The sequence below is a fragment of the Schistocerca serialis genome, chromosome 9 (assembly GCF_023864345.2).
Source record: "Schistocerca serialis cubense isolate TAMUIC-IGC-003099 chromosome 9, iqSchSeri2.2, whole genome shotgun sequence".
NCBI classification, from domain to species: domain Eukaryota; kingdom Metazoa; phylum Arthropoda; class Insecta; order Orthoptera; family Acrididae; genus Schistocerca; species Schistocerca serialis.
In genome coordinates this window covers 51,818,765-51,962,943 of record NC_064646.1, presented here as the reverse complement: position 1 = coordinate 51,962,943, position 144,179 = coordinate 51,818,765, and the positions used below count along the sequence as shown (strand labels likewise).

The 144,179-nt window shown below is 44.5% G+C and overlaps 1 protein-coding gene across 1 annotated transcript; it reads left to right on the top strand.

Annotated features, from left to right (window-relative positions):
- Nucleotides 1–40,425: 40,425 nt before the first annotated feature.
- Nucleotides 40,426–106,795, top strand: LOC126418847 (glucose dehydrogenase [FAD, quinone]-like). The gene is made up of 7 exons (XM_050085834.1): nucleotides 40,426–40,620; nucleotides 44,914–45,063; nucleotides 52,044–52,367; nucleotides 55,223–55,567; nucleotides 78,328–78,638; nucleotides 99,116–99,299; nucleotides 105,720–106,795. The coding sequence occupies exons 1-7, from the start codon at nucleotides 40,426–40,428 to the stop codon at nucleotides 106,248–106,250; spliced, it is 2,040 nt and encodes a 679-aa protein (XP_049941791.1). The 3' UTR covers nucleotides 106,251–106,795.
- The last annotated feature ends 37,384 nt before the right edge of the window (nucleotides 106,796–144,179 follow it).

The window sequence follows — 144,179 nt, the reverse complement described above, 5'->3', positions numbered from 1 at the left end:
AGCACCTGACAGTCTGAAACGGGCCGGCCCCATTGTGGGACTCCAGTCTGCAGGCTGCTCAAATCGCGCAATATCCGGATCTGCGCGGCATTCACACGGGGCAGCGGCCCGATGGTTGGGTGCACGGCAACGTGGGGGGCAGGCATACTCGGCCACTGCCGACCACAATGCGGGAGACTCGTCCTGCTGTGCACGAAGCACACCCTAACCCCTTCATATCTGCGCCTGCAATCCAGAAGCATGTAATGGACTCCCTGCAACATTCTGTGCCATCCTTCGCCGTTGGTCAGAGACCAGCAGCAGCAGAAGTAGGGAATTACCCTCCCACGAGTAGGCTGCCGTTAACGTAGCACAGACAGCTGCGCCTGGAGTGGTGCTGTGACAGGCACGCGTAGACTGGTGATGAACGGTGTCCCATTATGACCGGCGATCAACCGTGGTTCTGCCCTACCCGAAATGACCTTCATCGGCGAGTATGTCGGCGATCTGGAGGGAGGTCCCACGCTTCCAATGTTTTAGAGAGACGCACAGTAGTGTGCCAGCACGTATGACTTCATGTGGCAGTGATCGATGGACCTCTTAAGGCCCAACAATACGCCACGAACGTCCTACTTCATGTGTTGCGTCCTCGTATGATGCCTGTCACGTGACAATATCGCGCTGCCATTTTTCAATAGACCCCATATTCATCCACACACAGCACGTGTCTGAACTCTCTCAGTGATGTTGCGGACGTGCAACTGTGGCCAGAAAGATGCCAAGATGTGTCCCCGATACGAGGCCTGTGGGACCAGCTGGAATGTCAACTCTACCCCAGTGCCGGCGTGCACGACAGATAGGACCAGTTGCAGGAGAGAACACAACATTTGTATGACACCTTTCGCAACTCAATCGGTGCATACACCCACGCCAGAAGAGGTGCTACGTACGGATAAGTAGGCTAATGCTACCAACTTCTCTGTAAATTTGACTCGTTTTTGTAGTAACTGCAATAACATGAGATACCTTCACATCATGTCAAGTTTTATTTAGTTTCCTCCTCCACTACTGGGTGTACCACTTTTTTTTCTTTGTCTGTTGCCCTTGTACTTCACGTCATACCTGGCGTCATTGCTCTCTGAATAATCCTTAGGTGTTCTGTAGTTTTCACACCAAAAGTCAAAGTCTCACTCCCAGAAGCGAAAATGGTAATTTACACTCATTATAAACTTTCCTTTCCAACATCTGCATGTTGGATCTGAAATCCTATTCAATCTACGAATGAAACTTTATATTTTTAATTTTCGGTTTACTTCTTTATTATCCTTCCAATCATCGTCTTCAGCTGTAATATGGAACTGTAATCATAAATTAGAAACTATAACGAGGCTACATAGAAGACATTCCAGCAAAGAGCACAAAAGTAGAGCATAGCTTCAAATGGATGTCCTTGGATATTTAACGGTCCTGACATTATGAAGATTGTTAGAATGTGGGATAAACAGACAGTATTAGATTTAGATTTTAGAAGGTACAGCGAATGAAACAAGGTATGTCGCTATTTTAATTGAGCTAAAAGCTAACAAACTGAATGAATTAGCTATAAACAATACTTTAGTGGTAAAACAATAGTAGAAGAAGCAGAAGCAACAGCATGTGCATAGAAAGTGTAACGAACAATCACTTCATGAAAAGGCTCTATCACTGTTAAAGCAGTGGGGGTAAAGATACAGAGATACAACGGAAAGCTCTGGGCCGACAATACTTTTCTCTATAGTTACGTCAGTCCGTAATATCAAAAATGGCGAAATAGGCTCAGGGATATGATTAGATGATGTTCAAAATTCGCCCGTCAAAGTAGATTTTCACGTCTTCAGTAACATTCTTCAAATTCTTCATTTTTTAGTGGACCTAAAGATTTTTGAGTAATTGTGTTCATGGGTCCATACCGGCGAGAGCATTTATCTGCTTCTTTTACGAGAACACCTTAACACGCAGGGGAATTAAATTTTAACGTGTAGTCGAATACCGATAGTTCGAAGTTCAAGGGAGCTAACAAAAATTTCAAGTAACTGAGAGTTTGTTTTAATTGAAGTTTGACTTAGCAAGTTAGGAACAGGAAAAAGTAGAAAGAAGAGTACAATGGCATTGTAATTTCAACAACAAACGTCTTTCTTTACAAAAGAATGCAGAATGTTTTCGTGCTAAACGAGGTGTCATCAGTGTTCTTATTTTCACCACAAATCATCTTAAAACCGAAGTTAGACACCTTTTTACATTTAGTGAGAAACCCAGTATTTGTGGCGTACTAACAGAAAACAGCAGGCTTTCCATTACGCAACTTGTGACAGTTACGTTTTGTCGTCTACTTTGACCAAATTATTTAAATCAGCGCTGTTCAAGACACAGCAAGTCATCTCACCGGGTCCGTTCATTATGATACTTATCGAGCAAAATTATCTTCCTGCTTCAAGTTTTTCTGTAGCGTCGATGACGGAGTCTCTAAAGTTTTCGCTACATCCACTATCTTTTTTTTTTCACTCCACTTTCCACGGCCTCAGTAACTTGCTTCTTTTCTGAGACAGTCAAACACTTCTCCTTTGAAGTCATTCTTTCAACTGAAATTTGTAGTGTAAAAGTAATGCTTTGTTGAGAAATCAAAGGTGTTTTACGAAGAGCTGAATGACGAAATAATTATCTGATCAACTGGAACGAATCGAATTACTGAGTGTTACACAGGTGCTCGTTTCGAATCTCTGTGTGTCTGCGGGGCAGTCTGTCGTGACAATCGCTTCGATTTATCCGATCGTGCCACAACGCGTAGTATTTCTTCGATTTAGCGAGACTCTGTGCAGGAGGTTGTCGAGAAATCCCGGTTATGGAGACTGGAAGGAGCAAGTGCCGACTGTAGTAATTCGTAGAAGTAGTTTCTCCGAGTCTTAAATGGCCTCACTCGGGAATACATTGAGCTTTCAAAACTCATGGGACGCCTCCTGCTATCGTGTCGGACGTGCTGTTGCCCAGGGTAGTGCGGCAATTCGACCTGGCGTCGACGCAGCAAGTCGTTGGAAGTCACCAGCAGAAACATCGAGCCGCGCTGCCCCTACAGCCGTCCGTAGTTGCGAAAGCAGGATTTACTGCACCGGCTGACGTCTCCACTATGTCCCATGAACATTAGATGTGATCCATCTCGGGCGATCTGGCTCGCAAAATCACTCACTTGAATTGTCCAGAATGTTCTTCGAGGCAGTCGCGAGCAACTGTGGTCCGGTGACACGGTGCATTGTTACCCATAAAAATTTCGTCCTACCGTCAGCTCTTATTAACTAGAATCGGAACTCATCTGACCAGGACGCGGTTTTCCAATCTTCTAGAGTCCAGCCGATACGGTCACGAACCGAGGAGAGGCGCTGGAGGCGATGTCGTGCTGTTAGCAAAGGCACTCGCTTCTGTCTTCTGATAGCGTACACCATTAATGCCAAATTTCGCCAGTGTCCTAACGCATACATACGTCCTACATTCGATTCCGCAGTTACTTTACGGAGTGCGCTTGCCTTTTAGCACTGACAACCCTACGCCGACGCTGCTGCTCTCGGTCGTTAAGTGAAAGCGGTCGGCCACTTCGTTGTCCGTGGTGAGAGGTAATGCCTCAGTTTTGGTATTTAAGCAAACGCTTGACATTGTGAAGCTCGGAATTTTGAATTCCCTAACGATATCCGAAACGGAATGTGCCGTGCGTCTAGCTCCGACTACCATTCCACGTTCAAAGTCTATTAATTTCCGTTGCGCGGCCACAATCACGTCGGATAGCTTTTCACAAGAATCACGTGACTACAAGTGACAACTGCGCAAATTTCACTGCCCTTTTATATCCCGTGTACGCGATAGTACCGCCATCCGTATATTTGCATGTCGCTGTCCCGTAGCTTGTCACCTTGGTGGTATGGCTTTCCTGCAAGCCGTGTGTGTGTGTGTGTGTGTGTGTGTGTGTGTGTGTGTGTGTGTGTGCGTGTGTGTGTGTGTGACAGAGAGAGAGAGAGAGAGAGAGAGAAAGAGAGAGAGAAAGAGAGAAAGAGAGAAAGAGAGAAAGAGAGAGAGAGAATGATTCTACAATGAGGACAAGGGGATTCGCTCTGCTTTATTCACTGGTTGAAACTGTCGTAGCATGTTGTTCACAGAACATTCTACCACGCAGGGTTTACCGCGTCTGTATTCTAGCGTTCGAGTTTAGAGCCAAACAAGCTTCGTGCATTGCGTAACAGGACAAGCAGGCCGCTTATCAGAGCAGCACCACACTAACAGCGGCGACGGCTCCAAACTTGCAGCTCCGCATTACCGTCGCGCCGGCAAGCTAACGAAGGCCATCGGTCTGGGTGCCAGACACATTCCGCTGTCCGCAGTGCTGCGTTTTCTCGTCCCTCCTGCGTTGTCGTCCCATTCGTCAGACGGGCATACCGCCCGTTAATTGACAGGAATGTCCGACACGGATTACCCTGGACAAATCTGAACCAGAAGCAAAGTCAGACATCCCCGTGACGAGACTGCTGCTGTCGTTGCTACGTTTATCTTATTGTTTTGTGAATGATCGGCCTTCTGACTCCATTGGTGAAGCCCGCCCTAAACTCCTCTCTTGCACACACTTCTCCATCCCAGAGTAGCACTCGCACCGTATGTTCTGAGTTATTCGCTGCATGTTCCCAATCTCTGTCTTCCCCTACAGTTTTTACCATACACTTTCCGTTTAGCTTGTCGTTGTTGTTGTTGTAGTCTTTAGTCCGAAGACTGGTTAGATGCGTGTCTCCATGCTACTCCATCCTGTGCAAGCCTTTTCATCTCCGAATATCTACTGCAACCTGTATCCTTCTGTATCTGCTCACTGTATTCGTCTCTTGGTCCCCCTCCACAATTTCTAACCCCCACGCTTTCCTCCTGTACTAAATTGGTGATCCCTTGATGTCTCAGAACGTGTCGTATCAGCCGATCTCTTCTTCTAGTCAGCTTCTAAGACAAATTTCTTTCCTCATCCCTTCTATCCAGTACCTCGTCGTTAGTTACGTGTTCAGCGTATGGCTCCGGATGGCTCTGGCGCATCGTACTGCATCTGCAACAGCAGTTTGATCAGCAGTTGGCACCACTGTGAAACAATTAACTGTTGCAAAGGAGTTCCTTCAGGGACAATTCCGAGTCGGGCACACTGCAGCGTGTATTCCACTGATCCCAAAACCGCCACCATTTGCGACTTTAGTGGGCTCAAGCGAGAGCTCACTGGAGGGCAGGGTGTACGTCTGTCATGTTTCCTGATGAAAGCTGGTTCTCTCTCGGTGCCAGTGACGGCCTCGTGTTGGTTAGGAGGAGTCGAGCAGAGGGCCTGCAACCAGCTTGTTTGCGTGCTACACACACTGGACCTACACCCGGAGCTACGGTCTGGAGTGCAGTTTCGGTCTGGAGTGCAGTTTCGTACGACAGCAGGAGTGCTCCCGTGGTTATTACACGCTCTCACAGCACGTCAGTCTGATAATTCAACCTGTTGTGTTGCCATTCATGAACAGCATTCAAATGGTTCAAATGGCTCTGAGAACTATGGGATTTAACTTCTGAGGTCATCAGTCGCCTAGAACTTAAAGAACTACTTAAACCTGACTAACCTAAGGATATCACACACATCCATGCCCGAGGCAGGATTCGAACCTGCGACCGTAGCGGTCGCGCGGTTCCAGACTGTAGTGCCTAGAACCGCTCGGCCGAACAGCATTCCAGGTTATTTTTTCCAACACGATATTGCTCGTCTACATACCGCTGTTTTAACCCAACGAGCTCTACAGAGTGTCGACATGTTGTTTTGGCCTACTTGATCACCAGATCTGGCCCCAGTCCAGCACATACTGGGCGTCATCAGACGTGAACTCCAGCATCATCCACACACAGCATTAACCTTGAAACTTCCTGGCAGATTAAAACTGTGTGCCCGACCGAGACTCGAACTCGGGACCTTTGCCTTTCGCGGGCAAGTGCTCTACCAACTGAGCTACCCAAGCACGACTCACACCCCGTCCTCACAGCTTTAATTCCGCCAGTACCTCGTCTCGTACCTTCCAAACTTCAAAGAAGCTCTCCTGTGAACCTCGCAGAACTAGCACTCCTGAAAGAAAGGATATTGCGTGAGTCGTGCTTGGGTAGCTCAGTTGGTAGAGCACTTGCCCGCGAAAGGCAAAGGTCCCGAGTTCGAGTCTCGGTCCAGCACACAGTTTTAATCTGCCAGGAAGTTTCATATCAGCGCACACTCCGCTGTAGAGTGAAAATTTCATTCTAGAAGCTTTAAGCTTCCCTCTATTGATCGACCGAGTGGAACAGCCATGCGACTCCATCCTACACACTGACATACGGCACTTGTACAACACAATGCACGCACGTTTGCCTGCTTGCTGTTATTGTTATGGCGTAATGTACCAGCATTTCACACTTGCAACGGCTTATATCGCGCTTACATTAACCTGTGATCTTGCAATGTTAATCACTTAAATATATTACCTATACACGTGTATTCCCGAAATTTCATTACTCTATAGTAATTATTTTTTGGTGTTGGGATGTTTTTCAGTTAGTATATGTTCTTCACAAAAAGCAAAAATTTGTAGTAAATATTATGAGCACTTCATATCTTTTTGCGCGTTAAAGATAATGGTTATATGTTTTCACGTATATGAATAATCGCAAGGTAGATGAAACAGTGATAAATATATTTTCTCACACCTGTTAATCCCCGAAATAATGAGTTTACTATTTCCGTACGGTACGACGTTACTTTTTTGCTCAAAAATAGCCGTTGCTGATGAATCAAACTGAGTGAAGAATTATTTTGAACATCTAATAATTAAGGAGTTAGAAAAATATTTTAAATCGATATTCATCCGTTCTTAGTGTAGTGGGTTGATTGGTTAACGCTCGTAAAGTTTTATACGATTAGTAAAATATGTACTGTAAGAGACTATACTCAAAATCAAATATCATCTCTATTCCACAAAATAACTTTCTAGTTGCAAGACGTGTTAACACTTCTCCAAACAATGTTGAGTATCATTACAAGTAATAGATGCTTCTGAATAGGAAGTGCAGAATCCAGAAAAATCGTCTGTCTTAAAGAAGCGTTGTGGCTCCGTTACTGTTAATAGAAATGACCAGCCACTTCCTGACAAAGCATGAGGTTTTATCTGTGCCGACCTTGTTGCCTTGGGCTCTCAAGGTGAAAAGTTTTAATAGGCAGAACTCATTCTTGACGGTGCTCTGAAGGAACTAGGCACAAACCGTAATAAGGCTAAACATCTACACCCGAACCCCTTCACAACTCTTTTTTGTGCTTTCCACCTCAAGAACAGGGAGACTTCAAGAAAACGTAATTGCGTAAAAATGGAGCCGTTTCTGTACATTACTGACACGTGGGGTGGGCAAAACGATCCATATTTATACGTTGGATTGTTTGTTGATGAAACCAGAATACCGACATGCTCATTGAAAGTAATACCGCCGTTCTGTTAACCCACAGACGTATACTTTTGCCGACAGGTCAAGCAGTAGCTGCATCCGCCAACTAGGCAAGTGTCCTGTTCTCACTCGCAGCAAAACAAAATCTCAAGTAGAAGCGACGTGGTTAAAATACACGCCCTGGTCCATAATCAATTTTAGACTCCTGCTTGTGAGAAAATGCTTCAATATGTTTGGTTTTTCCGCGAAATTACCTTCAGTTTGCGAAGTATCTGGCAACGTTAACGGGGTTGCTTTCGCTATTGATATTAAACTCTGAAAGATGTGACTGTGTGTGCCCTCGCACGTTGCTTTGTAGTGCTGCGAATATTTATCGTTTCATTGTTTTTATGTTAGGTGTCACCGTCGGGAACGCATTGATGCTTCGGAACTCTAAAAGTAATTATCAAACCAAAAACTGAAATACTAAAATTATGCGTTTGTCTTATTTAATTACTGTTAATTTTCGTATTTAACATTATATTACATTTCTAATGATAAAATCTGTTTTTACTTAGATTTGAAACGACTTCTTTTGCCAGTATTAATGTCACACGTTTCTGCGACAATAAAAATAAGGAAACCATGAGGTTGTCTTTGAACATGGGGCATAAAAATTCAGTGATGGACTGTTCGGCTGGACCCGGAGGAGGTTCGAGTCCTCCCTCGGGCATGGGTGTGTGTGTTTGTCCTTAGGATAATTTAGGTTAAGTAGTGTGTAAGCTTAAGGACTGATGACCTTAGCAGTTAAGTCCCATAAGATTTCACACACACACACACACACACACACACACACACACACACACACACACACAAATACGTAAGTACACTCTTCGCGACTACACTACCAGCTCGTTTAGTTTGAGGCCGCGTGCGCGTACTGATAAAGCAGGGCCAAAATTTTGATTCTCATTTTCTCGGAAATTAGCGAGTGACGGCAGCTACGCGAAAACAGGTGTCCCTTTATTTTCATCCTTCTTTGCCTCTGCGAAGTTTGACTGTGTCAGAGAGCGACATTAGGGCGGGTTTGCCCTTCTAACAAGTAATACCAAATGGGGCAACCACATGAATTCAGTATAGAGAAAGAGGAATGGAAGATACAGATCTGTTAAAGGTTACTGGAAATGAGTAGGGAATATGTAAAAGATATCGCATACAAGGCGCTAGTACGACCGGTTCTGGAGTACTGCACCAGTGTTTGGTGTTGTTCTCGGGTAAGCGGCGGGGTGGGCATCGAGCGCATTCACTAACGTGCTAGAGAAGCCGTATTCGAGGAAGAATCCTATATTTCTGCTGCCTCTATGGAACATCTCGACTAGTGATCAGGTAACGATTAAGAAGTTCGCTGGGGAATATAAACTGACGTATTTTCCTAGTTCAATATGTGAATGTAAAAGGAAAGAAGTCGCTGACACTGGTCCGAAATACCTTTAACCGTGCACTGTACAGCGACTTACGAGTACAATGACATGACAAAAATGTGGGTAGAGATCCTCACATATACGTATGGCGGTAGTATCGCGTACACAAGCTATAAAAGGGCGGTGCGCTGGCAGAGGTGTCATTGTTACTCAGGTGGTTCAAGTGAAAAGGTTTCCGTCGTGATTATGGCCGCACGATGAGACTTAACAGATTCTGAACGCGAAATGGTAGTTGGAGCTTACACGCATGGGGCATTCCATTTCGCAAATCGTTAGGGAATTCAATATTCCGAGATCCACAGTGTCAAGAGCGTGCCGAGAATACAGAATTTCAGGTATCACCTCTCACCACAGACAACGCAGCGGCCGACGGCCTTCACTTAACGGCCTAGAGCAGCGGCGACTGCGTAGAGTTGTCAGTGCTAACAGACAACAACAATGCGTGAAATAACCGCAGAAATCAACGTGGGACGTACGAAGAAAGTATTTGTTATGGCAGTGAGGCGAAATTTGGCGTTAGTGCGCTGTGATAGGAGACGACCGATGCGAGTGCCGGAAAGCCTTGGCCTCTGGCCGTACGGGTCCCGACGTCCCCTTGGAGACAGCCGATGGCGGGGTTCGAGCGTTACTCACAGCCCGCGGAGCCGTGGGCCCAAGTTGTCAACGAGGCACTGTGCAACCTGGTCACGGTTGTACCACAATGGTGTGCGCTGTATTTACATGGAACGGACTGGGTCCTCTGATCCAACTGACCTTATCATTGGCTGGAAATGGCTATGATCGGCTAGCTGGTAACTATTTGCAGCGATTAATGAACTTTCCAAACAACGATTGCTTTTTTATGGATGACAATGCGCCAAGTGACTGGGACACAATTCTTCGCGACTGGTTTGGAGTACATTGTGGACAATTAGAACCCAGACCGCCCGACATGTATCCCACCTAATATTTATGAGACACAATCGAGAGGTCAGTTCGTCCACAAGCTCGTGTACTGGCAACACTTGCGCAGTTATGGACGGCTGTAGAAGAAGCATCGCTCAATATTCCTGCAGGGGACTTCCAACGACTTGTTGAATCCATGCCAGGTCGAGCTGCTGCCGGGGAAAACCAAGTCCGGCTTGGTATTAGGAGTCATCCCAAGACTTTCGTCACCTCAGTGTACTTATTATAAATGGTGGGAGAAAAATCGAAATTTTTCATAACTTTATTAAATTCTATAGTCTTTCCTAATTACATTTGTTGTGGACTGACAAGACAGCCAGTCCACAGTGACGGGTAACCGAAAGGCACGCGCTTAAACTCACGCAGGCTGGCGTGAGGTCTGAAACAGGATACGTAATGAATGCTATAAAGAAAAGTACGTAGCTGCTGGAATACTTAACTTTAATCCCCAATTGGTGAACATTGGTCTTGTTACTGTACATGCTTCATTAGATACATAGCAAAGGATAAATGGCGCCTTGCTAGGTCATAGCAATTGACTTAGCTGAAGGCTATGCTGTCTATCGTCTCGGCAAATGAGAGCGTAATTCTCAGTGAACCATCGCTAGCAAAGTCGGCTGTACAACTGGGGCGAGTGCTAGGAAGTCTCTATAGACCTGCCGTGTGGCGGCGCTCGGTCTGGATTCACTGATAGTGGCGACACGCGGGTCCGACGTATACTAGCGGACCGCGGCCGATTTAAAAGCTACCACCTAGCAAGTGTGGTGTCTGGCGGTGACACCACACATTGATATATACTTTATAGGGTTTTAACTCAAAAATGATCTATATAACAAATAAACGGTCATCTATGCCGCCACGCTCCCTTTATTTCTGTTACACAAAACAGTATTATTTCGGAAACAATTGTGAACTTTGTTTCCAGCGATTATACGTATGATACATTGTATATGTTGGTAACAGTGCAGGTTTCTAGTGTCTAAATGATTGTCTTTTCTAGCATTTATTTTTGTTTCGCTGAAGCAGTTTGTTAACGTGTTACTGAATTTTTGTTGCCCAAGTACTACCTATGTTTGTGGAAGTACATATCCTTTATTGTGCAATAAATACGAACTATACCATGCATCAAGAAATTCAATGAAAGGAAATTCCGTGGTAACCAGTTCACAGACAAAGGAAGCCACACTTCTGAAACTAACCTATGCATGAGTTCTTCAGGGAAGAAACTCCCACATGGCACGCCACCTGGTGATTCAAATTTTTGTGTTAACAATGGCACTGCTTGTAGTGGATTTGTTGTTGTTAGTGTGGGCATCCTGTCTTCTTTGATAAAGGAAGTGGCGAAATGTAAACAATGTGATGGTGTAGGCTGTCTGGAAATAACTAAACAACAAAGTAGCAGGAAGTGTTTAGCGTCAAAATTAGTTGTTCTGTGTAGATCCTGCAATAAATCTAGCTCCAAAATTACTTCGAACATTGTGCATAATTCGTATGATGTAAATTTGAAGTTAGTGTATGCAATGCGTGCAATAGGAAAAGGAGAAAAAGACTGCTCAAATGTTTTGTGGTCTGATGGACCTTCCTCCCAGAGGTTCAGCAAGTACACAAAAATACTTTTAGGCGCCTTGACAGTTGTGTCTAAAGCAACTATGAAACGTGCAGTAGAAGAACCTGTTAGTATTAGTGGAACCAGGGACATTGCGGTTGCACTTGATGGGACATGGCAGTGAATGGTGTTTTAAGTGCTACTTCTCTGGAGAAGGGAAAAGTTGTTGATGTTGAGTGCTTATCTAAGTACTGCCGCGACTGACATGGTAACACTGAAGGACATACTGAACATTAGTGTTTTAAGAATTATGATGGTTACAGTAGAGATATGGAGTATGATGGAGCTCTTCAAATATCTCAGAGGACGGTGCCCGTTTAAAATGTAAGATGTACGAAGTACCTAGGCTATGGGGACTTTAAAGCTTTCAATAAAATTAATGAGTTCAATGTTTATGGTGATACATTGGTAACAAAACTGAAGTGTTGTGGACATATGCAAAACAAGATGGGTGCTAGTTTGAGGAAGCTATGAAGAGAAATGAAAGCAAAGTTGCTTCCTGATGGAAAAATCTCTCTCTGCCCGAGGCAGATTGACAGAAACTGAAAGAGACCTCCTTCAGAGTTATTATGGACTGTCCATTAGACGAACTGCAACTCTGAATGATGTTACAGCAATGAGAAAAGCTGTATGGGCCACCTACTCTCATAAGTTGTCCACAGATAATCACCCTGCCCTAAAGAAGCAGATTCTTTGTGTGGTTACCAAAAAGCAAAAGAAAAAATGGTTCAAATGGCTCTGAGCACTATGGGACTTAACATACATGGTCATCAGTCCCCTAGAACTTAGAACTACTTAAATCTAACTAACCTAAGGACATCACACAACACCCAGTCATCACGAGCAAAAGAAAGTGGTCAAATGTACCATCATAAACATTCTCTTCCTGAGCCTGCTATGAATGAAATAAAACCAATTTTTAGAGACCTGACTGACCCTGTTTTGCTTAATAAATGTCTTCAGGGGGGCACTGAGAATACAAATGAAAGTTTCAACCATTGCTTATGAGAAAGATTACCCAAGAATGGTTTTGTACGACTAAATACATTAAAAGTTGGTGTACTAGATGCAGTTACATGTTTCAATGATGGAGTGATAGGAAGGTTGGAAGTCCTGAGAAATTTAGGCATAAAATGTGGCTCTAATATGGAAGATCAATTGCTTGCATGTGACAGATGAGTGCACGAAGCTGAAAGATTCGCTGTTCAAGTTGCCAAAGAAGCAAGAAGTGCTAAAAGGAAAGCCAAGAGAAAGCTTGAAGATGATGAAATGCTGCAGGATGAAGACTATGCTTCAGGAATGTTTTGATGCACAGTTTAATTGGACTCATATCTTCATTCACAATTTCCCTGAAGTTGAATTTTTCATAATTCAGGTACAAATATTTCCTGAAGTTTATAAAGCTTTGCTCTAATTTTTTTCTGTAGCTTGCAACAGTTCATACTTTCGTAGCAGACCTAAACTTTATTGCAGAATCAACTAAATTATAGAAAAAATAACATTTTTATTAGGAATAAATTATAAAAATTAAAATGTAAGATGTGATATTTATCATCCTTGTAACATACATGATAGGTGGAATTAAATAGGTCTAGTACCTCAGCCATGATGTCATGCATATCTGATAAAAATTTGGTCTCCTTCAAATGTATAACATTGGATTAAATGGTACCTCAATTTGAGGAAGAAGCATTTTGGAAAAAAATTGCATCAATTTGTGTATTTTTTTAATAACCGTAAGCAGGTTCAAAAATATTCAAAATACTTCTAATTTGTTTAGGAAGTGTGCTGCATTACCTGATATCAACAAAAAATCTGTAAAACATACATCATAAACAGTGCCTGAAAGAAATAGGTGTTGATTTTTACAGAATATTGACCCGGAAAAGTACCCTGTATCGCATGCAGCTATATATAAATACAAAAGCTTGATGAATAGACCTGGATTCGTCTGCCAGTTCGACACGTAATTCATACATCAAAACACAGCCCGTATTCTACCAACAGCAAAAAGACGCACATCTAATTTATATCTACGTAGCTGTTCAGGGTCAGGTCTTTCCCAATGAAATTTCAGTTTCTGACGACAGCTGTATAATACTCCATTCTTATAGACGTTTACTGTGCGATAGAGAAAAAAATGTTGAGTTACATACAAATTATATATACATCAAACCAAACAATTTGTTTCTAGCAACGCCTATTCATTAGACGATGGTAGATGATACACGTAACTGACTGTACACTTGTGCATGGGACAGTGGATAGCAGCTGACCATACGGTTGGTGCAGTAGAGGAGTGAGTTTCTGTCGCAGCTGTTAAAGGTGTATTTTAAATCCAAGGTCATTAAAATGGAAGAGGGGCGCGCCAAGAAAAAATTCCTTTGATAACCGGCGGCAGGGTAGTGGCATCGCTATAATTAGATGTTCGGTGCTATTTCCGCATGGCGCCGTCCCCTTGCATGGGCAGGAAATACGATCAGTTTATTCTGAAGTGCTACCGCTCTCTCTGGAGATCTACGTGCGGAGCCAGTTAATAGCGGTGTTGACTGTTTGCAAATTGCTTGCTTCGCAAAAGCTATCGCGCACCTCCCTCCTCCGCCCCCCCCCCCCCCCCGACACACACACACACACACACACACACACACACACACACACACACACACACACACACACAGTAAAACGGGATCTTCACTATTTCCAATATCGCATGCTATCATAAATGTGTCAGAACCAACAGGGATTAGGTACCACATTTATATCCCGGACAGTAACAAAATATCTTAACACTTTCCTACGATAGTGCTCTTCCGATGAGAGGAATTTATGTTTTTTAAATTGTTATTGGAATATAGCGTACATACTAGCTAGATAGTTATACAGTAATCTATTACATAAGTGGTACATATATTTACAATTTGTGTCGAGGCATACAGATTATACAACAGGAGATAACAGATGGCAATAACATCATGGTAACTGGCAACAGCAGTTCTTTTAGATCACACACACACACACACACACACACACACACACACACACACACACACACACACACAGAGAGAGAGAGAGAGAGAGAGAGAGAGAGAGAGAGAGAGAAGGGGCAAACATTAGTAGAAATACACGGATTTCTCCTGAAGTCGGTACAAAATTTTCCATTTAGACCGTGGGTTTCGAAGGTAAACATCAAACATTACATACACATGGCATGTCATCTGACATTCCACGAAATTGCAAGTTCGACAAGTGAGGTTAAACGTGAACATTATGCTCATTGTGTCCTTCGATTTTGTCGGCACAATGCACCATCAGTTCTTGCCAGAATGTTGAACCATCAATAACGTGTAGTATTAGGGGGACCGAAGAGTACTGTATCTTTTTTCCATTAAATTCAAAAAGATAACTTGTTAACAAGTTTTCATTTTCAAGCGAAGCTGTAATAACCGTTGTTATCAACAACCTTTTGCCCTATGGAGTGCAAGTTTTCAATGCCTAATCGATAAAAACCAATAGGTTTTTGAGCGAAACATCCGGCGACGGCATTGTGGACATAAACAATTTCAAATTTTTTGCTACTTAGAAAGTGTTGTAGCGCTCGGGGTAATTGGAAATCAGGTGGCGCAATATCGAGCGAGAATGGTGGGAGAGCCAACACCTCCCACCGCGCTTGATTAATTTTTTCCAGGGTCCGTCTTGCGCAGTGCGGTCTTCATTTCCGTGTTGCAGACTAACGCCTTTTCTGTTGAAAATCGCTGGACACTTTTCAACTGAAGAGTGATTTACTCGGCTCAGCTGTTCACAATGAAGACCGCCGTTCACTGCTCGTCCGGGTTTCAGCACTTCAAAATGAACGTTCCCACGAGTACTCCACCAAACGCACAAAAGCGCCTCCTATTGTGTGTAGACCTGGCTTAGCTGTACTTCGTGGCTATTCATTCTGACTGAGCCACTACCTTTCGCTTTTTGCATTCTTTTTAGATGACCCATTTTTCATCTCCGGTGATGAAGCGACCGGTACTGTGCTACTGAAGCAATACGTTGCATGTGGTGGATCTGTTAACTTTGTTTGTCTCTATCAACCTGCCGCAAATGTTACTGGATGGTCAAACAAGGTTGGTTAAGAGTGTCTTACAGTTCGTCGATTGTCTGACACGGATTTGCTTCCACTGCCGCCCTTGGCATGTCACTGAAGTTGGTCTTCCTGATCGACGCGAATCTAACAGATCAAAGTTACCAGATCTGAACTTATTACGGTCGTCTAATGCAGTTGGATAAACATAGCACATGTTTTTGGTAGCAACTGTTGAGTTACCACTGTTGCGAAGTACAATAGGATGCCGGATATGTACCTCTTCTGGTATTTGGCAGGGCATTTCACGATAAAAAGCTAAAAAAAAACAAATGTTGTCTTCAAAAACAGCCACGGTCTCCAATATGTCATCATATGACAAAATTGCTAAAAAAACGATTTAGTTATTTATAAGTTCTTTTAGAAGTTTGTATGCGATTGAATGCATCCCACTGAACAGAAAACGTCTGTTGGAGAAATTGGAAATAAAAGAGAGAAAAATACTGAGAAAGATCTTAGGACCTAAAAAGGATGGACAGGATTATAAATTGCGATCCAATAAAGAGTTATACGAGAAAATTGAAAAACTGACAACATCCTTTAAAAAGAGAAGACTGAGTTTCTATGGGCATGTCAAAAGAATGGCACCAGAAAGAACGGCAAAGAAAATCCTGGAATACATGGAAAGCAGAAAGACACAAATTAACTGGCTGAAAGAAGTAAAAGAAGACATTGCAGAAATGAACATTATACCAGAGACAGTTTACAACAGAATGGAATATAGGAATGCCATCAACAAAATACAGGGATTCAAAGACCGAACGCAATCAAAGAAGACGGGAACAACCTGGTCGCAAGAACGTAAAGAAGCCCACTCAGAAAAAATGAAGAAGTACTGGGAAGAACGCAAGAAAAAGCACAAGAAATGACTGATGCTTAGCGTAGTCCAAAGTTGACTGTAACGAATAATAATAATAATAATAATAATAATAATATTTATAAGTGAACAAGTCACTGTAAACTTAAAATGTTTAGGCGCGACTATGAAGTACAGAATGAGCCGATATATGACCAACGAATATCGCCATGGCAGAGACTACATTACTTTGATGCTCCTGTAATACTTATAAGTTCAACTTTCGGAAAACAATGCGGGATAAAAGTGGAAATTTGTGCTGAAAAAATTCATGCCTTTTTCATCACTATTGCACGTCTGCTGACACTTCATTGCTTGTTCGTAACTTTATGGCCAAAATCAATAATGTAACAGTGTCCTAGCTTCATATTAGCTACAAGACAATGTCGCATCTCACTTTTTCTTATCCCAAAAATAAAGGAGCTCTAAAAGCACCAACGTTTCACAAGCACAGATGAGGTAAAACTCATCACAGAGAGCTAAAAGCTATCCGAAAGATCGAGTTCCAGAAGTATATCGGGGAACTGGAAAAAGCGCTGGGATACGGTATACCATCTAACGAGTACTGTTTTGTAGACGATAACACTGATGTAAACGGATAAATGAAGTTATTATTAAAAAATTCCCGTTATTTTCGAACAAACCTGGTATATGCTTATTTAGCATTATTTAGTCGTTGTGTTGTGCTTTCATATTTAAAATTCTTAATTCGGTATGTATCATACATTCCCTATGCATGAAAACGATTTCCGATGCACATTGTTTTTATCTTTCACCAAAGTTTCAAGTGTTTGGTTCAAGGCTCTTTTGTGGGACTGACACACTGGTTTCGCAACGTGTGTGTCCGCACAAAGGGTGCGTACTTGGGCGCCCGCCATTAGCTCGGTGACAATTTCAGACAATGAGGTTACCCGAAAATGAGGCAAACTGGAGATTAAAAGAGAAAGATTCAACCTTTCCCGATCATCCTTTAACAGATAACGACTCAGGTGATATGCGATGTGAAGTTTCACGTTATCTTAAGAAAACCAGTAAGATGGCCCGACTGGAAATACTGGAAATCAACAAACGTATGACACAGAATGCCGGCTTAGTATTGAACGATAAAACTCAATTTCCTTATTCCCCTGTGCTAAATTAAGTTTTAGTTACAAATACTAGATTGAAATTGTAAATTCAACTTTACTTTTCTATCAGTAGTTAAAAGTCTCCACGTAGTAAACTGTTCCCTTTTTAGTTAATGGAACTATTTTCCCATGATACTCCGTATCTCATCATTTTTGTATATTCTGCGTAAATAATATGTGCGCGTAAGTCGCACGTCATTTTATCTTCGTTTGCGACATTCAATTGTCACCTCTATAGAAGTCGAGAGCCGGTTCGTGACTTAATAAATATAATTTTGCAAAAACATTAGCAAGACTTGCCTATTATGATGTTATGTCGAACACCGACCGATGATTCAGTTAAGGAATATTTGAGTTTAACAGCTCTGAGACAACAGTAGTGTTTGTTTACATTTTGGTCTTTTATTTTACCAGTGTTTCCGGATCGATATGAACTCTTTCAGCCATTTCAACACCAGTGGCTAACTTTTGCGTAAATTCTAAAAGCACTTCGATTTCCTTTGCCTAGTTACATTTTTTCATTTATTTACGACTGGAATCAAGGCATTCTATAAAGATTCCTGTAACACTGAATCAGGCTTTTACGTTTTACAAATGACTGACTTGATTGTGCAGTGTCGTATATATCTAAATTGGTGTCGTACACGGGTAATTTTGCCATATAGTAGTGTGTGCCAAGTAGAATATTAACACACATTAATTTATTTTCACAAAGCCCCTCAACCCTGTCAGTATCACGCGGCTGCCAGTGCAGTTTACTCGCAGCATGTAAGATGCGGGTTGTTGAACCAGAGCAGGCAGGGTGAGCAAGGAAGAGCCACACAGCCACCGGCTAGAGGTCGCCGAGTACCGCTTCACCTGCTTCAAGGCTAACGTTGAAAGAACTTTCCAGGCATTAGCGAGTCCTTAGAATGCTCACATCATGCTTAAAGGGCGAAGTACCACGTCATCCGAAAAATACGAAAGGGTCTTCCCCTAATTTAGAGAGATTTCCTTAGTTCAGTATTGATTACGGTTATTGGGATCATTATTCGTCGGTTGTATGCTCTACGAAAGTCGGGCTGAGTTAGAGGTGAGAGCAGATGATAGCGTTAGAAAACTCCCGTCCAAGGATGAGAATGTTTAGAAGTGGGTAAACGATGAGATGTGCTGACTAGCTGCTGATTTCCTACGCGATGGTCTCTACGGCTTTGGACTGTGAATAGTGAATCCTAATTATTTCGTACGGCAGGTGGGACAAACTGCGATTCAACGCCTTTTTCTTCGGACGGTACAATCTGTACGTCTGAACAGCTCTGTGCGAAGTTCTATTCGATAAATTTTATATATTGTAAGCATGTACATCTTCAATACTCGGTAAACTGATCCCAAGAGAGCAAACGTTCTTCCTTGTATCTTCAGACTTCCTGCTAATAGTCGGGTCGTCATTATAAATAATCACTCCCTCTCATATTCGTCTGATATCCGACAGGGTACGAACTATCTGCTTTTCGAGTCCCTTATGTTAATAATGGGGCATTTCAACGTTCGTCCACTGGACAGTGGACCACGGCAGGCAAAACCTTATGCGCTTTCAGTTGAGCACAAGAATAACGCCCCCAGGATATGACAGCAATTTGATTTCTTAAATTTTTGATAGACAGTAAAACTTCGACATAACTGTAAAGAGACCGGAGTCCATTACATTTCCTGTGTGAGACACACTATTACCCTCATAACTGTCAGAGCTGTATTTACGAGGACTATTCGGAAAGTATGGTCAGATCGGTCACGAAATGGAAACTACTGCGAAAACTAAAAATGTTTTATTTGCAACAGCTAGCTACACCTTCGTTCAAATGGCTCTGAGCACTATGGGACTTAACTTCTGAGGTCATCAGTCTCCTAGAACTTAGAACTACTGAAACCTAACTAACCTGAGGACATCACATACATCCATGCCCGAGGTAGGATTCGAATCTGCGACTGTAGCAGCAGTGCGGTTCCGGACTGAAGCGAGTAGAACGGCTCGGCCACAGCGGCCGGCTAGCTACACCTTCCAGCTGTCTCTCTTTATAGTTTGCGCACCGCTTAGACATTTGTCGTAGCGCTGAACCAACATTCCAATATCCTCGTCATAGATGGCAGCCGCCTGTGCTTTCCGCCATTTATCTATGCTGGTGTACTGCTCTTAGTCCGTGCCATAATGTCGTCTTCATAACCAGCGGTTCATGCGAATAGAGATGAAACTCAGGGGGAACCAATTACGGCCTGTATGGTGGGTGACCAAACAGTTCCCATCAAAAATGCTGTAGAAGCATCTTCATTGCCCGTGCAGAACGCAGCCGAGAATTATCATAAACAAAGAAACGCATGACAGTTATGTTACGTGCTACGTGTGCGCTCGTAACGGTAAATAGAGACGTGGCGCGAAGGACGGACACACTAGAGACGCAGCCCAACACATTTGTGCGAGGCTTCAATGTATTTTCACTGTGGTTTCTATTTTGCGCCTAATCCGACCTTACTTTCTGAATAGCCCTCGTGGAAATTCAGGTAGACGGAGGAGGAGCGATTTTTCTATCGTCACAAGCGCTAATGGCAGCGGCCAAGTGAGACGCAGCGAGTACCGCGTTTCAACGCGGCGCTGTCATTACGTGGTGCGTGGCTGCAGCGGCGGAAGGAATCCGTGAGCGCCGCGGAGAGCGCGACGGAAAACAGCGGAGGGTGCGGCCGTAATTCCACGCCAGAGGCAACCTGTTGGCGGCGACAGAGGGGCGGGCGGTGGAGCCGGCGGTCGATGCGGCTGGAGGCGGGCACGTGCCGCCCCCGCCCCCGCCCCCGCTCCACGTGTCACGCACAGCTCCCTGCAGCCCGGGAGCGGCGCGCGCTTACAGTCGGTACGCACGCTGGTTTACATCTCGACCACTAGCTGCTCGACATCCTCTGCTAGCTAAGCTCTTGAAGGAGTTGAAGTCTTCAGCGACATTAACGGAAATGAAAATGTTACCCCATATGTTTCCAACTTTGTGGGAATGTTCGCCACATAACGTAAATTAAATCATTAAACTCGCACTCCATTCGGAACTGTCGTCCATAATCATCATCATCATATGAGCTATGACCCCCACAGGCACGTACACACACATCTATTCATCGTGGCGTAGAATCAACAGCTGCCAAATGTCATCGCCTTGAGGAATTGCTTGCCAGGCCTCATCGTGTACGGAAATAGAGGGGATCGGGTCGGAACGACCCGCTTAACGTTTGCACCAATATTGGAGGTCTCGGTGATGAAAAACGTTTTTACAAAATTTATAAACCGTTAATTCAGACTTTTTTTAAACAAAATTCATTTGCAAATTTTGTTAATGTCAATAAAGTAAATAACCACGGGGCGGAACGGACTCCTTTTTACTTTCTTCGATGACACGTCTTACAAGTAAGCTAGCCTTCATAGTCCTCGCCCTCTATGTCTGCACACGATATAAGAGCTCACTGTTTGCACCACTACCTTAAACTTAAACCGTGATGGCGATCCAGAAATCTAAGGACCCAATTTCTCCAGCCATTTTTGTTTCATTGTGGAATGGTTGTGGGCAACTGTTTCGTTCTGCAAGGTGATACGTTCATCTGCGCAATTCCTTCGTAGTCATAACGACACATCTCTTTTGCAGACAATTAAGGTATTTCACAAGTTCTATCTCTTGCTAGTCACTGAAAGCACACCGATATTCTGTCAGTTGTTGAACGGCAATTGTCCTTTTCCTCTGTTACGTATCGGCTTGAAGTTGTCAAAGGCTCCACAAATTGTTTCGATGCTTTTTCGTGGATCATGGTTTTATTAATTACCGATTCAACAGCTTTTCCCGCGTTTTTTGTGGACCAATTTCGTCTCTCCGTTTTCTGTACACAATGACGTACCATCTGCAAACGAGAAAGGCAAACCGCGCGGTAGAATTCGTCAAATGAAAAATAAAAGGCGATCGGGGAGGAACGAAATGTACCAGTAGACCATTCCGCCACAACGCCTATCTATTGAGAAAATATTCAGTAACCACCATAAACATCTTTGCCAACTGCATTGTACGCAAAGATAGCTAAGAACATGGCGATTTAGGTGGATTAAGCCTTGAGTGTGAACAAAAAAAAAAATTAGAGACTTCCTTTAGTTGAAAGTAGCCCTGGAAAGTTGTAAAAGCGAATTCTCTCACTTTTATAGGCAGACTACGCAGCTCGCGCGCGACAACAGATAAACCTTACTAAACTGTAACAGACATTGCTTCGTTACTCGTCAGTCTGAGTGCACCCCAGCGCCTCTACACGAAATTAGACGACAGAGACCGTTCCGCGCCGCTCTCCCCTAAGCGTCAACCCATCGCATTTATCGGACATGACGTATAGCTGACGAATCAGGAGATGGGCAAGCCAGCAGGGATCCGCACACTTTGCTCAAGGTGTTGGTGTTGTAAACTCTGCTGTGTTGTCTGCCTGCTGAAATATGCCATTTGGTACCGTTGTATCGGTTGTAACACATTGGCCCCTGGCGAGATTTAACGATGTGCGATGTGTGTCACGACTTTCCGTCGGCTAGCGTATTGCATCGTTTTTGCACAGTGGTCGTGAATTACGGCGCGCCGGTTCAATTCGAGGCAGCGTTTCCATTTCTGTTTGGTAGTAGCGTGGCCTTGCACGGTAGCGTTGCTTTTCCTGGCCGACGACTGGTGAAAGCTGCGAGACAGACTCCACTACCCCTGAGGAAGACTTCGGTCGTGTCCACCAATGCCAGTGATCCTGAGTGCAACATTACGGATCACGGTAATTTGTATTTTGAGGAGAAGCGTCTCCATTGCTCAGAACGGTTATTAATTGTCGTTATTATTCAGTATTATTTAACTGTGATCTCGGTTACATTTAACGAGTGTAACTTCGTGGCTTACGAAGCAGTCACTCACGTGGAATGTTGTGTTATATTTCGTGCTTGTATTTTCAACAATGTTGTTGTACGAACTCTAACGCTGAATAAATTAATGGCCTTCCTTGAAAAGGAATTTACGTTTTTTATCGGAAAGCAAAACCTAAATTTTTCCCGTATCAGTTTCAGCGCTTATTCATAAATGGGACCACAACCGCGCGTGAGCTTCTGCGCGGGGCATATAAAGGTGTGCAAACAGAGTTCTGGGATGTGTGCCTGACGCTGAAGAGAGCTGACAGCACCCCTCACGTGTACTGCCTGGCTGTCACCATCAGCCACACTGTCACGGATTTTAGAGTAAAAGTGTTACACCCGTTACCCGTTCTGTTGCAATAAGGGATAGCGCCCCATACCATGTTTCCAGGAGCTCTAGAATGGCTGCTTGCTGTAGCCTTTCGTGAGGCGCCTACGGACACGTTGGCGGCGATTTGAGAACCACAAAGAGAAGCCACACTGATCGTTGAACACCGCAGAATGCAACTGAGTGTCCCCAGGTGATTCTAGCTCTACATCACTGAAATGTCTCGTCCACGGTATGGTGTCAGCGGGAAACGGCGTACGGCAACTCGACAAGTCGATCCGGCTTTCAGCAATCTGCTGCGAATGGTCCGTGATGACCCTGAGCCTGTACCCTCCGCACACATTTTAACTGTTGTCAACTCTCTGTCTGAGGCAGTCGAATGATCCTACGATTTTCTCGTACAGCCTTTCTGGAAGGATCTCCGCCTATATTGTTCTTGCCATAATGTTGCCCCGAAGCAGTTCTGTCACCGCTCGTCCTACAGCCATTGCACGAGAACCAATTGTCTGTATGCGATCTGTCGGTGTGGTTCTGCTACGCCCTCTGGAAAGTTTCAGTAATGTTAGAAGCACTCGATAGCCGTCACAGACTCACACCTTCCTTCACACGTAGGAATACTTATTTTTCCTGTGCTCAAAATAAGTTCGAATAAGCATGAAATTTAATGAATACAACACACTGGCACGCAGCTACTGGATGAGCAGTTAGCAAGCATTCGGTCAAGGCGTTCACTCTCATCCCCCGTGGCCATAACTGTCTCTTTACACGGTACTGTCGCTTTTTCCGTTTTTAATACACACTACTGGCCATTAAAATTGCTACACCAAGAAGAAATGGAGATGATCAGCGAGTATTCGTTGGACAAATATATTATACTAGAACTGACATGAGTACATTTTCAAGCAATTTGGGTGCATAAATCCTGAGAAATCAAGTATCCAGAACAACCACCTCTGGCCGTAATAACCGCCTCTATACGCCTGGGCATTTAGTCAAACAGAGCTTGGATGGCGTGTACAGGTACAGCTGCCCATGCAGCTCCAACACGATATCACAGTTCATCAAGAGTAGTGACTGGCGTATTGTGATGAGCCAGTTGCTCGGCCACCATTGACCAGACGTTTTCAATTGGTGAGAGATCTGGAGAATGTGCTGGCCAGGGCAGCAGTCGAACATTTTCTGTATCCAGAAAGGCTCGTACAGGACCTGCAACATGCGGTCGTGCATTATCCTGCTGAAATGTAGGGTTTTGCAGGGATCGAATGAAGGGTAGAGCCACGGGTCGTAACACATCTGAAATGTAACGTCCACTGTTGAAAGTGCCGTCAATGCGAACAAGAGGTGACCGAGACGTGTAACCGATGGCACCCCAAACAAAAACGCCGGGTGATACGCCAGTATGCCAATGACGGATACACGCTTCCAATGTGCGTTTACTACGAGTCCGCAGCTCGTGGTCGTGCGGTAGCGTTCTCGCTTCCCGCGCCCGGGTTCGATTCCCGGCGGGGTCAGGGATTTTCTCTGCCTCGTGATGACTGGGTGTTGTGTGCTGTCCTTATGTTAGTTAGATTTAAGTAGTTCTAAGTTCTAGGGGACTGATGACCATAGATGTTAAGTCCCATAGTGTTCAGAGCCATTTGAACCATTTTTGCGTTTACCGCGATGTCGCCACACACGGATGCGACTCTCATGATGCTGTAAACAGAACCTGGATTCATCCTAAAAAATGACGTTTTGCCAATGGTGCACCCAGGTTTGTCGCTGAGTACACCATCGTAGGCGTCCTGCCTGTGATGCAGCGTCAAGGGTAACCGCAGCCATGGTCTCCGAGCTGATAGTACATGCTGCTGCAAACGTCGTCGAACTGTTCGTGCAGATGGTTGTTGTGTTGAAAACGTCCCCATCTGTTGACTCAGGGATCGAGACGTGGCTGCACGATCCGTTACAGCCATGCGGATAAGATGCCTGCCATCTCGACTGCTAGTGATACGAGGCCGTTGGGATCCAGCACGGCGTTCCGTATTACCCTCCTGAACCCACCGATTCCATATTCTGCTAACAGTCATTGGATCTCGACCAACGCGAGCACCAATTTCGTGATGCGATAAACCGCAATCGCGAGAGGCTACAATCCGACTTTTATCAAAGTCGGAAAAGTGATGGTACGCATTTCCCCTCCTTACACGAGGCATCACAAGGACGCTTCACCAGGCAACGCCGGTCAACTGCTGTTTGTGTATGAGAAATCGGTTGGAAACTTTCCTCCTGTCAGCACGTTGTAGGTGTCGCCACCGGCGCCAACCTTGCGTGAATGCTGTGAAAAGCTAATCATTTGCATATGACAACATCTTCTTGCTGTCGGTTAAATTTCGCGTCTGTAGCACGTCATCTTCGTGGTGTAGCAATTTTAATGGCCAATAGTGTAGTTGGCGTTCAGTTTTGGCCGGTAGAGCTGAGGCACGGAAGCGACTCGAGCGGGAACGGCACACAGTGTGCCGGCGGAGCGCGCAGGCAGAGCGCGGAACGTCAGCTAGCGCCCTGGTAGCGGCAAGTGGCCGGCAGAGAGGAGTGGAGAGGAGGAGAGGAGAGGCGCCGTATTTACGGAGGCAGCCGCACACCGCCACCGACACTTGCAGCCGTCTGCAAATAGCCGGCCTGGCCTCCCACTATACAGGCGGGCCGCGGTCGGTCTGCCACTCTTTGACACGTGCCGCTGTCCACTCGGCCCTCGCCAAACCAAGAATCATTACCAACGTAAAAAAAAAATAATAATAATAATAATAATAAATAAAAAATCCACTGCGCCACCCTTCCGATTTAGAAGTCGGAGTTGTACGGACTACACTCTACATCTGCATCTACATCGATACTCTGCAAATCACATTAAAGTGCCTGGCTGAGGGTTCATCGAACCGCCATCAGAGTTCTCTATTATTCCAATCTCGTATAGCTCGCGGAAAGAATGAACACCCATATCTTTCCGAACGCGCTCTGATTTCGCTTATTTTCTCGTGGTGATCGTTCCTCCCTATGTAGGTCGGTCTCAAAAAAATATTTTCGTATTCGGAGGAGAAAATTGGTGATTATAATTTCGTGAGAAGATTCCGTCGCAACGAAAAACGCCTTGCTTGTAATGATTTCCAGGCAAATCACGTATCACTTCTGTGACAATCTCTCTCATATTTTGCGATAATACAAAACGTGCTGCCTTCCTTTGAACTTTTTCGATGTACTCCGTCAGTCCTACCTGGTAAGCATCCCACACCGCTCAGGAGTATTCTAAAAGAGGACGGACAAGCGTAGTGTAGGCATTCTCCTTAGTATGTCTGTTACATTTTCTAAGTTCAAAAATGGTTCAAATGGCTCTGAGCACTATGCGACTAAACTACTGAGGTCATCAGTCGCCTAGAACTTAGAACTAATTAAATCTAACTAACCTAAGGACATCACACACATCCATGTCGGAGGCAGGATTCGAACCTGCGACCGTAGCGGTCGCTCGGCTCCAGACTGTAGCGCCTAGAACCGCACGGCCACTCCGGCCGGCACATTGTCCTGCCAGTAAAACGGTCTTTGGTTAGCCTTCCCCACAACATTATCTATGTGTTCCTTCTAATTTAAGTTGTTCGTAATTGTAATAGCTAGGTATATAGTTGAATTTACGGCTTGTAGATTAGACTGATTTATCGTGTAACCGAAGTTGAACGAGTTCCTTTTAGCACTCATGTGGATGACCTCACACTTTTCGTTACTTAGGGTCAACTGTGACTTTTCGCACCATTCAGATATTTTTTCTACATCGTTTTGCAGTTTCTGATGACTTTATTAGTCGATAAACAACAGAGTCATCTGCAAACAACCGAAGACGGCTGCTCGCACTTTGGTGTGGCTTACCCCTACACGAACACCGGCTTTCCACGTACTGTGTCATCTGCCGTACGCGGTACTTCCGCACAGCATTAAAATTGATCTTTGAATACCGTACACCGCGTCCTGATTAAGAAGTACAACCATTTTCTTATCCCAAAAGATTACTCGTTGCAAGTGAGTCTAATGCAGTGTCACTGGAGAATTTTTTCTGTGCTGTGTTTCACTTGTCTTGACTGGCATTTTCTGTTTACACATTGGAGCCAAACTTGGGTGTCTCACGAGAACTATCTGTTCTGCAGTTCGGCACCTGAACAATGAAAATGAGGTTAGGAGAAACCACCCTCCTTACAAAAAAAAGTCTAAATACAGCAACAAAATTCAGTAACTTACAATGATAATAGCATCGGTTCATGAACTAAACAAAAAATTCATAGTAGAAGTCCTTGTCTAATTTCCTATGGTAAATACCACTGTGAACAAACAATACGACGTGTCATCCAAACATTTGGAAGTATCGGCATTTATTTTCTCGATAAAACGCATATAAACATTTTCAACGATATTACAAAGTCAAAGCTCCGCGTTCTGGCCCAGATGGGTGAATCGGAATCGACCCGCCGCCGTTCATCTCCCGCCAATTTCGTCATGTGGACGCTGGTCCGGGGTAACCACAAGCGCCGGCACGAAGGCGAAGAACTCGAGGGCAGAGAAGGCTGTCAGACGTCGTCAGCCAGTAGCCCGCCGACTATAACAGTGGCGCGTGGCCCCTATCAACTGCTTGCGTCAACCTTCTATACACCAAAGGGCCTCGATTGTTTGCATGTCCCCCCTAGCTTGCGACACGTTCTTGCAATTCCAAAGTTAAGAAATGTAAGTCTTCTTTATAGTAATAAAAACTATTAACGCGATTTCCTTGAATTGTCGTATAGCTATCCGAGAACGCAGCATCCTTTAGGCACCCTATAAGCGACGAGTGGCCAGAACCCCACAGGTGCACTATGGAGGGGCACGGGGTCGGCCATCTTGGCATTGGAGCCGCTACTCCTCAATGTAGTAGCTTCTAAATCTGGAGTCCCGACGCTGAGTGCAGCCCGTCCCTCTTGCGGTATCGGACTCGACGCAGCCGGCACGAATGCCGCCGCACCCCGACCACTCACTCAGGACTCGATGCCCTGTGCCACACGCGGCCACTGGCTCTCACCACCACGCTACTGGCACGAAGACTCCCAGGCGCCGGCGCCGCCACCCTGCTCCTCTTACCGTCCGCGAGGAATCAGATTCGGACCACGGCAAACGATAGCCCTGATACGGCCATTAATGAAGTGTCGCGAGAACGTCCTTAGGAAGCTCCAAAAACCATCCTTCACAGCAGGTACTAAGACTATTCTTCAGCCCCACTCTCTGTTTATGGCGCAGAGATCACGCACACAACAGGTTTTAAAGAGGGGTGCTCACAGTCATTCTTCCCATGTTTTATCAGAGATAGAACACCTGACAGAAGGTAAAATAAACAGTATTCTCCACCAATCGTGCCGCAGTTAGCCGCAGAGTCAGACGTAGACACTAATTTTTTCTTTTTGCATTAGCGTGGACATGACAACTCATTCCTACATCAGCATGTGAATTTTATATTTCATTATTAGCTTCTTCGTTCCATCGTTTCGTATCCTAATTATTTTCATAAGTATTTGGTGATTTTCTAGACATAAAAGTTACTTATGTTAGACACTATCCTACAATGTACACTAACATGTTCTGTTGCAAGTTATTTTTTAGAAATAAGAAGAAAGATAACAAGCGAGGTGATTAAGTTACTTTGAAGCACACGCTTGCAAAAACGATCTTAACGAGCACGAGAAGTGTGTTCCTTTTATACAAAGCATCTGACTAAGTTAACAAGAGTGGTGGTTCAACTACGTTCAAGGATATGACAACGAGAAGAGCTAATAACGGTTTTTAGTCACAACTGGCTACCCATAAGTTCGAAGAGACGGGGTTAGATTCAAAATTGATAACTGACAAGAACACACAACTGTAATAAAAAAAATTATTACAGTTAATAACACAACAAAACTATTTTGAATTCAATCAACAACACTCCATACGAGAAGATGTTTTACTCAAGGGTTCACCAATTTCAGGAACACTAGAATAGATTTCCATTAATTTAGTACTTGAAGACGTAATAGCAAAGAATAGCTGCATCATTATCTACCGCTACGGGTAAATGAATGACATAATAGGCATGGTAGATGAAACAAAAACAAAATACAACTGCACATAGACATAAACAATATAAACAAGAACATCAAGTTTAAAACAGAAGAAGAACAAGAAAACACACTCAACTTTCTAGACACAACCATAAGAAAAGGCAGTCACAATCGCACGTTTGACAGATACAGGTAACTCACAAGAAGTGACACTATATTAAACGAACCTCAAACCACCCGCAAAAAATCAGAAACACGCTGCAATCACACATATGTTACACAGACCGAAAAGGATCCCCCGAAACACATCTGATCACCAAAAGGATCTGGGCATTATAACAAACAGCATTAAAAATGGACACAAAACACTTGTAGACGAACTAAACTGAAAAATGAAGACATAAATAATGAATAAAACTATCCAAACCACATCAACACATACAACTTATCCAACCATATAGAATGGCATACAATGACTTACAGTGACAAATTCGCACATAAAATAGGTAACATTTTTTTTTAAAAAAAAGGAGTCCTTAACACTGCTTACAAAAAAAGAACAAATACACATCCCAAAACGGAAATCAAACCTAGACAGATACCAACAATCTTGTATCATCAGCTCAGTTGCAAAGACTGTGAAAAAAGATACATGGGTGACTGGGCCGGCCGACGTGGCCGTGCGGTTAAAGGCGCTGCAGTCTGGAACCGCAAGACCGCTACGGTCGCAGGTTCGAATCCTGCCTCGGGCATGGATGTTTGTGATGTCCTTAGGTTAGTTAGGTTTAACTAGTTCTAAGTTCTAGGGGACTAATGACCTCAGCAGTTGAGTCCCATAGTGCTCAGAGCCCATTTTGGGTGACTGGCAGGACATTTGACACAAGATATAAAGAACACATCGGACCATGTAAATACAGTAAAAGCCATTCAACACCTACAGATCGTCTTAAACAGGAGTACCACAAACCAAGCACTATTGACAAAGATATGAACCTTATAAGAATCAGTAAGGACTCACAAGTATTCCCCCGTACTCCCTTTCCAAGAAAACTTCCATATAAAAAGTATTAACAGAAAATAAATAGTTGTTCAATGACCAAATAAATATTGGAAACCAGACACTGTCTAAAATAATTGAAGAAATCACATTTAAAAAATTGGTAAAAAAGAAGGGCCTTTTCCATCCTTCACCCTCTTTCACTGCCCCCCCCCCCCCCCCCCACACACACATTTCATTTCACTTCACTTCTTGCCGCTCACCTTTTTTCTACATCTACATCTGCATCCATACTCCGCAAGCCACCTGACGGTGTGTGGCGGAGGGTACCCTGAGTACCTCTATCGGTTCTCCCTTCTATTCCAGTCTCGTATTGTTCGTGGAAAGAAGGATTGTCGGTATGCTTCTGTGTGGGCTCTAATCTCTCTGATTTTATCCTCACGGCCTCTTCGCGAGATATACGTAGGAGGGAGCAATATACTGCTTGACTCTTTGGTGAAGGTATGTTCTCGAAACTTCAACAAAAGCCCGTACCGAGCTACTGAGCGTCTCTCCTGCAGAGTCTTCCACTGGAGTTTATCTATCATCTCCGTAACGCTTTCACAATTACTAAATGATCCTGTAACGAAGCGCGCTGCTCTCCGTTGGATCTTTTCTATCTCTTCTATCAATCCTATCTGGTACGGATCCCACACTGCTGAGCAGTATTCAAGCAGTGGGAGAACAAGCGTACTGTAACCTACTTTCTTTGTTTTCGGATTGCATTTCCTCAGGATTCTTCCAATGAATCTCAGTCTGGCATCTGCTTTACCGACGATCAACTTTATATGATCATTCCATTTTAAATCACTCCTAATGCGTACTCCCAGATACTTTATGGAATCAACTGCTTCCAGTTGCTGACCTATTTTGAAGCTAAATGATAAGGGATCTATATTTCAATGTATTCGCAGCACTTTACACTTGTCTACATTGAGATTGAATTGCCATTCCCTGCACCATGCGTCAATTCGCTGCACATCCTCCTGCATTTCATTTCAGTACAATATTCCATTGTTACAACCTCTCGGTACACCACAGCATCTGCAAAAAGCCTCAGTGAACTTCCGATGTCATCCACAAGGTCATTTATGTATATTGTGAATACATGACACTCCCCTGCGGCACACCTGAAATCACTCTTACTTCGGCAGACTTCTCTCCATTGAGATTGACATGCTGCGTTCTGTTACCTAGGAACTCTTCAATCCAATCACACAATTGGTCTGGCAGTCCATATGCTCTTACTTTGTTCATTAAACGACTGTGGGGAACTGTATCGAACGCCTTGCGGAAGCCAAGAAACACGGCATCTACCTGTCAACCCGTGTCTATGGCCCTCTGAGTCTCGTGGACGAATAGCGCGAGCTGGGTTTCACACGATCGTCTTTTTCGAAACCCATGCTGATTCCTACAGAGTAGATTTCTAGTCTCCAGAAAAGTCATTATACTCGAACATAATAGGTGTTCCAAAATTCTACAACTGATCGACGTTAGAGATATAGGTCTATAGTTCTGCACATCTGTTCGACGTCCCTTCTTGAAAACGGGGATGACCTGTGCTCTTTTCCAATCCTTTGGAACGCTACGCTCTTCTAGAGACCTACGGTACACCGCCGCAAGAAGGGGGGCAAGTTCCTTCGCGTACTCTGTGTAAAATCGAACTGGTATCCCATCAGGTCCAGCGGCCTTTCCTCTTTTGAGCGATTTTAATTGTTTCTCTATCCCTCTGTCGTCTATTTCGATATCTACCATTTTGTCATCTGTGTGACAATCTAGAGAAGGAACTACAGTGCAGTCTTCCTCTGTGAAACAGCTTTGAAAAAAGACATTTTGTATTTCGGCCTTTAGCCTGTCATCCTCTGTTTCAGTACCATTTTGGTCACAGAGTGTCTGGACATTTTGTTTTGATCCACCTACCGCTTTGACATGACCAAAATTTCTTAGGATTTTCTGCCAAGTCAGTACACAGAACTTTACTTTCCAATTAAATGAACGCCTCTCGCATAGCCCTCCTCACACTACATTTCGCTTCGCTTAATTTTTGTTTGTCTGCAAGGCTTTGGCTATGTTTATGTTTGCTGTGAAGTTCCCTTTGCTTCCGCAGCAGTTTTCTAACTCGGTTGTTGTACCACGGTGGCTCTTTTCCATCTCTTACGATCTTGCTTGGCACATACTCATCTAACACCTATTGTACGATGATTTTGAACTTTGTCCACTGATCCTCAACACTTTCTGTACTTGAGACAAAACTTTCGTGTTGAGCCGTCAGGTACTCTGTAATCTGCTTTTTGTCACTTTTGCTAAACAGAAAAATCTTCCTACCTTTTTTAATATTTCTATTTACGGCTGAAATCATCGATGCAGTAACCGCTTTATGATCGCTGATTCCCTGTTCTGCGTTAACTGTTTCAAATAGTTCGGGTCTCTGTCACCAGAAGGTCTAATATGTTATCGCCACGAGTCGGTTCTCTGTTTAACTGCTCATTTTAGTTTTCAGATAAAGCACTTAAAAAAATTTCACTGGATTCTTTGTCCCTGCCACCCGTTATGAACGTTTGAGTCTCCCAGTCTATATCCGGCAAATTAAAATCTCCACCCAGAACTGTAACATGGTGGGGAAATCTACTCGAAATATTTTCCAAATTATACTTCAGGTGCTCAGCCACAACAGTTGCTGAGCCAGGGGGCCTATAGAGGCATCTAATTACTATGTCTGAGCTTGCTTTAACCGTGACCTTCACCCAAATCATTTCACATTTCGGATCTCCATCAATTTCCTTCGATACTATTGCATTTCTTATCGCTATAAACACACCTCCCCCTTCACTGTCCAGCCTGTCTGTGCGGTACACATTCCAATCTGAGTTCAGGATTTCATTACTGTTTAAGTCTGGTTTCAGCCAACTTTCTGTCCCTAGTACTATATGGGCGTTGTGACCGTTTATTAATGAGAGCAGTTCGGAGACCTTTCTATAGACGCTCCTGCAGTTTACTATTAGCACATTAATATTGTTATTCCCTGTTTCATTTTGCCTACTCCTACCTTGCCGCGTCTCAGGAGGCGTCTTGTCGGGCCTAGGGAGGGAATTCTCTAACCTAAAAAACCCCCATGTGCACTCCACACGTACTCTGCTACCCTTGTAGCCGCTTCCGGCGTGTAGTGCACGTCTGACCTATTCAGGGGGACCCTACATTATTTCTCCACCCGATAGCGGAGGTCGAGAAATTTGCACCCCATATCTCCGCAGAATCGTCTGAGCCTCTGGTTTAAGCCTTCCACTCGGCTCCAAACCAGAGGACCGCGATCGGTTCTGGGAACGATACTACAAATAGTTAGCTCTGATTCCACCCCGCGAGCGAGGCTTTCCGCCTTCACCAATTCCGCAAACCGCCTGTACGAACTGAGGATGACCTCTGAACCCAGACGGCAGGAGCCATTGGTGCCGACATGAGCAACAATTTGCAGTCGGGTGCACCCAGTGCTCTCCATCAAATCACTCTCCATCACACGGTTATACACTTACTGTCTACTCATCTCTGCTTCCCTCACTCGCCCTCCCTCTCTACAGAGAGAGAGAGAAAAATATCGATGTAAGAAAAACTTATGGCGATGTTGGCAACAATACGAACACGATACACACTTAGAAGTATACATATAAACGGTTAACAGTGTTGTACGAGATTGTGCTGTGTTAGAACTCAAACTGCATAGTTCTGAAGAGCAGCATAAAACTGGACCACAATTATCAGTGGATAAAGAAAAAAGGAACCAAAAATGTGGTATCAGATGGCATTTCATGACGTACGCGAAAAATAAACCAAAAATTACAGTAAGTAAAAACCAAAAATTTGTTAACGAACTTTTTTTTCTGCGATATGAAGACAAACTATATGGTAAATATATTTAATGACAGGCCACTGATGTTGCTTTACTTCAATAAAGCGAAACACGTCTGGTGGGAAAAACATTTTCTTGTAGTTGTAACGACAAACAAAATTACCCTGAGAAATTTTCTATCAGTTTCACGTCTCTAACTCTGGCAATGTTTTGCGTATCTACACGGGCCCGGTACGTTAATTTACAGATTTGACAATGTTCTGATCACGAAAATTTCTAAAACCAAGGAAAACTGAAAAGTCCTTTAAAATACTCCAACAGTTCTCTGGCAAACTACTGGCGCCTCTGCTCAGCAGAACTACTTCGTCTCCTCATCCCCATATGTAGTCACCCGTTCACGATTAAATTCTGATTTCATTTATTATTGATCGATTAAATTTCAATTCTGCGCTCAGGCGCCTTCCCCGTCACTACAATCCTGTGTTACGATCAGGGACGAGAGAGCGCAAATCGTACTCTATTTCTTTGGCCTACATTCGTTTTTCAAGGTTCTGTGTTTTCTTCTGAAGCAGAGATGGGAAATCAATCCACTACGACGTGACTCCAAAGAAGACCTTCAGACCTGCCTGCACACTATTATACTAGCGGTCATCACTCTGTTATGCTGCCACGATACGGCCGTAACTAAGAGCCCTCTGGCCTCACCTTGGCGCGCTAATCGGTAGGGCTAGTGTATTACTTCTCTTTGCTATCTCCTTTCTTTTCTGCCGAATCTATCGTCTTTTCAAGGTTTGCTTTTCATGTGTTATGTTAGACTAGTACTTTAATGACGTGTTACTATTTTGTGACCCAAGGAAATCTGTTCCGTTAGTCCCTGACGCTCAGAACCCCGGCTACAATGTGAGCTGATCAAGCAGAGTGGACAGTGACGACGCGAGGCAACCGCGCGCTGTTGGGTCTGGGGGCCGGCTACGAGCCAGACAGCCGTGGCGTGGAATTCGCGCCCCGCCTCTGTCTTGCTTTTTTTCTTTTTTTTTTTTAACTGCAGGGGAGGGCAGGCGCCCCCAACAGGTGGCGGCAACAGGTGTCCCGGCGCAGAAGCCGACACAACTTGTTGAAACCGGAGGTTTCACCCCGCTTACTCGTATGGCGTTCGCCAGATCGACATTGTCCGAACCGAGAAACGTAGATTGACAATCAAGTACAGGCTTTGCCGGACTAATATTTCACTGTAATAAATTTCAGTCTACCGTGTGAGGGTCACCGAAATTTACTACTGCTCGATATGAGGGACGCAGACAAACACAGAAATTAAAGGGGGAAGAATGGGTTATCGGATATCATTGTTAGCATCGGAAAGAAACGATAACTATTACAAAAAAATTAGTAGCAGGTTGTGAATTAACCAGCTATTCTCCGTCTTCTAGCTGCAGTAAGTACCTCGAATCCTACGAGATGTATTATTGAAGTGAGTACGCAGAGAACGGTATGCTAAAGTGTTGAATATTTTCGACGTGCTTTACTAACTGAGAATATTTCAGAGGGGATATTCAGATGTGGCATTTGCCTCAGGACCAGGACAACCTCATTGACCAATCCCTACTCGTAGTTTGGACAATAGCGCTTTAGCCAAAAATTTTACTGTGCAATTGGCTTGCCTTGTATATCCGCATGTTCAACAGCAACATCAGCAATTTGTTGGGCACGTAACGGAATGTAACTCAGTGCCCGCTGACCAGCTTGAAACACTAGAGATATATGCTTTTTATTTTAGTGATAGATGTATCAACATCGCACTAAGTTGTAAACGTACGCTTCCCGCGCCCGGGTTCGATTCCCGGCGGGGTCAGGGATTTTCTCTGCCTCGTGATGACTGGGTGTTGTGTGCTGTCCTTAGGTTAGTTAGGTTTAAGTAGTTCTAACTTCTAGAGGACTGATGACCACAGATGTTAAGTCCCATAGTGCTCAGAGCTATTTGAACCATTTGTAAACGTACAACAGGACCACTGGAGACTAGATGTACAAACAATAGCAATTACGTCGTCTATCTGAAGACGAGCTTTCACGCCTCGAAATCCATCGTGCATTTCAATAAAAAGCTTGATTTTGTGAATGTAGGCCTTTTCGGTCTGTATTTTACGAGTGTAACTCTTGGCTACAATATGGACCAAAAACGCTAAACACTAAATTTTTCCTGACCTCTCTGTAAGAAGACGACGATCATTCTTTCGAAGACTTACATTTACCGTCTCCAAAACTGATTAATGTTATTACATTTATCAGCTGCAAAAAACTGCTCGTAAGCCGCACTCTCACACAACGTAAGAACGCGCGTGGACGAGAAGCTGGTGACGTCACAGCGTGGAATTTCACCCCACGTACCACAGCACTGCGGAAAGTGAAATAAAGAAGGAGTCCTGTCAGATTTTTGTGTCGTGGAGGGGAATGTGGCCAATAAGATGCGACATCGCTTTACGTCTCAAGCATAAGGAGCGCCATATTGCATGGCGCTAAACACACATTTGGTAGGTTTTCTTTGTCATAGAGTATGTGGTACGAAAATAGCCGTTTCAAAGCATCAGCAAACTGAGCATCTCTCGAAAGCACATCGTTTTAGCTAAGATTTGTTATAATAAAATGACAGGAATCTACATTTCGGTTTGTAAAGGCTTCCTATAGTTGATTTTTTTTAAGTGTTTTAACTTACGCGCTACGAAAGTGTACCGTTTCAGTGCTACGGTTCAATGATTTCTGAAAATCGCGTCTTTTTTGGTACAGTTTGCATATTATATATATTTCGTATTTACAGTCTTTTCATGGTGTACGCCCTATACGGAGGCACAGTTGCAATGCTGAAGCTGTAGCGCAGCTGACAGCATCGTGAGGTTTGGACTCTTGTGCAGTAAGGTATCAGGACCCCGACCACCTCCTTCCTCATTTTTTCACCTTTTGTTTCCTAAAAGATTCTGGGTCTTTCTTATTCAAATATTACCTCAAAAGTAGATGTTATTTACTGTAAATGATGTATTTGGTGCAATTTTGTTACGAACGCCAACGACTGAAATGTTTCCCCATTGGTCACAAATCTGAACATGAGCGCCTGTCTATGAAAATAAACTTAAATTACAGAATGGAAGTTTTTACTATTATGAAACTGTATATACACTTATCTCTGGGTTCACGGAGAGGCTCACATTTGTACACTATGTTATCAAAACTATCCGGATAGCCCCTAAAACATACGTTTTTGATATTACGTGCATTGTGCTGCCACCTACTGCCAGGTACTCCATATCAGCGACCTTATTAGTCATTAGACATCGTAAGAGAGCAGAATGGGGCGTTCCGCGGAACTCACGGACTTTGAACGTGGTGACTTTGAACGTCAGGTGACTGGGTGTCACTTGTGTCATACGCCCGTACGCGAGATTTCCACACTCTTATACATCCTTAGGTCCACTGTTTCCGAAGTGATAGTGAAGTGGAAACGTGAAGGGACACGAACAGCACAGGCCGACCTCGTCTGTTGACTGACAGAGACCGCCGACAGTTTAAGAAGGTCGTAATGAGTAATAGGCAGACATCTACCATACCATCACACAGGAATTCCAAACTGCATTAGGATCCACTGCAAGTCGGATGACAGGCGGGAGGTGAGAAAACTTGGATTTCACGGTGGAGCGGCTGCTCGTAAGTCACACATCACGCAGGTAAATGCCAAACGACGCCTCGCTTGGTGTAAAGAGCGTAAACATTGGACCGTTGAACAGTGGAAAAACGTTGTGTTGAAAGACGAATCACGGTACAGAATGTGGCGATCCGATGGCAGGGTGTGGGTATGGCGGATGCCCGGTGAACGTCATCTGAGAGAGTGTGTAGTGCCAGCAGTAAAATTCGGAGGCGGTGGTGCTATGGTGTGATCGTGTTTTTCATGGAGGGGGCTTGCACCCATTGTTGTTTTGCGTGGCACTATCACAGAACAGGCCTACACTGATGTTTTAAGCACCTTCTTGCTTTCTACTGTTGAAGAGCAATTCGGGGATGGAGATTGCATCTTTCAACACGATCGAGCACCTGTTCATAATGCACGGCCTGTGGCGGAATGGTTACACGACAGTGGCGTCCCTGTAATAGACTGGCCTGCACAGAGTCGTGGCCTGAAAGCTATGGAACACCTTTCGGATGTTTTGGAACGCCGACTTCGTGCCAGACCTCACCGGCCGACATGAATACCTCTCCTCAGTGCAGTATTCCGTGAAGAATGGGCTGCCATTCCCCAAGAAATCTTCCAGCACGTGATTGAACGTATACTGCGAGAGTGGAAGCTGCCATTAAGGCTGATGGTGGACGAACACTATACTGAATTTCAACATTACCGTTGGAGGGTGCCAGGAACTTATGTCATTTTCAGCCAGGCGTCCGGATACTTTAGATCACATAGTGTATCTTGTCGGTAAATATCTTTTTCTATTTTGGTGATAAGCTACGAAAAAATGAGATTAGGAAACGAATCTCGATGCTGAAATCTAAGTGATGAAGGACGAGTTCGTTATTTGAGTGTGTTGGTAATCAATGGAATATTGACAACATGGATATAATGCATGTCAAACTCGCGTTACTCACAATATCTTAACTATATTCATTTTAATATCGAAAATGAGATGAAAATTCAAATGAGTTAACGAATAACTTCTTCTAGTATGTATCTCATTTCGCTATGCAGTTTTCGTCTACCAGCAGTTCACTGTTCAAGCCATCACCGAGTCCAGAATCCTCTTCGGCATCACCTGCGTTCTTCGACTGCCGATAACAGAGTTGAGGCAGATATTTTACGCGTGTTTATTTTCGTAAAGAACTTTTGTGGTCTGCGAGCCAAGTGAAGCCGACGGCGGCCGCTGGGGAGTGCTGGGAGCACAGGTGACGTTGAGCAGCTCGGCCCTCGTGCCGACGGCTCTCTCTGTCGAGGGGTCGGACGCCCCAATCCACGTGAACGGCAGCTGCCTCGTCACGTGTCTGGACGCCTTTAGGTCACCTTGGCCACTGCGGAGTCAGGAAAGGCATCCGGCCAAGGGGTTTAAAATAGACGAGATAAACACTATAGAAAAGAGGAAGTTGAACGAACAGTTTATTAATTATGAAGTAACGAAACTTGATTGCATCGTTCGCACCACCCGCAGGAATGTGACCCGAGTAAACTGCATCACTTTTGTTTCCACGAAATTTTCACATCTGGGCGACGGTTAATGTTTCATTTATCTTTGGAAAAAAACGGCTTTTAAACCATTTCTTCTCGTAACTACTACTGTGAATACCACCGTGTTTTTTCCTGGGCTTACGTTACTGTGCTGAGACGAAGGGATTGCGGCGCGGCACATTTTTTCCTACCGCCCTGCCAATGTCCAGCAATGTTCATTTGTCTAGCTAAAAGCTGTAGTATAAAATACTAGACCACTACTGTCTATTGCAGGTCGCAACATACATAGAATTGTTCGGTAAACGGGATGTGGCTAGCTACTGAAATAAAAGTTTTAACTTGGCAATGTAAATTTTCAGGTGTATTTTTACGATAAAGATCACAGTTAATACTGCCAAGTCCGTACTAAGTGTCTACACAATGTAAAGCTCCCACGCACACCACAATCACACACGTATCTAGTTTATGGTATTTACACCCGTTACCGAAGTTAATAGAGTTCACTAGATCGTTTGGTTATGAAAATGCTGGCTCAAATGTTGTGCACTCTGCTCTACACGTAATACCTGTTCCAGTCTTAGATCGCACAACACGCCACGCGGTTTTAACTAACAGTCAAAAGCAATAATTTTGATATTCCGTCCGAAATTCCACACGACTTCCACTATACCGTTCACTTAAATACACTTTGTACTACTTCTAGAACTCGTAATTAGCATTTTTCCGCGATTTTATAGTACTTTCGTCGGAGCTGCTTTCAATGACATGTTACTAGTTCGAACCCTTAGCCTGGACCGACCTAGATCACACCAAAGGCCTTGTTCTCAGCATAGATTGGCGCGAGCCTGCATTTTTCCAGCAAATCAGGTTGTAGTATTACCCTGCGCTAACCCGCGATTTACTTCAATGACCAATCATAGTAAAACATTTCTTTCTATCGCAATTGCTAAATATATAAATTTAGAAAAGTATCAAATATAAAATTACTTCTTCCGAAATTACCGATTAATTTGTGTTCTACTCACGATTTATTACTACCATAAACTGACTGCACATTTAATTATAGTAAATCCCGTGTATAGTTTGACTGGTACTTCGTGAATAAACAAAACTATTTTCATTTACTTCTGTTCTTCTTCACTCATACAACACTCACACTGCTAATTACTACACATATAAAACAATTATAATTATGCAAATACATCAAATATTAGTCAAACATAACTTTACAACATTGTTTTGACTACTACTGCAAGCACTGTCCCGTCAACTGCTGACCTCTGCCGCCTACTAGTGCAAATACGTGCAGCTCTGTAACTCAGGTCCACGTCAGCTGGTGACATCTGTCGATGACTCATGCCTATAACGATATCGTCCTAACAAGTGACAGGAGCGATGCGAAGGCGCTACGCCTGAGGATGTGTGACAGAAAATGATGGGGGTACCCGGGTGCAGCTCGGTCTACACACAGCGTCAGCTGAGTGCGCACGCTGGTTGCCAGGCGTTCCCCTGTGGGCTGTGTGGAGGCAGTAAGCAGGTGACCCGCGCGCTGCAGCTGTGGCCAGAGCTGGGCGCAGTCACACCACTACTTGCTGTCATCTACTGCCAAGCACTGCACTCGGAAGCGAGAGTAAGGTACGGTATTTGGCGGCCTCCAAATTGTAGTTCGCGTGACTTAAGAGTACACTGGGACTAACAGCTGAGTATCGATCACGAAACCTGACATTTAAGTGTCGCCGGCCGCGGTAGCCGAGCAGTTCTAGCCGCCCAGTCCGGAACCGCGCGACTGCTACGATCGCAGGTTCGACTCCTGCCTCGGGCATGGATGTTTTTGATGTCCTTAGGTTAGTTAGGTTTAAGTAGTTCTCCAAGTCTATGGGGCTGATGACCACAGCTGTTAAGTCCCATAGTGCTCAGAGCCATTTGAACCATTTAAGTGTCAAACACGAGCGTCGATGTGTTTTAGACTGTGAGGCCCTTTCCGCTACAGCCGTCAAACGATGGCGGGTCCTCGTTCTGACTGAGCATCTCGGATTCGTCTTCTAGCGAATCAAATTATTGGACAGGAGATATCGCAGCTGGTGCATAGCGCCCTATTTTCCCCTCGCTACAAAGACTTGCACTACCAAAAGAGTTCCTGTCCGATATCAATATCTCGGGTTAAATTCAGTTTCTCCCGTACCTGATAGCTCCGGGTCCAGTTCTGTTGCCAACTTGTCACGTGTCTTCGACTAGCACCTTTACGGTACAAATGTCTGCGTCTCTGCCTGGAGCCAACAACAAGCCCTGGGACGGGTTTCTCGAACCTGCACCGACAACGACCTACCGGAAGGTGCACGTAGATTCACTGCCAAGCAAGGCGTGTATTTGATGCATTGTGTTACAGCTGTACCGATGTTGCAATCCTCGAAGTCCTAGCACATTTAACATCTTAATGGGTCCTGAAAGACTGGAGCAGCAGTGTACCCTAGAGTAACACGCATTCCTATATAGTGCATGTTAACGTTTAGACATGAGTCGCATTTTTTCGAGAACCCATCGAACAATTACATTAACGTTTCGTACTACTGATTCTACATGTCTCATTCAGTGCTCCTTCGCAGTTTTATTTCGAAATATTCTACACTGATCAGCCAGAACATTATGACCACCGACCTACTGTCGTTATAAATCCGTGGAAGCGACAGCAGCCTCGCCTGGCGACGACTGATTGTCAGTCTGACACGCGCACGACGCGTGTAGCATCTGTGAGCGTGCTGCCCGCGTGTGGAATGGGGAAGGCGCGCCATCTGTCTGAGTTTGACCGAGGACAGATTGCGGTGGCTCCGAAAGAGCACTTCGGGAACTGCACGACTTGTCGGGTGTTGGACGAGTGCTGTGGCGAGAGTGTTCAACACGCGACGCAACCACGGTGAAAGCACGTCGAGACGTCGTGGGCTAGGGCGGCCACCCCTCATTACAGGTGTCAGGCGTCGTCGGCTGGTCAGACAGCTTAAAATAGAACAGGCGGCGAATTGGGGGAACTAACATTAGAGTGTAATGCTGGAAAGGGTAGAAACGTGTCTAAACACACAGTGCACGGAACACTCCTTACGGCGGGCCTCTCCAGCCGACCAACCGTGCATGTGGCAATATTAACACGACATCGGCAACTACGACTGAAATGGGCGCTTGAGCATCGGCACTGCATGTTCCAGCTGTGGTAGAGCGTTGTATGGTCTGACGAATCCCGATACCTTCAACATCATCTTCCAGTGGAACCGCTCCTTGACAACTGCACTGCGGGAAGGAGACAACCTGGCGGCGGCTCCTTTATGCTCTGGAGAACATTCACGTGGGCGTGCACGGGTCCAGCGCAGCTGGTGCAAGGCACCGTGACGGCCAAGGAGTATCGTACATTGGTTGCAGACCACCTACACCCCTCCATGACGATCATGTTTCCCGACGGCAGTGGCATTTTTCAACAAGATAAGGCGCCGTGTCACACGGCCAATGGCGTGATCGAGTGGTTCGAGGAACACAGTGGCGAGTTACAATTGACGTGCTGGCCCCCCAGCTCATCACATTTGAATCCAATCGCACACATCTGGGATATGATTAAACGTGGCGTCAGGGCTATACCTCCCCTCCCCTCCCCGAAATTTACGGGAATCAAATGACTGGTGCGTGCAGGTGAGGTGCCATCTACCCCCAGCAACCCACCGAGGGCCCGCAGCTCGTGGTCGTGCGGTAGCGTTCTCGCTTCCCGCGCCCGGGTTCCCGGGTTCGGTTCCCGGCGGGGTCAGGGATTTTCTCTGCGTCGTGATGACTGGGTGTTGTGCGATGTCCTTAGGTTAGTTAGATTTAAGTAGTTCTAAGTGCTAGGGGACTGATGACCGTAGATGTTAAGTCGCATAGTGCTCAGAGCCATTTGATTTTGACCCACCGAGGCCTCATTGCTAGAAAGCGGTAACGCGCTGCCGCTGTTACTCGTCCCACAGGCGGACACAGCGGCCATGTCCGCCTCAACAGCTCAGTGGTCAGTGGGGCGGAATGCAGAGCAAAAGGGCCCGGGATCGATTCCCGGCTAGGTCGGAGATTTTGTGTTTTCGTCATCATGATATCATCTCCATCGACGCGCAAGTCGCCGAAGTGGCGTCAACTACGGAGGCTTGCACCTACCCGACGGGAGGTCATCGCCACACGACATTTCATTTCATACCGGCTATTAGGCAGCTGGTCATGATGTTCTGGCTGATCACTGTGCATGGGATGCGGCAGAATTTTGCGTTCCTTCGCTGTTACGCATACTGACTCGCATTTTTCTATTTTCAAAAAAGCTGCTGCTTTAGAGCACTCTCAGTAGCAATGCTGTTAGAGTTCTTCGGGATATATTTACTATCTACCGACAACAACACTTCCCTGTATACAACAGCCAGTGGCAAATCTGACGCAAATACTCCTCTTATCTGAGTAATTATGTAAGATAAATGCTAAAAAAATACCATCACCTTCATGACTTGCCTCGTTTCTATTTTCTCCAAAGGAAACTCGTTCCTCATTACCCATTTGACAAGAGAAGATCAGTACGACCATCTGTGAAACGGAAGTGAAACTAAACGTGCCTTCTCACTGCTGTTCATTAGTGTACGTTGTGTCATTAATGGTGAACAGGACAATGCGGCCTGTGTACGGTGCTCTGTCTGTCAACTTGTCTCTGAAGGTCGCTCACGCCAGGAGCAAGGGCTCACGAGAAGGGTTGTCAGCGCGGGGAGCTGGACGCCGAGGTGGCGCACGCTGCAGCCGTGTAACGCAGTCGTCAACGTGAGAGAAAACACTGCATACCAATTATAGCTCGCATATACGCCGAGGAGAATGAACAGAACTACGCGTTGCGTTTATTGAGGCAACTACACTGTCTCATAAAAGAGTGATGCAACCAGAAGACATGGTTCGATGTCTGTGTAACTTCGTAAACGCAAATGATTACAGTAGCGATTCTCTGTGACACGTAGAACAGCCACCAGAGTGCATTAGTGCCGGCCGGTGTGGCCGAGCGGTTCTAGGCGCTACAGTCTGGAACCACGTGATCGCTACAGTTGCAGGTTCGAATCCTGCCTCGGGCATGGATGTGTGAGATGTCCTTTGCTTAGTTAGGTTTAAGTAGTTAAGTTGTAGGGGACTGATGACCTCAGATGATAAGTCCCATAGTGCTCAGAGCCATTTTTTTTGTTCTTACGTCAGCGACAGACAATGCAGAACATTCCAAATACTATCCTACACATGTTCTCCAAGGGAGGGGAAAAAGAGCAGCAAGAGGATAGACATGCAGCACGGAAGGGAAAAAAGCGCTGCTAAGGTTGGGGCCCCGTGGTAGCCAAGCACGAACCCGACAGACTAGCGAGCCCCCTGGGGGGACATTACGAGACATTCCACCTACGGTCCCTCAGCGTACAGTCACGTTTGCTGTCGGAGTGGTGGCCTAGTGGCGGGCGCAGGCGAATATAAGTCCGGCGCTCTGTAGCGTCGTCGGATGAGGTCTCCAGACGCAAATGTCTACCCTCTGTTTCTCAGGACGCCCTTTACAACCCTTCTAAGCTCGTCGCAATGTTTCTGAGTCACTGTGTATAGATAATTTTTTTTTTCCCCTCGCTACATTTGCGAGTGGAACATGAGAGGGAATGAGTATCAGTAGTGCAGGCTACTTTCCGCCACGCACTGTGTGGTAGCTTGTCCAGTAGGAAGGTGTACTTCTGAATGTAACGAGTGAAGTGAGAGCAGTCGCGACGGGAGTGAGCAGAGGCGGGCGGTGTGGTTGCAGGCGATGGCGGCGGGGGCGGCGGCGGCGGCGCTGCGGCTGGCGGTGTGCGCGCTGTGGGCGGCGGCGGGGTCGGACGGGCTGGCGCTGACGCTGCTGGAGGCGGTGTCGCGGCTGTACCGGCAGGGCCCGTCGGCCGCCACCGGCTACGTGGAGTGGCACGCGCCCGACCGCCCGGACGCGCTGCTGCTGCCCGAGTACGACTTCGTGGTGGTGGGCGCCGGCACCGCGGGCTCTGTGGTCGCCGCCAGGCTCTCAGAGGTCCCCGGCTGGACGGTGAGCGCCGGCGCTACCCTGCAGCCGCGGCACGAGCTTTACTCGTCAGCCTAGAGGTGTTTTCCCAACCAAGTCTGTTTGAGGCGGCGCGGTTCCTTCCGCCCCTTTACGACGAACCTGCACGTACCTGTGAACATTGTCTCGGCAGATCATCAGTAGGGAAGCCGAGGGAAACCTATTGTACTTCCACGTGAACCAGGCTGCAATTAAACTCACTAATCTACGTATCGGAAGAAAGTTTTCACACGAAATGAAAGGTCGGAAATTTTGTCCTCAATTAACATATTCTGAAACTTAGGTGAACTAGTATCACTGCCAAGCCCGTGCTAGTCTTAACACAGTCACTCACAATCCCTTTCACTCACTTTAGCAAGTTTATGCTGTTGCATTTCCCGAAAACGTAACGGCTACAAAAATTCGGATTGTTTTTGATTGAGAATGCTCGACAAATATTAAGTCTGTCAATACCTAATACAGTCACAGTTTTTAGCGACCGACCTTTTCTCGTCACAAAATTCACTTAAAATTCCAAATTTCTACACAGCCGTCACTTTACAACACTTTTGATGTATGAATCACTGGGACATCCGGCAACTTATCATTTCCATCACAACTACTACTACTACACATGTCCGATCTGTTTCATGGCTAGGCTCCGACTTCTCTCTAGAATACTCCAAGTCTTCTCTAGCAGCAGAGAAGGGAGCGCGAAGAATATTGCTCTACCATTGGTCAGTTTAGTCAACAGCCAATAACAAAACAACATTCTCCCGCGTCAGTCCGCGCTTTTCATCAGTAACCAATCGCAAAATAGTAAATCTAACGACTGCAATTTTCACCGACGTAATTATCTAATATACTGAAGTTTTGTTTATGTATAAAATTATTTACTAATGTTATTTATACCTGAATTAACTTTCCCTTTACCATAAACTTACTTTAGGAATCTATTCTACAAAAAAATCCCCTTCGTTCATATCCATACTTCTTCGAAATGTTCCCACACTCAATCCCACTACATAACTCGTTAAACTATTATCTTCATATTAACCTTAAATCACACTCACGCATCATTCATACTGCTAAAACACATTTACAACATTTCACATACACAAAAAGACATAACACTTTATGAAAATACTACAACAGTTTATGAAAAACATTCTATTACTTTACTGCACTCTAGTGAGAACAATCGAAACTAAATCACCGTCTTCTATACAATAGTGTCCTCTATCGGCTGACACATAAACTACGTGCGCGTCCAGTCTCGCGTCACCATCTGTCACTATCCAGCTCTGAGACACACATTCCACTTAACCGCCTTCAAGGCAGGATCGGTATACGGCGGTACGCCTCATATTCTCAACAAGCGATCTGTCAAGTGCGATTGTATAATACGTGTACGGTAATGTAGGGCTAGCAGTTATGGCTCTAACAACCAGTTTTCAGTTATATCGGTTCTTTTAATCTCAAGTTTAACCCGACTGTTAAAACTGAAATGACGGATTTTCGGTTTTGTACTCCTATTTTTTCCTGTAATAAATATAGAAATCAAATAAAGACTGAAAAATTTTGACACACTGAGTTTCAAGACACACAGAATCAAAATATTAAATTAAATGAGCAAATTAAGGAAACTTTTTTTTCCTCAGATCGCTGCTTTCCTCGAAAAGTGATGAATACCTGAATACTAAAAACAACGACCAGTATTCTCCTACTGATGCTAATTTTTTGAAACCGTGCTGAAAAATCATACTGCAATTGCGGATCGTACTACTATTTGGACATTACGAATAGTCAGTGCTGAGGAGTGAACACTGAAATTCAAGAACTGTTTCTCGTGTTAATTTGTCCGCTTTCAAGGGCTGCATTTACTGTTACTAATAATTTTCTTCCTCTTTTGCTATTTCACTGAAATAGTAGGCAAATCTTTAATCTCCTATTTTATTGCTACAGCACTTCGTATGAACATTTCCAGACTAGGGTTGGTGCCTTTCTGCAATACAACGGATGTTCGGCGACGACAGCGAGAAACTGCGCACACAAAAGCCGGAGGAAAGTCTTGCGCGGGGCCTACGATAAATATGGGCCCCGCAACCAGTGTATGACGTCACACTACCTGCAGTGTCGCGCACTGTGGCGTGCGAGTCTCCGCCTGTCTTTCTCGCGGGCCTCGGTCTCGCACATTGCACGTTCCCGAGTACCTTAAGCCATAGAACACGTCAACAGGGCATTTACTGTCTCAGCAATACTGTATCAGTTCTTATTCTGTGTCTGTGTTGCTCGTTTCTGTCGTCATTGTTATTGAGATAGCACTGTTAGCTTTTCGCATTTTCGATAGTAACGAAACATTTCAAACCAATGCAAATTTTACAAATAAAAATTATTCTTTTTTTTAAAAAAAGGTTTATTTACAAACGAAAAATTTACCATTAGCACTATTACCAAATGGTAGCTTTCTTACTCGGTATAAGTAGGCTGTTTAGGTTTTTATATTGGTATGTGAACAGCGCATAGCGTTGCGCAGCTGGAGGTGAGCCGCCAGCAGTGGTGGTTGTGGGGGGAGAGATGGCGGAGTTTTGAGACCGGATGATCTGGACGTGCGTCCATCAGAGACAGTAAATTTGTAAGACTGGATGTTATGAACTGATATATAGGGAGTTACAAAAAGGTACGGCCAAACTTTCAGGAAACATTCCTCACAGACAAATAAAGGAAAGATGTTAAGTGGACGTGTGTCCGGAAACGCTCGATTTTCATGTTAGAGCTCATTTTAGTTTCGTCAGTACGTACTGTACTTCCTCGATTCACCGCCAGTTGGCCCAATTGAAGGAAGGTAATGTTGACTTCGGTGCTTGTGTTGAAATGCGACTCATTGCTCTACAGTACTAGCATCAAGCACATCAGTACGTAGCATCAACAGGTTACTATTCATCACGAACGTGGTTTTGCAGTCAGTGGAATGTTTACAAATGCGGAGTTGGCAGATGCCCATTTGATGTATGGATTAGCACGGGGCAATAGCCGTGGCGCGGTACGTTTGTATCGAGACAGATTTCCTGAAGGAAGGTGTCCCGACAGGAAGACGTTCGAAGCTATTGATCGGCGTCTTAGTGAGCACGGAACATTCCAGCCTACGACTCGCGACTGGGGAAGACCTAAAACGACGAGGATGAGGCAATTCTTCGTGCAGTTGACGATAACCCCAATGTCAGCGTCAGAGAAGTTGCTGCTGTACAAGGTAACGTTGACCACGTCACTGTATGGAGAGTGCTACGGGAGAACCAGTTGTTTCCGTACCATGTACAGCGTGTGCAGGCACTATCAGCAGCTGCTTGACCTCCACGGGCACACTTCTGCGAATGGTTCATCCAACCTTGTGTCAATCCTCATTTCAGTGCAAATGTTCTCTTTACAGATGAGGCTTCATTCCAACGTGATCAAATTGTAAATTTTCACAATCAACGTGTGTGGGCTGACGAGAATCCGCACGCAATTGTGCAATCACGTCATCAACACAGATTTTCTGTTGGTGATGTCTTGATTGGGCCCCATGTTCTTCCACCTACGCTCAATGGAGCACGTTATCGTGATTTCATACGGGATGCTCTACCTGTGCTGTTAGAACATGTGCCTTTACAAGTACGACACAACATGTAGTTCATGCATGATAGAGCTCCTGCACATTTCAGTCGAATGTTCGTACGCTTCTCAACGACAGATTCGGTGAGCGATGCATTGGTAGAGGCGGACCAATTCCATGACCTCCACGCTCTCCTGACCTCAACCCTCTTGACTTTCATTTATGGGGGCATTTGAAAGCTCTTGTGTACGCAGCCTCGATACCAAATGTAGATACTCTTTGTGCTCGTATTGTGGACGGCTGTGATACAATACGCCATTCTCCAGGGCTACATCAGCGCATCATGCGACGGAGGGTGGATGCATGTATCCTCGCTAACGGAGGACATTTTGAGCATTTCCTGTAACAAAGTGTGTGAAGTCACGCTGGTACGTTCTGTTGCTGTGTGTTTCGATTCCATGATTAATGTGATTTGAAGAGAAGTAATAAAATGAGCTCTAAGACGGAAAGTAAGCGTTTCCGGACACATGTCCACATGACATATTTTCTATCTTTGTGTGTGAGGAATGTTTCCTGAAAGTTTGGCCGTACCTTTTTGTAACACCCTACATATACACTCCTGGAAATTGAAATAAGAACACCGTGAATTCATTGTCCCAGGAAGGGGAAACTTTACTGACACATTCCTGGGGTCAGATACATCACATGATCACACTGACAGAACCACAGGCACATAGACACAGGCAACAGAGCATGCACAATGTCGGCACTAGTACAGTGTATATCCACCTTTCGCAGCAATGCAGGCTGCTATTCTCCCATGGAGACAATCGTAGAGATGCTGGATGTAGTCCTGTGGAACGGCTTGCCATGCCATTTCCACCTGGCGCCTCAGTTGGACCAGCGTTCGTGCTGGACGTGCAGACCGCGTGAGACGACGCTTCATCCAGTCCCAAACATGCTCAATGGGGGACAGATCCAGAGATCTTGCTGGCCAGGGTAGTTGACTTACATCTTCTAGAGCACGTTGGGTGGCACGGGATACATGCGGACGTGCATTGTCCTGTTGGAACAGCAAGTTCCCTTGCCGGTCTAGGAATGGTAGAACGATGGGTTCGATGACGGTTTGGATGTACCGTGCACTATTCAGTGTCCCCACGACGATCACCAGTGGTGTACGGCCAGTGTAGGAGATCGCTCCCCACACCATGATGCCGGGTGTTGGCCCTGTGTGCCTCGGTCGTATGCAGTCCTGATTGTGGCGCTCACCTGCACGGCGCCAAACATGCATACGACCATCATTGGCACCAAGGCAGAAGCGACTCTCATCGCTGAAGACGACACGTCTCCATTCGTCCCTCCATTCACGCCTGTCGCGACACCACTGGAGACGGGCTGCACGATGTTGGGGCGTGAGCGGAAGACGGCCTAACGGTGTGCGGGACCGTAGCCCAGCTTCATGGAGACGGTTGCGAATGGTCCTCGCCGATACCCCAGGAGCAACAGTGTCCCTAATTTGCTGGGAAGTGGCGGTGCGGTCCCCTACGGCACTGCGTAGGATCCTACGGTCTTGGCGTGCATCCGTGCGTCGCTGCGGTCCGGTCCCAGGTCGACGGGCACGTGCACCTTCCGCCGACCACTGGCGACAACATCGATGTACTGTGGAGACCTCACGCCCCACGTGTTGAGCAATTCGGCGGTACGTCCACCCGGCCTCCCGCATGCCCACTATACGCCCTCGCTCAAAGTCCGTCAACTGCACATACGGTTCACGTCCACGCTGTCGCGGCATGCTACCAGTGTTAAAGACTGCGATGGAGCTCCGTATGCCACGGCAAACTGGCTGACACTGACGGGGGCGGTGCACAAATGCTGCGCAGCTAGCGCCATTCGACGGCCAACACCGCGGTTCCTGGTGTGTCCGCTGTGCCGTGCGTGTGATCATTGCTTGTACAGCCCTCTCGCAGTGTCCGGAGCAAGTATGGTGGGTCTGACACACCGGTGTCAATGTGTTCTTTTTTCCATTTCCAGGAGTGTATATATATATATATATTACTCTTGAGTATTATTAAGGTAAATACATTGTTTGTTCTTTATCAAAATCTTGCATTTGTTAACTATGCCTATCGGTAGTTAGTGCCTTGAGTAGTTGGAATCCCTCATTTAGCTGTCAGTATTGGCGCTCTTTGTATTGCAGTAGTTCGTGTAACGAAGATTTTTGTAAGTGATTTGTGAAAGGTATAGGTTAATGTTAGTCAGGGCCATTCTCTTGCAGGGATTTTTCAAAGTCAGATTGCGTTGCGGTAAAAATATTGTGTGTCAGTTTAGTGTTGGTCAGAATAAGTAAAGAGAGTAATGTCTGAGTAAGTTCAGTTTTGCTCTACGGGGAAGTTTCATCGGTTACTAATAAAAACAAAAAATCACCTGTTACAATCGACACAAAACAACTACCGTTAAACACGGGTTCTTCAGAACTAAAATACCGTCATCGGTATCAAACGGTCTGTTTTTTCCGTCCCTACTTTAAGTGCTCAAAATTCTCCTGTTGCATTGCGCTTATGCTTGCAGACTCCTCAAGTATGCAAAGCACTACTTGTGCAGGGTGAGTCACAAACTATTGCCACCAAGAATAACCCTATTATGATACTAGCTGATAAGATTGTGGGAGAAATGTTGCATGGGACAACGGAGGCCATAATATGAAGCTGGTTTTTTGTTGTTAGGTGGGGTCGCCTCAGAGATATGAAGGTCAAATTTGTTTTTTTAAGTGGGACGTTATAGATTGGTACTTATGTCCTGATAGCGGCAGCCCTGAAACAATTGTCAAGTCCTGCAAGAAGAGCTAAGATTTCTAGAATGAGATTTTCACTCTGCAGCGGAGTGTGCGCTGATATGAAACTTCCTGGCAGATTAAAACTGTGGAGGAGAGCTTCTGTAAAGTTTGGAAGGTAGGAGACGAGATACTGGCAGAAGTAAATCTGTGAGGACCGGGCGTGAGTCGTGCTTCGGTAGCTCAGATGGTAGAGCAGTTGCCCGCGAAAGGCAAAGGTCCCGATTTCGAGTCTCGGTCCGGCACACAGTTTTAATCTGACAGGAAGTTTCATATCAGCGCACACTCCGCTGCAGAGTGAAAATGTCATTCTAGACCGAAGGTGTTTTAGCTTTCCTGATAAAATCAAATCAAAAGAGATAGCATCGCATTGTGAATGATTTCAAGACAACTGTAAATATGCTATTAAGAGTTTCAGCGCGTCCTCGTGAAATATGACGACAAAAACTCGCGATAAGCCGACCGAAACGCCCTCACTGTCAGCTGCAGTGATACTGTGCTCGACTAGTAGTGTTGCCGCCGGTCTCTACTGGACCCCAGCGTGTGCCTGTGTGCCCGTGGCAGGTGCTGCTGCTGGAGGCCGGCATGGACGAGTCGGTGCTGACGGACATCCCCATCTTCGTGGGGTACTTCCAGCTGACCAACTACAACTGGGGCTACCGCGTGCAGCCGCAGCACGGCGCCTGCCTCGCCATGAGAGACCGCCGCTGCGAGTGGCCGCGCGGCAAGGCGCTGGGGGGCACCTCCGTCATCAACTACATGATCTACACCAGGGGTCACCCCGGGGACTACGACTCGTGGCGCGACATGGGCAACCCCGGCTGGGGCTACCGCGACGTGCTGCCCTACTTCAAGAAGTCCGAGAACGCCCGCCGGCTGCGCACCAAGGTGGGACCACCTACACTGCCCTTCCAAACACTTCTCACACTTTTTACCAGAGGAAAAATGATCCTAACGGAGCACCAAAACGTGCGACTGTGTTCGTGTTTGTTTAAAAGAAATGTGCTGTACGACCTACCGAATTCTATCTCCCGCAGCAACTTTAAAAATATCCCAAAAATTTTGGCTTGCCAACATATTCGCGCTTTTTTTTTTTTTTTTTTTTTTTTTTTTTTACACGCAACTCACCTCAAACTCCCCCACGTTCGTCTAACTGTAACTCACTCACACCCACTACTCCATCGCTGTAAGTCGCCCATACCCGTCCACCTAGCTGTCCTTTCTCACTCACTCACTCGGCCCAACTCATTGTCATTATCCCCACGTGTGTCTTTGTCGTAGTCCCGTGTGTGTCACACCCACGGTCCCCTTCCCTCTGCCCTACTACTACAGCCTTCTCTCGCTGCCACTGCCTCCCTCTTGCTTTCTCTTACTGCTCATCTCTCACACCTTCCTTCCCATTGCTGTTGTCTCTTCTCACTCTCACTATCTCTCTCTTCGTCGTTGTCACTCTCGTTTGTCCCATCTTTCGTTATCACTGGCTCCCACCCACTTCCATTTTCTGCTTCTCGTAATTTCTCTCCCAATGGCACCATTCCTTCTCTCTTTTCCTAGCACTGTTCTGTCACTGTGTTTCTGTCATACTGCCATTGTCTTCTTCACTCTTTCTGTAACACAGCTACTGTCTAATATCTTCCAGTATTTATTACTTTTCCATCCCTTTGCCACTGCCACTGTGTTGTCGCCTCTCAGCATAAGAAGGCGCGAATAAGTTTGCTGCCAAAATTTGTGGGAACAATTTAAAAAATTGCTGAGGAAGCTAGAATAAGATAGCCGGTACCCTACTTTACAGACAGAGTCTTTTACATAATCAGGAACATATCTGCCTCTTTTTGTGGTCGTATAGGAGAGTTTTTCCGCTCGTTCCCTTCTTTTCGCTGCTGCAGGTCGGCATGCGAGTATATGAAAAGAAATGTATTTGTAGATAGTTTATTTGTATCACACTGAAATAACGCAAAACTAATTTAACACAACACACCAGATTTTACGTGCAAAAAAAATTTACATGAGCTTCAGCACCCCGACATGGGGTTCTCGTATGATAATGGAAACACTTTACTGCATCTTTCTCCGTGCTGTTACGCTTTGTTAACTATGTCTTCGTCTCACACAGTATTTTACGTACCTATTTTATGTTTACAAGTAGCGTAAATATACACCTCTGTCTCTCGGAAACCGATTGAGTTATGAAGAAAATTTTCAACGTTGTTAGAGATAGAGATATTAGGTACGTATCGGAAAAATTTCAGCCACTTGCTGTGCATAGCCATCTTCGAATCGTGCGCTCCGGTTTGGTCCGCTGGTGACGGCGGAAAATGTAGTAAGAATGACCTTTTTGTGAGGTTTTCCCAGCAACGGCACGTGAACTAATGGTGCCCCATTAGACGCAGCAAGCCCACCGTATACCACATCAAATGTTAAAAAGAATCCAGCGATTTGCTCCATTTGCCTAAGCAAGACGAAGTGTAGGATAAAGACAGTAAGACGATCTTTCTGTTTGGTATACAAATGGTCTCTAGTCCAACTGCTATCTACATCTACATCCATATCCATACTCCGCAAGCCACCTGACGGTGTGTGGCGGAGGGTACCCTGAGTACCTCTATCGGTTCTCCCTTCTATTCCAGTCTCGCATTGTTCGTGGAAACAAGGATTGTCGGTATACTTGTGTGTGGCCTCTAATCTCTCTGATTTTTATCCTCATGGTCTCTTCGCGAGATATACGTAGGAGGGAGCAATACACTGCCTGACTCCTCGGTGAAGGTATGTTTTCGAAACTTCAACAAAAGCCCGTACCGAGCTACTGAGCTTCTCTCCTGCAGAGTCTTCCACTGGAGTTTATCTATCATCTCCGTAACGCTTTCACAATTACTAAATGATCCTGTAACGAAGCGCGCTGCTCTCCGTTGGATCTTTTCTATCTCTTCTATCAATCCTATCTGGTACGGATCCCACACTGCTGAGCAGTATTCAAGCAGTGGGCGAACAAGCGTACTGTAACCTACTTCCTTTGTTTTCGGATTGCATTTCCTTAGGATTCTTCCAATGAATCTCAGTCTGGCATCTGCTTTACCGACGATCAACTTTATATGATCATTCCCTTTTAAATCACTCCTAATGCGTATTCCCAGGTAATTTTTGGAATTAACTGCTTCCAGTTGCTGGCGTGCTATATTGTAGCTAAATGATAAAGGATCTTTCTTTCTATGTATTCGCAGCACATTGCACTTGTCTACATTGAGATTCAATTGCCATTCCACGCACCATGAGTTAATTCGCTGCAGATCCTCCTGCATTTCAGTACAATTTTCCATTGTTACAACCTCTCGATACACCACAACATCATCCGCAAAAAGCCTCAGTGAACTTCCGATGTCATCCACAAGGTCGTTTATGTATATTGTGAATAGCAACGGTCCTACTCCCCTGCGGCACACCTGAAATCACTCTTACCTCGAAAGAATTCTCTCCATTGACCGTAGCTTTTCAACTCCAACAGAACGCGAGGTATGAGCACCGGAAAATCTTGTTTTTATGCGCGGCGTTTTGTAACATATGTCGCTTGCACACCGATTCCTGGCGTATAAGTGGCGTCAGTGGAGTAATTACGTTCGGGCTTGAACTAATAGCCGTTAACAAAAGATGCGCATTCGACCAGGCAAGCGTGAGCAGACAGTGTTACAGTCGCCGTGTCACGGACCGCGACGCGGCAGCGCACTGAACACTTGTCGATGCGCGCGCAGGACGCGGGCTTCCACGGCGAGGACGGCCCGCTGGACGTGGAGACGGCGACGTTCCGCACGCCGCTGGTGGAGGCCTTCCTGGACGCGGCGGCCGAGGCGGGCTACCCGTCGCGCCGCGACTACAACGGCGCGCGCCACGACGTCTTCGGCTACGTGCAGTCCAACACGCGGCGCGGCTCGCGCTGCTCCGCCAACAAGGCGTTCGTGCGGCCGGCCGCGCAGCGCCCCAACCTGCACGTCGCGCTGCACGCGCACGTCGCCGGCGTCGACGTGGAGGCCGGCCGCGCCGCCGCCGTGCGCTTCCTGCGCGGGGGCCGCATGCTGCGCGTGCGCGCCAGGAAGGAGGTAACGCTCAACTCTGCTCTGCAGCTCCTCGTCCCTCACAGACGCTCCAGTCACTTCCTGCCTCCAGTTCGACCGCCGAGCGCACATCTTCGGCGTGAGGCTTTGCTCTTTCGTGTCCTGCTCGCCCATACTTTCTTGGGACGGCCTCCGAATACACTTCCTACTGAATCGTAACAGAGGCAGTTTTTTTAAAGTAGTTGTCGCTTCTCCGATGTGTCTATACCATCTATTGTGTTTGTGTGTAAATTTGTTGGTGATTAGTGTTCCTTCCATCCTACAGATTTCACAACCACGGATAGGAACAGTAAAACTCTGATAACGAGATTCCGACGAACTTACTAGGCTAAGAAGAAAAGACCAAAGTATATTCGCAGAGGCCGGCCGCTGTGGTCGAGCGGTTCTAGGCGTTTCAGTCGGGAACCACGCGGCTGCTACGGTCGCAGGTTCGAATCCTGCCTGCCTCGGGCATGGATGTGTGTGATGTCCTTAGGTTAGTTAGGTTTAAGTAGTTCTAAGGGTAGTGGACTCATGACCTCAGATGTTAAGTCCCCTAGTCCTTAGAGCCATTTGAACCATTTCTATATTCGCAGATATCGCAAAACAACTATAACCGAATCAAGTTTAACAGAAGTTTAACTTATCAACGGTGATTTGTATGTCCATCTACGTACAGGATGGTTGAAGGACTTTGGCTGTTAAGTATAAAATGTCAAATCAAAACCACCTTCAGCCGTCTATATTCCCAGTTTCGTTTTACTTATGCGACCAATTTCGGCGTTTCACTACGCTACCTACACGCCCCCTGACTCAAATCTACGAAGAATCCAACCTCATGTGCAATCGAAATAGGGCCAGCATTCAGTAACTGTTACACGGAGATTTCTTTCTTAACAACGCGATCCCCTCGTTCATCAATTGGTGAGTGCAGATCCTTCATGAACAAAGGGGTACCGTTGTTAACGAACAAGTCTACGGATACCAGTTTCTAAATGCTGACCCCTATTCCGAATGCACACGAGGTTGCATTCCTCCTGTACATCGGTCAGGGAGCCGGAAGATGGCGTAGCGAAACTCCGAAAGTGGTCGTATAAATAAAACAAAATTAGAAATATATACGGCTGAAGGCGTTCCTGATTTGACATTTTATTACCGGTGGTGGTCCCTTCCTGCACCATTTGTTTAAAATTGGGATACGGGGCCCTGAAATATCAGATCTGCACAAGACCATTCCCGATCACATGGTTTTAGTTCGGCGAGTTACTGCAAGGCCATGCCAATACTACACTTGAAGGGCCAAAGAAACTAGTACAGGCATCCTTATTCAAATACAGAGATATGCGAACAGGCGGAGTACGCCGCTGCGGTCGGCAACGCCTGTATACTGCTGCTACAATGTCAGGTTATCAAGATTTAAGTGAGTTTGAACGTGGTGCTATAGTCGGCGCACGAGCGATGGGACACAGCATCTCCGAGGTAGCGATGAAGTGGGGATTTTCCCGTACGTCCATTTCACGACTGTACCGTGTACCGGTAAAACATCAACCCGCCGACATCGCTCCGGCCGGAAAATGGTTCTGCATGAACGGGACCAACGACGACTGAAGAGAATCGTTCAACGTGACAGAAGTGCAACCCTTCCGCCTATTGTAGCAGATTTCAACGCTGCGTCATTAACAAGTGTCAGCGTGCGAACCATTCAACTAAACGAATCATCATCGATATGGGCTTTCGGAGACGAGGGCCCACTCATGCACCCTTGATGACTGCACGACACAAAGCTTTACGCCTCGCCTGGACCCGTCAGCACCGACATTGGACTGTTGATGACTGGAAACGTGTTGCCTGGTCGGACGAGTCTCGTTTCAAATTGTATCGAGCGTATGGACATGTGCGGGTATGGAGACAACCTCAGGAATCCATGGACCGCGCATGTCAGCAGGGGACTGTTCAAGCTGCCGGAGGCTCTGTAGTAGTGTGGGGCGCGTGCAGTTGGAGTGATATGGGAGCCCTGATACTTCTAGATACGACTGTGACAGGTGACATGCACTTAAGCTGACTGTCTGATCAGTTGGTTCCATTCATGTACGTTGTGCATTCCGACGGACTTGAACAATTCCAGCAGGACAATGCGACACCCCACACGTCCATAATTGCTACAGAGTGGCTCCAGGAACATACTTCTGAGTTTAAACACTTCCGCTGGCCACCAAACTCCCCAGACATGAACATTATTTAGCATACCTGGGATGCCCTGCAACGTGCTGTTCGTAAAAAATCTCCACCCGCTCGTACTCTTAAGGATTTGTGGACAGCCGTGAAGGATTGATGGTGTCAGTTCCCTCCAGCACTACTTCAGACATAGTCGAGTGGAAGCTACGTCGTGCTGCGGCACTTCTGCGTGCTCGCTGAGACCCTACACGATATTAGGCAGGCTTGTCAGTTTCTTTGACTCTTCAGTGCATAATAACAGAATACTTAACCGGCAAGGAGCTACTCTTTTGTATTACTTCTCTACATAATCAACGATCAGATTTTAGGTGTTTATTATGCCGGAAATGGTTGACTAATTTCCTCTGCTTCAAATTCTACCACCTGACGCGGCAGCCAATCTGTGAGAGCATCTTCAAGTTCTTTGTCAGCATGAGCTGAACTGCTTAGTCGACGAGTAGCTCACAACAGTGCAAGCAGAGCAATGGCAACAATAAACAAATCAAATGTTGTATTGTATCTACAACAGCAGTTGCCGAAGTTGACATTTGCATTTCCGCAAGATGAAGCAGTAGAATGTGTTGTGTCGTACACGGTCGTTGTACGGACAATGTTAATGAGGAGTACAATGATGGTACGTGCTTAAGAAGTGAAAGTTATACTGAAACAGATGTCGAGCCATGTAGTTCATCACACTTGTCGGACAGCGAGCCACAAATGCGTTTCAGGGACGCTCGATACAATTTGCAGGATGTGCGTGATGGCGACCTACTACGTTATGCACATCAAACTGCCCGCGGCATAGATTACAGTGATTTCAAGCGAAGCAGTGGATGGTTGCATAACTTCAAGCTGTGCTACAGAACTGGAAGACGGAAAGTAACGAAATTCCAAACAAACCTGAAACTTGAAGATGCACAGCGAACGGCAGACTCGGCCCGAAAATTTATAGATGAGATAAACTTATCCCATCGTTGAGTAAGGAATTTGTTTTCAACTCCGACCAATCGGTTTTTGAAGAGGAAATGGATACAACAGGAACCCTGGAAATTAGAGGCACCAATAGAAGTGTATTAAGGTCAGATAACATCAATCCCTAACACAGTCGTATACAATTATGCCGACTGTTAATCTGGATGGTAAATTGGCTGGAAGGTTATTTATTGTGCTGCGAGAAGTTAGAGGTGCTCTGCCCCGCTACGATTCTTTCTCGTGCACGTGATCTTGCAAGGGCAATAGGGAATATTTACGTCACAGGAAGCAAAAGTGGGGAAAATGGGCGTAAGAGAACTACAGCCATGGTATAAGCACCGCTTTTGACTAATAGCTGGGCGAGGTAACTTGCTTTTCCTTGATTTCTGGTCGTTGTATTAGAATCATACTCTTTTAGAGCAAACGATCCCTGCTGGTAAGTTTGTGACATTGCTGTTCATACTACCTGGAACCACTTGACACATTTAGCCTCTAGATGTTCGTTTTTTCCCGTGCCTATAAAACATATTATCGGACTATCCGCAGGTACGACTTGGAAGATACCCGTTTATACTGTCTGGCATTAGGTTGCACGCCATCACATTCCATCAGCTCTCCTCATTACGTTACACCGATAGGATTCTGTATGCGTTCTCTGACAGTGGACACATAGCTGAAACCCCTGGCACGGTTTGTAACTCCCAAGGAGTTCACTTTCGATTTTGATGGTGCGAATCTTTGTGATCAGTTCGGCGCGTCATTTTTCATTCGTTGTTCATGGTGCAAGTTAATGGTTGTTTTGAACATTTCTTAAATGTCAACGATGTCCATTTTGTGAAGTGTAGTACATTCGTCCTATAGAAGGTTAATGTCTGCACCTGCCGGACACTCATTTTCTGTCGCCCTCCTGAGGCGCCTGCTGAGTCATTAACAGCTGCTGTTTTTCCTGTCATAGTCGTTAAGACAACACTTTCAAATGAGCCTTACTAAAGACTGAACTTGCGACCTCGCACTCAAGAGGTCCCTTGTTAGTGTAAAAGTAGAGGGAGTTTCTAATGTGAGGCAGCTTGCTGCGACTCTTGGGGTCTCGGAGGGAGAGGAGCGGGGACGCATTACCTAATGCTGATTGGCGCTAAGCATCTCCAAACATACATCCGTCACTTTGTAAGAGGTCGGAAATATGTATTGTAATACACTGGACGCAAAATAAAAATGTATCAAGCAAATGTTATGTAGCTACAAGGGGGACATTTATCACGATTGCCATTCTTGAACACCATTATGTCTCTTTTAAATAGCACCCTATATTCTCTATTCGGTAAGCCACTTCCTCTGCACAAGAGCTGTTCAGTACCTGTCACTACGTATCATTCACGCAATCATGGCATTATTAAACACGTGGAACAAAAGTGATTATGGAATCTTCACGGGTTATCAGCCGAGCGGCATCGTCTTCTAGTCGCAAAGTTTCAATGGATTGCGTATACATCATCTTCAGGCCTTCCATCTGCATGTGCACTTTAGCGTACCTCAAAATATGCTAAAATACACTCTTAACACTTCGTAAGACAGAGCGCAATTTATTACAGAACCATCAAACGCGCCCTCTGCGTTAACGCACGTCACTGTGGTACAAAGAGCGGTCTCACTGTTGTTTATAAGTATTCGTTACGTACTCTTAATTCCTGTACTACATTTTAAGTAGAGGTCCTGCATTCAAATTAATCAATTAAAATTTTGACGATGCGTAATATACGGCTTTCGTTGTGAAACCCAAGCGAAATTAATTAAGCTTTTTTTTACCAAATAGTTCTAACAGTTGTCTTTGTAACGTCGGGGCGAAGGCATTCACTATCATTATTCCCCGAACGCTAGTTTAAGATGAAATTCGTATTCTTTTGCCACCTGACAAAAACAGGCCAGCATCTTGTTCAGCTGAAACGTTCTTTGCTAATTTGATTTGATTTGATTTGATGGAAGTGGGATTACTATTCAGATATTTCGTCTCGTTGGGTGCACGCCAGGACATCATGCACGTCCTAATTAACGTGACTTCCTCTGCAACGCATTACTCACAATTCCTTAAGCGACAATAAGGTAGCTCACACAAGCAAAGTTTATATCGTAATAGAAAACAACAACCAACGGAAATCCAAAGTTCGATCGAAATTGTAAAGGGCGGCACACGACAAAACATTAACGCCGTGCACAAGAAAAATAAATTTTTGTAAATAGATAATTTAGTCGTTAATGTTCCAGCGAAGAGTATTTTATTTTTTTTTTATTTTTGCACTACAGCTTGCTTTTCTTTGTCACGCCCTGTCCAACGCAGAACAAAGGTGACCTTCCCGTCTAGTAGACAGAAAGAAATCCAGTGGCACTAGGTCCACGTCGTGTGTGGTTATGCGATCAGTCCACGACATTTGGCCAGTTTCCTGACACGTTTTGTATTTAGCATGCGGCCTTGTGTTGTAATGTTTATTCACGTCTTTAGCCTGCAGAAGTGTTGAACGACAGACAATATCGTTCTTTGGCACCGGTCGCCCCACGTTTAAGAGATCATACGAAACAGAAAAAAAATTCTTCAATTTCATAAGAATTCTGTGTAAAATGTAAATATTGCGGATTCTTTCGCCATGGAAATCCTGTGTGGCTCCATTTTCATGGCTTCTCTTTTGTTCTAAGTATCTAAATTTGACGGTACAGTTTCATCACACGTAACATTCCAGCAGAGCACACAGGACAATACCGTCAAACTTTGCATAAAGCAGCAAATGTGTTCTTCCAGATGTGCATCGTCCGCCTCGTCGAAAGCCGTGAAACAAAGTCTTCTTTTCAACAACCGCCCCCCCCCCCTCCCCTCAGTAGTTCCATTCGCATTAACCAGGCCCCTTTACCTTCTTTTTTTTGTTGCATGACCTCTCTCACGCGGAGATTCAACGTCGTTTCGAATTCACCAGCAATCGACGCGTTGCCATCGATTACGTCGGTTGGCACAGTACCTGGACGTGGCTACTTTGAGGTAATCTGTCTCAGTGGATTCACAGACCTGCAACAGCTTACAGTCAGTCGCTGCAGCTGGATTATCCCCGCATTCGAAGGGCTTTGCCATCACTTGACAATAGCTGAGTGTGTTGTACGGTCATCATCCAATGTGGCTTACCTGAAACCAAAGGAAACAATATGTTAGATACGGCTTCAGTGGTGAACGGTCGGTCTTAACCACAACACGTGACGCACTAGTGCTTACTGCTAAGGAGCAACCGTGGACTGTTGATTACTTTGCAGCGTACGGGGGTTTATTGTGTAATTATCGATATGTTGAAAAAATATCTATTGGTAGTCTTAGTCGACCATGAGTTGCTATCTGAGTTAAGTTGGCGCTGTTTAAACGTGCGGTTATGCCCCCAGAATCATTTGCATCGAAATTACCACTACACTCTAATTATTAAACAAAAATATGGTGATTGCTAGCTACGAAATCAATAATGCGGTGATTAGCATATGATACCAAATTAGGATTTATTCAGAAAACAGGATGAGCAATATTTCTAGCCTAAGATGACAATACAATACACTCGCTAACCTAACTAGCCTATCATTGGCACAATGCATCCTCTTTTCCTAACTACTTAAGTCAACACTGAACCCGCAAGTGACTCTATTGCAGTTCTGCGTGAACGGACGGACACAGACTCAGAGAGCGCCAGTCAAAGAGCTAGCGGAATACGATCCCATTTAGAACTACAGTGCCCCACTTCGGCTGATGATTGCTAATATCACCGTAATTCTCCGTGATGATGACGACGGTCGGCCCAGCCAACATCGTGATGCCGTCTTGCCCGTGAGCGAGCTTGGCTTTAGTCTCCAACGTGGACGTGGTTTGCGCCCGTAAACTCCTGTAGGTAAGTCTTCAATTGCGGAGTCCGTGACGAGTCAATACTCAAGCTACTTGCACATATGCCAAGAGTAGTTGGTCGACCCGAGTGCGCGGCAGCAAAGGTACACTTCAGATTGCATATGACCACCACAAGTTAGTACAAATCTGTTTCTCTCCTCAGAGGAACAGATAATGCTACGTGTGTCGAGTCGTATGTTCTAAACTATTCAGACTTGGAGAGTAACCACTGCACTCAATGCCGGTAACTTGTCCAACCTACTTCTCTCCACGCTCTCCAGGCAGGGCAGCCAGACACCGCGACTGCTCTCCTCCACAGCCGACCCCGGAGTCCTCCTTCAGAGTTTTTGCAAACCTGGCCGTTCTTCGCCGCACGGATCCTTGCGCGTTGGTAGCCAATCACGACACAGACTTCCACGTATCCGTGCCCGTTTGTACCCAACCGCGACACAATTCTCCCGCGGTTACTGTTGCCGCCAAACTTTTAACACGTATCTCTACGCGCTCTGCGCCAATCCCGTCACAGTCTTCCGCAAATTTTCCACTGTGGCGCGATATCGTCTTTCTCTCTTTCGCATATAGCTCCTTATCGCTTCTTGTTGTGATGGCCCAGCCTCTCCGAACGTCTTTGGTGGTCTGCAGTGCCAGCCGACAAAGGGGTCCGGCCGCGGCCATCCCGTTAGTTCGACATGACACAAACACCTACCTTAGGGGTTCCGACCGTGTTCCAGCCTCTGGGCCCATCTCGTTAGTCTGACATGACACACACAACTACCTTTTTTGTGTCCATTCTCTCCTACCGGTGGCCCTATTATCGATTATTTTTTGGTGTATTAGTACTGATTTAGCATCATGTAAGGTGCAAAATCTGCTACCTCACAACTTTACGACCATTCTGTTTTATTTTCGCAAAACGCGTTATCTGTAGGTTAAATCAAATAAAAAAAAAACTTTGTCGACAACTGTAACTTGTTTGTTTTAGAGATGGAACTTTACGTCATCATCGCTTACTGGTTTCTGGTCAGATGTTTGAGTGCAACGAAATCATGATTCCCTATAAATTACACAGTGGGTTCTTGACCGCATTTTCATAGCCAAAGGATGAGTGGAAAATGGACAAAATAGTATCAAATTGAGCAGCATGGTGTCTGCTTTACATTAATCAAGATAATTAAGAAAAACTTGATTAGCGATTTCAGGAAAATTTGAAATATCCTGACGGAAAAAAACCGCATAACCAAGAAGGACTTGTGCGTCGTAAACGGAAGTTGGTAAGCGTGTTTCTACATCTGAAAGACTGTGTCCACTCTACTCTGCGCCGGACGCTTAAGAGAGTGGCACTAGCACAGCACCACTGCGAGGATGAAAGTCAGGTTTGCTTTAAGTATACCCTGTAACGGCCGAGAGCGTTTGTTACCCATGAGACTGGACGTGCTCAGTTGATGCTGGTCAAGAATGCCTTTAAGGCTACAAAGACGCCGTTATCAACACCTCACTAGTTTGAACGACGTCGTGCAACAGGACTACGAGAAGCGGCTGTTCGTTCTCTGGTGTTGCACGAAGACTTGGCAAGAATGTGGCAGCCGTACACGACTGCTGGCAGCGGTGGTCGCGAGAGTGTACAGTAGGGAGAATAGAAGACCGGGCTCCGGACGCCCATGTGGCACCACAGAGACGGAAGGCTGTCTGCTTCGGCCTATGGATCTGACGCGTCGTACTGCACCTGCAACAGCAGCTGGCACCACAGTGGCTCAAAGAATTGTTACAAATCAGTTATTTCAAGGACAGCTCAGTGCCAGACGCCCTCTAGCGTGGATTCACTGAACCCACACCACCGCCATTTGCCACTTCACTGGTGTCGCGTGCAGATACACTGGAGAGCAGGGAGGAGATCTGCTGTGTTTTCTGATGAAAGCTGGTTCTGCCTCGGTCCAGCGATGGCCATGTGTTGGTTAGTAGAAATCCAGCTGAGCACCTGCAACCAACCTGTCTGTGTGCCAGACACCCTGGACTTCACCTGCAGCTATGGGCTGGTCAGCAGTTTCGTATGATAGCAGAACCACTCCCGAAACTACCCCATGCACCGTGACTGCAAATTTGATCGTCAGTCTCATGGTTCGACCTGTTTGTGCTGCCATTCATTAACAAAATTTCAGGGTTTTTTTTTCCCAACAGGATAACGGTCGTCCGCATATCGCTGTTGTAACCCAACATGCTCTTCAGAGTGTCGGCGTGTTGCCTTAGCGTGCTCGACCACAAGATCTGCCTCGAATCGAGCACAAACGGGACAACATCTGTCAACAACTCTAGCATCATCCACAAACAGCATTAACCGTCCCTGTATTGACCGACCGAGTGCAACAGGCGTGGAACTCAATCCCACAAACTGACATCCGGCGCCCGTACAACACAATGCGTGCGTGCTTGCTTGCATTGAATATTCTAGCGGCTACACCAGTTATTAATATACCAGCATTTCACATCGGCAGTGACTTACCTCACGCTTAAAAATGAGAAGAACTGCCTGTGAACTGAGATGTTAATCGCTTAAATATATTACCTGGACAAACGTATTCCCGAAATTTCATTACTCTATATTAACTATTTTTTGGTGCTGCAATTTTTTTCTGTCGGTGTATTTCACGAACAACTGCTGCTACATATGCAAATGAAGTGTCGAGAAGTTCATCTGTTCAAGGCCTAGCTGCTTCCAGCGTAAAAAAAAAGTTCCATTGGTGTAATGTTTTAACTGTCGCAAAGGCTTCCTTCGGACCACGTAATGAAGTCAGTATATTTCGAGGGAAGACGCTAGGAAGCAAATAACGTGGCAAGAAGTACATCTTTCAGGTGTAGGTGTTTTGCGTACAAAAAGGTGCATTGGTGCGACATTTCACTTTTAAAATCGCTTTCCTCGAATCAAGTACCAAATTTAGTGGATTTCAAAAACAGCTTTATGACCAAAACTTCAAACTAGATTAAAAATTGAAAAAAAAGTTGAATGGTTTGTGAAAATGTCAAATGTGTGTGAAATCTTATGGGACTTAACTGCTAAGGTCACCAGTCCCTAAGCTTACACACTACTTAACCTAAATTATCCTAAGGACAAACACACACACACACACACACACACACACACACACACACACACACACACACACACACACACACGCGCGCGCGCGCGCGCGCGCGCGCGCCCGAGGGAGGACTCGAACCTCCACCGGGACCAGCCGCACAGTCCATGTCTGCAGCGCCTCGGACCGCTCGGCTAATCCCGCACGGCAAATGTTTTGTGAAATAATTTGTCTACAAGTATGAAATGAAAGATATCAGAGAAACATTTGATGCGCCATTGGAAGGTGCTCGAAACCATCTGCAGTAATTGAGATCGTCGACTAAGAATGCGCATTTTCTTTCCTGACACTTTAATGATGTTGTACTGAAAAAATGTTTAAGACCGGAGATTTGTCGAAACTTCGGGGATAGATGATGGAAGTGTGTGTAGGGCATAGGACAGCCATCTGTACGGTCTACGTACTCCACCAGAGAAATATCCTCTAGAACTCTTTAGAATTTTAAGTTAAGCACTGATATTTAAGTTATCAATCAGCGTCTCGTTTGCTGTACAAGATATCGAATATCGTTCAAAGGAGCGTTGAATCTTTCTCTAACATGTTTTATGTCTTACTTTTCGGCAAATCATTTTGCAAAACTGCATTTTTTTTCAAAAAAATGGCTGTGAGCACTATGGGACTTAACATCTGAGGTCATCAGTCCCCTAGAACTTAGAACTACTTAAACCTAACTAACCTAAGGACATCAAACACATCCATGCTCGAGGCAGGATTCGAACCTGCGACCGTAGCGGTCGCGCGGTTCCAGACTGAAGCACCTTTAACCGCATGACCACCGCGGCCGGCTGCATTTTTTCAACTTTTCCTGTCTATTACGTTATTTCTTTTGACACTGCAGCAACTGCTGTCATTGGACCCAGTTATTAAGAAGAAAACTGAAGTGAAAACGTGAAGTATGAAATATACATTATCAGTCCACAATCATCCATCAAACTCACAACTTCCGAAATGAAGTTCGGTGTGAATATACAGCAAATGCTGCAACTAAGCGTAGTGTCAGCCGCCACATTGGCTTCTATCTTTGTACAGGTAGAAGTTACAGCCAAAAGTCGGTGCTGGTGAGGACAACATATCTTTCCGTTTTTCTGGTCATGCACATACAAATATGACTTGGCGTTCGTTTTAAAGAGTGAACAATGTACATACCATACTCGCGTGGCACTTTTAAGTGTGTAGGATTTCACACTCTCCCTTCAATTCATCCACAACAGCATAAGTTCAACACAACACGGTACACTCTCTCATCACAGTTCGAGCAGAATTGGGTTCGGCATAACATTTCATGTGTATTGACGAGGAAATTCATTTTCAGAATTTTAAGTTTTGCATTTCAAGTTTTAAGTTTGTTGTTTGGTTATGTTTACTTAGTAAAAAAATGTCATACATAGTAAAGCCATTATTTGTAAAAGTTCATTATGATCACTGTCTACTACCAGGAATTTATTTCCTTTATTAACAAGAGATTAAGAACAAATTGTTTCCCTTTTTCGGACATTTTCGGTCTGCTGAAGCACTTTAGCTCCAGGTCTTTGAAGACAGGAGTTAATACACGCACTCTGATGCTGACAGCGGATCAAAGCCTGCGATTACCCCGTGAGGTCATTGATTTTCTTGTTGTGTCAACGAGGCGAAGTGGACGCCGGAAATTAAAGCGCACTGCACCATTCGGGAGCGTGACGGAAGTTCATTTAAATTCGCAGAGGACGTAAAAAGTGAATGGAGTAAATAGGAGGAGGGAGGTAACTGTTAAGCGTTCTAATCGAAGTTCCGCCCTTATACGAGTAGGTACTGTCTGAAAGGAACACTGATATAGACTGTTGAAACAATAATGCAACCGCGACAGTCTGGCAAGGAAGTCTTCTATACGGGAAGAATCATAATTATGACTTACGCTCTCCTGTATGTATGAGTAACTATTTTCGGTAAAGGAAACAGCCCACTCTCAAGACAGTGCTACTATTAACAATAATCCATTTCTAGTACAGAATCGCACCCTCTTTTCTGCTGAATTATTACTGATGTTCGCCATGTGCTAGTGTGTTCGGCGGTGCGCATCACATCTGACATTCTCTAGTGCGGTTTCTGTAAGTCGGCAGTATCCAGTTCGGCCAACTTTTCTATCGCTGTTCGACCGTTCGTCCGTCCGTCCGTCCTTGTCTCCTTGGCGGGGTGTGGTGGTATGCAAAGGTCATCAAATACATACTACACTCGCAAGAATATTGTAGCGTCAAACCGATCTCCAACCAGGGAAAATATCTACAAGTACAGTCTCGATCTAGTAAACATGCAGTCCATATCTCCTACCATACCATACCATACCAAATCATCCCCTTTACATCTGCGAACCGAAGTCACTCTCTCAGAACTGATGTGCAAGAGAGGCTCGTTTACCCCTGCACAAACGCGTTACTATTTCCGCTTTCTTGCTCGCGTTTCTACAGATATCTTGTAACCTGTGCGTGACACAGTACTCGTCAAAGCCTGTACTATGGTAAGTGAGCGGGGTTCACCTTATGAGAAAGGATTTTTGTATAGATATCGACCGCGTGTACCTGAATGGTGGCAAATCAGACTTACACCCAGTCTGTAATAACAATGGTCCGTCAAGCAAGTTCGAAATGCAATTACACTTCAGGATGGAGCAAAAGCAACACTGAAGATGCTGTCCATTTGATAATAATACGGTCGCCAGCCTAATTAGGCATTAACTGAGTTACTTCCCTGTACAAGTTGGTAGATATTCATGCAAAACAACAAGTAGTAACACTGCATAATAAAGTAGAATTTTAGAACCAGAAAATCTATTGAACTGATAGTTTCACGTTCTGTACTGATATGGAAAAACCATGAATGCATAACACTACACTATAATGTATACTACAAAACTTTATACTGTCTATTTATCTGATTAAAATCGGGCATAGGTTACCCTAGAAATTGCACTTTCGTGCCACACACAAAATGTAAATTTTGATAAAGATAAAACACTGATAAATTTTGACTTTTATATTGACTTTAACTTTTGCTGGTCAAACCAATTTAAAGCACTTCAGAGTTCAAATGAATGAGGGGGGGATCCAGAAACTGCTATGATCGCTGTATTAAAAAAAATGATTACTGAATTTATTATGCGTTCAAGATTTCCAGTATATAAGTTACTACTCCTTTTCCTCTTATTTAGTGCTCATTTAAATACCTTTATATCTGTCTCGAAATAATTAAACTTCATTACTGTATCAATATGAAAGTTATCTTTGAACTTCGTTAGACCTTCGTTATTCATTTACTGGTTCATTAACAAAACATTTCTTTAAACACCATTCTAACATAGCTAGGTCTGCAAATAATTATTATTAACACAAAATTTTATTTTTGATTTCGGAACACTTGGATTGCACAATATTTGGAAAGGACCCTGTCTAGGTTAATTGTGAGGATAATTAAATGATGGGAAAGTTCTGATAAAATTTACGTTATTATTGCACAGTTCACTCTCTGATCCATACGAACACAGTACTAAAAGTTTCAACCTGTTAGTATAGATGCGGCGGTTGGCGGGCGGCGAGATGGCGAGGCACAGAGCACACATACAACAACCACACCTGTGGCTCTTGATGTATCGGCACTTTAATTCTTCTTAGCGTCGCAATACTTTTCCATTTAGAGCCTATGGAATTTTGCCATGTTGCGTGGCCGTTGGAACGGCATACCCGAGGCTCAGTGAAGCTACGTCTTCCAGGAGAGCCTCCTCGCTCCAGAAGGTGTTGCTCAGACCAGTGCCAAACTGCAACTACTTCTACTGCTGAGCCCGCTGTGCCGTGCAGTGCCCGCGCGCATTTTCCCGCGCTCGCCTGCCATCCACCTTTTATCGCTCCCTTACAGACAGGCCGGGTATTCACCCCAGGTTTTGCATTCTACATATCCTAGCACATTGCCTACGTATGGACCAGACGCACAGTTACGATTTTAAACATCTTACAACAGTCTCAACATTTGTTACATTTCAATTCTATCACAATATTGCTTGACATTTGACAAACATTAATATTCACATTGAAACTCATTTACAGTTTTCTTAACATAATGGCATGAAACAAGAAAATTGAAATCAGAACATCAATTACACAAGTTTATCGAAAAATCACATGGAAAAAAAATTACTTATATGTACAATAGTACAGCGTCGTCGTTGTTACAATCTCCAGACTCGTCTATTACAAGAATAACCATATGTTCTCCATAATATTATACAATTTTCGCCGTACTTCTCGATCTCAAGCGCACAGCAGTAGCCCCCCGATCGCTAACACGACACAATGCACAAGATATAGACTGTAAATTATTTCACCACAAATCCCAAACTTTAGCGAGTTGCAGCGTGCTGTAAACCATTGACTAACTAGAAACAAATACAGTAAAATGATATTTGCACTCTCGAATACCGAAGTCAGTGATGTAACAGATTCCAGATGATCAATATTGTTTACAAACCAACTAGGGTCTTTCCCACGACTAGAGAACAGGCAAACGTGTGTCCAGCACACCCCAATCGATATCCCCTCAACTAAATAAAATCACCAAATGTGCAGAAGCAATCGACCGAACAATTTACATTGGAGGGAATAACGCCCCACCACAAGCGCACCATCTTCTCAAAGTTACACTTGATAACGAAAGCCGCCCAGCACATACTAAATTCGCTATTCGGTCGTCTAGAAGATGGTAAAGTTAACACTCCAAGAGGCCCCTGCATTAGGAAGACTGCTACCACTAACGTGGGAACGCGAATCAATACCACCACGGACTTTTCATACCCGGATTCATTCCGGAAAACCAGTCGCATATATCTTTATCATTATACTTAAAATTAAATCTTACGATCGACGTCGCAACTGAACGGTATTGCCGGCCGTTGTGGCCGAGCGGTTCTAGGCGCCTCAGTCCGGAACCGCGCGACTGCTACGGTCGCAGGTTCGAATCCTGCCTCGGGCATGGATGTGTGTGATGTCTTTAGGTTGGTTAGGTTTAAGTAGTTCTAAGTTCTAGGGGACTGATGACTTCAGATGTTAAGTCCCATAGTGCTCAGAGCCATTTGAACCATTTTTGAACGGTATTCGAGAATGAGCGAAGTCTCGGAAATACACCCTCTTGTTGGCTGTGGCTCTGGAAATAGCTGTACCTTCCTTACAACTAGACATACTCTTTCTTTCGCTATTACAGTACTCCAAGTCAAATCCATACCCTCCCTACAACAGCACATAGACATTTCCTTTACACAAACACATATACTTTATAAACCTGATGCTCAAATGCGAACATATCACACACCCAGCACTAATACTAAGTATAAAATTACCTCGTCAATAACTGTATGCATACCATACCAAATAATACTGATCGAAAATCAACCATATGTGTGCGTGTCTCTTAAGTTCTTCTTTCGAGTCCTTCCACTGAGCCCTAGACGTAATCTAGCGGATGTTAAAGAAAAAATCCCCATCCCAACAACTACTCCATGTTACTCTCACAATCAGTCATGGTTCTACAGGTGCGCCCAAGTATCCATGTTAAAACCTATAAGCGCTTTACGAATCGAGGTACGACATTAACTCTGAATTAGGCGGTGTTTTCTGGAAAAACCGTCACAGTGATTGTAGAAATGTCTGTATTAAGAGCCAACGATGCAACCTCGCGATAAACTCAATGAACTTTGAAAGTCATTGAGCTAAGGAACGTGATATGCAATCGCTATTTGCAGCTCCATCACACCGCACGCAACTACATATTTTATTAGTTATAGCAACGCATTCTGTCTCGAGACCATACCAGGTGTTCCGCGATATATCCGCTGAGTTATCGGCGATGACAGACAGTAGTAGTACATGGTGTGCTGATTGAGGTCCTAAGAAGAAAAATATACACTAACTTCTCAGATCTCTAGCCGTACGCTAGATTTTAGAAATTACATCCATTCAAACACATACTTGCATAGGCTCACACCCACAAGTGAATCATATCTCACGCACTCTCGTATCTGTAAACGAGTCAAAAAAATGGTTCAAATGGCTCTGAGCACTATGGGACTTAACATCTGTGGTCATCAGTCCCCTAGAACTTAGAACTACTTAAACCTAACTAACCTAATAACATCAAACACATCCATACCCGAGGCAGGATTCAAACCTGCGACCGTAGCAGTCGCGCGGTTCCGGACTGCGCGCCTAGAACCGCTAGACCACCGCGGCTGGCTCTAAACGAGTCACCTTCCTCGAATCTGTCTGCTGCAGTAAAATTACAAGCTCCTTTTTATCAAAGCCTACACGGCCTCCAGTCGCACCCATTTCTACAGCTTTCCACAAGTGCTAGTTCCAATTTAAGTCGGAGAAACACATATCCAACACCTTCTGCAACCCCTGTAGAAATAGATGGAGCTGAGTTACTGCAACAGGACCATGTTTTGAGCATTCAGTGGAAATGCACGCAATGTGATACAATTGCTACGGATCCCCAACGTGCTATCTTCATTATTCTATACCCATGCCAACTATGAAAGCTCACCCTATTTACAAGTCACCTAGGCGTCGACGTGGGCGCAATGACGTACAGCTACGGTGGGCCTCCAGCACGAAGACAGACATTTCACAATACTCCCCCAGAATAGCGTAGCGCGCAGCCACCCCGGCATCCCTAACAGTTCACCAAGTCCGACACGTCAAACCACAGCTACCTATGTGGAGACGATCATATTAAATATTCAAACACGGCAAAGACCACTTTAAACTTTCATCACCTATACTCTAAGCCAATTATCGTATGAGACGCTCCCTCTGCTCCTGTTTCAAACACTGTTTTCCAACACGCTTTTGTACATTGCCAAATGTTCCGTTTTCCGCCACGACTTCGAGGTCTGTGTCATATTCTAAACTGACATTAAGACGCTCTGATCCACGACCTCTCACAGAAAGCTAGACATCGCATGATGTGTATAACATTCTTACGACGGATAACATAACACTGAATGATTTTTAAATAAAACTCACTTACAACGTAAGGAAACTAGAAGAGTTTTGTCGCGTTGTGGAAGGTTTCCAAATTACCGTCCGAAAGTGATTCATGACCTCTATATTTAAATTCATGTCACCCTGAGGGAGTAGATTTCGAGTTATTCATAATTTTGTACTCATGTACGCTATCGCTGTTTAGCTGCTAGCAACCCTCAGAAGTTGTCACCCATCCACAAAACTTCTTCCCCAACTCGAACAAGCTATGTCACTCAATCATTATGCCATAACCAATGCGCGGATGTGGTGGAAAAGACACCGTCGATGTACTGTAGTATTAAGCAACAGACAAGGTAGTGCGAAGAATTTTACACCAAGTTCAGCACCGGCCAATGACGTGACAGCATGTTTCCCCTATTTCAGTATCACAGCTCAGCCATGCCCTCTCCACGGTGCGAGTATCATTGCGAACATCGATAGATGAGCGAGCAGTACGTCTATTAACTCTTAATTCTCGAACACACAAATGATCAAACTATACGAGACAGCTCTCTACATATTTCTATCACCTCGAGCATAGTGTTTATTTTACGATCTATCTCTCAGCGTATGGGAGTCACAGAGTATTCCCCCCATCTTAGGGTAAAAGACCAACCTCACACAGTCATTGACCAACCCACCCTGCAGCACCGTTAGAGAATTTATCTGCAAGCAATCAGAATAAGAGCGCTACACTCCATATCTCGTGAATGAATATAGCTTTCCAAGTCCCAACCCATCCAAGTGCACGAGATTTCTCGAGATGTGACCATGCTGAAGAGCTTAGCACTCCTTATCGATGTATACTAATAGAATTCGAAGTGTCATAATGTAAATAGCGTACAGTTAAGAAGATCAAGAGAGGACTTATTTTTATATGCGATGGAGTTCGAGACAAATTGAGTTGGACACATTTTTACCTAAAGCAACGAAGCTATCAACTCTAAATTATTGTTCTAGAGTCTAGGATCTGTAACTGGAAGGTATTCCTAAGAGAGAGAACATAAACACACACACTTTAAAACGGGCTATAATGTTAGATCTAATACCTTTCCGGCCAATCAGACATACATCCTTCTTCACAGTTTCTCTACGCTGAACTATCTTATAGAATCGTGAAACATTTTCTTTGCATTATAGGAGCGCAATATAGCTTTGCCGAAACTTATAGTGTCCACTGTTCACATCCGCCCACGGTTCAGAAATTATACTATGCCTGCATAAGGCCTACATAAAATTATAGTTAGTAGCGGGGGTACATTCTACAAGGAAACACATAAATGCATAGCAGCAGCGTCCGACATGTGAAAATTACAAGTCATTCCGTCACTAACTCTTTACACAGCGCATCAGTCGGCCAAATGTGTACACAGGGATTGCAGCGCATCACAAGCTCTTACCGCTAAGTTAGTTATGACCCCGAAGTCTCGATTTTACACCCAAGATGCGACAGGGGCGATGGCATAAATCAAAGCTCCTTTAGAGGAGGGTGTCGAGTTTCTTCACACATGAGATGGAAGTCCTCTGATGACCGACAGGTTTGCCGTTAACGATCGCAAGTGCCTTAAAAATAGTTCAAATGGCTCTGAGCACTATGGGACTTAACTTCTAAGGTCATAAGTCCCCTAGAACTTAGAACTACTTACACCTAACTAACCTAAGGACCTCACACACATCCATGCCCGAGGCAGGATTCGAGCCTGCGACCGTAGCGGTCGCGCGCTTCCACACTGTAGCGCCTAGAACCTCTCGGCCACTCCGGGAGGCAGACAGTGCCTTAAAACACATACGGAACACGTAGCTGTATACGAGTAGAACGCAGGCTATGTCACGTGACTGATGCATCCAGAATGACTGCTGCCTCAATAGACACACAGTATAATCCAGCCTCAATGGGAAGAAATTGACTGCCCCTTACTCGCTTCGTTTAAATGTCTACGTTTTCCCGTACTCCTCCTGTTACAGCATACCTGGTCCCATATACAAATTGCTTGGCGCGAACCAAAAGGTAAAGTCTTTGACCAAATTCCGCTCTATATTCGGTCAATATACAGGTTGTTACACAAAGGTACGGTCAAACTTTCAGGAAACATTCCACATACACAAATAAAGAAAAGATGTTATGTCGACATGTGTCCGGAAACGCTTAATTTCCATGTTAGAGCTCATTTTAGTTTCGTCAGTATGTACTGTACTTCCTCGATTCACCGCCAGTTGGCCCAATTGAAGGAAGGTAATGTTGACTTCGGTGCTTGTGTTGACATGCGACTCATTGCTCTACAGAACTAGCATCAAGCACATCAGTACGTAGCATCACCAGGTTAGTGTTCATCACGAACGTGGTTTTGCAGTCAGTGCAATGTTTACAAATGCGGAGTTGGCTGATGCCCATTTCATGTATGGATTAGTACGGGGCAATAGCCGTGGCGCGGTACGTTTGTATCGAGACAGATTTCCAGAACGAAGGTGTCCCGACAGGAAGACGTTCGAAGCAATTGATCGGCGTCTTAGGGAGCACGGAACATTCCAGCCTATGACTCGCGACTGGGGAAGACCTAGAACGACGAGGACACCTGCAACGGACGAGGCAATTCTGCGTGCAGTTGACGATAACCCTAATGTCAGCGTCAGAGAAGTTGCTGCTCTACAACGTAACGTTGACCACGTCACTGTATGGAGAGTGCTACGGGAGAACCAGTTTTCTGTGAACGTTTGGCCATGCATTGTTGGTCATGTGCAGGTACTATCAGCAGCTGATTGGCCACCACGGGTACACTTCACGGAATGGTTGATCCAACCTTGTGTCAATCCTCATTTCAGTGCAAATGTTCTCTTTACGGATGAGGCTTCATTCAAACGTGATCAAATTGTGAATTTTCACAATCAACATGTGTGGGCTGACGAGAATCCGCACGCAATTGTGCAATCACGTCATCAACACAGATTTTCTGTGAACGTTTGGGCAGGCATTGTTGGTGATGTCTCGATGGGGCCCCATGTTCTTCCACCTACGCTCAATGGAGCACGTTATCATGATTTCATACGGGATGCTCTACCTGTGCTGTTAGAACATGTGCCTTTACAAGTACGACACAACATGTGGTTCATGCACGATGGAGCTCCCGCACATTTCAGTCGAAGTGTTCGTACGCTTCTCGATAACAGATTCGGTGACCGATGGATTGGTAGAGGCGGACCAATTCCATGGCCTCCACGCTCTCCTGACCTCAACCCTCTTGACTTTCATTTATGGGGGCATTTGAAAGCTCTTGTCTACGCAACCACGGTACCAAATGTAGAGACTCTTCGTGCTCGTATTGTGGACGGCTGTGATACAATACGCCATTCTCTAGGGCTGCATCAGCGCATCAGGGATTCCATACGACGGAGGGTGGATGCATGTATCCTCGCTAACGGAGGACATTTTGAACATTTCCTGTAACAAAGTGTTTGAAGTCACGCTGGTACGTTCTCTTGCTGTGTGTTTCCATTCCATGATTAATGTGATTTGAAGAGAAGTAATAAAATGAGCTCTAACATGGAAAGTAAGCGTTTCCGGACACATGTCCACATAACATATTTTCTTTCTTAGTGTGTGCGGAATGTTTCCTGAAAGTTTGGCCGTAACTTCTTGGAACACCCTGTATATCTATTCCCTCGTCACTTTTCGGAATCCTTTCGATCTGAGGTCAGATCTATATATGCGATCATGACATAACATCTCATTGTGTGTTCTAAAATACAGGGTGTTTCAAAAATGACCGGTATATTTGAAACGGCAATAAAAACTAAACGAGCAGCGATAGAAATACACCGTTTGTTGCAATATGCTTGGGACAACAATACATTTTCAGGCGGGCAAACTTTCAAAATTACAGTAGTTACAATTTTCAACAACAGATGGCGCTGCAAGTGATGTGAAAGATATAGAAGACAACGCACTCTGTGGGTGCGCCATTCTGTACGTCGTCTTTCTGCTGTAAGCGTGTGCTGTTCACAACGTGCAAGTGTGCTGTAGACAACATGGTTTATTCCTTAGAACAGAGGATTTTTCTGGTGTTGGAATTCCACCGCCTAGAACACAGTGTTGTTGCAACAAGACGAAGTTTTCAACGGAGGTTTAATGTAACCAAAGGATCGAAAAGCGATACAATAAAGGATCTGTTTGAAAAATTTCAACGGACTGGGAACGTGACGGATGAACGTGCTGGAATGGTAGAGCGACCGCGTACGGCAACCACAGAGGGCAACGCGCAGCTAGTGCAGCAGGTGATCCAACAGCGGCCTCGGGTTTCCGTTCGCCGTGTTGCAGCTGCGGTCCAAATGACGCCAACGTCCACGTATCGTCTCATGCGCCAGAGTTTACACCTCTATCCATACAAAATTCAAACGCGGCAACCCCTCAGCGCCGCTACCATTGCTGAACGAGAGACATTCGCTAACGATATAGTGCACAGGATCGATGCCGGCGATATGCATATGGGCAGCATTTGGTTTACTGACGAAGCTTATTTTTACCTGGACGGCTTCGTCAATAAACAGAACTGGTGCATATGGGGAACCGAAAAGCCCCATGTTGCAGTGCCATCGTCCCTGCATCCTCAAAAAGTACTGGTCTGGGCCGCCATTTCTTCCAAAGGAATCATTGGCCCATTTTTCAGATCCGAAACGTTTACTGCATCACGCTATCTGGACATTCTTCGTGAATTTGTGGCGGTACAAACTGCCTTAGACGACACTGCGAACACCTCGTGGTTTATGCAAGATGGTGCCCGGCCACATCGCACGGCCGACGTCTTTAATTTCCTGAATGAATATTTCGATGATCGTGTGATTGCTTTGGGCTACCCGAAACATACAGGAGGCGGCGTGGATTGGCCTCCCTATTCGCCAGACATGAACCCCTGTGACTTCTTTCTGTGGGGACACTTGAAAGACCAGCTGTACCGCCAGAATCCAGAAACAATTGAACAGCTGAAGCAGTACATCTCATCTGCATGCGAAGCCATTCCGCCAGACACGTTGTCAAAGGTTTCGGGTAATTTTATTCAGAGACTACGCCATATTATTGCTACACATGGTGGATATGTGGAAAATATCGTACTATAGAGTTTCCCAGACCGCAGCGCCATCTGTTGTTGAAAATTGTAACTACTGTAATTTCGAAAGTTTGTCTGCCTGAAAATGTACTGTTGTCCCAAGCATATTGCAACAAACGGTGTATTTCTATCGCTGCTCGTTTAGTTTTTATTGCTGTTTCAAATATACCGGTCATTTTTGAAACACCCTGTAGATTGTGAATGCAGCACCGATGGCACCGCCTAGCCCAGATGCATTGATCGGGAAGTGTAGTATATATAGCACTGCACTCGACTGTACCCAGTGACCTCCACACTCGGAGAGGATTTGCTCTGCTTTGTGTATGCCTGTGTATGTGCACACCTCGTGGCTCCTTTGTTAGCGCGGCGGCTGAGCATCCGTAGTGCACTTCTGGGACGCCCACACCCGCAGGTGATCCTGTCGGCGGGCGCGCTCAACACGCCGCAGCTGCTGATGCTGTCCGGCATCGGTCCCGCGGAGCACCTGCGCTCGCTCGGCATCCCCGTGGTGGTGGACGCGCCCGGCGTGGGCGAGAACCTGCAGGAGCACGTCACCTACCTGGGGCTCACCTTCCTCGTCAACGACAGCGTCGCCTTCGTGGAGAGCCGCATGCAGCAGCCGGCCGTCATCCTGCAGTACCTCCTCAACGGCACCGGCCCGCTCACCGTGCCCGGCGGCGTCGAGGCCGTGGGCTACGTCCACACGCCGCTCGACGACGACCCGTGAGTACACCGCCGTCCCCAGTCTGCACGCGTCTCTTATCTTACCACGCCGCGTGGCCACGTCTCAGCCAGCCTATTTCTCTGGAGATTCAACTACTCCTAAGTAGATATCGGCACACTTTCCACGAGCACCGAACTTCTTAAACCCAGCTTGTTTGCACGTTCGTGAGTTCACGAACGTAGTAAACAGCAGAATTCAGGCTCATGCTGGGTTGTGTGTCTCGACTTCCAAAAACCTTTCAATACAATTCGACGCCATCGCCTAGTAATCTAATTATCTGTCTGTTCAATTTTCCAGCATGAGAGTAAAGGAAGACTTTCCACGAAACAAAACAGCATGCCATTCTCAGCTGAGTGTGTATTGTATGTTAACCGGGGGCCTAGAAACAACGGAGAGGCTCCATCCTCGCCGCAGCCGCAGTGGTCCACAACCCCACAACCACTACCACAGTCCACTTCACCCCACCAGCGTTATTGTGCTGTTCGGCCCACGGTGGACACCCCCCCCCTCCCTCAGGGAACATCTCTCACCAGACGAGTGTAACCCCTGTGTTTGCGTGGTAGAGTAATTGTGGTGTACGCGTACGAGGAGATCTTGTTTGCGCAGCATTCGCCGACATAGTGTAGCTGAGGCGGAGTAAGGGGAACCAGCCCGCATTCGCCGAGGCAGATTGAAGACCGACTAAAACTCATCCACAGACTGGCCGGCACACCGGACCTCGACAGAAGTCCGCCGGGCGGATTCGTGCCGGGGACTCTGGCTCTGAGCACTTTGCGACTTAACATCAGTGGTCATCATTCCCCTATAACTTAGAACTACTTATACCTAACTAACCTAAGGACAGCACACACATCCATGCCCGAGACAGGATTCGAACCTGCGACCGTATCGGTCGCGCGGTTCCGGACTGTAGCACCTAGAACCGCTCGGCCACTCCAGCCGGCAGTGCGCCCTGTTATATGAACAGACGGAGCAAACAGAAACTCAGAGGAAGACAAGGGCATACATGTTTCCTCCATGAAGTATTCCGCGCCGAACTAACCGTTCTCTAGCGTATGCTGAAATAAATCACTTTAAGCTAGCCGTTTATGGCCGCAACCAGCGCATAACATTATCAATTCTTATTTGCTTAGCACCACAGGTCTTGAACTTTTGTCCATCATCTGCTGCCTTATTGTTCGTAACTCTAAGATAAATCACGTCTATACGCTGCAAAAAAGCACCCTAACTTGATTTATTGTAGCAGTCTGTCTGCTTTTGCCGATGTAGCTGGGTATATTATCCGGTGCTGCAATTTCAGGGTAACGTTACTGAAGTCACAAATGTCTCGTTTAGAGTGCAACTCACCATTGAAGGCGAGGAAGTAGCGCAGAGCGCTGTAAGGACCCACTGTTTTAGTTGTAATACAATATCAAACAAAAAAAATTAACTCATCCTTTTAAGGGGATCCGAACGTCAACAGGTAGAATTTTCACTCCATACACCCATTACTGATCTCTAAAACACAGAACATTGTAGTATTATGTCAACTCTGCATGACATGAAGTAAAACAGTATGTAGAAATTATATTCTTCTATGATAGTTTTATATTCTTCTATGATACCTTAATTATTACAACAATTTGCCAACAAGATCAATTTTGAATGCGCATTAATTTTTCGCTACTATTACCTGAGGCATAATGTGTCTAATATCAAACTGACAGGCTTCTCTCAACATCCATAGAAATGTTTTATGCCTCCCATCTTATACTCTGGAGTGTAACTGTGGAAATAATTTGTGTCATTTAATCACTATATTAAGTGACGCACGATGTCCCACATCAAGGTGCCGAAAGCAAAGTGCATTAATAATTCATCTTTTACACAAAAAATAATAAAACTATGACCGATAACTAATTTTTACTACACCTTCACCTAATGTTATGCAATGTTGACATAAAACGGCAACGACCTACATCTTACACATCAAAAGTAATGTATTCTCAAAGCTGTTGTTGCAGTCTTCAGTCCGGACGATGATCCAGTGCCGCTACTCTATCCTGAGCGCAAGCCTGTTTATCATTTTCAAAGAATGGGGTGAAAACGCTATCTATTGACGATCACGCCCCTCAATTACAGATTAGAGATGTATGTATAACTGAATCAGAATCTGAACCACGTATGTCTGAAAAGGGTGTACATGTGAAACCAAGAAGTGTTTACTAAATGTGAGCTTCACTGGCTAAGGTTCGGGAACACTGAAAATGATTTATAATTTTATTGTTGGGCTACGGCATGGCTTCAAAGGACGGTAGACAAAGCGCCCTTGTAACACCAGCCGCGCCACTTCATATTGATCTGTGGTCAGACTATGTTTTACATCAGATTTAAACACAAAGAGGCACCAGATGATGGAAAGAAGTCCGGAACGCTTGGAGCGACTCTCATATAATAAAAACAAATAATACACAAAAATATCATTACACGACTGCCTGCGGCTGAAAACACAGAATCAAAATAGTTCACAGTGTTTCTGAAACACCTGCAATTTATTTGTGAGGAAATTAGTACTGTAATCTCAGCCCAAGTGTCCGCCCCGATAGCTGAGTGGTCAGCGTGACGGATTGCCGTCCTACGCGCCCGGCTTCGATTCCCGGCTGGGTCGTGGATTCTCTCCTCTCTGGGACTGGCTGTCGTGTTGTCTTCATCATTTCATCCCCATCCGGCGCGCAGGTCGCCCAATATGTGGCGTCGAATGTAGTGAGACCTGCACCAAGGCGGCCGGATCTGCCCCGCAAGGGGCCTCCCGGCCAAACGCTCACTTCCATTTACATCTCAGCTCAGCTCAAGTGCAGTGTATTATTGTTTCTGCTTGTAATTGGCAACCCGTCATAAATTTCTAATGGAGCCCCCGGCTGGAGGCTATCACCAGCACCTCCTATAGAGAGGGGGTGCTGCTATCACCCATTACGTATGACGTAAGGAACATATGTCTTAGTCACCGATAATGGCTGTTTGCACCAACAAGACACATCACAGTACGTCCTGCAATTAAATTATTTATTGTGAAAAAAATTGAAGCCGTGTTTTGCGATATCAGTACAAACTACACCGAAGCGCCAAACAAACTTGTAGAGGCATGCGTATTCAAATTCAGAGATATTTAAACAGACAAAATACTGCGCTGCGGTCGGCAACGCCTATGTAAGACAAGTGTCTGGCGCAGTTGTGAGATCGGTTACTGCTGTTACAATGGCAGGTTATCGAGATTTAAGTGAGTCTGAACGCGGTGTTATAGTCTGTTCACGAGCGATCGAACATCTCCGAGGTAGCGATGAAGTGGGGATTTTCCCGTATGACCATTTCATGAGTGTACTGTGAATATCGGGAATCCGATAAAACATTTCCCACATCGCTGCGGCCGGAAAAAGATACTGCAAGAACGGGACCAACGACGACTGAAGAGAATCGTTCAAACTGAAACAAGTGAAATTCTTCCGCAAATTGCTGCAGGTTTCAATGCTGGGCCATCAACAAGTGACAGCGTGCCAGCCATTCAGCGAAACATCATCGATATGGGCTTTCGAAGCCGAAGGCCCACTCGTGTACCCTTGATGACTGCACGACACAAAGCTCTACGCCCCGCCTGGGCCCATCAACACCGACATCGGACTGTTGATGGTTGGAAACTTGTTGTCTGGTCGGACGAGTCTCGATTCAAATTGTATCGAGCGGATGGACGTGTACGGGTGTGGAGACAACCTCATGAATTCATGATCCCTTCATGTCAGCAGGGGACTGTTCAAGCTCTGTAATGGTGTGAGACATGTGCAGTTGGAGTCATATGGGACCCCTGATACGTCTAGATACGACTGTGACACGTGACACGTATGTAAGCATCCTATCTGATTACCTGCATACGGTCATGTCCATTGTGCATTGTGCATTCAGACGGACTTGGGCAATTCCATCAGGACAATGCGACACCCCATACGTCCAGAATTGCTACAGAGTAGCTGCAGGAACACTCTTCTTAGTTTAAAACTTCCGCTTGAGCATATCTGGGATGCCTTCCAATGTGCTGTTCAGAAGAGATCTCCACCCCCTCGTACTCTTACGGATTTATGGACAGCCTAGCAGGATCCATGGTGTCAGTTCCCGCCATCAATAGTTCAGACATTAGTCATGTCACATTGTGTTGGGCGTGCTCGCGGGCGGGCTACACTATATTAGGCAGGTGTACCAGTTTCTTTGGCTCTTCAGTGTATTTAATTCTTAGCTTCTATCCAACAACTCGCGTACGTGATGGTACGCGAGAACTTTGATCACTTCCGACTATTGAAGCTTTTTGTGCCCCTTTAAGCATCGACTACACTGAGCAGCAGTGCTTTGGCAGTGCACATGCTCCTGTGTGATTGGCTGTCGTGAACATTTACGTGCATCGTCCGCCCAAAACGATCCGAGACTGATTTCATTCCCGCCGTACAACCAACATCAGCGCAGTAACAGGGTGTGCACAGATTTTCGGAGGATCAAATTCGTGTCGTTTTCGTGAGTTTTTCATTAACTCCTTAGTTATATTCATGACCTCTCGAAATGTGTGTGCTACAATGACAAAAAGTTTTCTTATGAACCTGAGAGCTGGTTGAAATGAAAGCTGAATGTAATTATTCTTGCATCGCTCGAACTGTATTTCAGCATGAATAATGTAATTATGTATGACTGGTAGTATACTATCCGTCAGATGCTGTGAAACATTGAACTCTCACGTCACATCAGTTAAAATACAGACTGTTAACATAGTAATGTCGTGAAAACTTACAATTTTCCTTCAGACAATATAACAATTCTGAGTGTACTAAATTTGTGTAAATGTTAAACTTCACAATATAAGATTCAGTATTTAAGTCTCTCGGCTAAACTTCAGATTTCAACATCTAAAACTTCAGCTGCTACTTTTGCCTTTTCCATAATCTTTTTGTTAATTTTTAAGCTCTTTTATTATTTGAACCGTTCTTTTAAGATTGTCCCCTTCATTTTCATCAGATTTCTTCTCTTTTAAGGCTTCTACTATTTTTGATGTAGCATTCCTCACAGCTAATATCGTTGCATTTGTAATGTCCACATTCAGTAGCACCTCACTAGTAAATAAACCACCTAACGATTGTATTGCATTGTAAACACTTCGTCCTGCTATAATTTTATCTTCTTCTAACTTATCAACTAAGACTTACTTATTAACAGAAAAGCCTCTTTCTACTGCAGTATTTCCATGAAACATGCATATCAGTTTCCGCACGAACTTGATGAACTCATTGGTCGCACTTTGCAGTCAATTCATCAGTATGTGATCAAGTTTGTTGTTCTTAGGATTGAATCATTTCAGTTGTCTTTCAGAATATTCACCAGATATAAGGTACGTCAACTATTGATGGAGTCATGTGGTTCTTTAACACAAATTTTTCCATTGCAATTGTCACTTCAGAATTTCTCAAAATGTAGCTCTTCGTAACTTCGGGTGATAAACATCAGCCACCTTTGACTGTCTTTAATTCCACAGAGACGCTTCTCAGCAATTGGTAGATACAGCTTTTGCAAATACCTGTGCACTCACTCATATCTGAAAAAGATGACATGCTTTTCCGTGTAGTACTTGCTAGCAGCCGTACTGATTTATCAATGTTGCTCGCCATCTGTGTAGCTTACTATTAACTGGCGCTGACTGCGTTGTTGTCTGCTTTGTCATAGAACTGTGCTGTTGGTATCTGTTTTGTTGCGCTATTTCTTTTGATTTCTTAATTTTACATTTAACTACAAATAGTTATCTCAGTTTCGCTACTACAAAATATTTTATTGACGATTACATCCATTGCGCACAGTACTGCTTTCGTGGAAACTCTAAGAACAAGTTTGTGTTGCCTGCACCACGTGCTTACAATACATGGAGCCGGAGTGTGTCGTCCCTTCACAGCACTCTTCCCCCCCCCTCTCCCCCCTCCCCCCCCCCCCCCCCACATACACACACACTACGCACTGCACCTCTTCCTGCTGCCGTCGCTCTACCGAAGAACAAGTTTGTGTTGCCTGCACCACGTGCTTACAATAAATGGAGCCGGAGTGTGTCGTCCCTTCACAGCACTCTTCCCCCCCCCCTCTCCCCCCTTCCCCCCCCCCCCCACATACACACACACTACGCACTGCACCTCTTCCTGCTGCCGTCGCTCTACCAGCCACCCCGTCCCCCCACCAGATGGCAAGTAATAGTCTGCGAGTAGTACACTACTGGCCATTAAAATTTCTACACCACGAAGATGACGTGCTACGCGAAATTTAACCGACAGGAAGAAGATTCTGTGCAATGCAAATGATTAGCTTTCCAGAGCATTCACACAAGATTGGCGTCGGTGGCGACACCTACAACGCGCTGACACGAGGAAAGTTTCCAACCGATTTCTCATACATAAACAGCAGTTCACCGGCGTTGCCTGGTGAAATGTTGTTGTGATGCCTCGTGTAAGGAGGAGAAATGCGTACCATCACGTTTCCGACTTTGATAAAGGTCGGATTGTAGCCTATCTCGATTGCTGTTTATCGTATCGCGACATTGCTGCTCGCGTTGGTTGAGATCCAATGACTGTTAGCAAAATATGGAATCGGTGGGTTCAGGAGGGTAATACGGAATGCCGTGCTGGATCCCAACGGCCTCGTATCACTAGCAGTCGAGATGACGGGCATCTTATCCGCATGGCTGTGACGGATCGTGCAGCCACGTCTCGACCCATGAGTCAACAGATGGGGACGTTTGCAAGAGAACAACCATCTGCACAGACAGTTCGACGACGTTTGCAGCAGCACGGACTATCAGCTCAGAGACCGTGGCTGCCGTTACCCTTGACGCTGCATCACAGACAGGAGCGCCTGCGATGGTGTACTCGACGACGAACCTGGGTGCACGAATGGCAAAACGTCATTTTTTCGGATGAATCCAGGTTCTGTTTGCAGCATCATGATGTTCGCATCCGTGTTTGGCGACATCGCCGTGAACGCACATTGGAAGCGAGTCATCGCCGTACTGGCGTATCACCCAGCGTGATGGTATGGGGTGCCATTGGTTACACGTCTCGGTCACCTCTTGTTCGCATTGACGGCACTTTCAACAGTGGACGTTACATTTCAGATGTGTTACGACCCGTGGCACTACCCTTCATTCGATCCCTGCGAAACCCTACATTTCAGCAGGATAATGCACGACCATATGTTGCAGGTCCTGTACGGGCCTTTCTGGATACAGAAAATGTTCGACTGCTGCCCTCCCCAGCCCATTCTCCAGATCTCTCACCAACTGAAAACGTCTGGTCAATGATGGCGAAGCAACTGGCTCGTCACAATACGCCAGTCACTACTCTTGATGAACTGTGGTATCGTGTTGAAGCTGCATGGACAGCTGTACCTGTACACGCCATCCAAGCTGTGTTTGACTCAATGCCCAGGCGTATCAAGGCCGTTATTACGGCCAGAAGTGGTTGTTCTTGGTACTGATTTCTCAGGATCTATGCACCCAAATTGCGTGAAAATGTAATCACATGTCATTTCTGGTGTAATATATTTGTCCAATGAACACCCGTTTATTTTCTGCATTGCTTCTTGGTGTAGCAATTTTAACGGCCAGTAGCGTACTATCGTTCGCGTCATGTAAGAAGGCGGCCCCATTTTCGGCTGTTCTGCGCATCCCCCTTCACTGACAGCCAATAACATTCATTCTCTTTCCGAGCAGCTAGCGGCGAGTTACAGCTAGACAGTGATAATCTGACTCACACATGCTGCTCTGTTGCCGTACTTAACAACAACCGGATTACTTATTCAACTGTCAATTTTTCCCCCTTTTTTCTTGCAGCAGTATAGCGGTGAATGTATATCTGTAATTGTTTGAGTGCAATCAAGAAAAAGTCACGTGACGGCAATAAATGTGAAGTGCTTCACAAGCAGGCAAGGCGGATTATTTAAGGCATTTATAAGTTTTTCAAACGTGAATATGAAAGCAGGTCTCCTACGGCAAACATTTGAAGACACAAGAACGGACTCCAGAATTATGTGGTGTCGCGAAGAGAACTGCGAAGAAAATTGTAAACTAAAGTGTCAGAGCTGTAGGAACTCTGTAACAGTTGGTTTCGTGTCGCCTGACAAAAATCGAAATCTCATGCAACCTGCAACACAAATGGTTGGTTTTGACAACGATGTTTTGAAGTGCTCCATGAGAATGATGAATGCCCAAAATCATAAAAACGTGTTACAGTTATTCAGGCTTGAAGGGTTAAGAACTTCGTCAATGTAAAGAATTTTGAAAGACGGGATGGGAACTGTGCATGCGCCACAGCAGAGAGCGGGCAAAGTCCACGACAACATTTGAAGTCCACGCTGCTGAACTGCGTTGCTGCGGAGAACAGTCGGGCTCGTTTGCCTGCGGTACATTGTACTATACGTTCAAATCTACGAGGGGAATAATAAACACTAGAAGCAATTTCGATCAGTCGTTACGAGAAAAATATTCATTCACGTCTTGACGACGTTGCGTCCACTGCTCCACAGATTTACTCTGCGTGACGTCGGGAGGCGAGAACAGCTGACACAGCTCTGTGAAGACGAAGTACATTTTTCCTCAAAATGACAATTGTCTAAGACAAGGTTATTGTAACTGCTTGCAATAATTACCATTTATTGCAATTTGAATTGCATTATAAATAAAAATTTAATACACAACAAAATTAACTTGAAGCAAAACCCGAAATCATATTTGCTTGACAAATGCTTCAACTCCATACAATTTTTCAAAATGTATAGTGTGTGTGTGTGTGTGTGTGTGTGTGTGTGTGTGTGTGTGTGTGTGTGTGTGTGTGTGTGACTAAAGTGTAATCACTGCGTGTAAAAAAGAATTAGTGGTAGGAAAGACTAATGTGAAAGACTGTTGTAAAAATGGTCCCTAAGTTGCCATATCTTTCGCTCTTAACCGGCTCTATCAGTGTTAAGTAACAAGCTCGATATTACAGTGAGAGGCCGCATTTATAATATTGAACAAGCAAACAATTAACCATCATCTGCTAATAACTCGAGGGAATACTGACCGGTAACGTCGAAAACCGTCGATATCTCGACAAGTAACAGTTACTGTGCTTTAAGGTCTTCTCCAGTTCGTGCCTTTAAAATGACAGATTTACATGCGGAATTATCGGACTGCTGACGAATTTATCCAGCTGCATTCTCGCGAGTTAATAGAGCATAGAACATGGTGGGAGAAGCTTAACTTCTCCTTGGGTAATGTGTTGAACAGCTGCGCGGGGTAGCCGTGCGGTCTAAGGCGTCTTTCACGATTCGTGCGGCTCCCCCGGTCGGAGGTTCGAGTCCTCCCTCGTGCATGGGTGTGTGTATTGTCCTTGGTGTAAGTTCGTTTAGTTAGTGTGTAAGCCTAGGGACCGACGACCTCAGCAATTTGGTCCCATAGTCCTTACCAGCAATTTCCATTTTGTGTTGAACATAATAGTCTGCATAATTTAAAGGATACAAAGTCCTAATGAAAAAGGCTAAGAAGTTGTCATTATTATGTATGCAACTGATACGTTGGCAAACACATTTTTTCAACCACGAGTCTTTAAAACTAAGAAATATTATTACTTTGTTCCCAAGTCCACATCATACCACCATCGCCACATGTATTTGAGTGTTTCCGAACAATCTGATTGTAAATTTACGATGACAGGTTAATCGTATTTTTTTTTTTTTTTTTAAGAATGTTGTAATCGAGACCAGGCAAAAGAAAGAACCGTTTATTCCGAGTCGAAATACGCGTATCAGTTTTTGCCATCCTTACATCCTCGCGCACACACACATCTCGCGGAATGACCACGACGGAAAAATCAGAGAAATTAAAGCTCAAACGGAGGCTTGTCGGTTGTCTTTCCCGTGAATCATTCGCGAATGGGACGCCAAAGCGCGAAAATCGCAGTGGAACTGTCTGCCTCACGCAGATAGGCGGCTTCTGCAGAATCGATACCGATGTCTGTTATATCTGAAAAATGTCGTGAAGCTTGTTTCGTAACGGAAGCTGTAGACAACGCTAGGACAGCGGCGAGCTTCAGCGCCAGTCTTCGTGCTGCTTGCGTACACTTGTTTACCACGGGAAACGCACCAGCCGCCGAGGGAAACTGGACAGACACAAAAACAGGGTCCGGTCCAAAGGCCGTTAACGAGCACCGCTACTGGGGGGGGGGGGGGGGGGGGGCAGGAGCGCCCGTCTTACTTCCACCCGTCCCGTCCGCTGCGCGCGGAACACCGCCGCACACTGCCGAGCCGCCAGGCAGTGACGTAGCTCCGTCAGCAGACTCTTCCGCCTGGCCGTATGGCGAGTACCGTAAATGTCTGCGGTAGTTGTGAGAGAAACACCCCCGCTCGCAGGAATCACACAACCGTTACCTGTAGTCAGTGCCTGTATAGAGCAAACGAGACAACCTATCTAACACGTAGCGTGAAAATGTTTACGCTTCCAAAACAGACATGCGGGCAGAGTCTCAACGCGGACATTCTGACTCAGAATTGCTGTCGCTTCTCTGCATCACTGGCGTGTTTCCCTCACAGACATCACCAATTCAGGTGGCCACGACTGTGAATTTATGTACCGACTGCAACGTTTCCTGACGGACGAGACATTAAAATCCATCCGCTTCGTTACTGACCTCGTCCTAACAGGACCACTATTATATCACGACATGTTCATAGCGAACATCGACATTTTCACATTAATTTTTTCTCGTGTTCTCAAGCATTTGCTACCAAATCTATAGATTCCAAATTCGCGTTTGGATCGGCCCTCGCTGTACTCTTAACATTTCGAAGAACCCATTGCTCGGAGCAATTTCAACTATACGATTGTATGTTCTATTCTCATTTAACAACGTTTCTAATCTCTTTTTATATAAAAATGTCATCTGGTCACAACTAACAACTGTTCTCAAAGGCGACTACCTGAATCCTAAAAATTTTCGGAACACACAATAAAATGGCAAGGTATTCGTGATACAACTTGAAGCGGAGAATTGTCTTCAACAATAACAGTAAAAGCATACGGCCCGAAAAATCTTCAAACATAAGATCTTTATCAAATGCTTTAGTACCAGATGATTATAATTAAAGTGCAGGTGCTCACGGTGGTAGGGTGTGGGCTGTAATTATTGTACGACTGCGAAACTTGGCAGATATGCTAATGCGTTATTGCAGAATTGATTAACACTGGAAAAATACTATTTCCAATTTTGCAGTTATGGCCACCAGGTGCAAATCTGGCGCTGTACAGCGTCTCGTCAACGTGTCCGTTGCTCATGTTGAACAAATTGTGTAGGCGGCGGTTCATAATGAAATCAACATTGCCCCTTCCTCACTTGTTTGACCTCTTATGCTCACGCCTGGTTCTTAATTCATTACATATGGAAAAATTTCTATACTCTGCCTTGCATTCACAGCACCAGGTTTGCGCCTGGTGGTCACATTTCGAATTAATTTTTTTTCCAGTGTAAATCGGTTCAGTACTGATCCATTAGCCTATCAACCAATTTTCGCTGCCGTAAGGTAATTACATTGCACACTGGACCTAAGTGAGTATCTGCTCTTTAATTGCAAGTAGCCAGTACATTAAAAGCTGCACTTAGGACTGTTGTATCAGGAAAGGCCGCATCAACACGGCGCATGCCGGTTTTTCACTGCTTATCACCTCTACAAAAATTCATCCTAGCTTCCAGGCAGTTCTCAGTACACATGAACGACCAACATGCCTTCATTCACATGACTGCAGCGGTTTGACGCATATTCCTTTTAGCACCTTCTTTTATGCTTTCCGTAGTTCCTTAGTTGTTTCTATAATGTTATTTACATTTTCTAAGGGCGGGATCTGCCTATGCAACTAAATAAGAGGCTGTTTGTTTTTATGCCATACGCGTTTCGCTTTTTTTTATTTGTAAAGCACCCTCACTCATTCGTCTGTAATACATGTTTTATGTATATAATAAACGTGTTTTCAGCTACACTAAACTATTACATTTTTTAGTGAGATTAGGTTCTAGCAGCATATTTCACCGAAAACGTGTGTTGGAAGTTTGTGTGAACTTTGAAACTGTTTGTAGTATTGTCGACTGTAGCTGTCTTTTTCGGTCGTCTTTTGTTTGCGTTGCGTTGTCTGTGTGTATTTCGATATCCACTGGATTGTTTTGTAGCCGCGTGTGCCATTGTCTGTGGTGGGGAATGCTCTGGGGGAAAGTGGGGAAATGAGTGGAGGGAATGAGGTGGGACTGAAATGGATCGAGCAGGTGCAGTCGGTTGTAGGGAAAGTGAATTGAAGACTTTGGTTGACCGGGAGAATTTTAGGAAAGCGTGGCTCATGTACAGGTGAAAACGAGACCGCTTACCGAACACTTGCACGACACATTCTTGAGTACTGTTCGAATGCTCGGGTCCAGAAGAGGTCGGATTAATGGAAACATTGAAGCAATTCAGAGGCGTGCTGCTAGAAGCTTTACCGGCTGGTTCGATCAACCCACAAGTATTACGGAGATGGGAATCCCTGGATGGAGAGAGTCTTTCTTTACGCGGAACGTTATTGGCAGCATTAAGAGAACCGAAATTTGCGGCTGCTTGCAGAAAGATTCTGCAGCTGCCGACGTACATTTCGCGTAAGAATAGCGAAATCAAGATAAATCACGGCTGTTATGGAAGCATACAGACACTAGTTTTACCGTTACTCCTTTTGCGAGCAGAAGGACCCCCAAAGTGGTGGATGTAGGTGTAGACGTAGATATCTGTTTTGCTGTTTCCTATTGTCTGGAGACATAGGTTTCACATTTAAGACAAGCTTTACTAAGGTTGTGGTTCCACGCAAATGGCATGGTTGTGGCTGAAACACTACGATGTTTCCGGAGAGCCAATACTGATACGGCGCGCTGTGGATGTTACGGAGATACATGATTATTTGCTTCCTTTTTAAAAAAATAACAATAGTTCTTTTAAAACATTAAACATAAATAAAAGGAGCAACAAACTGTATCAACGAAGTCTTACCCCTGGTTTTGAATTGTTAAGAATTGACTAACGTCCATTGCTCTCAGATACCTGTACAATTGATGAGATTCTGTGAGTAATCCCCACCAGTACTCAGTAAACGGCGACAGAAGGCACGTCTCGCCAACACTGTAGAGATGCCAGTACGCAGTGTCCGACAATGTATACGAATTTTTGGACATGACATCCGTTCGATGGTTGGCGTGTCTCCTGCCGAACGCCCGAAAACACCCCGTGAAAGAGCAGTTTCCTGAGATTGCCATTGTGTGGTGCACACAGATCAGCTTCAGTGATGTACGCAAATTGAAGAATCGTTCTCTGGAGTCACATTCAAAACTTACCAACAACAACAAAAAAAACCTTCACGCAGGATTGGGGTTGTCGCTGTTGGTCTATATGACGCGTTCATAAGGACTGGTGTACCGCTCATATCCACGTAACACTATGTAGGAGAAGTGGTGGTAGAGGACACTAATCGGCACGAACCAAAGACGAGTGTTGCACCTCGAGCGGCTCCAAATCCGACACCAACTACTGGTCTCAGTGCAGGCCCAACTCAAACTGTTTCCGAGAGACACTGCGAAGCGAATTGCATACAATGGGCATTTGGAGTCAGGTACTTCGTCAAAGGTAATCAGTCACTGTATCATACAAAGCTGTACATCTTAAACGGGCCAGACACTACAGGAAAAGAATAAGTGGTGACTGGAAGCATGTAGCGTGTTCAGAAGAGTCCTGATTTTGCTTCTGTCCAAATGATGCAAGACGTCGAATTCACCAACAGGTTCTTCTGTGATATTATGGGAGTGTTTTCGTACCACGATTTGGCCGTACTCATTCATGTTACCGAGATCATGAAACAGAATGTTAGTTTCAGCATTCGTGGGGACTAAGTGTTTCCTTTTCTTTTACACATTTATGATGAGTGTCTTGTGAAGACTGGGCTGGACGAAAACGTTCCCGGTTTGAAAAACATTCAGGAATCCCATCGCATCTCGACTGGCCCGCTAAATCACTCTCTCTTAATTCGACATAAAAGGTACGGTGTGGGACTGTTCGAAATAACGAGTTAAACGTGGTGTTCAGCATTTGGGAGCTCTGTGGCATCACGTCGCGATCAGCGGCTCCCGCTGGATGAGCCATACCTGAAGGAACTTAGGGCTTTACTTCCTCGCCGAAGTAAAATAAGCGAAAAATATACCTGTTCAAAAAAGCACATAAAAATTCACTTGACGCCTTCCTGAAAGACAATCTCCACTCCAAATTAATAATATAAGTGTAGACCAGATGTGGCTTAAATTCAAAGAAATAGTATCGGCAGCAATTGAGAGATTTATACCAAATAAATTAACAAACGACGGAACTGATCCTCCTGGGTACACAAAACGGGTTAGAACACTTTTGCAGACCCAACGAAACAAACATGCCAAATTTAAACAGACGCAAAATCCCCAAGATTGGCGATCCTTTACAGAAGCTCGAAACTTAGCTTGGAGTTCAATGCGAAACGCCTTTAACAGTTTCCACTACGAAACTTTGACCCGAAACCTGGCAGAAAATCCAAAGAGATTCTGGTCGTATGTGAAGTATGTTAGCGGCAAGAAACAATCAATGCCTTCTCTGCGCGATACCAATGGAAATAATATCGAAAACAACGCTGCCAAAGCAGAGTTACTAAACACAGTCTTCCGAAATGCCTTCAAAAAAGAAACGAAGTAAATATTCCAGAATTCGAATCGAGAACAGCTGCCAACATGAGTAACGTAGAAGTAAATATCCTCGGAGTAGTGAAGCAACTTACATCACTTAATAAAAGCAAGTCTTCTGGTCCACACTGTATACCAATTAGGTTCCTTTCTAAATATGCTGATACATTAGCTCCATACTTAACAATCATATACAACCGTTCACTCGACAAAAGATCAGCACAGAAAGACTGGAAAGTTGCACAGGTCACACCAATATTCAAGAAAGGTGGTAGGAGTAATCCACTAAATTACAGGCCCATATCGTTAACGTCGATATGCAGCAGGATTTTAGAACATATACTGTGTTCGAATATTATGAATTACCTCGAAGAAAACGGTCTATTGACACACAGTCACCATGGGTTTAGAAAACGTAGTTCCTGTGAAACACAACTAGCTCTTTATTCACATGAAGTGTTGAGTGCTATTGACAAGGGATTTCAGATCGATTCCGTATTTCTGGATTTCAGGAAGGCTTTTGACATTGTACCACACAAGCGGCTCGTAGAGAAATCGCGTGCTTATGAAGTATTGTCTCAATTATGTGACTGGATCTGTGATTTCCTGTCAGAGAGGTCACAGTTCGTTGTAATCGACGGAAAGTCATCGAGTAAAACAGAAGTGATTTCTGGCGTTCCCCAAGATAGTGTTATAGGCCCCTTGCTGTTCCTTATCTACATAAACGATTTGGGAGACAATCTGAACAGCCGTCTTCGGTTGTTTGCAGATGACGCTGTCTTTTATCGACTAATAAAGTCATCAGAAGATCAAAACAAACTGTAAAACGATTTAGATAAAATATCTGAATGGTGCGAAAAGTGGCAGTTGACCCTGAATAACGAAAAGTCTGAGGTCATCCACATGAGTGCTAAAAGGAACTTGAACTTCGGTTACACGATAACTCAGTCTCATCTAAAAGCCGTAAATTTAACTAAATACCTAGGAATTACAATTACGAACAATTTAAATTGGAAGGAACACACAGAAAATGTTGTGGGGAAGGCTAACCAGAGACTGCGTTTTATTGGCAGGACACTTAGAAAATGTAACAGATCTAGTATGCTTATTCGTCCTCTTTTAGAATACTGCTGCGCGGTGTGGGATCCTTACCAGATCGGACTAACGGAGTACATCGAAAAAGTTTAAAGAAAGGCAGCACGTTTTGTATTATCGCTAAATATGGGAGAGAGTGTCACAGAAATGATACAGGATCTGGGCTGGAAATTAAAAGAAAGGCGTTTTTCGTTGCGACGGAATCTTCTCACGAAATTCCAATCACCAACTTTCTCCTCCGAATGCGAAAATATTTTGTTGACACGAACAACGAGCACCAAGATAAAATAAGGAAAATCAGAGCTCGTACGGAAAGATATAGGTGTTCATTCTTCCCGCGCGCTATACGAGATTGGAATAACAGAGAATTGTGAATGTGGTTCGATGAACCCTGTGCCAGGCACTTAATTGTGATTCGCAGAGTATCCATGTATATGCAGATGTAGAAGGTCATTAACAGGAACAGAGACGGAGTTGCACGGTATCCGTGTAACTTCACCTGCGGATGATTAATCTGTTGTGCTTATTAACTATGTTGGGAAATCTTAAGTGGAAAAGACAAAGAAAAAATTGAGTCAGAATTAGAGGTCTGCACTGGTAGGCTAATGATAGTGCGACTGAACGCGGAAATTGGAAAATCCGGTTCTGAGTTCCAGCCACGCACACATTTTGATTGGACACGACATATTTTATAGAAAGAGCTCAGGGCCCGCTACTTCGCTCGCGTAGAGCGTATAGTCTGCACAGACCTTTTTATTTTTCTTTAATGGTGTTTTTATGGTGTTCACGAATTGCAACATCTTGTAAGCTATTGTTAATACTGCGTTTTGATTTCTTGTTGAGATATTTCCTCAGAAAGTTTCATCCGCTAGCATGCTTATTTCTTACCAAGAAATGGAATACCGATTCTCATGCAGTTAGTTACCTCTGATGTTTTAATATAAGGAAATGTTTTCTTAAATATTTTTATCCTGTACTTCACTCCCTTAGGGGTTGAACTTCCAAAAACATTGAAACTAGTATTTTTTTAATTTGCAACAGAGAAGTAAAATAGCAATTTTCATAGAAGCAGTTTTAAAATGCTTTAGTCGGCCTTTGATAATGATTTTTTTCGAACAAATTGCCGATCTATAATAATCCCTTAGTGGTTGAATTTCTGAAAATGCTGATACACGTCTTATTATTTCTACCTGAAAAAAAAATTGTAGTTTTACCTTCAAAATTCCCGTAACATCGACATATTGTCAAACAGCTATTTCAACCCCTTATGAGTGAAACATAGAACAATCCCTTCTTAAATGAAGCCTACGGTATAAGATCAACACCCTCCACAAATTTAAAAGTCTCTGTCCTTAGCGGCTTTGGCTTGGCGACAACGAGTCAGTCAGTCAGTCAGTCAGTCAGTCAGTGCATTGCCCTTTATACAGAGAGACTTAAAGCTTGTGAGTAATCATATTTTGAGATACATGCTGCCTGACAAAAAAGGTGAAGCGCCCATAAAGCATGGTAAAACGCCCATGTAACTTTGTACACGTGCACAGCTTCGGTGGATACGTAAACTATTAGAGTTACAATCCTCTCTGACAGGTGGAGCGGCCAGCAGAGGACATTCATCTCTTCCGCGATTAATGTGGTTGCCAGTACTGATAGGTCGTATAAGGGACGTGAACTGTGTCAGACGTTGAGAACTGCTGTGAAGGACACGGAGATGCCGCGTACTCTTGTTGGACAGCGCTATCGGCACATGAGACAGTTTGAAAGAACCTTCACACTAATTTTACAGCTGAACCTAAAAAATTCTTTGACCGAGTCATTAATAAGACAGAAATTGTATTTTCGCCCCAAGAGGAGTCTCTCCTCTTGAAAGGATTAAAATTTAATTTCGAGCCTAGCACCGCAAATCCCAAAGTTCTAGAAGACACAATAGTTGACTTGAAAATCGGTCTAGATTATGCCAAAATGCCTTACGAGAAACAAACCCGATTGGCGTATGAGGCCTACAAAATTATGAGTAATGTCGCACACAGTGCAAATAAGAGGATAACACAAATAAGGTTTTAAAGAGTATTAACCGCAAACTAATACAAAATGATGCTATTGTCACCAAAGCCGATAAGGGGAACTCTGTAGTTATATCCACAAAGCAAGAATACATAGACAAGACCGAAGCTTTTTTCAATGACAACGGGATAGTTATACTTAACAAAGACCCTACTATTACTCTCCAAAAAGAAATTAGAGCTGCAATCCAAAATACTAAAAATTTGATAGTAGAGTTCCGGAAGAAGGGGCTGATAAACATGAATCCCAGGACTCCTAAATTGAGAAGTCAGTTTAAAGTTCATGAGTTAAATCATCCAATTCGTCCTATCGTTGACAGTACGGGAAGTGTCTATCATAAGCTGGCGAAATACTTGCATACTAAGATTAAAGAAAATTTCGTTTTTAGTAAAAACTATTCCGTTAAAAATTCCATTCATTTAGCTACCAGTTTACGCGAGGTATCTTGTTCTGAAGATTCGAAATTAGTATCGTTTGACGTAACAAGTTTATATCCTAATGTACCGGTCGACCACACACACTGCAAATACTAGAGTGCAATTTGCGTCACCATAAAAAAACTTTTGGATAAAGAGGTCAATGAGTTGATGATGCTGCTACGGATCGTTTTAAAACACAACTACTTTACATTTAATGAGAGATTTTACTTACAACCAGCAGGTTCTGATTTTATCAGAAATTTTTATGAACTACTTAGAGTCGGATTTTTTTGCCAGTGACAGAGAGATTCTTAGGAGAATAAAATTTTACAAAAGATATGTCGACGACATTCTATTAATCACTGATGCTTCTCAAAGTGATGTAGACCATATTTTTTCGATTTTTAATGAGCTTCACCACAATATCAGTTTTACAATTGAGCGAGAATCCGATACTAGGTCATTAAATTTTGTGGACCTCACTTTAACTGTGGTTGACAACCGCATTAAATTTGATATTTTTCGGAAAAATACGTTTTCCGACAATATTATACCTGCAGACTCGGCCCATCCGTACGCCGATAAGATGGCCTTTTTTCAGTCTAATATTCACAGAGTTACAGCTATCCCTCTTGCACCAGATGCGGTAGAAACTGAACTGGCCACACTTGAGAATATTGCTATAAATAATGGCTATTGGCCTCAGTTGGTGAGACAGGTTTTTGACAAGAAAATGAATAAAAATAATATTACGTCTTCCACCCTGGAGGATGCGTTAGATGACAAACAAGTGGCAACGATATCTATCCCTTACATAGGCAATATAAGTTACAAATTGGGGCGTTTACTCAGAGTCGATGTCGCAGTGGTCCGATGTTGGGCTGCGTTGGAACGTGAAGACGGGCCCACTCGTCGCCACAGTTCTGGTCGACCACGCCTGACAGCCACAAGGGAGGGTCACCGGGAGCACCGCGACGCCTCCACATCCGCCAAGAAGTAGCGGGCTCCCTGCAACGTTCCGTCTCATGCCGCACCACTGCTCCTAGACTGGCAGCAGCCGGGCTACGGAATTACCGCCCCACGTGCAGGCTGCCGCTAACACCGCAAGCTGAACGGCTCTGTTCGGAGTGTTGACCTGCACGGCCTGCTGACGAATGGCGCCACTCTGTGTCCGGCGACGAATCCCGGTTCTGCCGGTACCTCGGATGACTGTCGTCAGCGTGTAGTACAGTGACCTGGACAGAGGCGCGGCGCTGTCACTGCTGGCATAATGCTGTGGGGAGGCACCTGGTATGACTTCAGGTCACGCCTGGCCGTGACTGAGGGAGCTCTGATAGCACGACACCAGGTCACGGACATCCTGTGTCCCTGTGTGTTACCCGTCAGGCCACAGTATCGTCGGGCCATCGTTCAGCAGGACAATGGAAATGATCGTACGGCATTGTTGGCCGGGAGTCCCCATTCGGGGATGTTCGGCTGCCGTATCGGAAGTCCTTTGTAGGTGACGCCACGCCGGCGACTTGCGAGTCGATGATGATGAAATTGACGAAGGAGGACACACAACACACAGTCCCTGCCGGGAATCGAACGCGGGCCCCGATAACTCTACCGCTACGCTACGGAGGCGGACGACAGGACAATGTTTGACGATAAATAGTACGTGTCTCTGTGAAATGTGTTGTGCGGCAGCTCGGATGTCAGTTCCGTCTCCAGGATATCGAGAACCAGTTACAACACTTTTGTGAGACAGCGTGCCTCGGCGGATGGTACAACGGCTTTACAATACCCTCTCTCCGACCCAGTCAGCGCATCGAGGCCAGCGATGATGTCACAACGTACTCACGAGTGCGCTTATACTGCCAAACTGTTAGTAAATTTGACTTTTATTTTGTAATCACTGAATTAACATCAAGTGCGCTTTCAAAGCGTGAAATTTCATTTCGTTTCCTCCTCTCCTTCTGGGAGTTTCACTTTTTTTTCAGACGGTGTAGTAATATTTGACCATTTTCAAAACTACGGAAACGAAACAGAAATTAATTTTCATCGGTCAAGATGAAAGATGTTGTGAACTATCTGTAGTGACAGGTGACACCAGCGTGCCCCCGCTCTTGCCGGCAGGTACGGCCGGCCGGACGTGGAGCTGCTGTACGCGTCGGGGTCGCTCAACTCTGACGGCGGCGGCGCCCTGCGGAAGGGCTTCGGCATCAGCGACGAGTTCTACGAGCGCATGTACCGCTCCGTCGACAACAGGGACTCGTGGACCATCTGGCCGCTGCTCATGCACCCGCGCAGCCGAGGACGGGTACGTGCACGGCGCGTGGCGCGAGGTGCAAGCCGTCTCGTGGCACTGTAGCGTCACTCTCCTCCTCTGGAGGCACTTCATTTCTCCGTATACCTCTCTACACGAAACCCTATGTGACGTTTCCTTTCTACTTACACCATGCTGCGACGAAGGTGACGTAACAGGGAACATTATATATATAACGATTGTTCCCCTTTAGGAGAGCGATTGAACTTTAATTCAAAATTTCATCTTCGGATGTTTTTCTTCTTTGCTTCCCAAAACCTCCTCATCCTCTCAGAATGCTCCCTCTTCCGTTGCTCTGTCCATTTTTTACCTGGCTGACGCGATGTCCTTTCCCCAAACTTCACACTTGATTTTATGCCGGCACTCGGTGCGATCTTCGAGATTTTTTATGTTGATCTGCTGTAGATCCCTCTGGACTTCTTTCAGGCATTCTGTGACACATTTACTCCTTGTTATAATATTGAATAATTTCTTTGCTGTTCTGGAGTCTTCCATCCTGTAGATGTGTGTATAAAATTTGCCTCGGCGCTTTCTGATTTCATCTGTTACTATGTTGATCTTTCTATAGAGTTCGTTTTGTGGTCTCTTCATCCAAATGCCATTTTTGTTGATTGGACCGTAAATCTTCCTGAGAATTTTTCTTTCCTGCTTTTCTATTTCCTTAATTTTTGAATGACCATCAATCACCATTGTTTCACCTGCATAGATTGCTTCTGGAAGAATCACCCTTGTATAGTGCCTTAATTTTGCGTCTGTCGAAATGCACTACTTGTTGTAATGCGCCAATGTTAGCTTGTAGGCCTTCTGGAGCTTGGTGATTCTTTGTTCATTGGCAATTTGGTTTAATCCTGAGGACTGTATAGTTTCACCGAGGTATTTAAAATGGCAGACTTGTGCAATTTTACCATATTTTGTTATTAAAGGGGATTTATTTTCTGGCTGCCTTTCCATATATTGGGTTTTTTCGTAAGATATCTGTAATCCGGTTTTTTGTGAAATTTCATGTAGTTTTTCCACCGCGTGAATCGCTTCTGTTCTGTTATTGGTGATAATTGCAATATCGTCAGCGAAAGCAAGGCACTTGACTTTAACTCGGTTCTCTTTCTTGATACCAATTTGGATACTCTATACGTGAGGTGTATATATATATATATATATATATATATATATATATATATATATGTGTGTGTGTGTGTGTGTGTGTGTGTGTGTGTGTGAAAATTACCGAACTATCAGTTTAATAAGTCACGGCCGCAAAATACTAGCGCGAATTCTTTACAGACGAATGGAAAAACTGATAGAAGCCGACCTCGGGGAAGATCAGTTTGGATTCCGTAGAAATGTTGGAACACGTGAGGCAATACTGACCCTACCACTTATCTTAGAAAGTAGATTAAGGAAAGGCAAACCTACGTTTCCAGCATTAGTAGACTTAGAGAAAGCTTTTGACAATACTGACTGGAATACTCCCTTTCAAATACTAAAGGTGGCAGGGGTAAAATACAGGGAGCGAAAGGCTATTTACAATTTGTACAGAAACCAGATGGCAGTTATAAGAGTCGAGGGGTATGAAAGGGAAGTAGTGGTTGGGAAGGGAGTGAGACAGGGTTGTAGCCTATCCCCGATGTTATTTAATCTGTATATTGAGCAAGCAATAAAGGAAACAAATTAAAAGTTCGGAGTAGGTATTAAAATCCATGGAGAAGAAATAAAAACTTTGAGGTTCGCCAATGACACTAATTCTGTCAGAGACAGCAAAGGACCTGGAAGAGCAGTTGAACGGAATGGACAGTGTCTTGAAAGGAGGATATAAGACGAACATCAACAAAAGCAAAACGAGGATAATGGAATGTAGTCGAATTAACTCGGGTGATGCTGAGGGAATTAGATTAGGAAATGAGACACTTAAAGTAGTAAAGCAGTTTTGCTATTTGGAAAGCAAAATGACTGATGATAGTCGCAGTAGAGAGGATATAAAATGTAGACTGTCACTGGCAAGGAAAGCCTTTCTGAAGAAGAAAAATTTGTGAACATCGAGTATAGATTTAAATGTCGAAGTCGTTTCTGAAAGTATTTGTATGGAGTGTAGCCATGTATGCAAGTGAAACGTGGGCGATAAATAGTTTAGACAAGAAGAGAAGCTTTCGAAATGTGATGCTACAGAAGAATTCTGAAGATTAGATGGGTGGATCACATAACTAATGAGGAGGTATTGACTAGAATTGGGCAGAAGAGAAATTTGTGGCACAACTTAACTACCAGAAGGGAGCTGTTCGTAGGACATGTTCTGAGCATCAAGCGATCACCAACTTAGTATTTGAGGGCAGCGTGGAGGGTAAAAATCGTAGAGGGAGACCAAGAGATCAATACAACAAGCAGATTCAGGATGATGTAGGTTGCAGTAGGTACTGGGAGATGAAGAAGCTTGCACAGGATAGAGCAGCATGAAGAGCTGCATAAAACCAGTCTCAGGACTGAAGACGACAGCAACTCTTGTAACACTACTAGTTCTGGATTGCTGAAACTGTTCTTTGGATTAAGCAGGCAGCGTAAAATTAGTTGGTGACCTTTCCCAACGGCTTCTTTTAGTCGCACAGTATAAGACAATCACCTCTTCGTCTTACGAATTACTCTCCAGTTTAGTTTCAGTTATGTCAAGTTCCGTAGATCATTTTCACGATTGTTTTATCGGTACGATATGGAACGTGTCAGATTACAAGAAACACACACACACACACACACACACACACACACACACACACACACACACACAAATAGTGCTAACATTAATATTACTGAAATTGTTCTACACATGCAACAACATTTAGAAGTACAATTTTTTTGTCCATGGAATAGAAGGAGTTGTCCAAAAGAAATTATTTTAAACTGGATTTAAAACTTGATCTGCTACCTGCCATGCACTTAATGCTGTTGGGCAAATGATCAAAGATTTTTGTTGCTGGACAATGTACTCCTGTTTCAGCAACTGACAGCTTCAGTAGCGGATAGGAAAGGTCATTTTTTCCTCCACTGTTGTACGTATGAACATCACTGTTCTTCGCGAATTGATATGGATTATTTATAACGAATTTCATTAGCGGATATATCTACTCTGATGGTGCAGTTAAAATACCTAACTCCTTGAAAAGGTGCCTACATGACGTCCCTAGGTGAACACCACTAGTTATTCTCACTGCGCTCTTCTGTGCAATCGGTGCTGCATTTCTAAGTGATGAGTTACCCCAGAAAACTATTCCACAAGAGATTATTGAGTGGAAATATGCAAAGTACGTTAGGAGGCTGATCTGTTTATTACCAAGACTAGCGATTATACGAAGAGCGGAAGAAACTGAACTTAATTATTTGAGAAGCTCAGTACTATGCTTCTTCTAGTTCAAGTTGTCATCAATGTGAACACCCAAAAATTTGGAGAAATCTACCCTGTTAACTGAGCCCTGTTCATATGCTACGTCAATTGTCGGTATGGCTCCATTCTGTGCACAGATTTGGACATAGTGAGTGTTTTTTTTTAATTAAGGTAGAGTCCATTTTCTGAGAAGCACTTAAACTGGACACAGTGAGACGCACCTGTCGTCTGTTCTCGGAACTTCAGTGGCGTCGCGCGACATCACACAGGCGGCGGGGACCAGAATCCACGCACTCGTGGCGATGTAACGCTCCGCCGATTAATCGGAAAACCTGGATGACTTCTTCACACTGCTGCACAAGTAGTATCAGTCTAAATAAGGGCTGCCAGCCACGGTTTGATCCACGAGGAAGGCGACAGAAAGGGCATCCCACCAACCTCTACTCCAACGCTACCAAATCCGACAATTTAGCGTACCGACCAATTGAAGATACGGGATAAAAGCCAGCAAAGAGAGGAAGAAGATGCTTTAGTCCATTTGAGGAGTTCCCCAACAGCCACATCGGCAGAAGATATCAAAGAAACACAACCAGCCACTGCAACACTTCGATGACAAACAGTTTACCTGCACTGAATACTATTACTTCAAATCAGCTAACTGCCTCATTCCGGGTTAGGCTTACTGCAGCCACGCGATAAAATTCGGGCGCAGTCTTATAAAAATAAACGAGCCGTGTGACAATACTACAAATTACTGAGTCGCCAAACGGCCTCGGATGAATTTCAAAATTACCACCTACCCTTTAGGTTACCCAGCTTCATCGGAAGCGGGATGTTTTTCTGCAAATAAATCTTGTCAACCCCGGTAATTTCCTTGACGGTCTCAAAAGTTAAACAGTTTTTTGGGGTTTGCATTAACATCACGGCGCAGAACTGATGTCGTGATTGTCTATTGCCGCGAGACAATTATGGGCCAACACTGTAAGTCTGGAAATAAAATGATTTTGAGGATTTTGCTTCTATTGTAGATCTTTGCTTGTAGCATAAGAGCGAGGAAGCCACAGTAGAATGTTCACGTCCAAATCAAAGTGATAAAACTTAAACATATTGTGGGCACACGTAAGGAGGAGCCTTGAAACTCCTTTGGATTTAGTGCCTCTCATCCGACTGCTTGATGCCATTCGTTTCTGCAGGACCCCAAATTATTATTATTCTCTTCTTCTTCTTCTTCTTCTTCGCACTGTAACAACATCTACTATCTTCTATAACCGACGAATATACACTATTTTCGCCTCCCCTTTATACTTGTATCTAATGAGGAAGTATTGGATAGGATTGGGGAGAAGAGAAGTTTGTGGCACAACTTGACCAGAAGAAGGGATCGGCTGGTAGGACATGTTCTGAGGCATCAGGGGATCACCAATTTAGTATTGGAGGGCAGAGTGGAGGGTAAAAATCGTAGAGGGAGACCAAGAGATGAATACACTAAGCAGATTCAGAAGGATGCAGGCTGCAGTAGGTACTGGGAGATGAAAAAGCTTGCACAGGATAGAGTAGCATGGAGAGTTGCATCAAACCAATCTCAGGACTGAAGACCACAACAACAACAACAACGTACCCACCACTGAAAAAATTTTTATTCCTTGTTGATTCAGTACATTATCCCTCCCGTCCACTCAGTATGGTGGTTCTTCTCTGCAATAGTTTTTTTGTACGTTTCTCGATCCTTTTCTCTGTACATGGTTGGCATATCTACCCATCCTATGTTTGAAATATATTCTGACCACTAATGAGGAACAGGAGAATTCAGTATTCTTCGCGGACTTGGAATCCTGGCAAGTGTTATCAGCACCGAAACAGGAAGATGGGTTGGGAAGCAGAAAGAAAGAGAGAGGGAACGTCAAAAGGCAGTTGCCAGAACTGTGATGCGTTTGTTTGTAGACGGAGCGTGAGCAGTCGCGAAATTCTGTGATCTAAGTTCCTCTCTGCGAGTCACGAAATTTCATGTCTGCCGTAGGTACGTCTCGTGATGACAACGGATTCGGAGTGCCCAGTGCTCGACAGCACGGTCATCAGCGCCCTTACTGGGTGGCAGCGTGCAGATGTCGTGGGAGGGTGTTTGTCTGTCCCCAGTTGCTTACCGGGTGTATGAACCGGAATTTTGTTGCAATAATTAAAGCTGTGTTGTTTGAAAGTGATAAACAATATTTTATTCAAAATAATCTCTATTGCTATTTATACATTTCTCCCACCTCTCCTTCAGGCTATGAATGCCACGCAAAAAAAAAAAAAAAAAAAAAAAAAAAAAAAAAAAAAAAAAAGTTCTTTTGAAGCGAACCAGTTAGGGAGCCATTTTCGTACATTTTCATACGAATTGAAGCTTTGTTCAACGAGAGCGTGTCCCAGTGACGCGAATAGATGATACTCGGAGTGAGCCAAGCCTGGAGAACGATCCGCATGCCCTACTATTTGCCAACTGAACGCCTCTATCGTTTCCCTGACCCGTTTTGCTGTGTGTGATGGGGCGTTATCAAGGAGCAATACGACTGTGTGGATGGTTTGCCTGGATTCACCCACGATTTACGACGCTTAGGATTCTCAAAACATAACCTATGCACTCCGAAGTCTTAGAGCAGCTTTACTCATTACTTTAGGGGTGAGGCCAGACATTTCACAGACTTTTGAAACTCTTGTTACGCTGGAGTCGGCGTCGGTGAGGATGGTGAACACGTCGCTACTCAAACGGAGTTGCCGTTATGTCAGCATAGAAGACAAAATACATCTCACGTAATGACTAGTAGACTAGAAGTAAAGAATTCGGGCGAATATAGTGGAGTAGCGACGACCTTCTTACCCACATAGTACTGCCCTATGTTATAGGAATATGACGGAGGCTTGTGGAGCACGGTTATTACGAGACCGAGAGTTTTACGGCGGCATCCATAAAATTATGCCAGTATTGCAGCAGGGCCTCGACGCGCTCGTACTCAGATGCAGCGCCAGACGCGACCAGAGGACGGTGTTGTGACGTAGACACGTGCCGGCAGGTGCGGCTGCGCACGGCGAACCCGCTGCACTGGCCGCTGTTCGAGGCGAACTTCTTCTCGGACGAGCGCGACCTGCGCGTGCTCGTGGCGGGCATCAGGGAGGCGCTGCGCATCGCTGGCCGGCCGCCGCTGCAGAGGTTCGCGTCGCGGCTGCACGCCACGCCGGTGCCCGGCTGCGAGCACCTCAAGGGCGGCGGGGACGGTGCCGGCGAGGAGCCGGACGAGTACTGGGAGTGCGCGGCGCGCCGGCTCTCGGGCACGCTGCACCACCAGTCCGGCACCTGCAAGATGGGCCCCGCCAGCGACGCCGCCGCCGTCGTCGACGCGCGCCTGCGCGTGCGCGGCGTCGCGGCGCTGCGCGTCGCCGACGCCTCGGTCATGCCCACCGTGCCCACGGCGCACACCAACGCGCCCACCTACATGATCGGCGAGAAGGCCGCCGACATGGTCAAGCAGGACTGGGGCGCCATCCCGGCCCCGGAGACCTCGTCTGCCCAGCCGGTGACGGCGGCGCGGGCTCAGCAGCCCTAGGCGGCCCGCCTCCCGTACTACACCCGTCAGCACTCGACCTTTGTCATTCTCGGCACTTCAGAAATACAGCATAAGATAGCCGTGAAGAGAGATCGAAACTGTATTAAAGGCCGACACTCAAACTTATACTGATGAGAGGCGACACAGAATTCGATATTTTTATGTACGGAATCAGTGTCGAAAATTAATACTTACATCCATTATCAAATGTAAGCGCTAGCCACGCAAAGTGTAAATATATACACGATCTCTTTCGGCCCCTAGCTGTTCAGTTCCAAATGTAGAAACACACAAGTACCTAAAATACTGACAGATCTTCATTGGTCGGCAGGATACGAGTCCAATTCTGGCAGTTTAACAAGACTCACTTACGTCCCTCAACATGAAGGCTATTTACATTTGTACATGTTCAGGCCAAACACAAAAAATAATCTCCCTTAAAATAATCAAAATAGACTTATATGCTTTTTATTAGTATAGGAAATTAATTTCCTCTATTCAGTCCGTGATCATTGTGAATATTTTATAGTTGTAAATCTGTCTAGATCGCGTATTAAAATTTTTTTAATTACGACTTTTCGGTAACTTCCATCATCAGATATCTGCAATTAAGATGAAAGGAAAGATAATAAATTAAAACGTCAGAAATATTTTTAAAGTACACTCCTCAAAAAGCTTAGACCTTAAAAAGTAAGGTTCTGCGTCAGTACCGAAAATTATACCTAATCGGGGCGACAACTAGCAACTTGCTTCAAAAAATTTTGCACAGAGGTAAGTTTTAGTCGACAGGTGGCGCTAGTCTTGGTGACGTGCTCTTCAAATTTTGTCTCATTTTATTATTTATACATATTTTTGTCTCTTCATACATATAAAAATGAAGATCATCTTTAAAATATAAACATTCAAAGTGAAATTATAAAACGAGTGTAACACCATACTCGTCAAATTACCTATTAGATGCGACTAATTAGCCAATGTGGAGTTTTCCAAACTAACAGCAAGTATTCGTTAAATTTCCTACCTAGCAACATCTATGTAACAGTAGCATGAACTTTACTGTTAAATATAATTATTACAAAAATATGATGTAGCGATTACAAAAGTGGTAGGCCTACTTGCTGTTATAATTACGCGCGCCCGGTAAACAGAAAACTGTGGCATGTGAATTAAAACGTAGTCAAACAGTACATTACATACGTAAACTTATAGAACAAATTATAATGAAAAGAATAATCTACTTTATGTAATACATATTCGAGTGTTGGAACTTAAATAGTGCCAACTATTTATTCACAACCGATACCAAAGAGTTACATGTTTGCACCTGTTACTGTTCTTCAGTCACCAGCGTTGTGTAGATCCCGTTGCCAGCGATGTGGAAGGCGTAGTATACCGTTATCAGAGCCTGTTCTGTTGATGGTGCGAATGGAGCGGTCTGCTGCCTGTCCAATCTCTGGAACAGTTCTGAAGCGAATGCCACGAAGTGGTGCCTTCGTCTTCGGAATCAAATCAAAGTCACAAGGACTCAAGTCCGGGGATTATGGTGGATGGTACAGAACTTCCCAGTCCCATCGACAAAACAGAGCAGTCACAGCTTGCGCTGTATGCGCCCCCGTATTGTCGTGCAAAATGGGTGGAGGGTTGCGCAGAAAGCGTCGCCGCTTCTTTCACGAAGGTGGTCGCAGGTGATGCTCCAAAAACCAACAGTAATACTGTGCACTGACGGTGGCATTCGCTTCAGAACTGTTCCAGAGCTTCGACAGGCAGTAGACCGCTCCGTTCGCACCATCAGCAGAACAGGTTCTCCTAACGGTGTATTACGCCTTCCACATCGCTGGAAACAGGTTCTACACCACGCTGGTGACTACTCTGAAGGACAGTAACAGGTTCAAACATGTAATATTTTGTATCGGTTGTGAATAAATAGCTGCCACTATGTAAGATCCAATCCCAGTATTTCATCATCGCCGATTGCATGGGAATGGTTGTGCACCACGGCCGTGCTGAAACACGGGACAGAAAGGTGGTCACCATCTGTCGTAATATCATCTGCCTTTTTTTTTTACGGCGTTGCGGATCTAGACTTCAACTGACAGTGCAGCTAACGCCACTGCTATAAACATGAATAATACAAAAATCAGACATAGAAACAGCACATCGATCAAACGCAATGTCACAGTTGTGCACAATTAGAATTCCACAATTACATACCATTATAAGTAGTCATGCAGACTGAATGTGATTAGAACGACACGCAGTCCAATTTATCTCAGGCACGTACAAGCGTTATTCCATACGTAATACTGAAGTTCACGCTGCCGTTATACTGGTATTACTGTGTACCACATTTCGTGAATACTTTTCGCTAGCTCGCTTTGCAAATCTGCTCATTGGGTTGCCTATCTGTAGGTGCGAACTCGCTCCATGCGGCAACCCGGAGCAGTGGATTAATAGTGAAATGCGAAGACAGCACAACCTACATACGGAATCTGTAAATATGAGAATTCTGCAAACTATTAGCAGGCTACTACCAGTGCGTCATCGATACGTAGCAACAACATACAGAAAATTCTCGTTCGTTCTTCAATAACCTATCGTGGAGCACATACGCCCTAATGTTGCTGAAAGGGCTACTGTGCTGTATTGGGTTCACTTAGCAGGGCGGTATTAATCTTATCAGTTATCACTATTTCAAATACTTTCGGAACTATTGTGTGGCATTCTGTCGCAAGACAAACACGCCATGCAAAGAACTAATGCAGTTATTAAAAAAAAACGAATCAAAACTGTTTGTAACGATGAACAGACAGAAGGCATGAGCAAACTCATATCCGATTCGTTGTTGCTGTGGCAGCTCTCTTGTGAACGACTAGCTGTCAATCACTTTCTTATTCTGACAGAGGAGTAGTATTGTGGTTTGAAGGGCAAACGTTATATGTAAGTGGGCCAATATCTACGATTCAGGCTGTAGCGTCCGCGCCAGCTGATAACCCGACAAGCCGCTACGACTTCCAGGGCGCGCCTAGTATACGACACCATAGTAATTGCCACACAGTTTGTAAGCAGTCGCACACCGTGCTCGATGTCAGATTTTGCTAACAGCAACTACCAGGACTCTCACTCGATGCAGGTCCTGTGCGCACACGGCTCTCTCCTGTTTGCTGAGAAAACGTTCAAGCTTCCAGGAGGCGCCATTCTTTCTACTGTGGAAGTCCTTTCAGAGAAGCCCCTTGCCATCCTGCTCGTAGATCGGACGTCATCCTTATCGACAATGTTTCTCCTCAGTCATGGATTAATAGAGCATCACAAATGGAAAGAAAAATATACTGCTCATTCGGAAATTGCTCCACAAATACGAGTGCCAATATGAGCGTATACAATTACTTTGGTTCGAAGGCCAATCAGACGTCACACGAATGAAATAAGACTCTTACCGGCGAAACAGAGAGTGGCACAAGGTCGCGCTTATTATTTATACGACATAACTTCAAAATGAGCTTGTCTCTATCTCCAAGAAGAACACTGTACAGGAATGGTAAGAAACCTGGCGACACTTTGCAAAACTACAACTTCATATCTCTCGAAACCATGGCTCTCTCGGGCCATATTATCTAAACGCGATACGTTTACCTTAGCTCCTATCAGGGTGGACACAAATGTTGACCACCACAACTGCACGTGACGAAAAAATTGGTATCTAAATTCCGTGAAGCGCGCCCAGATGAACTTTCGAACATTAACCATGTGATACTGGGGTGTTCAAGACACTGAAGTCAACAAAGCATACTTTGACAAAGTAGGAATGTCTCTACTCACGTTCAACGTTTTCCTAGGTGGTTCTTTCTAGGATGGAGGTATCCAGTTCTCAGTTGTATGAAGATCACCGACGGAAGAAGAAACATCCGCAGTTTCATTCCAATCAGCGTGTTACTTACGAGGACCCCCTGTTTCACGTTGGCTCTACATCTCCATTACGGACATGAGAAGAGTCAATATCTCTATTTTAAAACAGCTATGTAAACTATATTATCCAAAGCAAAACTCTTTAAATACATTTTGTTATGGCTGAATTACGTCACAATAAAACCAAATAAACAAAAAGTTTGTTTTTTAAACCCTATATATGTATCAATTGAGAATAATACTAGATATCGTCCTCACTAACGTGAATAAACAATTCAATAGCGAGGACCAAACCCACGTCCATCACGTGAAGGTAACAGGAGCCAATTTCTTGTTTAAATTCTTTCTAATTACTTGTAATATTTTATTCTTTTATTAATGATGAGCAAAGTAAGGCATCTACATCTGCGCCCATATAATTTAACTGCACATTTTTATTCTTAAAATTTTAACTGAAATTCATTCTGCAATGGAAGTGGTGTCCTTATTCTGATAGCTCACTGGTCATTACAACATAAAGTCATACAACGTTTAGCATTACGACAGTAGAGGTCTCAATTTTTACGCTTTAACAAATACACTAACAGGATATGTAGGAGCGAAGAACGCTAGCGGTAAAGACAAGGTAAACCTGAGCTCAGCGCAAGTCTTACTCCAATATCTAAATTTACTTACCCAGTCTGTTATAGGAAGGATCTAGAAATCTGAGGAAGATCAAACACCGAAGATGTAAATTTTAATAGCCAGTTACCTTTTTTTGCTTCAGCAATCGTCATTAGTATTAAGTGATGACAAATTTTGTCGGCCCTCTTTTTCATCGCATTTTATCGGAAGCTGTGGCTGATATTTACTTATGGTCCACTTTTGCTCTTATGCATCTAGCCTGAAGCGACGAGTTAAAATTTGTACCAAGGCCGGGAATCAAACCCGGGTCTCCTGCTAACCAGACACGCACGTTAGCCACTACACCACCCTGGCACAGTGGTTCGCACAGCTGCACGGATTACTCTGGCTCGCCTCTCCCGTCTAACCAAATCCTCACTGCCGCCCCAGTCTACTTTTAAATCCCTCCTTAGACACGAACAGGATTGCCAAAACCCTCCATGTTCTGGAATAGCGCCTCAGCATCGAATGTAGACGCGGGATGAAGCCCGAAACCCAGGTACAAGTACTCATACAACTGAAACGATTATTTAAGAGAGTTTACTGATCTCTTATAGATATGATTTTATGAGTATAGAGGGAAGTGGTGAGCGGAAATTTGCACCAAGAGTGGGAGTCCAAGGGGGAATTTAAAAGTAGACTGAGGCGGCAGCGAGGATTTGATTCGATGAGGGAGGCGTATCAGGGTAATCCGTGGAGTTGTGTGAACTGCTATGCCGAGGTATCTTAGTGGCTAACATACCTACCTAGTAAGCAGGAGACCCGGATTCGATTCACGGCCTTGGTACAAATTTTCATTCGCCGCTTCAGTCTGTATACATAAAACCATATCTGTATGAGACCACTAACCTCTGAGATTGTGTCATTTCACTTTTCATCTTATTTTATCCGATGATGACTAGCTTACTGCCGTAGTCAGTCATTAAATGACTAAATCTGTCACCTGGATGAACTAGAGGAGAAGAGAATTTTTATACGAAGCACGCAGTTCTCCGATACGACAAATACGTTGCAGTTCCCAAGTTCTATAAAATTTGGGAAATTGTTGGAAGCCATGTGTTTTTGAAACCAGGAACATTGGCACAAAACGCCGTAAGTGACGTTTAACATTAACGTTACTTACGATTCCACCTGCATTACAAACAAAAGCAATCGTTTCAAGTATTAAGAATGCTCACCACGCCTGAATTAATAAAAATGCGTTACTCATTATGTCTCGCTTTTAAAAGCAACGTAGCCAAACGATTGTGAAGCTAAGCTTTCGCACGAGTCAGTTTTTTTTTGTTTGCTGTAAAATATCATTTGACTGAGCTGATCGAAATGCTTAAGGAAAGGGTACTATAATGTCCTTAATAGCCTGGGAAGCAAACATACGCGCACAACTAATCACTCCTTATTTCATGTTATTGACAAATCCTTACTTCACAGCCGAATGGGGAACACACAGGACGGTTGTGATTATCGCGTCGGCGGGGGGGCAGCGTGTCGTATATCGCGGCTCGGCAGCCTAGAAGAAATAATGGAGGACAGCACGACGGAAAATGAACAAAAATGTAGTTTCCCTTGGGTAGTGCTGCTGCCACTACTTCGCCTACATACAGTGTTTGGCGGAGGGTACGTTGTGCACAGACGCCGTTTCCCGCCTTCCCTGTTCCTGCCACGAATGGTGCGCATGAGCAACCTCACCGTGTGAGCTCAGATCTCTGTAACTTTGCCTTCACACTCTTTCCGCGAGACAGACGTAGAAGGAAGCAACAAGTTGATTGGTCCTTCTCCGAAAATACGATCACGGAGTTTCAACAGCAGGCTTCATAGTGACCGACAACTTGGCTTCGGCGGACAACGGAGAAAAATAACTTTGGCGATTTCTTTTTACGGGCGCAGCTGAGTAACACACAGGAAGTTAAACTCACCTCTAAGACATGGCGCACAAAAATTAAATCTGCTACGCCGCTAACCAACTCTACTGAACGCAGACAGCTTGCTACTTATGTTGGATCCTCGTCGCTACGACTGTCTTTTGCCACTCAAGCGAACTGACACCAGACCATCAAAACGCCTGATGACAACTTATTCTACTGCCGAAACATGCAGCCTGATAAACACGACGATACGGCCGTTCTCATAAGAACTCCTTCACCTTTTTATACTTCATCTGTAATTACTGACTTTTAATGACCTTTATTTACGGAACGCAAAACGATAGGAAACTGGAAAATTACGAAGATACTTTCTTTATCCATATCCAGCATTCACATAGGATGTCCTGCGTTTACAGAAGCTTCCCAGATACCCTTCCTAAGTGAAATGCAACTGTAACCGCGAGGCATAACTAAGCAATATTGCACTACAATACACATTCTCAATAGAAAATACCGCGATAGAAAACTATTTTTTAAAGTGACCGAGAGATACTGAATGCCCCTTTGTGGAGTGCTTTTCATTTTCATTTCCTTCTGCAAGATGTATGGCACTCACATATAGAACTTCATTTTCGACTTGCACCTTATCTATCAGCAATGTACAGTAATTTTCGTAATGATATTATACGTCTGAGGAATAGCTTACTAAACTGCAATATTGTGTTTGGAATTCATTTATTTTTCTCTCTTCTTCAAATTTTATCTGTTTAACGTAGTACACCGTATCTCCAGTTGAGAGTGTGAAGCTAAGAGTAAGCAGCTCCTTTATTTACTCGTTACATTCTGTCCATGTTCAACATTTACAGGTTGCAGTACTTGAGTACATTTCTAACTTCCCTGCACAGTTTTTTTGGTAAGACCAACGGGCTATTTCAGCTACAGCAAACATAAAACTTGTACAAGCAGTTTTATTGAATAACGCCAACCAGCGCACCCGCTGCAGTTTGTCTATTTTTAGTTCAAAGCTCAAGACGTGCATCAAACTTTGCGTCCATGCGTAAGTGTCAACTACATTTAACTCAGTTACCTGTAGCTGCAATGCACGCATTAAAGTGGTCATGGTTTACTCCCCCATGTACATCTGTGAGTATGTTCTCTGCATTATTTCGTGGCAGTGCAAAAGACTATATATAACTTCGCCTGCCCATATGTATTGGCTCAATATGTAACCGATATAGAGTCACTTTATACTTTAGGACACGAAACGATTGAAAATGAGCGTTAAGTCTGAAACATCTCCTGTATTTTGACGTAAAAATAAATTTTAGGAGGAGGTGCAAGGATGCTGTCATTCCATATATATTTCGTTGTTGCAAGAGATGGACTATACAAGACATTTTACTTAAGTGGTTTGTTTCTGACGAATTCTTTGCATTTCGACGACACCTCTGGGTTTTTCTATATTTACTCATTTATATCAAGTGGATGAAATTTCTAGTGCACAGAACAACAGAATTTTCCAGCGTGCTGCAGAATTTCTTGGAAAACTGGACACTTGCAAAGAATTTTTCAAATACATATTTTCAGGTACGCATGTGATATTAGTGTAATCTCTCTCAAGTCGATGCCTTTACACTTCGACTTGGCAACCCAATATCATAATCGTTAATTGGGGATTAAAATATAACACAGAATTTGAAGTATGATGCAATTCAGCAGATCTCAAATACAGAAAATGATCAAAAGTTAAAATCACGTTTGGTGCCGAAAAAACATTTGAACAATAAGGGACCCAACACCTAACTAATAGATGAGAAAGTGGACACTGAAGAAACTGGTTAAGTTCCAGTAACTACACAACATTTATTAATACAGACACAAACTAAGACAGAGTCGCTCACTTTACGGCGCCAATAAAACGGCAACACTGTATGAAGTGTAAGTTTCTGGAGGAAGTGTTGCCTTCCGCTCGAGATGTTTTAGTTATGTATCTGCTCGTGGTCTAGTGGTAAACGTTGCAGGTAGATGCGAAGCTGAGAGTTCATGTCCACTTATCACTTAATTAAAAAAAAAAGAAATCTCGTTACTTCTGCCTGCTGGAAGTATCAGTAACACGGAAGATGATTAGCTTCACTCGCTAACCCCATGATAACAGCAAATCTTCCAGAAATATTTCCGCGAATGAGATCTTGCCTGCGTCAAAAACAGTACAGTTAATGGCAGCTTAGAATTTCCTCGCCTGATGCCAGCCGGAGTCAAAATGGTTCAAATGGCTCTGAGCACTATGGGACTTAACTTCTGAGGTCATCAGTCCCCTGTAACTTAGAAGTACTTAAACCTAACTAACCTAAGGACATCACACACATCCATGCCCGAGGCAGGATTCGAACCTGGGGCCGTAGCAGCAGCGCGGTTCCGGACTGAAGCGCCTAGAGCCGCTCGGCCACAGCGGCCGGCCGGCCAGCCGGAGTCCGCCCATGTGATAGCGACCAAGCTCGCCTTGGCCACGTTTCTGCGGTGATAGCAACGCGGCGGACACTGCTAGCGTTTCTGCAGTCGTATTGGAGGCGTAAAATTGTTTCCTACTGTAGTCTGATGTTCGGTGGTGAGGACATCCGTAAACCGAGTGAACGCCGTGGAGTATGACAGCGCTGCAGCCACTGCTCTTACAGGTACGACTCGAGGAATACCGAAATGTGAGGCAAGTCGAGTCTAACATTGTTTAGGCGTTATAAAATAGAATTTCAATTGGTATCAGGTCTAACACTTGCAACAAGTTGTTCGCTTCGGGAATAACAGAGGTCACGGCAACGGAGGCATCTCCAAACATTTAAGCTACCTCTGAGGCTAGTATTACCGGTGAAATCACGTTAGAAAATGGTTTTCTTGCTTCAAGATTGATCGTTCTGTCATAAACGATTTTCCACATTTAGGAAGTCTCAATACTTGGCAACTGTGATAAACTTCACTATTTAATTTTTGTGATAAATTTTCATTCAATAGACAAGGTTCACAAGTTGGGTGCAGGAGTACTGCAAGCTACAAGTCCAAAAATATCAGCATTTTTAGCTGAAAATAATTATAACCGCCAAGATCGCAAGGAACATTTATTGTATATTTCAATAAATGTGCCTGTCGATATAGACTGTTATAATTATCTTCGAATAATATATTTTGATCGCCGGTATCTCCAACAATGTTTTCAAAAATAATTTTTCCTTGAACATCATCAGTTTGCTCATCGAGCATTCCTAAGCAGTATTATTACTGCTGACGAGTTATGATTCCTTCATGTTATCTTCGGAAGACGAAATTAACGGCTAAGCTCTAACAAAAGGCACCTCTTCAATCAAAGAGCAGGGTGAACAGGTAGTGTTTTGCATCTGGTGGCACACAAACGGCGCTGTGTAGTGAGAACAGCTTGCCAAGCGCGTGTTCACCACAGCTGAAATTTGTTGCCAGCAGTTAAGACATTCTTTGGTCATTGTCTACAAAAACCGACGACAAAACTGCATCGAATGCAGAACTGAAGAACACGAATCAAGAGACAACACAGCCTTGATTGCAAAACACGGACATCCACACAGAAGTTCAGTAAGTTACAAATAAAGTTTCAAATCAAGAAAGCGTACTTTGCAAAGAAACAATGCGTAATGGTCAGAATTCCTGCTGAAAAGGTATAAAGAAATGAAAATAAGGAATGTGAAAAGGAACACAAACATTGCTTTAAGTCTTTAATATGGACCTCTTACGCAAAACTGTCATTCAATACATAATAATTACATAGAAAAAAGTAGGTTCTACCCATTCACATTACAAAACTTTCGTTGTTGATGCTTTCAATTTGCGATGTGTTTATGACAGAGAGAAACCGAAGCAGCAATTACAGGTTCTACATCTACATCTACATATATACTCTGCAATCCGCCATACGGTGCGTGGCGGAGGATACCTCGTACCACAACTAGCATCTTCCCTCCCTGTTCCACTCCCAAACAGAACGAGGGAAAAATGACTGCCTATATGCCTCTGTACGAAATCTAATCTCTCTTATCTTTGTGGTCTTTCCGCGAAATATAAGTTGGCGGCAGTAAAATTGTACTGCAGTCAGCCTCAAATGCTGCTTCTCTAAATTTCCTCAGTAGCGATTCACGAAAAGAACGCCCCCTTTCCTCCAGAGACTCCCAACCGAGTTCCTGAAGCATTTCCGTAACACTCGCGTGATGATCAAACCTACCAGTAACAAATCTAGCAGCCCGCCTCTGAATTGCTTCTATGTCCTCCCTCAATCCGACCTGATAGGGATCCCAAACGCTCGAGCAGTACTCAAGAATAGGTCGTATTAGTGTTCTATAAGCGGGCTCCTTTACAGATGAACCACATATTCCCAAAATTCTACCAATCAACCGAAGACGACTATCCGCCTTCCCCACAACTGCCATTACATGCTTGTCCCACTTCATATCGCTCTGCAATGTTACGCCCAAATATGTAATCGACGTGACTGTGTTAAGTGCTACACTACTAATGGAGTCTTCAAACATTACGGGATTATTTTTCCTATTCATCTGCATTAATTTAAATTTATCTATATTTAGAGTTAGCTGCCATTCTTTAAACCAATCACAAATCCTGTCCAAGTCATCTCGTATCCTCCTACAGTCACTCAACGACGACACCTTCCCGTACACCACAGCATCATCAGCAAAAGTCGCACATTGCTATCCACCCTATGTAAAAGATCACTTATGTAGATAGAAAACAACAGCTGACCCACCACACTTCCCTGGGGCACTCCAGATGATACCCTCACCTCCGATGAACACTCACCATCGAGGACAACGTACTGGATTCTGTTACTTAAGAAGTCTTCGAGCCACTCACATATTTGGGAACCAATCCCATATGCTCGTACCTTAGTTAGAACCCTGCAGTGGGGCACCGAGTCAAACGCTTTCCGGAAGGAATATGGCATCCGTCTGATACCCTTCATCCATGGTTCGCATAATATCATGTAAAAAAAGGGCGAGTTGCGTTTCGCAGGAGCGATGCTTTCTAAAGCCGTGCTGAAGCATGGATATCAACTTCTCTGTCTCAAGAAAATGCATTATATTCGAACTGAGAATATGTTCGAGAATCCTGCAACAAACCGATGTTAAGGATATTGGTCTGTAATTTTGAGGATCCGTCCTTCTACCCTTCTTATATACAGGCGTCACCTGCGCTTTTTCCCAGTCGCTCGGGACTTTACGTTGGGCAAGAGATTCGTGATAAATGTAAGCTAAGTAAGGAGCCAATGCAGTAGAGTACTCTCTGTAAAACCGAATTGTAATCCCATCAGGATCCGGTGATTTATTTATTTTCAACCCATTCAGCTGCTTCACAACCCCAGGGATGTCTATCACCATGTCCTCCATACGGGAATCTGTACGAGACTCGAACGGCGGTATGTTTGTACGATCCTCCTGCGTGAAAGATTTCTCAAATGGTAAATTTAAAATTTCAGCTTTTGTTTTGCTGTCTTCCGTTGCCAGGCCAGACTGATCAGTGAGTGACTGGACGGAAGCCTTCGACCCGCTTACCGATTTTACGTAAGACCAGAATTTCCTTGGGTTTTCAGCAAGATCTTTCGCTAAGCTATGACGGTGGTAGTGGTTGTATGCTTCGCGCATCGCTCTTTTTACAGCAGCACGAATCTCTACTAACTTTTGCCTGTCCTCATTCTCCCTATCTTTCTTGTACCGCGAGTGCAACTGTCTTTGCTTCTTGAGCATTCTCCGAATTGCGCTGTTAAACCACGGTGGGTCTTTTTCGTCCGTAACCCACTTTTTCCGCACATACTTCTCCAATGCGTGATTTACAATGTGTTTAAAATTTGCCCATAATTCTTCCACGTCCATCGTACCAGAAGCAAATGAAGTCGATTCATTTACCAAGTGGGATGCTAACAACTGCTTTGCTCTTTCTAGTAAGAATACTCTGCTAGCCTTCTTGACCGACTTTTTAACTTTCGTAACCATAGTCGTAATGCCAACATCATGATCACTAATCCCTGTCTCAACACTGACACCGTCGATGAGGTCTGGTCTGTTCGTGGCTACCAGATCTAAAATATTTCCATTACGCGTTGGCTGTCGATTTAGCTGCTCAAGACAGTTTTCGGATAATGTGTTCAAAAGTGATTCACACGACGGCTTGTCTGTATCACCTGTAATGAATCCATAGACATCCCAGTCTGTACTAGGTAGGCTGGAGTCGCCTCCGACTAATACAGCATGACCCGGGTACTTCTCGCCTTAGGTGGGCGTTAATCAGGTTTTCAGCGCATTCGTTGCAGTCGTTACGGGCCCGTACGAAAGAGTTTCAGGTATGCTCAGAGAAATTAAATGGGAATCCGTGGGGGAAACACGACGTAGTTCTCGCGAAATACTTTTGTCTACATAGAGAGGACTTGTATTGTAAGAAGACTGTACGGCCGCTACGCTGCCACCGTCGTATCGTTTAAGACTAAGACGCTCTGATTACAAAGATTCGGCATATGATTATTGAGACTGAACAGTTCAGATTTCTAGGTGTTCAGGTGGATAATGAACTGCCACTGAAAGCCCATGTTCAGGATCTTGTTCGAATTATCCATGCTGCCATTTTTACTATTACAATAGTATTTGATGTGATAGTTCGACACGAAAATAGTCTCCTTTGCTTATTTTCATTCGTTTATGACGTATAGTATTATATTTTTGGCAAACTCTCCCCATTCTCAGTGGGTATTCTTGGCTCAGAAACGGGTGATTCACGCAGTAAGGAGTGTGAATTCACGAAGTTTTTGTCGACCCATGTTCATTAGTCTCGCTATTCTGACACTGGCCTCTAAAAAAAAAAAGGAAATATATATATATATATATATTCAACTAGTTATCACAGAAATTCAACAAGCTTAGCAGCAATCCACGCGCTTTCAAGTCTAAATTGAAGAGTTTCCTCACGGGTCATTCCTCCTATTCTCTCGAAGAGTTCCTTGAAAAATTAAACCATTCCTGCGTGACATTGTTGATTGCGTTTATATAAACTTATAGCTTGTCGTATTTTTAGAATTTATAAACATTTTATTTTATCTATTATTATTTTACTTTTGTAATTTTATGTTCTGACAGTTTCCATGATCATGGAGATCTGCTCCTCAGTTTGGTCCTTCGGAACTGGAGGTGTAAAACAAAATAAAGATTTGAATGATTAGGGCAAACCGACAGTCATTTTTCCGTGACTCAACATGCGAACGGAATAGGAAAGAAAATTGATAATACTCGTACCATGTACTTTCTGCCGTGAATTGTATATTGGGTTTTGCTATACAGATTGTCGGGTTTATGTTAGCGACTCTATGTAACATTTTGTCCAGAAGCAAAATAAAATATGTACGAAGCAAATGTTGTTTAGGCATAAGACGGACATTAAACAGTATGAGTGCCTCTCACTTAATTTTGTTAGTTACGAAGATATAAACAGCAGTACGTATTTTTTAAATAGGACCCTATATTTTTTATTCGGTAATCCACTTCCTCTCCTCAAGACCTGTTCAAAAACGTATCACAGTGTACCGTTCACGTAAACAAGACATTAGTAGGAATGTGACACAAAACTGACGGAGTCCTCTGTCCTGGCACACAATGCAGGTATCTGGGTAACTTAACTCGTCCACCTGTTGGAGAAGACCGTAGCAAGTGTGAACACAAGGCTGATGAACACCATTTGCTTAACCAAACATCGTCAGTTGAATATTTGTGCTACTACAATCAACGCCAACGAACAGAACGTAGAAATGCTGCTTACCTATGAAGAACAGAATTGCAATAACGTTTTCTAATACCGTTACATGTACTAAACGATATGTTGTGGGTAGCAAATGCAGTCCTTGTTGAAAAACTGCATCATTACCACTACATTTACTGTGGTTGAATTTAAATGTAACGTTACTCTCGCAGAAATAGCTCCATAGAGAATGATATCCTGCCACGAACTGCCTTCCCGACGGATGTCTCTTCGTCTTCATGGCGCGAATCAAGTAACGCGCAATTTAAACTCGAGGCAACGCAGTCGTCGTAGGATTCGAACGGAAGAAGACGCTGAAGTCACTGATCTCGCTTCTGTCGCGATGAATCCCCAGGTGAGCACACGGCAGCTTGAACAGGAGACTGGCATTCCCAAGACCGGTGTACATCGCTTTCTAGCACATCACCAGTTCCATCTTTACCACGTGAACTTACACAAAAAATTGCAGGGGAATGCTTTGCAGAAATGTGTACAGTTCTGAAAGAGGGCACAGAAGTATCTCTTCGCCAACCACAACTATTTATACTTCTCCGACGGTTTACCGATTTATGTTCCTCCCCAAACAAAATGGCAGGTAAATACAAAGAACATTCTATATTGGTCCATCGAAATCCCACGACGACTTAGACAAGTGGAACATCAGCTTCAATGCAGAGTTTATGTCCGGTGTGGGATCCTCGTAAAACAATTATTGATACGTATTTTATCAATGCTAACCGTTTACGTTTTATATGCCAACTAGCTCCGGAGATGATGAAGAGACTGAAGAAACATATGATCAAGTAAAAGGAATTATTCCGATAGTTAAGAGAGACGCAAATTTAATAGTTATGGACGACTGGAATTCGATACTAGGAAAGGGAAGAGAAGGAAAAATGTTAGATGAATATGGACTGGGCGGAAGGAATGAAAGAGGAAGCCGCCTGGTACAATTTTGCACAGAGCGTCATTTAAACATCGCTAACACTGGCTTTAAGAATCACAAAAGAAGGATGTATGCATCGAAGGGACTTGGAGACACTGGAAGGTTTCAGACTGATTATATATTGGTACGACAGAGATTTCGGAATCAGATTTTATATTTTAAGACATTTTCAGGGGCAGATATGGACCTGACAGCAATTTACTGATTATGAACGTTAGAGATTAAACAAAAGAAACTGCAAAAAATATAGGAATTGAAGGAGACGGGACGTGGATAAAATGAAAGAACCAGACGTTGTTGAGAGTTTCAGAGGGAGCCTTAGGGAACGATTGACAAGACGAGAGAAAGGAATATAGTGGAAGAATAGGTAGCTTTGAGAGATGAAATAGTGAAGGCAGCACAGGATAAAGTAGGTAAAAAGAAGAGGGCTATCACAAATCCTTGGGTAACACAAGAGATACAGAATTTAACTGATCAAAGAAGATATAAAAAACAGTAAATGAATCAAGCGAAAGAGAATAGGAACGTCTAAAAAATGAGACTGACAGGAAGTGCGAAATGGCTAAGCAGGAATGGCTGGACGACAAATGTAAGGATTTAGAAGCACGTCACTAGGGGAAAGAGTGATACTGCCTACAGGAAAAATAAGGGACCTTTGGAGAAAGAGAACCAATCAAAGCAAAGTAGAGAATGCAGAGAGACGGAAGGAGTATCTAGAGGGTCTATACAGAGGTGGTCTACTTGTGGGCTATATTATAGAAATCAAAGGAGTAGATGAATATGATATGGGAGGTATGATATTGCACGAAGAATTTGACAGAGCACTGAAAGATCTCAGTCGCAACAAGGCCCAGGGAATAGATAACATTCCGTTAGAACTACTGATAGCCTTGGGAGAGCTATCCATGACCAAACTCTTCCCTCTCATGGGCAAGATGTATGAGACATGCGAAATACGCTCATACTTCAGGAAGAATATAGCAATGCCAATTCCACAGAAATTAGGTGCTGACAAGTGGGAAAATTACCGAACTATCAGTTTAATCAGTCAAAGTTGCAAAATACTAACACGAATTCTTTACAGAAGAGTGGAAAAAGTAGTAGAAGGCGACCTCGAGAAAGATAAGTTTGGATACCAGAGGAATGTAGTAACATGCGAGGCAATGCCAACCCTACGGTTTCTCACAGAAGAAAGGTTAAGGAAGGGCAAACCTACCTTTACAGCATTTGTAAACATAGAGCAAGTTTTAATGTTGACTGGAATACATTCTTTGCAAATTCTGATCATATCACGGGTGGATTACGTGGAGCGAAAGGTTATTTACAACTTCTACATAACCAGATGGCAGTTATAAGAGTTGAGGGGCACGAAAGGGAAGCAGTGGTTGGGAAGGGAGTGAGACAGGGTTGTAGCCTATTCCCGATGTTATTCAATCTGTATATTGAGCAAGCAGTAAAGGAAACAAAAGAAAAATTCGGAGTAGGTATTAAAATCTATGGAGAAGAAATAAAAACTTTGAGGTTCGCCGATGACATTGTAATTCTGTCAGAGACAGCAAAGGACTTGGAAGAGCAGTTGAACGGAATGGACAGTGTCTTGAAAGGAGGGTAAAGATGAACATCAACAAAAGCAAAACTTGGATAACGGAATGTAGTAGAATTAAATCAAGTGATGCTGAGGGCTTTAGATTAGGAAATGAGACACTTAAAGCAGTAAATGAGTTTTCCTATTTGGGCAGCAAAATAACTGATGATGGCCGAAGTAGAGAGGACATAAAACGTAGAGTGGCAACGGCAAGCCGGCCGCTGTGGCCGAGCGGTTCTAGGCGCTTCAGTCTGGAACCGCGCTGCTGCTACGGTCGCAGGTTCGAATCCTGTCTCGGGCATGAATGTGTGTGATGTCCTTAGGTTAGTTAGGTTTAAGTAGTTCTAAGTTCTAGAGGACTGATTACCTCAGAAGTTAAGTCCCATAGTGCTCAGAGCGATTTGAGCCATTTGGCAACGGCAGGAACGCATTTCTGAAGACGAGGAATTTGTTAACATCGAGTACAGGTTTAAGTTTCAGAAAGTCTTTTCTGACAGTATTTGTATGGAGTATTGCCATGCGTGAAAGCGAAGCATGGATGATACAGCTCACACAAGAAGAGAATAGAAGCTTTTCACATGTGGTGCTACAGAAGAATGCTGAAAAATTTGGGTGGGGGGGTAGATCACGTAACTAATGAGGAGGTACTAAACAGAATTGGGAAGACAAGAAATTAGTGGCACAACTTGACTAGAAGAAGGGATCGGTTTAACACATTCTGAGATGTCAGGGGCCACCAATTTAGTACTGGAAGGAAGAGTGGGGAGGGGGTGGGGTAAAAACGGTAGAGGGAGACCAAGAGATGAGTACAGTAAGCAGATTCAGAAGGTAGCATGGAGAGCTGCATCAAACCAGTGGTCGGACTGAGGACCACAACTACAGCAGAATCTTAACGGCGGGGTAAACGCAAACTTAGTCACATGCATTCTTTCTCGTCTTCCAGATGAAGTGCCGCGAAGAACGAGAATGCCTCTGTGGTACCAAAACGATACATGTCGAGTAAATAATGCCTTGTGTGCACGCCGTGTTCTGAACCGAGGGTATCCTCTCAGATGGTTTGGTAGTGGAGGAACAATAGAATGGCCTACTCGGCGTCCTGATTTAACTCCTCCGGCCTCCCTTCTTTGGGGACGCGATATTCCCACGACTGCAGAGAACATGCCGGAACGTATGACGCTTGTTTATAATACACTTCAGCAGGCAACGTTGGAAGCAGTGATGAATTCTTTCAACCAACGCGTGCATCAGTGCACCACTGTCCATGTTCGCCACTACGAGCACCTTTCCAAGTTCTGCCTCTTTCTGTGCCGACAATGGATTACACCACTACAAAACATTATTGAAGGCCTCTGGTTCTGTTCTAGATTTACATATATATCCCGCAAGGCACCGTATGGTGCGTGGCGGAGGTTACCTTGTATCACTACTACTTATTTCGTTCCTCGTTCCACTCGCAAATAGATCGAGGGAGAAACGACTGTCTGTACGCCTCCGTGTGAGCCCCAATTTCTCTTATCGTTGTGATCCTTATGCAAAATGTACTCTCACGGCAATAGAACCGTTCTGCAGTCAGCTTCAGGTGGCAATCCTCTACATTTTCTTAACAGTGTTGCAAGAAAAGAAAGTCGCCTTCCCCCCAGCTCCTAAAGCATCTCCGAAGTATTTGCATGTCGATCGAAGCCATCGGTAACAAATCTAGCAGCCTGCCTCTGAATTGCTTCGATGTCTTCCGTTCATCCCGACCTTTTGCGGCTCCCAAACACTTCAGCTATACTCAAGAATGGTACGAACCAGAGTACTATACGCGATCCTTACCTACAACAGTCCTTACAAGATTGTTCCATTTCATATTGGTTTGCAGCGTTACACCCAGATGTTTTATCGAAGTTACTTTGTTGAGCACCATATTAATAATACTGTACTCTATTATTACGAAATATTTTTTCCTACTCATCTGCAGAAACTTCCATTTTTCTACATTTTTAGCTAAGTGCCATTCATCACACGATCTAGAAATTTTCTCTGGGTTACGTAGTATCATCCTGCAGGCACTCAACGACACTTTCCTGTAGACCACAGCATCATCAGCAAACAGCCATAGACTGCTGATCACCTTGTCCGCCAGATCATTTATGTAAATAGACAATGACTGCGGTCCTACCACACTTCCACGCTTGGGAACTTACACAGTATGCTCCCACCTTCGTTAAGAGTCTGCTGTGGGGCACCGTGTCCAACGCTTTTCGAACATCTAGAAATAAGGAATCTGCCTCTTGCCATTCATCCATGGTTCGCAGGATGTCATGTGGGCACAAACTGACTTTCGCGAGGGCGATGCTTTCTAAATCCGCGCTGGTTTGTAGACAAAAACTTCTGCATGTGACTCAAGTTTATTACATTCTAAGTTAGAATATGTTGAAGAATCCTGCAGCACACCGAAGGTAGGGTATTGATCAGTAATTTTCTGGGTCAGTTCTCTTACCCTTCTTATATACGAACGTTACTTGCTGTTTTTTCGATTCCCTTGGGACTTTTTCGCTGGGCGAGAGATTCGCGATAAATCGAGGTTAAGCGTGGGACCACTGCCTTAGATTAATCTTTCTAAAAGCGAATCGGGATTCCATCAGCACTTGGCGACTTGCTTGTTTTCAACTCTTTCCGTTGCTTCTCTACACCAGGGACGCATATTACTAAGTCCTCCATATGGGAGTCTATGCAACGGTCAAACGACGATATGTTTGTACTGTCCTCCTGCGTGAATGATTTCTTAAACGCAATATTTAACACTTCGGCCTTCCTTTTGCCGTCTTCTACTGCCACACCAGACCGGTCAACGAGTGACTGGATACAAACCTTAGCTCGCTAACTGATTTAAAGTAAGACTAATTTTCACCGATTCTCGGCAGGATCCTCTGCCAAAGTATAGTGGTGGCACCTGTTGTATGCCTCGCGCATCGATCTTTTTACAGAAGCACGAATGTTGACTAACTTTTGCCTCTCGTCATTTGCGTGTCCTGTTTTGAACCGAGGAGGCAACAATCTTTGCTTCGTCAGCGTTTTCTGAATTTTTTTTATTAATTTGGATGTTATATTCAAGTGAATTATACGTGTAAGTCTGATACACACTGTGTATGTACAGTTAGTTCCACAAGAAAAGTGTGGGCCGTTATCTGTATGAAATGATAGACACTATTATAAAAATATGTTTACACGAGAATACATGTTATTACTAATTGCGCAATTACCTAGTAGTTCTCCAATCGCCACCATTATCTATTATAGCTTGGCACCTTTTTGGCATGCTTTTCACGACATTTTCTGCATCTTCTCTCGCTAACGATCTCCATAACATCCTGATTTCATATTGCAGCTGCTTCAAAGTATATATTGGCTTTTCTTTAAGCATCTTAATACACGACCAAACACTTCCGATGGGATTCGCATCCGGAGACATTGCAAGACAATACATCATTGTCTTATTTCCACGCTGTACATGGACGGCTGCGGAATTTTGGATCATTATCATCTTTAAGCAGCCAGCTTGCCTCGTTCGAACCAATAGCTTCTTAACGGACTCCAGAAGGCATTTCTGATAGCTATGTTGCTGTCACGCACGTTATCCCTGTCACCGGCAAATCATCCACGTTTCCAGCCTCTAAGTATCATTTGACCCTTCGCAACGAATGTATTTGAGTTTCTAAGAATTTTAGCAGCTGCTGCGTATGAAAGCTTACGCCCATAAGGATGATTTACAACGAACACTCCGGCCGAGCAGTTCTAGGCGCTTCAGTCTCGAACCGCGCGGCCGCTACGGTCGCAGGTTCGAATACTGCCTCGGGCATGGATGTGTGTGGTGCCCTTAGGTTAGTTAGGTTTAAGTAGTTCTAAGTTATAGAGGACTGATGACTTCAGAAGTTAAGTCCCATAGTGCTCAGAGCCGTTTGAACAACCAACACTCCCTCGTGCTGTTTCAGATATTTTGCACTATTTTGAACTGCAACCGACAAAACAAAACATTCTGCTCTCACGCTATTTATCTATACACTGTACAAAAGCGCCTTGATTACAGATTTGAGACCATAACCAGAGACGTTGCTGCTGACGTTACATTTAAAATTATGGCGTACAGCTTCCTTCTGGAACTGACTGTAGATGTAAAACTTCCCGTGAAGATGAAACATTGTAACCGGAGTGATTCAGTATCTACACTTACGAACCAAAGAAAGTGGTTCTCCTGCCTAATATCGTGGAGGGCCCCTGCGTGCAGGCCAAAGTGCCGCAACCCGACTTGGCATGGATTCGACTAATGTCTGAAGTAGTACTGGAGAGATCTGACACCATGAATGCTGCAGGGCTGTTCATAAATCCGTAAGAGTGTGAGGGGTGGAAATCTCTTCTGAACAGCACGTTGCAAGGCATCCCAGATGTTCTCAGTAATGTTCATATCTGGGGAGTCTGTTGGGCAGCAGAAGTGTTTAAACTCAGAAGAGTGTTCCTGGAGCGACTCTGTACCAATTCTGGACGTGTGGTACCAATTCTGGACGTGTGGGGTGTCGCATTGTCCTACTGGAATCGCCCAAGTCCGTCGGAATGCACAATGGACACGAATGGATGCAGGTGATCAGAAAGGATGCTTACGTACGTGTCACCTGCCAGTCGTTGTAATATTAGTAATTTTCGCCTCACAAACATTAATATACGCTCAATAGTAAATGCCTGATGGCCTAAAGTTATCGAACAATTGTTAAGTAAAAGAAATGAATCGTCGCATAGCAGCGACAGAGTCTATTATTCTTTATCTTTGCCGTTCTTGCGCGGTGCCTGTAAAGCTCTTTGTTCATGTATCGATAAATGATATAAAAAAGAATTCTGTTGTTTCAAGACAAAGGAGGCTTTTGGCGCCTCATCTTTTACTGTTGGTATTCTATGAAAGCCGGACGCGGACTTGCTGCGTGCCGAAACTTTATTTTATATTTTATGTGAAAATATTGAGTGAATATGCTGATTGTTATTTTTTTTCAATCAGAAAACATGTAATTTCTTGTAACTGATTACGAACAGACAGCATCAAGAGGACATGTTGACTGTTACGTATAAAGTATTTAACCACAATCGTCATCTATTGTAATTTAATTTGAAAAGTTAATCACCAGAAATTACGATCACGCTGATGGGCCGAACGCAGCATGAGGCAGAAGGAACATTATCGTTTTTCTATTATTTCTGAGCCAATTTTTTTTATTGTGTAGTGTTGCATTTCTTTTAAAGTCTATTAATCTTCTGGTCCCTTAGTGTTGTTCCGGGTATGACTACATCGCGAATATAAAAATGCACAGAAATGATAATGTTTCTCTTAGTCAGGTATTCAATGCTCAACGTATGTTATTATAATAGTGTAATCAATCCCTGATTCTGTTGCCAAGTGGCCCACCAAAATTTTCACTTTTTCGACATTTTTTCAAAAAATATATATAAAATAACAATTCTTTTTCTTTTCGTCCCCCAAGAGCAACGCTACATCGTGTGTAGACGTATCACTCCAACTGCACTCCAGCAACTTGAACAGTCGCCTGTTGACATGCAGGGACCATGGGTTCATGAGGTTGTCTCCATACCTGTACACGTGCATCCGCTTGACAAAACTTGAAAGGAGACTCGCCCGAGCAGGCAGTATATTTCCAGTCAGCACAGTCCAATGTCGGTGTTGATGGGCCCAGGTGAGGCGTAAAGTTTTTTCTGTCGTGCAGTAATCAAGAGTAGATGAGTGGGCCTTCGGCACCGAAAGCCCGTATCGATGGTGTTTCGTTGAATGGTTCACACGCTGACTCTTGTTGATGGCCCAGCATTGAAATCTGTAGCAATGTGCGGAAGGGTTGCACTTCTGTCACGTTGTACAATTCTCTTCAGTCGTCGTTGGTCCCACTCTTGCAGGATCTTTTTCCGGCCGCAGCGATGTCAGAGATTTGATGTTTTAGTGGATTCCTGATATTCATGGTACAGTCGTGAAATGGTCGTACGGGAAAATCCCCACTTCATCGCTACCTCGGAGGTGCTGTGTTTCATCGCTCGTGCGCCGACTATAATGCAACGTTCAAACTGACTTAAATCTTGATAACCTGCCGTTTTTGTAGCAGCAGTAACCGATCTAACAACTGCGCCAGATACTTGTTGCCTTATACAGGGTGTTACAAAAAGGTACGGCCAACTTACAGGAAAGATTCCTCACACACAAAGAAAGAAAATATGTTATGTGGACATGTGTCCGGAAACGCTTGCTTTGCATGTTAGAGCTCAATTTATTACTTCTGTTCAAATAATATTCATCATGGAATGGAAACACACAGCAACAGAAAGTACCAGCGTGACTTCAAACACTTTGTTACACGAAATGTTCAAAATGTCCTCCGTTAGCGAGGATACATGCATCCACCATCATTCGCATGGAATCCCTGATGCGCTGATGCAGCTCTGGAGAATGGCGTATTGTATCATAGCCGTCCACAATACGAGCACGAAGAGTCTCTACATTTGGTACCGGGGTTGCGTAGACAAGAGCTTTCAAATGCCCCCATAAATGAAAGTCAAGAGGGTTGAGGTCAGGAGAGCGTGGAGGCCATGGAATTGGTCCGCCTCTACCAATCCATCGGTCACCGAATCTGTCGTTGAGAAGTGTACGAACACTTCGACTGAAATGTGCAGGAGCTCCATCGTGCATGAACTGTAAAGGCACATGTTCTAGCAGCACAGGTAGAGTATCCCGTATGAAATCATGATAACGTGCTCCATTGAGGGTAGGTGGAAGAACATGGGGCCCAATCAAGACATCACCAACAATGCCTGCCCATACGTAGGCTACTGTAGAGCAATGAGTCGCATGTCAACACAAGCACGGAAGTCAACATTACCTTCCTTCAATTGGGCTAACTGGCGGTGAATCGAGGAAGTACAGTACATACTGACGAAACTAAAATGAGCTCTAACATGGAAATTAAGCGTTTCCGGACACATGTTCACATAACATCTTTCTTTATTTGTGTGTGAGGAATGTTTCCTGAAAGTTTGGCCATACCTTTTTGTAACGCCCTGTATAGGCGTGGCCGACCGCAGCGCCGTATTCTGCGTGTTTACGTATTTCTGTACTTGAATGCGCATGCCTATACCAGTTTCTTTGGCGCTTCATTGTATTAGTGACATGGGTATCATCTACGGTGCGAGCATTAGTGGGTGTGTGGAGACGCACGATCTCAGTGAGCAGCTTTGCTCGCGACGAGTCGGCCGCATGACGGCGCGCTGCTGCCGACAGCTCGGAAGGTCGCCGGGCGGGCCGGAGTCACAGAGGCGCAGTTAGGATGCCGTCACGAAGCGGCTGCGGCGCGTCGGCGCGCATCCCACGCCCGCTGCGCACTCCCCGTCTCGCTACGCACTCTCCCCGAGCCCGGCCACCGTAGAGTCACCAGGCGGCCGTGACAGTGTGGTGCGAGAAGGAAGTTGTGTATCGTGCACAAAACTACGTAAGGTTGCCACCGGGGGCGATGCCCGCTAACGGTGGCCGTTGAAGAGGTCCAAGGGAGCGTTCCTGGTCCATGGTAAAGCTGATGAAGGGGGGAAATAGAATCAGCATCCCACACCGCACCATCAGCCCCAGCTCCAGGTTTACGTAAAACCGCTAAGCGGATCTAAGGCTTCTATTCAGTCCCTTATCGACCAGTCTGGTGTGGCAGTTGAATACAGCAAAACGAAAGGTGAAGTTTTAAATTTCGCGTTCAAGAAATCGTTCACACAGGAGAATCCTACGAACATACCGTCATTTGACCATGGGACAGACTCCCGTATGGACGACACAGTAATAAGCATCCCTGGCGTAGGGAAACAAATGAAAGATTTTAAAGCAAATAAATCACCAGGTCCGCATGGAATCCTAGTTTGATGTTATGAAAGGTACTCTATGGCATTGACCCTTTACCTAACTAGCATTCATCGTGAATCTCGCGCCCAGCACAAAGTTCCAGACGACCGGAAAAAGACCGGGTATCTCCAGTGTATAAGAAGGGAAAACCCCCCCATGAACCATGGACCTTGCCGTTGGTGGGGAGGCTTGCGTGCCTCAGCGATACAGATAGCCGTACCGTAGGTGCAACCACAACGGAGGGGTATCTGTTGAGAGGCCAGACAAACGTGTGGTTCCTGAAGAGGGGCAGCAGCCTTTTCAGTAGTTGCAAGGGCAACAGTCTGGATGATTGACTGATCTGGCCTTGTAACAATAACCAAAACGACCTTGCTGTGCTGGTACTGCGAACGGCTGAAAGCAAGGGGAAACTACAGCCGTAATTTTTCCCGAGGGCATGCAGCTTTACTGTATGATGTATGTATTTTACCTCTAGGGTAAAATATTCCGGAGGTAAAATAGTCCCCCATTCGGATCTCCGGGCGGGGACTACTCAAGAGGATGTCGTTATCAGGAGAAAGAAAACTGGCGTTCTACGGATCGGAGCGTGGAATGTCAGATCCCTTAATCGGGCAGGTAGGTTAGAAAATTTAAAAAGGGAAATGGATAGGTTGAAGTTAGGTATAGTGGGAATTAGTGAAGTTCGGTGGCAGGAGGAACAAGACTTCTGGTCAGGTGACTACAGGGTTATAAACACAAAATCAAATAGGGGTAATGCAGGAGTAGGTTTAATAATGAATAGGAAAATAGGAATGCGGGTAAGCTACTACAAACAGCATAGTGAACGCATTATTGTGGCCAAGATAGATACGAAGCCCACACCTACTACAGTAGTTCAAGTTTATATGCCAACTAGCTCTGCAGATGATGAAGAAATTGAAGAAATGTATGATGAAATAAAAGAAATTATTCAGATTGTGAAGGGAGACGAAAATTTAATAGTCATGGGTGACTGGAATTCGAGTGTAGGAAGAGGGAGAGAAGGAAACATAGTAGGTGAAAATGGATTGGGGGACAGAAATGAAAGAGGAAGCCGCCTGGTAGAATTTTGCACAGAGCACAACATAATCATAACTAACACTTGGTTTAAGAATCATGAAAGAAGATTGTATACATGGAAGAACCCTGGAGATACTAAAAGGTATCAGATAGATTATATAATGGTAAGACAGAGATTTAGGAACCAGGTTTAAAATTGTACGACATTTCCAGGGGCAGATGTGGATTCTGACCACAATCTATTGGTTATGACCTGTAGATTAAAACTGAAGAAACTGCAAAAAGGTGGAAATTTAAGGAGATGGGACCTGGATAAACTAAAAGAACCAGAGGTTGTACAGAGATTCAGGGAGAGCATAAGGGAGCAATTGACAGGAATGGGGGAAATAAATACAGTAGAAGAAGAATGGGTAGCTTTGAGGGATGAAGTAGTGAAGGCAGCAGAGGATCAAGTAGGTAAAAAGACGAGGGCTAGTAGAAATCCTTGGGTAACAGAAGAAATATTGAATTTAATTGATGAAAGGAGAAAATATAAAAATGCAGTAAGTGAAACAGGCAAAAAGGAATACAAACGTCTCAAAAATGAGATCGACAGGAAGTGCAAAATGGCTAAGCAGGGATGGCTAGAGGACAAATGTAAGGATGCAGAGGCCTATCTCACTAGGGGTAAGATAGATACTGCCTACAGGAAAATTAAAGAGACCTTTGGAGATAAGAGAACGACTTGTATGAATATTAAGAGCTCAGATGGAAACCCAGTTCTAAGCAAAGAAGGGAAAGCAGAAAGGTGGAAGGAGTATATAGAGGGTCTATACAAGGGCGATGTACTTGAGGACAATATTATGGAAATGGAAGAGGATGTAGATGAAGATGAAATGGGAGATACGATACTGCGTGAAGAGTTTGATAGAGCACTGAAAGACCTGAGTCGAAACAAGGCCCCCGGAGTAGACAATATTCCATTGGAACTACTGACGGCCTTGGGAGAGCCGGTCCTGACAAAACTCTACCATCTGGTGAGCAAGGTGTATGAAACAGGTGAAATACCCTCAGACTTCAAGAAGAATATAATAATTCCAATCCCGAAGAAAGCAGGTGTTGACAGATGTGAAAATTACCGAACTATCAGCTTAATAAGTCACAGCTGCAAAATACTAACACGAATTCTTTACAGACGAATGGAAAAACTAGTAGAAGCCAACCTCGGGGAAGATCAGTTTGGATTCCGTAGAAACACTGGAACACGTGAGGCAATACTGACCTTACGACTTATCTTAGAAGAAAGTCTAAGGAAAGGCAAACCTACGTTTCTAGCATTTGTAGACCTAGAGAAAGCTTTTGACAATGTTGACTGGAATACTCTCTTTCAAATTCTAAAGGTGGCAGGGGTAAAATACAGGGAGCGAAAGGCTATTTACAATTTGTACAGAAAGCAGATGGCAGTTATAACAGTCGAGGGATATGAAAGGGAAGCAGTGGTTGGGAAGGGAGTGAGAGAGGGCTGTAGCCTCTCCCCGATGTTATTCAATGTGTATATTGAGCAAGCAATAAAGGAAACAAAAGAAAAGTTCGGAGTAGGTATTAAAATCCATGGAGAAGAAATAAAAACTTTGAGGTTCGCCGATGACATTGTCATTCTGTCAGAGACAGCAAAGGACTTGGAAGAGCAGTTGAATGGAATGGACAGTGTCTTGAAAGGAGGATATAAGATGAACATCAACAAAAGCAAAACAAGGATAATGGAATGTAGTCTAATTAAGTCGGGTGATGCTGAGGGAATTAGATTAGGAAATGAGGCACTTAAAGTAGTGAAGGAGTTTTGCTATTTGGGGAGCAAAATAACTGATGATGGTAGAAGTAGAGAGGATATAAAATGTAGGCTGGCAATGGCAAGGAAAGCGTTTCTGAAGAAGAGAAATTTGTTAACATCCAGTATTGATTTAAGTGTCAGGAAGTCATTTCTGAAAGTATTCGTATGGAGTGTAGCCATGTATGGAAGTGAAACATGGACGATAAATAGTTTGGACAAGAAGAGAATAGAAGCTTTCGAAATGTGGTGCTACAGAAGAATGCTGAAGATTAGATGGGTAGATCACATAACTAATGAGGAAGTATTGAATAGGATTGGGGAGAAGAGAAGTTTGTGGCACAACTTGACCAGAAGAAGGGATCGGTTGGTAGGACATGTTCTGAGGCATCAAGGGATCACCAATTTAGTATTGGAGGGCAGCGTGGAGGGTAAAAAATCGTAGGGGTAGACCAAGAGATGAATACACTAAGCAGATTCAGAAGGATGTAGGTTGCAGTAGGTACTGGGAGATGAAAAAGCTTGCTCAGGATAGAGTAGCATGGAGAGCTGCATCAAACCAGTCTCAGGACTGAAGACCACAACAACAACAAGAAGGGAAAAGAACAGATCTGCAAACTTGCAGACCGATATACCTAGTTTCTGTTTGCTGCAGAATCCTTGAACACATTCTCAGTTCCAATATAATAAATTTTCTTTACACTGAGAAGTGTATGTGCACATATCAACATCCTTTTAGAAAGCGAAACTCAGCGTGCCCTTTTCTCCCATGATATGATATTGATGAAGGGCAACCGGCAGATTCGATATTTCTAGATTTCCGGAAAGTATTTGACACGATGCATCATTGCATGGAATAAGTTCACAGATTATGAGAGAGGCTTGATGACTTCTTAGACCCCAGCATGGTGTCCTCGACGGCGAGTTTTCATCAGAGACAAGGGTATCGTAAGGAGGCACCAAGTAACTGTGATAGAACCGTTGTTCTCTACACATATGGTAAATGATTTCGCGGACAGGGTAGACAGCAATCTGCGGTTGTTTTCTCCTCATGCCGTGGTGTACGGTACGCTGTCGATGTTGATTGACTGCAGGAAGATACAAGACAAAATTTATAGTTGGTGTGATAAATGGCAGCTAGCCGCAATCGAGGAAAAATTTAAGTTAATGGGGATGAGGAGGAAGATCAAACCCGTAGTCTTCGGATACACCATTAGTAGTGCCCCGCTTGACACAGTCACGTCATTTAAATATCAGCGCGTAACGTTGCGAAGTGATATGAGGTGGAACGAGCATTTGAGAACTGTTGTAGGGAACGCGAATGCTAGGGAAGAGTGGTTCACTTGTAAAGGAGACCGCATGTAGGACGCTCATACGTCCTATTCTTGAGTACTGGTCAAGTGTTTGGGATCCGTACCACGTCGGATTGAAGGGTGACATCGAAGCAGTTCAGAGGCGGGCTGCTAGACTTGTTACCAGAGGATTCGAACAACACGTAAGTGTTACGGAGATGCTTCAGGAATTCACATAGGAATCCCTGGAGGGAAGGCGACGTTCTTTTCGAAACATCATATCGAGAAAATATAGAGAATCGGCATCTGAAACTGATTACAGAACGATTCTACTGCCGCCACCACACAGAGCGCGTAAGGACCGAGAAGAAATGAAACGACGAGTTACGGCTCATACGGAGGGAGACAGGCAGTCGTTTTACCCGCGCTGTGGAACAGGAAAGGAAATGACTAGCAGTGGTACAGGGTACCCTCCGCCACGCACCGGACGGTGCCGTGCGGAGTATCGACGCAGATATAAATGTAGATTCCTCGCAAGAATGCGGTGAAATGCTCCAGCAGATTAAGAACAATTGTATGCTTGTTTCAAAACATAGCTCTAAATATGCTGAACGATCATAAGTATCCACAGACCTATTAGTAGACATTAATACGGGGTGTGCTCACGATTCGGCTTTATGAACTCTTCTGGGGACACCTTTACGAGATGACTCAATATCTGTGGAGTAATGGAAGACCATTCTGTCTCAAGAGCCGAAACTGGAGGAGGTAGTGATGTTGGACGCTGGGGTCTGGAGCGAACCCCAGAGGCGTTCCATTGGGTTCAGGTTTGGACTCCGGGGATGTCAGTCCATTTCAATGATGTTATTGTTCACACACCGTTGCTTCACAGATGCTGCTTTCCGGCAGGGTGCACTGGCATGGTGATAGAAACAGTCTTCGTCTCCGAACTGTTCCTCTGCCATTCTCGGCACACAAGGCCGTAAAATTTCTTCGTATCTTTCCGCATTTACAGTTTTCTTGAGAGCAGTAAGAGGAGCACACACCAACCACGGAAAATACCCTCACACTGTACCACCACCTCCTCCGTGCTTCAGTGTTGACACTACACAGGATGGCAGGTAACGTTCTGCACGCATTCGCCGAACTGAAACCCGTCCACGGGTCTGCCACAGGCTACTGCGTGATTCGTCACTCCAGTAGCGTCGCACTTTACACACCTCATGCGTCGCCTAACACTGACTGCGGAATTGTGTGTGTGTGTCTTGTGAGCAGCTGTTCGGCCCTTGTTCCTCATTCTGTGGTGGCTGGTCTCCTGGTACCACTTTGGAACTCACCAGTGACTGCTTCCGCCGATTTCGTGCGATTCATTACCAGTACCTTCCGCGACGCTCGACAGCCTCTGTCCGCCAGTGCAAGAGGACTGTCTTGTCTCGCTTTGGCTGTGGTCGTTCCCTCGCTCTCCCACCTCACAGTCACATCACCAGCAGTCAGCTTGGTCAGCTTTAGAAGGGGTGGAACGCCCCTACTGGATTTGTTACTCGCTTGACACCCAGAGACTGTTCCACGGTCCAAGTCTCTGTCTGAGCCCTCCTTATCGACCATTTCTGGCGCTACGGCTGTGCTACTGACGACAGTACCCGCTGCCTCCTTTTGTATGGCGGAGTCGCCTCTCGTGACGGGTTCAAACGTACCTAATGAATCTGTTAGCCCGGTGACATCCAAAGACTAATATGACTGCTTAGGCTTCCACGGTCAGAGTTTCTACGTATTGTACCGCGTCATATTGTATGAAACTACTGCAAGACAGAGCCAACGTTTCGGCCACGGTTGCAGCGGCCTTCTTCTGGATCTACTGGTGCGTTCCAGCAGTGCAGTGCCCCTTGTATTTTGTTATTACTGTTCATTGCGCATGCCATTACGTCGTAATTTTAAAAAGTTAGTTCATTTCATTACCCATTTCAATCCCCAAGATTGCAGATCTTTTACAGAACCTCGAAATTTAGCGCGGACTTCAATGCGAGATGCTTGTAACAGTTTTCACAACGAAATTTTGTCTCGAAACCTGGCAGAAAATCCAAAGAGATTCTGGTCGTATGTAAAGTATGTTAGCAGCAAGAAACAATCAATGCCTTCTCTGCGCGATAGCAATGGAGATAATATCGAAGACAGTGCTGCCAAAGCAGAGTTGCACTACACAGTCTTCCGCATGCCTTCACAAATGAAGACGAAGTAAATATTCCAGAATTCGAATCGAGAACAGCTGCCATCACGGTAGAGTAGAAGTAAATATCCTCGGAGTAGTGAATCAAATCACTTAATAAAAGCATGTCTTCTGGTCCAGACTGTATACCAATTAGGTTCGTTTCGGAGTATGCTGATGCATTACCTCCATACAAGAATCATATACAACCGTTCGCTCGACGAAAGATCCGCACCCAAAGACTGGAAAGTTGCATAGGTCACACCGATATTCAATAAAGGTAGTAGGAGTAATCCAGTAAATTACAGGCCCATCTCGTTAACGTCGATATGCAGCAGGATTTTAGAACATATATTGTGTAGCAACATAATGAATTACCTGGAAGAAAACGGTCTATTGACACAGTCACCATGGGTTTAGAAAACATCGTTCTTGTGAAACACAACTAGCTCTTTATTCACATGAAGTGCTGAGTGCTATTGACAAGGGATTTCAGATCGATTCCGTATTTCTGGATTTCCGGAAGGCTTTTGACACTGTACCACACAAGCAGCTTGTAGTGAAATTGTTTGCTTATGAATATCGTCTCAGTTATCTGACTGGATTTGTGACTTCCTGTCAGAGGTCACAGTTCTTAGTAATTGACGGAAAGTCATCGAGTAAAACAGAAGTGATTTCTGGCGTTCCTCAAGGTAGTGTTACAGGCCCTTTGCTGTTCCTTATCTATATATAAACGATTTGGGAGACAATCTGAGCAGCCGTCTTCGGTTGTTTATCGACTAATAAAGTCATCAGAAGATCAAAACAAACTGCAAAACGATTTAGAAAAGATATCTGTATGGTACGAAAATTTGCAGTTGACCCTAATTAACGAAAAGTGTGAGGTCACTCACATGAGTGCTAAAAGAAATCCGTTAAACTTCGGTTACACGATAAATCAGTCTAATCTAAAAGGCGCATATTCAACTAAGTTCCTAGGTATTACAATTACGATCAACTTAAATTGGAAGGAACACACAGATAGTGTTGCGGGGAAGGCTAACCAAAGACTGCGTTTTATTGGTAGGACACTTAGAAAATGTAACAGACCTACTAAGGAGACTGCATACACTACACTTGTCTGTCCTCTTTTAGAATACTGCTGCGCGGTGGGGGATCCTTGCTAGATAGGACTGACTGAGTACATGGAAAAAGTTCAAAGAAAGGCAGCACGTTTTGTATTATAGCGAAATATGGGAGAGAGTGTCACAGAAATGATACAGAATTTGGGCTGGAAATCATTAAAAGAAAGGCGTTTTTCGTTGCGACGGAATCTTCTCACGAAATTCCAATCACCATCTTTCTCCTCCGAATGCGAAACTATTTTGTTGACACCAACCTACATAGGAACGAACTATCACCACGATAAAATAAGGAAAGTCAGATCTCATACGGAAAGATATGGGTGTCCGTTCTTTCTGCGCGCTATATGAGATTGGAATAATAGAGAATTGTGAAGGTGGTTCGATGAACCCTCTGCCAGGCACTTAAATGTGATTTGCGGAGTATCTATGAAGATGTAGATGTAGATGTCATCTAAGGAAGAAGGAGAGGGAACTTTAATAGGTTCCTCTGTTGTCTATTGGCTCTTGTGTTACGTGCCGTGATTGGTGGTGACCGGCGAATGAGAAGTTGGCTACTGTTTACCAACTGCTGGACGTCGGCCGCGCGGCGGCAGTTATTCGCCCGTAGCGCTCGCGCCTCGTGTTGACTGTGCGGTCTGCTGGGCTCTGATTGCTGGCAGCCAACAAGGGGCAAGCCTGGGTCCATCCCCTCTATTCATGTTCTTAGGGTGTTTAAGTATTTCGATTGCCTCTCTGACTTTGCATTTCGTCATAACCGGCTGCTTGTACAACACACACACACTTCGCTGAATTTTATTTCTTTTCCGCAATCTTGCTCATGTTCAGCCACTGCCGATGTGTTCTGTTGCCCTAGACGAATACAGCACTCGTGATCCCGAATGCGCGTTGCTATTGGCCTGCCAGTCTCGCCGATGTATGCCTCTCCACATTCGCATTCCACCTCGTAAACGCCTGCAGTGTGTAATGCACCCAGCTTGTCCTTAGTGGAGCCTAGCACGTCCTGGATCCTGCGATCACTATAGAAGACAGACTGTACCCCAACCCGGCGAATGTGTTTGCCTATTCGGTCAGTAACATTTTTCACTTAAGGTGAGCGCACTGCTGGCTACAGTTTGTCTGTTTACTGCTTTCCTGCTTACTTGTATCCGTCGATAAGGCTGTGAGGGTCGACTTATGGCAGTAGCCACTCGGTAGAAACGTTGTGCGTAGCCTTTTAAGCTCAGTTGTTATGTTTCGAGCATCACTTAGGCGTTGCGCACGGATTGCCAAAGAACGGATGACAGAGTTGTTCTGCGCTGGGTGGTGGTAGGACAACGTGCAGATACCTGTCTGTATGGGTAAGCTTGCGATATACTCTGTGCCCCAGTGTGCCCTCCGTCGTCCTGTATACTTCGATGTCTAGACATGAAATTGCGCCACCCTTCTCTACTTCGAGCGTAAACTGTATCTTCCTGTGCATGTTGTTCAAATATTCGTGAAACTTGGGTAGCTCCGTTTCACCATGAGGCCACATAGCAAACGTGCCGTCCATGTATCTGAACCAGCAACATGGGCGTAAAGGAGCTGAACCGAGGACCGCTGCTTCAAAGACATCCATCACTATGTCGGCTGCCAGCGGAGACAGGGGAGACCATATTGTTACGCCGTCTGTCTACTCGTAGTATTTTCCTTGCCATTTGAAGTACGTTGAAGTCAGGCACAACTCAACCGTGTCACATATGATGGTTTTCTCCAGCAGTAGTTTTATACAATATGGCGCGGTACCATAGCCAGACAACTTTTGTTATCCAATGCCTAGTCCGCGGTCCAAGTCAAAGAGCTCTTCTCACCAACCCACTCTGCTCTTACTGCTTCTCTCCTGACGACAAAACACCCCTGCCTCCTTTTGTACTGGCGGATCCGCCTCTCGTAGCATCTAGTGGTCAATTCCGGATTACACACTGGTGTCTGGGCAATTCTGACCAGATGGTACATCTTTTAAGTGAGATGAGTTCTTATTAAAAGCAGGTAACTGGCATATTACGAGGGTGGTGTGATAAGTTCTTGGAACGGAATAGAAAAGAATTACTTACATAACTGAAACACTTTATTTTTCAATGTAGTCTCCTCGTAGATTAATGCACTTGGTCCAACGATGTTCCAGTGAATTTACCCAACTCGAGTTTCCTCCAGGCCTGCAAAATAGTTGTCAACTACGGCTATCAATTCTTCGTTTGAAGTGAATTTTCGTCCAGCAAGAAAAATTTTCATTTTGGGAACAGATGGAAGTCTGACGGAGCCATATTGGGTGAATAAGGCGGGTGTAGCACAATTCATCTGTTGTTGTTGTTGTTGTTGTTGTTGTTGTTGTGGTCTTCAGTCTGAGACTGGTTTGATGCAGCTCTCCATGCTACTCTATCCTGTGCAAGCTTCTTCATCTCCCAGTACCTACTGCAGCCTACATCCTTCTGAATCTGCTTAGTGTATTCATCTCTTGGTCTCTCTCTACGATTTTTACCCTCCACGCTGCCCTCCAATACTAAATTGGTGATCCCTCGATGTCTCAGAACATATCCTACCAACCGATCCCTTCTCCTCGTCAAGTTGTGCCACAAACTCCTCTTCTCCCCAATTCTATTCAATACCTCCTCATTAGTTATATGATCTACCCATCTAATCTTCAGCATTATTCTGTAGCACCACATTTCGAAAGCTTCTATTCTCTTCTTGTCCAAACTATTTATCGTCCATGTTTCACTTCCATACATGGCTACACTCCATACAAATACTTTCAGAAATGACTTCCTGATACTTAAATCTATACTCGATGTTAACAAATTTCTCTTCTTCAGAAAGACTTTCCTTGCCATTGCCAGTCTACATTTTATATCCTCTCTACTTCGACCATCATCTGTTATTTTGCTCCCCAAATAGCAAAACTGCTTTACTACTTTAAGTGTCTCATTTCCTAACCTAATTCCCTCAGCATCACCCGATTTAATTCGACTACATTCCATTATCCTCGTTTTCCTTTTGTTGATGTTCATCTTATACCCTCCTTTCAAGACACTGTCCATTCCGTTCAACTGCTCTTCCAAGTCCTTTGCTGTCTCTGACAGAATTACAATGTCATCGGCGAACCTCAAAGTTTTTATTTCTTCTCCATGGATTTTAATACCTACTCCGAACTTTTCTTTTGTTTCCTTTATTGCTTGCTCAATATACACATTGAATAACATCGGGGAGAGGCTACAGCCCTCTCTCACTCCCTTCCCAACCACTGCTTCCCTTTCATATCCCTCGACTGTTATAACTGCCATCTGCTTTCTGTACAAATTGTAAATAGTCTTTCGCTCCCTGTATTTCACCCCTGCCACCTTCAGAATTTGAAAGAGTGTATTCCAGTCAACATTGTCAAAAGCTTTCTCTAAGTCTACTAATGCTGGAAACGTAGGTTTGCCTTTCCTGAATCTACTTTCTAAGATAAGTGGTAGGGTCAGTATTGCCTCACGTGTTCCAACATTTCTACGGAATCCAAACTGATCTTCCCCGAGGTCGGCTTCTACCAGTTTTTCCATTTGTCTGTAAATAATTTGCGTTAGTATTTTGCAGCTGTGACTTATTAAACTGATAGTTCGGTAATTTTCATATCTGTCAACACCTGCTTTCTTTGGGATTGAAATTATTATATTCTTCTTGAAGTCTGAGTCATCTCTTAGTTCGTGTAATTTTGCCATGGTGACGGCATGATGGAAGATGATTTTTTTTGATGGAAGATGACTTTCTTCCTGATCAAACCTGGTCTTTCCCTCCCCCCCCCCCCCCCGTATCTTTCGTTTCAATTTGTCCAGGAGATTAGCATAGTAGTCTCCAGTAACTGTTTGCCCAGTGGGGAGATAATCTACAAACTGAATCCCCTTCGCGTCCCAGAACACTGATGCCATGACCTTTCTTGTCTTTGCCCTCTTTGGTGGCGGAGAATCAGCATGTTTCCACTGCTGTGACTGCTGTTTTGTCTCTGGGGTATATTAGTGCACCCAAGTTTCATCTGTGGTCATAAACCGGTGCAAAAAAATATTGTTCGTTTCTCCTAAAACGGGCCAAACATTGATCCGATAGGTCCATTCTCGTGCGTTTTTGATCCAGCGTCAAGAGTCGCGGCATTCATCTTGCAGTTTTCGTTTTTCTTTTCGAGTTCTTCATTTAAAATGTGATAGCCTTTCAGATGACATCTAGCAAGCGTGAGCAATATCACGCACTTTCAGTGGGCGATCCTCCTCGACCATTTCGTGCACTTTTCTAATGGTTTCTGGAGTAGTGACACATCTTGGCCGACCACTGCGCGGATCATCATCTAAGCTCTCCCGACCAAATTTAAATTCATTTGTCCACTTGGCATCAGTTGAATATGAAGGAGCAGAGTCCCCCAGTGTATTCTGGGAATCGGCATGAATGTCCTTTGCTTTCATACTTTTGTTTATGAAGTACTTAATCACTGCTCAAATCTCGATTTTTTCCATCTTCGCAAATCACTAAGCGGGAGCAACAACAGATCCACGTCACCGCCACAGCTCTCTTCCAAGAGCACTGACGTGGCACGTGTTTACAGGCAACAGTCCAATGAATATCACCTGAACAACTCGCTGCGCTAGCGCTGACCTCTCGTGGTGATTCCGAGAACTTTTCAAACTACCTTCATACATTAGCTCGAAAAATTGTCACTGCATCAAGCTTAGACCTATGACCACAAATAATTTTTTAAAAAAAAGAGTATACATCCGTTACTCATATTTTAAGGAATGTATCAATATTAATAGCACCTTTTAGTATAGTTACTTTCAAAACTCGACCTTTCTTCCATTATATACCTACAATACCGTTCACCAAAGAAGAACTTCATCGAATCACTGCAGGACAACATGTGCCAGGACCCGAAAAAGGTCGATAACTATGTGTTACTTTATTTATTTCACGAACGAGAGTCTACGGTGTTTTCTTTTTCTTTTTCGAAAGAAAGGTTGGGGACTTATGGATTACATGTGCGGCTATCAGTCACTGACAACAGTACGTCCCCATTCTGATGCGGAAAATTGCAGTCGAAATGCACCACAAACTGTCCGTCACAGTTCTTCGTCCACGGTAAGTACCTTTTAAATCTTTTAACTACTTGCCACGTCACTTCTATAGCTGCACTGGCTAATTCAGTTACTTATTGATAGGACAAATGACTGCCTACCATCTCAGCTACCTAAAGTGCTTGCCACTGAAAACGGCAGTTTCAAACATACCTTCCACCAGGTAGTGGTGGTGATGACGATGATGTAACCATCGAAATATGTAGTGGTTGAAGTAAAGATCTGGTGGCTATTGCAGCGTATCATATTATTTTAGTTAACAGTCACAGTTTATAGAACATAATACATACTGGATGTAAGAAGGCGTTCTGAAATGTAATGGTAACGAAATTTATGTGAAAACGCTGGAAGCTTTTGAAATAAAACAAAGGTTATTAACATCCTATATCTTTATTCTTGATGTCCACGTATGTGCGGCCGTCCAGCGCTAGAAGTTTCCGAATTGTAGCCTGTAACAAGGCGGTGTGTAACTTAACTATGAGATGCTTGAGAAACAGCACACTGTGAATGAGTTACGAATTCGAGTTCGTCAACAATGGAGCACCGTCTCGTTCAGCGTGACAATGCCATAACACACACGTGCCATGAGACATCTGCAACAATTCGACGCCTTGGGTTCACCGTCATCGATCATCGTCCCCAAGTCCCGACTTGGCTCCATCCCATTTGTTCTTTTA

What these genes read in the sequence shown, in the direction of transcription:
- LOC126418847 (XM_050085834.1), top strand. Translation starts at nt 40,426, where the DNA reads ATGGGGGTACCCGGGTGCAGCTCGGTCTACACACAGCGTCAGCTGAGT. An exon ending in CACTGCACTCGGAAGCGAGA is followed by an intron (nt 40,621 to 44,913) that starts GTAAGGTACGGT and finishes CTGTACCGGCAG; the next exon opens with GGCCCGTCGGCCGCCACCGG. An exon ending in ACCCGCGCAGCCGAGGACGG is followed by an intron (nt 99,300 to 105,719) that starts GTACGTGCACGG and finishes ACGTGCCGGCAG; the next exon opens with GTGCGGCTGCGCACGGCGAA.